The sequence below is a fragment of the Geotrypetes seraphini genome, chromosome 19, assembly GCF_902459505.1.
Source record: "Geotrypetes seraphini chromosome 19, aGeoSer1.1, whole genome shotgun sequence".
Taxonomy (NCBI): Eukaryota; Metazoa; Chordata; class Amphibia; order Gymnophiona; family Dermophiidae; genus Geotrypetes; species Geotrypetes seraphini.
The window spans coordinates 20,766,297-20,910,475 of NC_047102.1; the positions used below are offsets into that span (position 1 = coordinate 20,766,297).

A 144,179-nucleotide genomic window follows, 5' to 3' on the forward strand; every position below is an offset into this window, starting at 1 on the left:
CTAGTCAATTGTTCCAATAGGCTGGGCTGACTCCTTTTATTGCTTTAAATAGTAGGCAGTAAAATTTGAAGTGTATTCTTGCTTGTATTGGGAGCCAATGTGAGTTGTGGTATGCCTCTGTGATGTAGTCAAATTTCTTCAGTGAGTAGATCAGTCTTAGGGCTGTGTTTTGTATTGTTTGTAGTTTTATCATAGTTGCTGTGCATGGGAGATATAGTATGTTGCAGTAGTCTATTAGACCTAGGATTAGGGATTGTACCAAGAGTTGGAATTGTTTTCTGTTGAATAATTTTCTGACTTGCCTCAGGTTTCTCATGACTGCAAATTATTTTTTTTATTGTTTTGTTGATTTGTGGCTGCATTGTACAGCCTCTGTTTATTAGCACTCCCAGGAGTTTAAAGTGGGTTGGAAGTGGTATGTTGTAGAGTTTATGACAAGGTTTGTTATGATTGGGGTTTTATTATTTTCGAGTAGGATGAAGTTTGTTTTGTCCGGATTTAGTTTTAGTTTGTGGTCTTTCATCTATGTTGCTATTGTTTCAAGTGTTCTGTGTATCGTGTCTGCCATGGATGGTGCTGGTTGATTGAACGGAAAGAGAATGGTGATGTCGTCTGCATAACTGTAGGAGGTTAGACCTTGTTTGTCTAGGTAGGAGCCGAGGGAGGCAATGTATAGGTTGAAGAATGTGGAAGAAAGAGGTGATCCTTGGGGTGTGGGTGACATCATCCAAGGAGCCCTGTAGTGGACAGCCTCGCAAGCAAACTTGCTTGAAGAACTTTCAAAAAGTTTGTGAATGCTGCACCGCGCATGCGCGAATGCCTTCCCGCCGAACATAGGTCCTGCGTCTCCTATGAGGTACCTCAGTTCTCGTTTTTCCACAGAGCCAAGAAGCACCTGTTTCTCAGTTCTGCCCGTCTTCGAGTTCTGCCTTCTCACACCGCAGCTTTCTTTTTTCTTTAATTGTTTCTTTTTAGTAGTTGGTGTGCGGCGCATCTCTTTGTAAAAAAAAGTTTTCTTTATTTTTTTGTCTGTTATCGTCTGGGGGCTTGGGCTCAGGCCCTGCCGCCGACCCTTGTTTGGCTGTGTCCATATTTTTTTCTATGTTCCGGCCTTTTACTTGTTTCAAAAGGTGTAGCCAGTGTAACCGGACGTTTTCTCTCACCGACCTGCACCATTGGTGTATTAAGTGCTTGGGACCCAAACATTGAACATAAGCATAAGAACATAAGCAGTGCCTCTGCTGGGTCAGACCAGAGGTCCATCATGCCCAGCAGTCCGCTCACAGAGCGGCCCATCAGGTCTAGGACCTGTATAGTAATCCTCTGGGACCTGTATTGTCCTGAGTCCTGCCCGCACTGTGCCATCCTTCAAAAGAGAGCTCTCCGGAGTTCCAGCAGCTCTTTAGTTCCATGGAGCCATCTGCAGAAAAGGCCTCGGCCTCAGTGGCAGCCTCGTTGACCAAGACTTCGACCTCGAACAAGTCACCCTCATCAGTGAAGGCCTCGTCTGCTGTGTTTCTTAAGGTCTCGTCCTCAGGCAAGTCTACTCTTCCCTACGCAGGTACGCTAGCTAAGAAGCCTCCAGCTGAGTTTCAGGCAGTCCAGGCAAATGAGTACAGTCATGCAAGCCTCTCTACGAGACCTCCTCCGAAGCATGCCTCCAAAAATAGGGAATACTCATCCTCGAGGTCTCTCTATGTGGAGCGCACTGCTGCACCTTCTAGAGCATAGTCATTGGTCTCGGTGCCTGTTTTCGAGGACATGCGGCAAGCCATATCGACCAGGCAGCTCACCTCTGTTTTTGCCAAGCTTGCCCCTGTCTCAACCCTGCTTTCTGCGAGCCAGTCTGAGCATACTGTCAAGGCACAACGAGCATAACCTGTTACAGTGTTCTCCCCAGAAATTTTTTCCAGCCGGGTGGCAGAGTTTGGTGTCATCAGCAAATTTGATAACCTCACATTTTGTCCCCGTCTCCAGATCGTCAATATATTTATAAACGATCTGGAGACGGGGACAAAATGTGAGGTTATCAAATTTGCTGATGACACCAAACTCTGCAGCAGGGTTAGAAACACGGAAGACTGTGAAGACCTGCAAAGGGACCTAACGAGACTGGAAGACTGGGCAAACAAGTGGCAAATGAGTTTTAACGTACAGAAATGCAAGGTCATGCATGTAGGGAAAAAGAACCCGATGTTCAGCTACAAAATGGGGGGAACACTACTAGGGGTGAGTAACCTTGAAAGGGACCTGGGGGTGATGGTAGACACATCACTGAAACCATCGGCGCAGTGTGCGACAGCCTCAAAGAAAGCAAACAGAATGCTGGGCATCATCAAAAAGGGTATCACAACCAGGACGAAAGAAGTCATCATGCCGCTATATCGCGCAATGGTGCGCCCGCACCTGGAGTACTGTGTGCAGTACTGGGCGCCGTACCACAAGAAGGACATGGCAGTACTCGAGGGAGTGCAGAGGAGGGCGACTAAACTGATAAAAGGTATGGAAAATTTTTCATACGCTGACAGGTTAAAAATGCTGGGTCTGTTCTCCCTGGAGAAGAGGAGACTTAGAGGGGACATGATAGAAACCTTCAAAATCCTAAAGGGCATAGAGAAAGTAAATAAGGACAGATTCTTCAAACTGTGGGGGGCCACAAACACTAGGGGTCACTCGAAGAAATTGAAAGGGGACAGGTTTAGAACAAATGCTAGGAAGTTCTTTTTTACCCAGAGGGTGGTGGACACATGGAACGCACTTCCAGAGGATGTGATAGGCCAGAACTCTGTACAAGGGTTCAAGGAGGGTTTGGATAGGTTCCTGGAGGATAAGGGGATAGAGGGGTACAGATAGAATTTGAGGTAGGTTGTAGAGGTGTTCAGAAACCACTTCACAGGTCGTGGACCTGATGGGCCGCCGCGGGTGCGGACCGCTGGGCGAGATGGACCTCTGGTCTGACCCAGTGGAGGCAACTTCTTATGTTCTTATGTTCTTATGAAAAAGTCGCCGGGTGGGGCGCGATGGGGAAATTTGGTGATGGGAAAATTAACCCCCTCTTTTACTAAGGTGCGCTAACATTTTTAGCACACGCAAACTCCTGCGCTACACGGGAAAACTAACGCCAGCTCAATGCTGGCATTAGCGTCTAGCGCGTGTGGTAATTCTGTGCGCGCTAAGCACACGCTAAAACCATTTTTGCAACTTAGTAAAAGGAGCCCTAAATGTGTACTATTTTTATTAGTTAATTATTATTATTTTCCAATGCTCAATATGACTTCCTTTTTTAAGGTTTGACACTTGTGCCAGAATATTTTTACTTAGTTTAAGAAGCATTCAATGCTAGAAGGGAATAATTAGATATTTGCCCTTTTTCAAATGGTATAGAGCAGGGATCTCAAAATCCCTCCTTGAGGGCCGCAATCCAGTTGGGTTTTCTGGATTTCCCCAATGAATATGCATTGAAAGCAGTGCATTCACATAGATCTCATGCATATTCATTGGGGAAATCCTGAAAACCCGACTGGATTGTGTCCCTCAAGGAGGGACTTTGAGACCCCTGGTATAGAGGTTTAAAAAAGGGAAAGGCGTTAATGAAGTCATTTAGGTTCAATTTAGCCATTTATTTCTGCATGAATTTAAACAACTAAAAAAAAAGATAAATATAGCTCATCCAGTCATACAAGAATGGCTTTACAGCAGGAGTGCCCACACTTTTTGGGCTTGCGAGCTACTTTTAAAATAACCAAGTCAAAATGATCTACCAACAATAAAATTTTAAAAAACACAAAGCACACTGTACGCAGAGAAAATGTTAATTATCATTTATATTCTGCGAGTTTTCAAAGAGGTCATGGCAGATGACTTTATGCAATGTCAACTCAGGAACAACTGTACAAAAATAAACAAATATACCCCCTCCCTTTTTACTAAACCACAATAGCGGTTTTTAGCGCAGGGAGATGTGCTGAATGTCCTGCACTGCTCTCGATGCTCATAGGCTCCCTGCGCTAAAAACCGCTATTGCGGTTTAGTAAAAGTGGGCCATAGTGTAAAATATAGACAGCAGATATAAATTCTCAAAATGGACACATTTTGATCACTAAATTGAAAATAAAATCATTTTTCCTACCTTTTTGTCTGGTGATTTCATGAGTCTCTGGTTGCACTTCATTCTTCTGACTGTAAATCCAATATTTCTTTCTTTCTGCCACTTCCCTTTTCTTTCTGTCTCTCTTTCTTTCTCTCTCCCCCTGCCCCCTCTTTATTTCTGCCTTTCTTTCTCTCTCTCTCCCCCTGTCCCCCCAAGCCATCGCGCCGATTTCTCCACTTCCCCCATTCTTTCCCTACCCCCTAAGCCACCACGCCGATTTCTCCCTGCTGCTTCTCTGAGCTAGGCCAGGCACGTACAAGCGCCGGACTCACAAGACTTTACCTCTGACGTCAATTCTAACGTTGGAGAGGAAGTTCCAGGCCAGCCAGGCAACGATTGGCTGGCCCAGAACTACCTCACTGACGTCAGAATTGACGTCAGAGGTGAAGTCTTGCGAGTCTGACGCTTGTACGTGCCTGGCCTGGCTCGGGGAGGCAGGAAGAAAAAGATTGCAAAGGCAACGCAATCGACTCACATTGCCTTTGTGATCTACTGGTTGATCGCGATCGACCATTTGGGCACCCTTGCTGTTATGGTATCCTGTCCTGACCTGAGGAAAGGGGTATAGTCCCCAAAAAACTGCCTTATTTCAATTTCCTATTTATAAACTTTAATTAATACAGTTACAATACTACTTGATTCTACGTAAAGCAACAAAAAAATTTTTTTTTTCTACCTTTTGTGGTTTCTGTTTTAATTATCTTCTCTTCAGCGTTTATTCTCGCTGCCTTCCATGCAACATCTGTCCTCTCTTTGCCCCTTCCACCCAGCCTCTGCCCTCTCTCTCTCTCTACCCCTTCCATTTACGGTCCACCCTCTTTTTGCCCCTTGCATTCTCTGTCCACCCTCTCTGCCCTTTCCATCCATTGTCCGCCCTTTCTCTGTTCTATATGGCATCTTCCCTCTTTCTAAGTCCCTTCAATAAATTGTATATCCTGTGCCCTTTCTTTCCTTTGTACATGATTCATTTCAGCTTCACCCCTCCCCTATGCTCTGGCATCTCTCTCTTCTCCTATCCTTCCTTCCTTCCCACTCCACCCCATGGTCTGGCATCTCATTCTCCTTCCCCTTCTCTCCCCCATGCCCTAGCATCTTCCTCCCCCCTTCGTTTTTCTCCATCTCGAGGCTCGTCCAGGTCCCGGACTCCTCTTTTGAGGCATACTACGAGAGATCCTCGTTCGCCTGGCAGATTTTACCTACGGATTCCTCAGTGGGCACTGGCTTCTCAGTGGTCACAGGTTCTTGACCCACTTTAACATAGAAACATAGAACATGATGGCAGAAAAGGGCCACGGCCCATCTAGTCTGCCCACACTAATGGCCCACCCCCTAACTACCTCCATGAAGAGATCCCACATGCCAATCCCATCTTTTCTTAAACTCTGGCACGCTGCTGGCCTCAATTACCTGTTGTGGAAGATTATTCTAGCGATCAACCACCCTTTCGGTGAAGAAATATTTTCTGGTGTCGCCATGAAATTTCCCACCCCTGATTTTCAACGGATGCCCTCTTGTTGCCCTGGGTCCTTTAAGGTAAAAGAGAGCCTCTTCCACCTCGATACGGCCTGTGACATATTTGAACGTCTCGATCATGTCTCCCCTCTCTCGATCATGTCTCCCCTCTCTCGATCACTTTGGCAACATATTACAATTACATCTTCTCTACAACAATCTCTTCAGTGGTTGATGCTCTCTTCCAATCTTTCCAGAGGATTGCTGTTTCACACACCCCTCATCAGAAGGTTCTCATGACAGATTCATCAACCTATGCTTGGGAATCTCACCTAGATGGCCTACACACTCAAGGTCTTTGGTCTCCCAAAGAGCGCCACCATCATATAAATCTATTGGAACTCAGAGTGATTTTCAATGCTCTCAAGGCTTTTCAGCATCTTCTTCAAAATCAAGTCCTTTTCATCCATACAGACAATTAAGTTGCCATGTACTACGTGAACAAGAAGGGAGGCACAGGCTCTCTTATCCTCTGCCAAAAAGCTCAAAAGATTTAGAACTGGGTAATTCTTCACATCTTCCTGAAGACTGTTTACATTCAAGGGGAACAAAATTTATTAGTGGACAAACTAAGCTGCTTTCTTCAACCTCATAAATGGACGCTCTCCATCACATTTTTTCTCAATGGGGGACGCCTCAGTTAGACCTCTTTGTGTCTCCCCACAACAACAAGCTGCCCCAGTACTGTTCTAGACTGTAACATAATAAGATAGTAAGTGATGGCAGATAAAGACCCGAGTGGTCCATCCAGTCTGTCCAACCATACATGCTCCATAAATTAATTATTTAGTTTAAATGTGTAGATATTTCTGGGCCAGAAACCCAGAGCACTGCCCAGTAGTGTGCTTAGGTTTCATCTACTGGAGTCTCCATCAAAACTCACTCCAGTCCATCTTAACCATCCCAGCCATCGAAGCCATCCTCAACTGAATGTCCATATAAGGGACACAGGCCATGCAAGCCAGCCCAGTACTGGCCTTAGTTCCTAGTTATTTTCTGATTAGAAATCCTCTGTATTCATCCCACGCTTGATTGAACACTGTCACCGTTTTCTTCTCCACCACCTCCCTCGGGAGCACATTACACGCATCAACCACCCTCTCCATAAAGAAGAATTTCCTAGCGTTACTCTTGAATCTACAACCCCTCAACCTCAAATTATGCCCTCTGGTTTTACCATTTTCCTTTCTCTGGAATAGATTTTGTTCTACGTTAATAACCTTTCAAGTATTTGAACTTCTGAATCATATCTCCCCTGTTCCTCCTTTCCTCTAGGGTATACATATTCAGGGCTTCTAGTCTCTCCTCATGTCTTCTGGCGTAAACCTCCTACCATTTTCTTCGCCTTCCTATGGACCGCTTCAAGTCTTTTTATGTCCTTTGCCAGATACGGTCTCCAAAATTGAACAAAATACTCCAAGTGGGGCTTCACCATTGACTTGTACAGGGGCATCAACACCTTCTTTCTTCTACTTGTCACGCCTCTCTCTATACAGTCTAGCATCCTTCTGGCAACAGCCACTGCCTTGTCACACTGTTTTTTTGCCTTTAGATCTTCAGACACTATCACCCCAAGGTCTCTCTCCCCATCCATGTAAATCAACCTCTCACCTCCCAACACATACGTCTCCTGATTTCTAATCCCCCAAAGGCATTACTCTGCACTTCTTTTGAATTTTAGTTGCTAGATTAGACTAGTCCTCTAACTTTGGCAAATCCTTTTTCATGTTTTCCACTTCCTCCTCATTGTCTACTCTGTTACAAATCTTGGTATCATCCGCAAAAAGGCAAACTTTTCCTTCTGACCCTTCGGCAATGTCACTCACAAACATATTGAACAGGATCGGCCCCAGCACCGATCCTTGAGGGACTCCACTACTCACCTTTCCCTCCGAGCAAATTCCAATAACCACCACCCTCTGGCGTCTGTCCGTCAACCGTTTCTAATCCAGTTCACCATTTTGGGTCCTAACTTCAGCCTGCCTGTGCTTCCCTCATTCTCTGGAGGCAGATGCTTTTCTCTTGGACTGGACAAGCAAGTTCCTTTAGGCATTTCCTCCTTTTCCTCTTATTCTCAAAACGCTTGTGAAACTCACACAGGAGTCAGCCACCATGATTCTGATAGCTCCTCGATGGCCCAGACAACATTCAGCTCAGCAGCAGGGAGCCACTACTTCTACCAACTTTTCCATTTCTTATGCAGAGTCATGGTTCTCTTCTACATCCCAGCCTTCAGTCTTTGCACCTGACAGCTTGGTATCACTCAGGCTGAATTCTACTGACCTTCCATTCTCTCAGTCTTTTAGAGAAATCTTGGATACTTCCATAAAACCAGCCACATGATAGTGTTATACTAAAAAATGGACCTGGATTTCTGCCTGGTGCATTCTTTATCATCAGGAACCAAAGTCCACCTCGCTTTCTTCAGTTTTGGATTACCTCCTGCATTTGTTACATTCTGGCCTCAAATCAACTTCCATTAGAGTCCATCTCAGTGAAATTGCTGCTTTTCATCAACCAGTGGATAGAAAACCTCTCCCTGCTCATCCAATGGTTTCCAAATTCATGAAAGGACTTTTCAATGTCAAACCACCTCTCAAACCATCTCCAGTAGTTTGGGATCTTAATGTGGTACTTGCTAGACTGATGAAGCCTGCATTTGAACCAATATCTTCGGCTCATCTCAAATACCTTACTTGGAAAGTGGTTTTTCTTATTTCTCTAACTTCTGCTCACAGAGTCAATGAACTTCAAGAATTGGTAGCGGATTCACCATTTACAGTATTCCATCATGACAAGGTGGTGCTCCACACTCATCCAAAGTTCTTACCGAAAGTTGTCACTGAGTTCCATCTCAATCAATCCATTATGCTTCCAGTATGTTTTTCCCAAGTCTCATTCTCATCCTGGAGAAACAGCTCTTTATACTCTCGACTGCAAATGAGCATTGGCCTACAACGGACTAAATCACATAGATCATCTCCCCAACTTTTTGTCTCATTTGATCCGAACAAGTTGGGGCATCCTGTTTCCAAAAGGATGATTTCCAATTGGTTGGCTGCTTGCATCTCATTCAGTTATGCTCAGGCTGGGCTGCAACTGGAGGGTCGTGTCACAGCTCATAAGGTTCGAGCTATGGCAGCTTCAGTAGCTTTTTTCTGCTCTACCCCTATTGATGAAATATGCAAAGCTGCTACTTGGTCCTCAATTCATACTTTCGCCTCTCATTACCTTCTGGAATCCTATTCCAGACGGGATGGACATTTTGGCCAAGCGATATAACAAAATTAATTTTTCTAAAAGGTCAACTCTCCCACCATCCCATTCTGGTTAGCTTGGAGGTCACCCACATGTGAGAATATGCTGTCTGCTTGTCCTGGGATAAAGCACAGTTACTTACCGTAACAGGTGTTCTCCAAGGACAGCAGGCAGATATTCTTACAACCCACCCACTTCCCCTGGTTGGTTTCTTTGCTAGCTTACTGAACTGAGGAGCCGCACACCTGCGTCGGGTGGGAAGGCACTCACGTAAGTGCAGTGCGGTCAGTCACAAACTTTCTAAAGTTCTTAAAGTGCACATACACTTTAGCAGCTGTCTATACCGGTGCTCCGTGGATGGCATCACCCACATGTAATATTATCTGCCTTCTGTCCCTGGATAACACTTGTAATGGTAAGTAACTATGCTTTGTGGAGGATAGCAACTTAGAGTATGGATTTTAAGTAAAAGAATTTGGGTAGGAGGGAGGAGTTCATCATACCTTAGACTTCATTTCAACAATGGATGAGTATCCTAATTCTAGCTAGGCATGTTTTTAATATTTTGCTGAACATAGGTGCCTAGATTTCTGGCTGAAAGTTTTCTTAAGTGGACAAAATTTGGATTTCTGAATTGGGTACACAACCTCTACTAAAAAGCAGTCTGAACTTCAACAGTAAAACATCAAAATTCAGCATTTGTATTTATCATGTTGCTTTCCAATTAAGGTTACAAAATTTCAACACCAGAGGAGTTTGTGAACTTTAGAAGAAGATCAACAGCCCAAAATGTGGACAATGAATATCAGAAATAGATGAAACTGGATTCATCACTGCATCTCTAATTATTTATTTGATAAATAGAATTTAAACCTGTATTTTATGTAAATACTATATTAAATAAAGATACCTTATGTTCAATATTTCTTGCACAACAGTTTTTCTTGTAAAATTATAGCTTTTTAATTGCCACGGTTAACAAGATGGCACATTGTCTAATGTTCTTTAAAAAATTTAGCCTTTCAACTTAGGAAGTTAAAATATGGTTGTCTAACCCCTTTTTTACAAAACCATAGCATGGTTTTTAGCACCAGCTGTGGCAGTAACAGCTCCGATGTCTGGTACTAAAAAATGCACTACAGTTTTGTAAAAGGGGTTAAGTAAAATATATTTTCAACTGCAACTGAGCCATCTAAAATATTTCAGTGTGGAATATTAGTAGTACATACTGAAGACGAATCCATGCCTAAAACCTTTTTTAATTATTTTAAAAATGGCTACCTAGAGTCCATGCTGATCCCCAATTCCTTGGAGTCACTTCTTACCCTATGTGTAGTACCAGAATAGAGAAGAAATGATCTAAAATTAATTCCCAACCTACCAGTGCTGTATTGCAAAATGGCACCAGCCTCAGGTCAGGTTACTGTTTGTTTGTTTGTTTAAATTTGTAGGGATCTATATTGTAACAGGGAAAAACCCACAGACAGGAATTAACAAACGGATAGACAGAGGAGACCCCATAGACATCTTATATCTAGATTTCCAAAAAGCCTTTGACAAGGTGCCCCATGAACGCCTACTCCGGAAACTGAAGAACCATGGGGTGGAAGGAGACGTACATAGATGGATCAGAAACTGGTTGGTGGGTAGGAGTGAAGGGCCACTACTTGGACTGGAGGAGGGTCACGAGTGGGGTCCTGCAGGGCTCAGTGCTCGGGCCGCTGCTATTTAATATATTTATAAATGATCTAGAAACAGGGACGAAGTGTGAGATAATAAAATTTGCGGACGACACCAAACTATTTAGTGGAGCTCGGACTAAAAAGGAGTGCGAAGAATTGCAAAGGGACTTGAACAAACTAGGGGAATGGGCAACGAGATGGCAGAAGAAGTTCAACGTTGAGAAATGTAAAGTACTACATGTGGGAAGCAGAAACCCGAGGTACAGCTATATGATGGGAGGGATGTTATTGAAGGAGAGTACCCAAGAAAGGGACTTGGAGGTAATGATGGACATGACAATGAAGCCGACAGCACAGTGCGCAGCGGCAGCTAAGAGAGTGAATAGAATGCTAGGTATAATCAAGAAGGGTACTACTACCAGAATGAAAGAAGTTATCCTGCCGTTGTATCGGGCGATGGTGCGCCCACATCTGGAGTACTGCTTCCAATATTGGTCTCCGTACCTTAAGAAAGATATGGTGTTACTCACAGGTCCTGTACCTGTTGGGTCGCCACCCGAGCGGACTGCTGGGCACGATGGTCCTCAGGTCTGACCCAGCGGAGGCATTGCTTATGTTCTTACTTAAGCTGCAGGCTATGCTAAGCCCTGTCACTGCAGAAAAGCCCAGTAGCAATACTACATAGATTAAGCACAAAGCTTATTTGTCCTTAGGGGAGAAACCTGTGAAATATTGGGTAATTCCAAAGCCCACTAGCCCTGGTAAGAAGAAAGCACAGATTGGGGGTGGGGTGGAAGTAGCTTCAGCTGATAATTCCATGGGGAAAGCATCATCAAAGGCAGGCTGATCCAGGTCCAGTCAATCAGAGCCCTAGCTAGACCTGCAACTGTAGGTAAAATGAGGGCCCTAAACCCAGAGAGAGGGAGGGACTGCACAAGCAGAGACAGCTAACAACAATACAAGCTACACTTGCAGGCAGAGAGGGATTCCTATTTCAGCACTGAATATGGTTCAAAAGCCATGTGTCCTCAACAGTTCAAGCTGCCTGCTTGAGGAGAGCTGAACCTGGACAGCTGGTTGCAAAACTCTTCACACCCAGGTTGCCAGAGGGGTCAGACCAGGAGCCCATTCCTACAGAAGGAGAAGAGGTAGACCTTGTTTCTGTAACTGGAGACCGTGTTAATGAGCCAGATGGGGATGTGTGTATGAGGGATGAGGAATTTGATTTAACATGCTTGTCAGAGACTGAATAAATGCAGTGGGAAGAGGAGCTGTTATAGGGGAAAACAACCTCCAGGGATTCAAGACAAAGTTAGACAAGTTCCTGCTGAATCAGAACGTACGCAGGTAAGGCTAGACTCAATTAGGGCACTGGTCTTTGACCTAAGGGCCGCCGCAGGAGCAGACTGCTAGGCATGATGGATTAATGGTCTGACCCAGTAGTGGCAATTCTTATGTTCTTTTGAGTCTGTAATCTAAAGTTTGCTAATGTCAATAAGAACTCTGCTTTAAAATTGCAGATAAACAAAGCTAAGGCATTTGCCAAATGTTTCACTTTCAAGTCATAGAGACTATAGTGGGGGAAGGGAGCTCTTTTCTCTTTAATGAAGTTCAGCTGCGCTAAGCCAGAAGTTAAAAGCATGCTAAGAACTGTTTGTTCCAAATCACTGGCTAAAGTGTGATTAGAGACTACATAAAGAATCCAGAATTATGGAATTGCTTATAAATAATCCAGGAAAGGACTGATATTTGTGAAGCTATATTATGAACTTTGTTTTGCAACAGCTGAAACTGATAATGTGAATTCTATTTTATGACTTTGATTTCATGAACTTGAACTGGCTGGATTTGAGGTGATAACATCCAGTGTTCATTTGCTTGCATGTCCCTGGAATTGAAACTGAATAAAAAAGTTTTATTTTTGAACCCAATGTTTTGGGTTATATTTTCAAATTGTGTAATTATCATTTTGACCACTCCAGAGAACCGCTCAGCTGCGTACAGTGATAATGATTGAGATCTGCCTATTGCTGACCTTAACTCCCTGCTACAATATTCAAAGTGATTTAACTGGCCAGAAAAGGCTCCTGACCAGTTAAATTGCCTGTTTGGGCTAACCACTAATTTTTAAATTTTGGATGTATAATTAACTATATGTTACTATTATTGCTTTCTGTACAAGTGTTATGCTTGAATCTTAAATGGACAATCAATAAAGATTTAATTAATAATAAAATCATAAGTATTTGAGGATTGTGCGATTAAAGCAGAGCTTACAGGAAAGGGACAGCAACAAAACTCATGCGGACCGGATGGGGAAATTGAGTTCCTGCGGGGACGGGAACAAATTTGTCCTTGTCATTCTCTACTGAAAACCAACTATTCTGGAAGAATGCGGTGGTAGAGTCATCACTTTGCTGGTTAAATGCCATTCTTGTACAATAACCTCTGGAATCTTCACCATAGGATAATCAACACCATCCAGCCTGGACACTGTAGGGATACTTGAAACCAATTTCCAACTCCTCCCTCTGTGTACATCTGCTGCCACCTAGCCCAGGATATCCAGTTACATTCCTACAGCCTGACCTGTAGGATTTATCTTTTCTGCTTGTGATTTTTTTATTTTCTAAAAGTTCTACTTATTTGAACCTGGGTCTCCATTGGCTGCCCCGCCTGCTCTATGAGCCTCTGGATCAGATCTCGCTGAAGGATCTTACCATCAAGACCATTTTCCTTGTAGCGGTCACTTCGACCCGCAGAGTTTCGGAGCTACAAGCACTTTCGTGCAGAGATCCCTTTCTTCGTATCACAAATTATGCAGTCTTCTTGAGATCAGTTCCTTCCTTTCTGCCGAAAGTGGTGTCAGCATTCCATGTCAATCAGGAAGTCCGTCTGCCTGCCTATGTTCCATCAGGCTCCAAGTCCAAGGACTGTGTTTTGCGGTCTCTGGACGTGAAACGTCTCCTTTTGAGATACCTGGAGACCACGAATGACTTTAGTCTTTTGGACCATCTTTTTGTGCTGGCAGGTCCTATTTAGTGGGCTAGACCTGCTTCTAAGGCTACCATCTCTCGATGGATCTGTGTGGCCATTTTGGCTGCCTATGTGTTGGCAGGGAAGAAGCTTTCCCTTGGGGTGAAGGCTCATTCTACCAGAGGAATGGCTTCCTCTTAGGCCGAGTCGAAAGATGTTTCTCCTGAGGAGATTTGTAAGGTGGCCACTTGGGCCTCTCTGCATACTTTCACAAAGTTCTACCGGCTTGATGTGGCAGCAAAGCAAGTTGCAGCTTTTGGGGCTTCAGTCCTGGTGGTGAGCTCATCGGATCCCCCCTAATGTGCTGGGACTGCTTTGATATGTCCCTATGGTGTAGATTCCAGAGGTTATTGTACAAGAACGAAAGATTAGGTTACTTGCCTCTACTAATCTTCTTTCTTGTAAATATCCTCTGGATTCTACACACCCGCCCAGACTTGTCTGTCCGATTCGCAGGTCGCCTGACCAGTAACTGGTAATCTGAATTTCTGTCCTTGAACAGCCTCTCTGGGAATTCCACTCTTGTTCCCTTATGTAAGGGCTGGGGGTCCCCTTCTGACCTCAGGCTATCTTTCCTTTATCCAAATTTATGCTAGTTTCAATTTGTTAATATTCAAATTTGTTGTTATGAAAAGTTTGGCCTTAAGGCTCTATTTGTTTTAAAGTTGTTTACGATTGTTGTTCATAAGCAGATTTGATATGTAGCGTGAAGTTCCCTGTTCCCCCTTTCTCTCTCCTTTCTTTTATTTCCTGTTTTGTGCTATAGATCTACCTGGCTTGTGCACTCACTGGATATCCTGGGCTAGGTGGCAGCAGATGTACACAGAGGGAGGAGTTGGAAATTGGCTTCAAGTATCTCTACAGTGTCCAGGCTGGACAGGGTTGATTACCCTATGGTGTAGATTCCAGAAGATATTTACAAGAAAGAAGAAGACAATGTTTTTATTTTTCTTTTTTTCAGTTTATGAATTATTTTTAATCTTATTCATTGTTTTGCCACTTGTTTTTGTTTTGTTCTATTTCTATCATTTAAATTTCTCCAGAATTCTTTTGTTCAACGGTTCCTCCTTCTGCATCTATTCTTTTCTCTCCTCTCTTCTACCTTCCAAAGTACTTAGTTCAATACAGACTTGTTAGAATGTTTATTTTCCTATTTTTCCTCTATCTCCACTTTTCATTTCTTTATTACTCTCTAGGTACTTTAGTTAGATTGTGAGCCTTCGGGACAGTAAGGGAATTTCTAAGTACCTTTCTTATTTATAATTTTAATGTATATTATCCCAGGACAAGCAGGCAGGTATTCTCACTAGGGGGTGATGTCATCAGACAGAGCCCGATACGGATGTCTCACAAGCACGTGTTGCTTGTAGAAACTTAGAAGTTTCGAGATGCCCGCACCGCGCATGCGCCGGTGCCTTCCCGCCCGGAGAGCCGGGCGTGTCTCCTCAGTTCTTTTCTTTCCGCGGAGCTGAGAAGTTCAACTTCATCATGCGCTAGCTGAATTCAGTTAAATTTGCCTTCCTTGTCCGCGTTTTTCGCTCTCTTTTAATTTTAATTGTAGTACATTTCTTTTTCAGTAAAAAAAAAAAAAAAAAAAAAAAGATTATTTCCTCCGGCGGGTCGAACGGGCCGGCCACGTGGCTCAGGCCTACTGGCTTCGACCTCGCGGCGGAGATTTTCCGGCCTATGTCCCGGCCAATCACCGGGTTTAAAAAGTGCAGCAAGTGCCAACGCGCGATTTCACTCACGGACCCGCACCGTTTGCAGTGTCTTGGTCCTGACCACATTCCGAAATCGTGCAGGCCTTGCTCTACCCTTACGGCATGCTCATTCAAACGGCGTTGCCTACTGTGGGAGTCGATGTTCAAGATGGACGCAGCTAAGGATCCTTCAGCATTCCACTTCATCGGATACCTCCCCGGTTCTGGGCGAAACCGGTATCAGACCCCTCCTGCATCGAGTGTGGTGAAACCGGCATCGTTCATCCCGACACCATCCACGAGCTCGACGTCGGTGCCTTGCCCCGGTCTCCTCGGTTCAGGTACCTCTTCCTTCCACAGTACCACCAGTGGTCATCAAAGTGCCGAAAGCTACCAAGCAGAAGCACTCGACCTCGAAGGAACGCGATGCCCGTGCAGGAGGACCCCCTTTCGGTGCGGATCCCTCCTTATCGGCTTCGCTACGGTCCATGCTGGAAGCTCAATTCGTTGAGCTCATGCAGACCATCGGACCCGGGCTCATCGCTGCCATACAGGGTGACCTCCCGGTACCGGTCCAAAGGGGCGGTCCGCCCCCTCCCCCTCCCCCACACCGTTCGACCTCGACAACCGACGAGGACGAACGGGGGAGGGCGGCAATGCCCACGCGGCAAGCCTTGCTTACTGATATGCCGCCATTAGAGCCCATTACGCCTCCGCGCCAACATGGGACCAGACCTTCGATCGATAATCAAAGCCCTGGGCATAGTCAGGAAGAGTTCTTCCGCACTCCTTACCAGACTTGGGTAGCATTGCAAGAACCTGCATCGCAACCCCTGTTACGATCCACCGCTTCCAGCCCTATCCATCACTTGGGGGCCTCGGGAGACCATGCGATGCACAGACGATCCCGATCTCCGTCCCGCCACCGAGAGGGACATCGATCCAGACACTCATCCTGGCACTCTGCACGCCATTCGGAGGTGTCACCGCAGAAAAAACTGCAACGTATGGGATACCCCTCATCAGAGGTATCCCCACCGAGGGACCGGAGTACGAGGAAACACCCGTAACCCGACTCTCCTTGCCATTCCCCGATGTCCATGGACCCGGAGGCCTCTTCCTCCTCCAGCCCGTCTCACAAACCGACGCTGGCGGATCAATTGTCTTTCTCATCATTCCTCCGACAAATGGCGGATGATCTAGATGTGACCCTTGACACGGGCTCCCGATACTCCAAAGAGTATCTGGACACCATGCATTTACCTAACCCTCCAACGGAGTCGCTTCGGCTCCCTCTGCATAAATTGCTGGATCAGACCTTCATGCAGTGTTTCGAAACACCGTACTCCATACCGGCGATTCCCAGCAAACTCGATGCTCGATACCGCATCGTGCACCATAAAGGGTTCAAAGGCCCTCAACTCTCTCACCAATCCCTACTGGTCGAGTCCTCTCTCAAACGCTCTCATCCCTCTCAGGTCTATGCCTCTGTACCGCCGGGCCGAGAGGGGAGAACGATGGACAAATTTGGTAGAAAATTCTACCAAAAACTCCATGATGGCGTCACGGGTGCTGAACTACAACTTCTTTTTCTCTTCCTATCTGGAGTTCTTCTTGCCGGTGCTCCGCAAGTTCACTCCTTTCATAGACACCCAAGCTCGATTCGAGTTCGAGGAAGTGGTAGCCTCCCTCTCCCAGTTACGCCTCCAGCTGATGCAATCCTCCTTCGATGCATTCGAACTCTCGGCACGTGCTGCCGCAAGCGCGGTAGCCATGCGCCGCCTGGCATGGCTCCATACAATCGATATGGATCCCAACCTCCAAGACAGACTCGCCAACGTACCATGTGCGGGAGCTGATCTGTTCGATGAGTCTATCGAAACTGTTACCAAGAAGCTGTCGGATCACGAAAAATCCTTTCAATCCATCCTGCGGCCCAAACCCAAACCTCAACAGTCTCGACCTTCCAGGCCACCCCTGATTTACCAGCGGCGTTACATGCCCCGACAAATGCCTGCTGCGAGACAACCTGCGAAGAGACAACCTCCCCAGAAGTCTCAGCAAAAACCCCAGCCACCGGCTGCACCTAAGGCTACCCAGCCCTTTTGACTCCCTTTCCGGGAGCATAACCGACACCGTTCTGCACCCCTCAGCCTCTCCCATAGGGGGCCGCCTCCATCTTTTCTACCATCGATGGGAGGCCATAACCACGGACCTATGGGTCCTTACCATCATAAGAGACGGATACTCTCTTCACTTCCATCGGGTTCCCCCGGACCATCCTCCAAGAGAGTATCCTTCAAGCTCGACACAGACCGCCCTTCTTCTTCAGGAAGTCCAAACCTTACTTCAGCTTCGGGCCGTCGAGCCGGTCCCGTCAAACCAACTGAACCGAGGGTTTTACTCCCGGTACTTTCTCGTCCCGAAGAAAACGGGCGACCTGCGACCCATTCTGGACCTCCGGGCCCTCAACAAGTTTCTGGTCAAAGAGAAGTTCCGTATGCTGACTCTGGCTTCTCTATACCCCCTCCTCGAGCAGAACGACTGGTTATGCTCCCTGGATCTCAAGGAGGCCTACACTCACATTCCCATTCACCCGGCCTCCCGAAAGTTCCTCAGATTTCGGGTGGGAAATCTGCATCTACAGTATCGAGTGCTACCATTCGGCCTCTCCTCGTCCCCCAGAGTCTTCACAAAGTGCCTGGTGGTAGTGGCTAGGGACTACAGGTGTTCCCATACCTCGACGACTGGCTCATCAAGGCCCCGTCAGCCCCAGAGGTCACTTCGGCGGTCTCGGCTACAACCAACCTCCTCCAGAACTTGGGCTTCGAGATCAACTTTTCCAAGTCTCACCTACAACCCACTCAGTCCCTCCCCTTCATCGGGGCAGTCCTGGACACCAGTCGACTCCGAGCATTCCTGCCTCTTCAACGCATGGAGGCTCTTCTGCATCTCTGCCAGTCGGTGTCTACTCGCCAAACTCTACCGGCAAGACAGCTGATGGTGCTCCTGGGCCACATGGCCTCCACAGTACATGTGACACCCTTTGCCAGACTCCATCTCAGAATCCCCCAGTGGACCCTGGCATCACAGTGGAATCAGACGTCCGATCCACTAACCAAACGCATCGTAGTCACACCTGCTCTTCGGCAGTCGCTACTTTGGTGGATGACCTCTTCGAATCTATCCAGAGGTTTGCAGTTGCACTCTCCCCCCCATCAGAAAGTTCTCACAACCGATTCGTCGAACTATGCATGGGGGGCCCACCTGGATGGTCTCCGCACCCAAGGATTCTGGACCAGTGCGGACAGGACTACATCAAATCAATCTACTGGAGCTCAGAGCCATCTTCAATGCTCTCCGAGCTTTCCAACACCTACTTCACAACATGGTGATCCTCATTCGCACAGACAATCAGGCCGCCATGTATTATATCAACAAGCAAGGAGGCACGGGCTCGGCCCTCCTTTGCCAGGAAGCTCTACGAATATGGGACTGGGCGGTTCGCCACAACGCTCCCTCAGAGCTGTCCTACATTCAGGGGAAGAACAACGTCTTAGCAGACAACCTAAGTCGTCTCCTACAACCTCACGAATGGACCCTCCATTCCAGCCCCCTTCATCCAAATCTTCACACAGTGGGGGACGCCGCAGATAGACCTCTTTGCGGCTCCCCACAACTCCAAACTGCCTCAGTTTTGCTCCAGGATCTACACTCCTCATCGCCTCGTAGGCAGATGCTTTCCTACTGGACATGGGGAGAAACGATTCCTATAATGCGTTCCCACCATTCCCGCTGATCCAGAAGACCCCTGGTCAAGCTGAAACTCGAACAGGCCACCATGATTCTAATAGCTCCTCGGTGGCCCAGACAACCTTGGTTCTCCCTTCTACTTCAACTCAGCAGCAGGGAACCTGTACCACTGCCAGTGTTTCCTTCACTACTTACTCAACATCAAGGATCACTGCTTCATCCCAACCTGCAGTCTCTCCACCTGACAGCTTGGTTCCTCTCAACGTAACCCCTCACCAATTCTCACAAGAAGTGAGGGAGATCTTGGAGGCTTCCAGGAAGCCCGCCACTCGACAATGCTACTCCCAGAAATGGACTAGATTCTCCTCATGGTGTGTTTCTAAATCAAAGGAACCTCAGCGAGCTTCCTTATCCTCCGTGCTGGACTATCTCCTACACCTATCTCAATCTGGGCTCAAGTCTACATCCATACGAGTCCACCTGAGCGCTATTGCAGCTTTCCACCAGCCTCTACAAGGGAAACCCCTCTCGGCCCATCCGGTGGTCGCCAGATTCATGAAAGGGCTCTTTCATGTTAACCCCCCTCTCAAACCACCCCCAGTAGTTTGGGATCTCAATGTAGTCCTTTCCCATCTCATGAAGCCCCCGTTTGAACCACTCAACAGGGCTCCTCTTAAATATCTCACCTGGAAAGTGCTTTTTCTTGTAGCCCTTACGTCCGCTCGCAGAGTCAGCGAACTCCAGGCATTGATGGCGGACCCACCTTTCACAGTATTTCATCACGACAAGGTGGTCCTCCGCACTCACCCGAAATTCCTGCCTAAAGTGGTCTCCGAATTTCATCCATCGTACTTCCAGTATTCTTTCCTAAGCCCCATTCTCACCACGGAGAAGCGGCCCTTCACACTCTAGACTGTAAACGTGCTTTGGCTTTCTACCGGGATCGTACCAAGCCACACAGAACCACCCCCCAACTTTTTGTCTCCTTCGATCCTAATAAGTTGGGGAGACCCGTATCAAAGCGCACCATCTCTAATTGGATGGCGGCTTGTATCTCTTTCTGCTATGCCCAGGCTGGATTATCACTCCCTTGTAAGGTCACAGCCCATAAGGTCAGAGCAATGGCAGCCTCAGTAGCATTCCTCAGATCAACACCAATTGAGGAGATCTGTAAGGCTGCCACCTGGTCCTCGGTTCACACCTTCACCTCACATTATTGTCTGGATACTTTCTCCAGACGGGATGGACAGTTTGGCCAAACAGTGTTGAAAAATTTATTCTCTTAAGTCGCCAACTCCCCCTCCATCCCACTGAGGTTAGCTTGGAGGTCACCCACTAGTGAGAATACCTGCCTGCTTGTCCTGGATAAAGCAATGTTACTTACCGTAACAGTTGTTATCCAGGGACAGCAGGCAGCTATTCTCACGTCCCACCCACCTCCCCTGGGTTGGCTTCTCAGGCTAGCTACCTGAACTGAGGAGACACGCCCGGCTCTCCGGGCGGGAAGGCACCGGCGCATGCGCGGTGCGGGCATCTCGAAACTTCTAAGTTTCTACAAGCAACACGTGCTTGTGAGACGTCCGTATCGGGCTCTGTCTGATGACATCACCCCCTAGTGAGAATAGCTGCCTGCTGTCCCTGGATAACAACTGTTACGGTAAGTAACATTGCTTTTTCTGTAAACCGCTTAGAACTTAACGGATGTAGCGGTATATAAGAAATAAATTACATTACATTACATTACATTAGCAGAGGTAAGTAACCTAATCTTTCGATATTCATCACTTAATCGGCCAGGTTAACAGCATAAATAGGACCACATAACATAAAAGTCAGTCCTATAGTGAGGTGAGGAGTAGCCTTGTGGTAGAGCTGCTGCCTCAGCACTCTGAGGTTTTAGAATCAATTCACAGCATTGCTCCTTCTGACCCTGGGCAAGTTACTTAATACTCCATTTCCCCAGGTACAAAATAAGTGCCTGTATATACAGTACATAAACTGCTTTGAATGTGTAGCCACAAAAAGGCAGTATGCGAGTCCCATTCTTTTTCCCCTCTTATGCAATAATCTGTAGCTGGTTGCGACAAATATCACATATAACCACCTATGTGTTAGCCAGTTCCAGAAACCTAGAAATTCACTGCCAGTGTCCAGACATGGCCTGGCATCAAATTTTCAAGTTGAATGTCGGTGTCAGTTAACAAAACACTGATCATTACTGGTTGAATATTGGGTCCTATATTTTCCAACAATACAACATCAACAAGCAGCAGGTTTAAGTATCATCTAACCAGTTATCCTCATCTCCTCTTCATAAGAATATGCCCACATTTTTTTCAAATTATTCAATTGATTAGTGTAAAGAGCTGTTACATAGAAACATGATGGCAGATAAAGGCCAAAATGGCCTATCCAGTCTGCCATCTGCAGTAACCATTATCTCTTCCACTCTCTAATGAGATTCCATGTGCCTATCCCACGCTTTCTTGAATTCAATCTATCTCCACTACCTCTGTTCCATGCATTCACCACCCTTTCTGTAAATCCAATTCAATCCTGTAGTTTATATACTGATTCATCCTTCAAAGAGGGCTCGACTCAGTTTACAATTACAGTCAAACCTCGGTTTGCGAGTAACACGTCTTGCAAGTGTTTTGCGAGATGAGCAAAAACACTCCAGCAAACTTTGACTCGCAAACGAGTGTTTCCTTGATACACGAGTGCAATCCTACCCGGATACTTGGACGTCTTGGAGAATCCTGAGCAGACCCGTGCAGTCTCAAGCCCGGAAAGCCCTCTTCTGATGCTACTTCCTGTTTCCAGAAAAATAGGATGCCTTAGAGGAGAGAAATTGTAGGAGGCAGACAGGCCACAAGAGAAGGAAAGATGTTAAAAAGATACCAGAGGGAAAACAAAAAGCTCTCACTATTGGCGTGAAAGCAAAAGCCGCCGAGGCCAGTCAGGGAGAGAACTTGTCTGTAGCGACACAGCAAGGGCAGCTCGCACGCTGCAGGTTTAGTCCCAAGTAAAAGCAGCATTAAGAACTTGCGTTCCCTCACCAAAAGAGATGACCAGGTCAGTAGCAGTAGTCAGGAGTCAGCTGGCTACTCTACAGATATGGAGGCTGAGCAGGACAGAGACTGGTCACTCAGCCATACTCAGGAAAACGCATTACAGAACAGGTTTAAGGTTAAATATATGAGATGTACTGCTGGTAGAGAAAAGCCTATCACTTTAAGGCAGCCCCAAGAAAGGCAATATAAGGAAAGCCAGGCTCTGCAGTTAGGATCCCCTCCTCTGCACCAGGTGCAGCGGGGGGGGGGGGGGGGGGGGGGGGGGAGGGGGAGGGCTACCCCAGGCTATGCAAGGCTTAGAACAGCTGAGGAGAGGAGGAGGTGGAAGCTGTAACCAGAAGGGTGCAGGGAGCAGCCCAGGAAACAGAACAGAGAAGGCTGGAGCAGTGCCCTTCTCCTGAGCCTTGGCTAGGTCATGAGATTGAGATGACCAAGGTAGGACTGGCAGTGCCACAAACCTCCAGGGATCATTCAAACTGGGAAGCTATGGACGTTACCTGTGAACCTGAGAAGCTAAGTTTTTGACCTGATTTCATGGAGGTGGGTCCCTAAGGGGAAAAACAGAAGTGTGTTTATGCTCTGCAATATTGGTTTTTGCTTGTGGGTTTATTTCCCCCACTTGTGCTGGGAAGTAAACCTCTGTAGGAGGAACCCAGAGACTGTTTGGGGAAGTTTCTCTTTTCTCTCTCCTGAACAAAGACTGGGAAATAAAGGTGTGGAAACCAGGAGAAAATGCAGTAGAATTAAGAGGGGGGTGGGGGGGTTTCTCTGCTTGTTAAATATTTGTTTTGTTCTCCTATCCTTTATTGGCTGAAAGGTTTTGTTTTCACAGGGGTTTTTGTTTTCATTTTCCCCTTACTGCTAAGCTGGGGCAGTCATTGCAGTCAGGTGGAAACTGTTTTGTTCTGATAATTTGAGAAGAAAGTTTGAAGGAATAAAGCCAGAACAAGAGGCTTGTCATTTATTTTTGGTTTCATACATGAGAGTTAATTTGAAACTTTGTCTCTCTTTTTACCTGAGCCAGACCTCATTCATCCTTGTTCCAAGAAGGGAAAGGTCGGATTCCTGTTGGAAGATACTTACCTGAAGGCAGCCATCACAGTGCCTAATTACATCACAGCTTCCTGCCACACAAGCAGACTCAAGCTACCAAACTACAGTGGTGAAACACAGTGTTTGTTATTTTTCTGCTTGTTATCTCAGTAATGCTTTAATGCCTGTAAAGAATTGCAAGTCTTTAAAAAGTATCAACCTAACCGAAAAATCCAAAGTGGAAAGTATTTTGTTTTGATGCAAACTGTTACCTGTTTTTCCTTTAGTGTTTGCTAATTACCAGCTAGAGCCATTCTGACCAGTGCCCAGAAAAGGGGCTAAAATAAAAGTTATTATTTTTGCACTAAACTCTTTTGTGTGCTGGTGTATTTTTACTGGAGCAGTCCAGTACACTTGAAGGCCCTAGGCAAGTGTCTGGGCTAGGTTAGGCCAACAGGGTTACCTCAGTTCCAGGGGTACACACCGGGGTCTGAGTTTGGTCCTTATCAGCACCCTCTGCTGTCCTGATCAGAGGCCTTGCTGGGTGACAGTGTCCCATGAACCTTTGCTGGGAGCGGGAACGGAAAGAAAGCTGCGGGATTGTCAGTGGGCAGCCTCAGCAGGTACCACTGGGCATGAATACTATATGTCCTAATGAATTTGACACAGATATGTGGTTGTCACAGGTCATGTCCCAGGTTGAAAAAACTTCCCACTCCGACCCCCACCCCTCTCACCCAAAGTCGGCTTCTGCAGTAAAATCTGTTTGGGAGAGGGAGAGAAGGATGAAAGCCAATGCAGTCGCATAACCAGTCACAGCATATGTGCACATCTTACGTACACAACTTCTCCCTCACACCAGCCAGTTTTTGGGATGTGGAGCGAATCATCCGAGTTTCCATTACTTCCTATTGGGAAACTCGCTTTGATATATGAGCGCTTTGGATTATGAGCATGCTTCTGGAATTAATTATGTTCACAAAACAAGATACCACTGTAATTAAAAATCAAAACAGAGAAGGGATCAAAGTTGACAGATGGGAAATCAGTAATTAGATACAGATTAATTTGTTAGGGACTTCTGAAATAAGTGAGTTTTTAGCTTTTTCCAGAAAATTGATAATTGAGAAAGGAGTCTGATCTCAGATGGAAGCTCATTCCAGATTTTTGTAAATAAAAAGATAAATGAACAACAAAAATTGGCTGTAGTTTTGGTATTCTTTACAGTAGGAAAAGCAAGTTTATATTTATGAGCATTTCTGGATTTAAATGGCTAACAGGAATTGAAAGAAATAGAAATGATGGGGGGGGGGGGGGGGGGGAAATCCCATACAGAATTTTAAAGATCACACTGACACATTTAAAATGTATTCTCCAAATAAACTGAAAGCCAGTGAAGTGCCCTTAACAAAGGGGTAACATCATCATACTTACTTTTACCAAAGATCAATTTTGCCGCTGTATTCTGAATGAGCTGCAATCTATTCAGGTTGCATTTACTTAAACAAATGTAAAGTGAATTTGCATAATCTAGTTGACGATAGAAATAACTGCTTGAACCAGAACACCAAAGTGTTTGCTGAAAAAATAAATGACAAACCCGTCTAAGCATCCTGAGACTAAAGAAACATTTTTTCATCACCTCTCAACTAGAGAGTTGCGTGGGACAGAAATCCCACCCATCCCCGCCAGGATCCTCTCCGTCCCCACCCGTCCCCGCCAGGATCCTCTCCGTCCCCATTCATCCCCGCAAGGAATTACCTCCATCCCCGCCCGTTCCCATAAAAAGCAGCAATTACTTCTGACAGGATCATCAGTTCCACAGTTTCTTTTGTGTTTGCGCTGCTGTTTTCCTTGTGGAATCTCTGGTGGAACCATTTTTTTGTTTATTAAGGCTGACGTGTCCATTATATTATATGGATGAACCCTGCTTCCAAAGCCTTCCATCCCCGTGGGAGTCCCGTTGGCTAGAGGGGGGGTCCCTGTGGGAGTCCCGTGGGCCAGAGGGGGGGTCCCCGTGGGAGTCCTGTGGGTTAGGGGGGATTCCCGTGGAACCCCCGCGGGACCCGCAGGATTCTCGTGATCCCCGTTCCCGTGCAGACCTCTACTCTCAACTTCGTCCTATGCCCTCTTATTCCAGAGCTTCCTTTTATGTGAAAGACTCAACTCATGCGCATTTACACCACGTAGGTATTTAAACATCTCTTATCATATCTCCCCTGTCCCGCCTTCCCTCCAAAGTATATAAATTGAGATATTTACGTCTGTTCCCATACACCTTATGATGAAGACCACACACCATTTTAGTAGCCTTTCTCTAGACTGACTCCATCCTTTTTATATCTCTTTGAAGGTTGTGACAGGGAGAGCCCTGTCAGGCTGGAAGAAACCCTGCAGTGCTCTAAAACTACCCCTAAACCTACTCCTAGAAGCAGGCAGGTTAGGGAAACTGCCCTGCAGAATTTATCCCAAGTGAAAGGCAGCCCCAAATTGACCTGATTATACTTGCCTAATTCTAAGGTAGAGAATGCTAAAAACAAAGAACTATAAGTACCAGCTGACACCAGGCCAGGGATAGCAAAACCCACAAAGGGATTAGCTCCTGCAATCAGCTTTGCTGGGGGCAGGGCTAATCAGCAGGGAAGCTATCCAGGCTCATTAGCAAAGAACCAGAAAAACACAAGTGAACCTAAAGACAATCAGCACAGGGTTAGAGAAAATGGTGTGGTCTCTAGGCAATGGGGGCAGCCACAATCCTTTAGCCTGCCTGAACCCTTGGTAAGAGGCAGATTGTTGCAGACCAGGGTACAGAAGCCAGAAAGCAGTATTTCCCACACGAACCAGGGAGAAAATCACAGGACTGAAACTTGTAAGGATGAAGTAGCGAATTACAGGCCATTAAGTCACTTCTGTGGTAAGCAAATTAATGGAAACGCTTTTAAAACAGAGAATGGTCAAGTTTCTAAAATCCTGTGGATTACAGGACTGGAGTGAACATGGATTTACTAGAGATAGGTTTTGTCAGACAAATCTGATCAATTTCTTTGACTGGGTGACGAGAGAATTGGATAGAGGATGTTTACTAGGTTCTGTTCTTGGGCATATTCTTTTTATCATTTTTATAAATGATATTGAGGAAGGGTTGTCCGATAAGATTTACCTCTTTGCGGATCATACCAAAATCTGCAATAGAGTAGGGGGTGTGGCGAAGGCTTCAGCCAAGATGGCAACATGAGGGAATAGCTCTTGCTACCTTCATTGGAAAATAAGCTTTTTATTTTGCTTAGCCACTGCATGGACAAGTATGAGCAACTTGAAATAACATTGCCGAAGTTATAACTTGCCCTCAGTGTTGATGAGAAAAATCTAAAGAGGTTAGGGCTCTTTAGCTTGGAAAAGAGCTGAGGGGAGACACGATTGAAGTCTACAAAATCCTGAATGGAGTAGAGTGGGCATAAGTTAATTGGTTTTTCATTCCGTCAAAAATTGCAAAGGCCAGGGGACACTCAATGAAGTTACAGGGAAATACTTTTAAAACCAATAAGAGGAAGCCTCGCCTGGCACGGGGTTTGGGATGGCTCAATTTGCGTCCCTTCCGGCGCCCTCATCAGTACGCCACACCCCAGGCGACCGGCTAGCAGTTCGGTGCTCAGTCCTGACCTCGTTTTGGAGGTCAGTCGTTCATATCACTTCTAGTTACAATGATCAAGTCCCTTTTCAGAGGCTCTTTGATTTTTTTTATTTTTCCCTTCCCTGCTGTGCTTATCCTTCTTTGTTCTTTCTTTACTATAACATTTGTAGTTCCTCCCCTCCTCCTTTTGTACCAGTCCTGTTATTCACAAGTTTGCCCAAATTGTGTCCATATACAGTACTGTTTCCCCAATTTTAGATTTGTAATACGCTTTGAAAGTATGACTGTGTACACATCAAATTTAAATAAAACTTGAAACTTGAACTCCTACAAACGTCCTCCTGCCCCTCCTAACAAGCAGGCCTGATGCCAGGCTTCAGCGCCTCTCGGGTTCAAGGGTGGCTTTTGGCCTACCTATCAGAGTGACAGAGGGTGACTTCAGACCAGTGGGCTCTCAAAGTGTTCAGAGAGGGTCTCTGGCTGGTTTTACCGACCCGTCGGATTTATTCCTGGCTTCTCCCACAGGACATCTGGAAAAAGCCTGGTGCAGGCAGGCTACGGTTTGCAGACTGCTAGATTTGGCAGCAATAGAGCCAGTCCTAAAAGAAGACTTGGGTTCGGAGAGATACTTGATATACTTCATCGTGCCAAATAAAGGCTCTGAAGATTGGAGACCTATTCTGGATCTGAAGGTGGTGAATGCCTTCCTGCGAGTTCCCCGTTTCTGGATGGAAATGGTGCGTTTGGTCATAGCGGCAGTGGCGCCCGGGGAGTTCTTGGCCTCCTTGGACCTCATGGAAGCATACCTTCATATACCAATTTTTCAGGAACACAGGAGGTTCCTGCGCTTCCATGTGCTAGGTTAGCATTTCCAATTTGCGGCTCTGCCCTTCAGCCTTACCTTGGCGCCCAGAACCTTCACCAAGATCATGGTGGTGGTGGTGGCTGCTCACCTGCCTTTGCAGGGTGTCTTAGTCCATCCTTACCTGGACGACTGGCTGATCAGGTCCCCCTCTCTAGTGGAGGGCCGTAGGGCTGTTCATCAAGTAGGTGCACCTGCTGGAATGTCTGGGCTGGGTGATCAACATGAAGAAGAGCTGTCTCAAACTGACGCAGGACTTGGAGTACCTGGGAGTCAGGTTCCACAAGGCCAGGAACCAGGTGTCCCTTCCAGAGCCCAGGAAACTCAAGTTACCATTCAGGCCCTGTTGGCAGTCCAGGCTCTGTCAGCCTGGTAGTACCTGCAGGTTCTGGGTCTCACGGTGATGACAATATACGTGATTCTATGGGTGGCTTCGTTCCCTTCAGCAGTCCTTGTTGACTCGGTGGAATCTACAGTGGGATACTCTACATGTGCTGCTTTCTTGGACAGTGGCAGCCCGCAGCAGTATGCTCTGGTGGTTGAATCCGGTGCATCTGAACAGAAGGCTTCCTCTGAGAGTCTTGGATTGGGTGACTCTGACGATGGATGCAAGTCTGTCTGGCTGGGGGGTAGTGTGCAGATCTGTTCCCACGCAGGGCCGTTGGTCTGCTTTGGAGAGCAGATGGTCCATCAATTGCCTGGAACTGCGAGAGATTTGGCTGGCTATGTTGCACTTTCAGCAGTGTCTCCATTGGCGAGCTGTTTGAGTGTTTTCCAACAATGCGACAGCGGTAGCCTATGTCAACCACCAGGGAGGCACGAAGAGTCCCTTGCTGAGCCTGGAGGCTCGGATGCTTTTTTCCTGGGTGGCCTTGTCCGCAGCCCACATAGCCAGCGTTGACAACGTTCAGGCAGACTTTCTTAGTCGGCAGATTCTGGACCCAGGGGAATGGTCCCTGTCCAGGATAGCATTCAAAGCTATTGTCCGACAGTGGGGACATCCTTCCTTTGATCTGATGGCATCTGCCAGGAATCGGAAGGCAGACAGATTCTTCAGCCACTGCCAAGAGGCAGCGAGAGCTTGGACACCCTGGTTCAGCCTTTGCTCTAGGGAGAGATCCTCTGTTTTTCCTCCATGGCCTATGATAGGGCGTGTTCTGCGCCAAGTGACCTCTCATGTGGGCTAGGTGATCCTGCTGGCCCCGGACTGGCCCAGAAGACCATGGTACGCAGACCTGGTGTATTTGAGCATTGGGAGGGGTCTGCGTCTTCTTTGTCATCTGAGGCTGCTCACGCAGGGTCCCATAGCGCTACCAGATCTGGACCGCTTTGATCTTATGGCTTGTCTCGAGTGCGGGGCTTTTCGTCTGTGGTCATCGCTACACTCCTGCAGAGTAAGCGGAAATCCACTGTTTTGGCCTGGAGGTGCTTTCAGGCTTGGTGTGTGAGCAGGCTCAGATGGATTCCTTGGTGCCTTCTGTGGTGAAGGTACTGGATTTCTTGGAGACGGGTCTTCAGAAGTTTCAAGTTTTATTCGACTTTGATGAATCACTTATTTAGTTTTACTAAGCGAGATATAAAAATTTATCAAATATAAACATATATTTTTTACACACAATTTAAAATAATGGGGTAGACAGACATACAGACCAACTAATACAAAAGGGGAGAGGGGATAAAAGTACAATTAAGTATTTTTAAAGTTCAGAGGAGAGACATATATGGTAAAAACAATAGGACAGGGAATCTGGAAAAAAAAGAAAGAAAAGAAAAAGGGAAAAGAGGAAAAAAAAGAGTGCAATTAGAAAAGGAATTTTATATAAAAACTGAATGTATTTTAAATGTTAAAAGCATCTCTTCGCTCTGTGTTCAGATTGCGGGTCTTTCCTACTTAGGTCCCATTTCTCTCAGGGGTTTACTTGCGTCTCACCCTGACGTTGCTCGCTTCTTGCAGGGGGTGGAGAGTTGCGGCCTCCTTTGCGGCTGCCTTGCACAACCTGGAATTTGAATCTGGTTCTCCATTGGCTGGCTCCCCCACCCTATAAGCCTCTGGATCAGATCTCACGGAAGGATCTTACCATCAAGACCGTTTTCCTTGTAGCGGTTACTTCAGCTTGTAGGGTTTTGGAGCTACAAGTGCTTTCGTGCAGAAATCCCTTTCTTCGTATCACCAATTCTGCAGTCCTCTAGGATGGTTCCTTCCTTTCTGGCGAAGGTGGTTTTGGTGTTCCATGTCAGTCAGGAAGTTTGGTTGCTTGCCTTTGTTCCTTTGGTCTCCAAGTCCAAGGACCGTATTTTGCGGTCTCTGGATGTGAGGTGTCTCCTCTTGAGATACCTGGAGGCCACAAATGACTTCCGCTTTTCAGACCATCTGTTTGTGCTGGCAGTCCCTGCCCGGAGGGGAAGCCAGCCTCTAAGGCTACCATCTCTTGATGGATCCATGCGGGGATTGCAGCTGCCTATGTTTCAGTGGGGAAAAAGCCTCCTCTTGTGGTGAAGGCTCATTCTACCAGAGGAATGGCTTCCTCTTGGGCCGAATCGAAAGCTGTTTCTCCCAAGGGAGATTTGTAGGACGGCCACTTGGGCCTCACTGCATACTTTCACAAAGTTCTACCGGCTTGATGTGACGGCAAAGCAAGATGCAGCTTTTGGAGCTTCAGTCCTGGTGTGTTGGGACTGCTTTGATACGTCCCTATAGTGAAGCTTCCAGAGGTTATTGTGCAAGAACAAAAGATGAGGTTACTTACCTCTGCTAATCTTCTTTCTTGTAAATAGCCTCTAGAAGCTTCACGCCCGCCCATCTATGCTGTTCGATTTGCAAGTCGCCTACTGTTCGATTTGCAAATCGCCTACTCCTCTACTAGGTCTACCAGAAACCGCAACCTCTTTACATACCCGAAAATCACAGGCTGCAGATATCGAACCTTCTTAGACAGAACATTCAAGTTCCAAGCTGGTAAACAGCAAACATGGCTAGGCTACCTCATTGATGTAGCTAAACTGACCTACAGTGTCTTTCGCAAAGAATTAAAAACTGCCTTATTTAAGAAATTCATGTCCTAGCCAGATTTTTCCCTACACAATCAAAGCTACCTCACATCACCCAAATTCCTTCATTCCTCTCAACAGGAACCCCACAATCTCTGTCTGCTATTATGTCCTCCTCACAATTGTACCCAGCTTCCCGCTGGTGCCCGATGTTCTTCAATGTAATATGAAAATTATGTTAATTCTATTCAATAACCTATGTACATCTTTCTCCTAACCATTTGGCACCTCCTAATTCACTGACCGCTGAATGTTCTCATTTCTATCTATACTCTGTAATTTGCTGATTGTACAGCTTATCTTCATTGTGAACCGCCTAGAAGTTGCAAGATTATGGCGGTATAGAAAAAATAAAGTTATTATTATTATTATGACCAGGAACTGGTAAGCTGGATTTCTGTCTTTCACCAGCCTTGCTGAAAATCCCATACTTCATCCTTCTAAGTAAGGTTTGAGGAGATAGAGGGGGTCCCAGGGTGGTTGCCCTTTCTGACCTCAGGCTGTGTCTCCTTTCTCTAAATTTATGTTGTTTTAATTTGTTTAATGTTCAAGCATGTTGTTATACAATTGTTGTTCACGAGCAGATTTGATATGTAGCGGGGAGTTCCCGTTTCCCCTCTCTCTTTTTGCTTTTGTTTCCTGTTTTGTGCTATAGATCTACCTGGCTTGGGCACTCACTGGATATCCTGGGCTAGGTGGCAGCAGACGACCACAGAGGGAGGGGCTCGATATTGGTTTCAAGTATCCCTACAGTTTTCAGGCTGGAAGAGGTTGATTATCCTGTGGTGAAGCTTCCAGAGGCTATTTACAAGAAAGAAGATTAGCAGAGGTAAGTAACCTAATCTTTTGCTCCACCACATCCATTGCTGTTTTCATTTCTACTACCTCCCGCTGAAAGGCATTCCAGGTATATACCACCCTCTCTGTACTTCTGACATTATCCCAAGAAAAGCTGCATAATTTTATTTAAATGAGCTCTTTGTTTTGCACAAGTTTTCTGGAGCATCAATTGCAACCTTAAACAAAAACATGAAAAGTTACCTGCATGGATGACAGAAGAACCATAACTACCTTTCTGGGCAGACAAGATTATTTTGCCCTTTATTTTATTTTTTTAAATCTTTATTCCTTTTTAATCATTCAACAACTTTATTTTTCTATACCGCCAAAGTCAAAATGTCTTCTAGGCGATTTACATTGGAAGTAGGCTGGACAATCAGCGAAGGAGAGAAGAGTTACATTAGAAATAGGAGTTGTATGAGGAATTACATCAGATTTGCCAAGGGGAGATATAGTGAGAAAAGGTCATCTGTTTAGGCGATGAATTTTGTCAAATAGAACGGTTTTAATTGATTTTCGGAATGCGCCATAGGTCTGCCTGGCTCTATTTAGGTAGCTTCCCAGCCAGGATTGCTGTCTGCTTGCTTGGAACATGAAGGTTCTGTCCAGAAAGGATTTGTATTTGCAGCCTGTGATCTTAGGGTATGTAAAGATGTTTCTGTTTCTGGTTGTTCGTGAGGGGTTGTGTAGTGTGAAGTGTGGTAGTAGGTAGGATAGTGCTAGTCCCCAGACATGTTTGAAACAGATACATGCAAACTTGAACAGTATTCGCATCTTCACTGGCAACCAGTGTAATTTTTTGTAGTAGGGGCTAATATGGTCTTTTTTCCTCAGTCCGAAGATTAAGCGAACTGCAGTGTTTTGCACTATTATGAATTTTTGTACTGATTTTTTTGGGATACCCCGATAGTATATTTATAAGTTTAGTCACATTTTAGATATATTCTAAGGGATGTTAGAGAATGAAACAAAATCAAAATGTTTCTTTTTTAACTTCTGTCTTTCAGAGAATATCTTTTTACCAGTATTATGATCTTTGTGACTTCTATATTCAGAGGTATTTTGCAAGTAATACAATTATATATTATTACTTCAATCATTAACTGTACAAAGAAGCATGACTTTGCCTCCCAGCACTTTCCAAATTAGGATTTAATTAGAAAATAAATGCCCATCTTGCTACTGTAATTACTTTAATTCAGTTGGAACAGAAGATTACTTGGTAATCAGCTATGACTAATGCAATTGCCCTAAAAAAAATGACTCCAAAATGAACAGCTTCCATTGCTCTCACGTCAACAGAGATTATAGAAATTCATTCTAAGTTACTATTGTGTATAAAGTGGATAATTCCAAAGGACAGAAAAGAAGCTATAATTAAATTTTCCATAGCATAGTTTGTATTTTTCTCTGGATATAATTTGAATTTGAAATACTGAAGGATAAAGCATGATACAATTATTGTTTTAGTTGGTGATATTTAGTTATACTTTCTATTTTTAGTATGATATTTTATGTCTTCAAAGCATGAGGAGAACTTCTGACAGAAAAATAATAGACATAGGTCAGCAAATTTAAATAAATGACCAAAATTACAATTACAAGATAAAGAAGACTAAGGGCCATATTCTATATATGACGCTTAAAAATCATTGCATGATTCTATAAAACACCTCTGAAGTTATGCGCAGATTGTTGAATCATGTTTTGCGCCCATTTAAGCCAATGAAAACCAAGCCTAAATACCTGCTTTCTATGACAGGGAATTTAGGCCACTGTTGCGTAGTGCTTGCTCTTACAAGCACTTTAGAACTCAATTGAAAAACTCATCTTTTTTTCAAAATATTTAGCAAACTAATTTTAAATCATCCTTAGGTTATGTTATTTTTAATCTTTTGTTCACCACATTGAACTTATGGTTATGTGGTTTATAAGTACAATGTTATGTTACTGCTATTACTACTAATAATGATTTCTATAGTGCTGCTGTGGCCTAAGTTATGCGCGAGATTGGATACATTCTATAACAATGTGCCTAAGTGTTAGGAACAATCATGAGCCACCCATGCTCCTCTCCTGGATATGCTCCTTTTTGAGATTCACTCACTAGAATTTATGTGCACCACTTTATAGAATACACTTAGAAAATTGTGCGTACAAATTTTAATTAGTGCCAATTACATTACATTACATTAGTGATTCTATTCCCGCCATTACCTTGAGGTTCAAGGTGGATTACAAAAGGAGTTACCTGGCCATTTCCAGAGGAATTAAAGAGTAGAGTGAGTTGCTTCAGAGACTTGGGATGAGTCTTGCAGTGTTAGTTTGTCTTCAAGGATTTCTTGAATAGGATGTTTTTTTATTTCTTTTCTGAACGATTTGTAGTCTGGATTCGTTATCAGTAAATTGGAGAGTTGGTAGTCTAGTTTTACTGCTTGTGTGGCTAGAAGGCTATCGTACAGTTTTTTTTGTTTGACACCACTGACTGTGGGATGCGTGAACGGTTTGTGAGTTCTCCTATGTCTGGTTGAGGTAGTTTGGATTAGGCTGTTGTTTAGGTAGGCTGGGCTATCTCCTTTTATGGTTTTAAATAGTAGGCAGTAGAATTTGAATTGTACTCTTGCTTGTATTGGGAGTCAGTGTGAGTGGAGGTAAGGCCGCCGTGATGTGGTCGTGTTTCCTCAGTTGAATAGATAAGTCTTAGCGCTGTATTTTGAACTGTTTGTAGTTGTTTTATCATGGTTGTGGGGCAGGGGAGATAGAGTATGTTGCAGTAGTCTAGAAGACCTAGGACTAGGGACTGGATCAAGAGCTGGAATTGTGTTACTGTTGAAGAATTTTCAAACTTGCATTAAGTTTCTCATGACCGTGAATGATTTTTGTATTGTTTTGTTGATTTGTGGTTGCATGGTACAGCATCTGTCTATTGTCATTCCTAGAAGTTTTAGAGTGGATTGTATGGGGTATGTGATTGAGTTTATTATTAGATTTGTTATGGTTGGGCTTTTATTATTTTCGAGGCAAATGAATTTTGTCTTGTCTGGGTTCAGTTTCAGTTTGTGATTTTTCATCCATGTTGCTACTGTTTCAGGTGTCCTGTGTAGTGTGTCTGTCATGGAGGACGTTGGTTGATCAAAAGGAAGGAGAATGGTGATGTTGTCTGCATAGCTATAGGAGGTTAAGCCTAATTTGTCCAGGCAGGTGCCGAGGGATCGAGGGATGCAATGTAGAGATTGAAGAGAGTTGGGTATAGTGGAGATCCTTGGGGTACGCCACAGGGGTTGACCATGGTGCTGATTAGCTTGTTAAACAATTATGTTGTGCACATAAATCGGTAATGCACACAGATTTGCTTGTGCAACTTTGATCGTACTTATATCTACATACTTTAATCGGAACTTCTATTTACGTGGATGTAATCTACAGACCTCTGACTCAAATGCAACAAATTGATAACGATCTGATTGTGGATATCCAAAAGTTTGGAAAGAAAGAGGGAGGTGCTGCTGTTGGGTGATTTCAATCTGCCAGATGCTGACTGGAAAGTTCCGTCTGCCAAATCGGAAAGAAGTAGGGAGATTGTGGATGCCTTTCAAGAGGCTCTGCTCAGACAAATGGTGACAGAACCCATGAGGGAAAAAGCAATACTGGATCCGATTCTCACAAATGGAGAGAGTATCTCTAATGTTCGAGCGGATGCCCATCTGGGAAGTAGCGATCATTAAACGGTTTGGTTCGATATAACAGCTAAAGGGGAGGGTAACCAGTGAGCCGACGCTAGAGCCTTGGAGACAGGGTCGTGGGCATGGAGGTTTTTTAGAAGCCTGATTGCCGCATTTTGAACACGCTGGAGATGTATGTTTTTTTGCTGTGAGACCGTTGAATAGTGCATTGCAGTAATCCATGCAGGAGAATACTAAGGTATAGTAGTTGGGTGAAGTAGTTCCTTATTTTTCGGAGTTGTTGCAGGTAGTAAAATGAGGAAGATACCACTGATAGATATGGTTGGAAAGTGATAGGTTGCCATCAAGGAGTATTCCTAGGCTGTGCACTTGGTCTTTTGCAGTTATAGTAGTCGAGTCCCAGCACAGCGAGGGACGGACAGTCACGGAATTCCAAAGAAGTTCCATCTTGGAGGCGTTTAGTTGTAATTTGTTGACTGACATCCAGTTTTTGATTTTTGAGAGGCTGTTTAGGAGTTTTGCAATCTGGGCATCACGGGTTTCTCCTATTGGTAGGTACAGTTGGATGTCATCTGCAAAGCAATGAATCGGTATTTGATATTTCTGGGCTATGTCTAAGACAGGTTTAACATGAGATTGAATAATAGGGGGGATAGCAGAGCCCCCTATGGAACACCGTATTTGATCGATTTCGGTTTCAATAGCATGTTGTTGAGCAATGCTTTGGAATCTATTAGGAAAGAGGTGAACCATTGTAGTGCAATGTCTTGGATTCCAATTTCAGAGAACTGTTCAATGAGGCAAGGATGGTCAATAGCATCAAACACTACGATGAGATCCAGCAGTACCAGAAGGACTTCATTACCCTTATCCATGAGATTCCACAGTGGTCGATGATGTCGAGAAGGACGGTTTCAGTACTGTAGAATTTCTTGAATCTAGATTGGAAGGCGAATAGGGCTCCTTGTTTGTCTATGAAGAAGTGCAGTTGGTTTAGTACTGTTTTTTCTCCAGGATCTTAGAGATGAAGGGTAGGTTAGAGACAGGTCTAAAGTTGCAGGGCATGCTAAGGTTGAACTTTGAGTTTTATCAAGATCAGTCTGATGACCGCTGACTTCCAGTTTGTGAGCACTTTTAGAGTTGTTGATGAGAGAAAGGATGGTGTCCACAAAGGCATCTTTCACTGCCACCAGGAGGTGAGGCAGACAAGGGTCCAGATTGGAGTCGGAAGGACGAAATAGCGCCTAGTATCTTGGCAATGACATCATGGGAGACCATTTTGAAGATAGGTTTCCAGTTGTAGTTTTAATTATTTTGTCGGAGTCGCAGAGGGATGAAGACATGCACCAACTTCTGCCTTAGGGAAGCAGCAGCACTATATTTATTTGGCTGGAGGGCCTCAGCAATCCTGCCAGCAAGGGTATGTTTGGTGCACATACAAGGAGGAGAGGGAGAAGGGAGCAATGCGTTGCCTCCCCCCAGTCACCCCAAAATTTGAGGGCTGGCTATAGCCCTGCTATACAGATTAAAGAGTCATAGAAATTAAGATAATTTATTAATTTGAAATATCATACATAAGCCTTTATTTTAGAAGCATCCCACATTTAAATAGCAGCCTATAAATGTCTGGAGAGACTCAGACATTTAAATGCCATTTCAGAAAAAGGTCATGGGGTTTGAGCGGTACACCAGTGCAGACATGCGTTCCTTATTTCAGGCAGCACAGATATCCTCTTTGAGCAGCCCCCGGCAAGGGAGGTTACCACGTATGGGCATAAGTCCATCATGTTGCAGTCTCCCAGACTCCTCCCCCTCCCAATTTCTGGGTTCACTAGCTCCCACCTCATGTCCTTTGGGACTTCAAAATGGCCACTATGATCTCTACAAGTAAGATCACTGTATTATTGCTAGGTATCAGGCTTTCATATATGAAAACCCAGAGAACATGAAGCATCACTTCTACTCCAATAGAGACCAAGAATCCTGGTAAGCCTAAGGACTAGGTTGGGGGATGGGTAGAAGTAGGGGGACTTGCAGTCCAAGTCCATTTTTTAAGGCCTTGGGCCTGAAGGGGAGGGTTGGAGGGGTCAGGTAATTGAGGGGTGTTTTTACTGGCTGTCAAGGGTTTAGGGAAGCTTGCATTAGGCTGGGAGCTGCCTATTAGAGGACCACCAGCGATGGATTAGAGCCCTTTTGAGAGGGAGCAGTGAATTTAGAAAAGCTGCTCTCACATCACTGTATGGGTGTATGTGTGAGGGGGGAAGAGGACATTTTTCTCCAAATCCAAAATTGCTGCTCCCTCTGGACTTGGAGATGCTTGGACATGCAGCCCTAGTCCTATTTTACAAGGAGCTTCAGCTTTGGCAGAACTTCTTGTAGAACAGTATCCTATGTGTGCTTTCTGCCTTATAAAGTCACTCAATTTGAAACCCTTTAGACTGAAATTCTGAATATAATATTTGTGACAAGCATCTCCCAAATTCTTCCAGGATCATTTGTTCTGCCAAGCAGATGGAACAATCCTCTTTTTCAGCTTCTTCTCCTTGAGCCAACAGACAGGCACATGTTGCTTCCACTACTTCCCATGAAATGCAGGTAAGTGGAAATCTATCCAGAGAAAGATAAGAATGTGTAAAAAATAAATCTACATGTTGACCTCCAAAAAAAGCAAAGTTAGCAGATATTCTCTGAGGATTCTCTGAGGATAGCAGGCATATATTCTCATATATGGGTGACATCCACAGAACACTACCAAACACACTTACTTTAAATCTTTATGCAGTGCCCATACCATTTGCATGCTAGTGCCTTCCCACCCAACTTTGGCTCATTGGACTATCATAAGAACTTAAGCAATGCCTCTGCTGGGTCAGACCTGAGGTCCATCGTGCCCAGCAGTCCGCTCATGCGGCGGCCCAACAGGTCCAGGACCTGTGCAGTAATCCTCTATCTATACCCCTTTATCCCCTTTTCCAGCAGGAAATTGTCCAATCCTTTCTTGAACCCCAGTAACAAAGCTAAGAATCCAACTAGGAGAGGTGGGAAGGTTGTGAGAATATATACCTGCTGTCCTTGGGAAACACCTGCTGCAGGTAAGTATATTTGCTTTCTCTGAGGACAAGCAGGCATAATATTCTTGCATGTGGGATTCCAAAGCAGCCAGGATCATGACTCTGGATGAGGATAATGGATATATTAATATGAACCTGGCAAAACCCAAGTGAGTTGGAGTTGGAGTGGAAAGTGCTCAGGAAGTAAAATGATTGTACAGAACTGCTTGTCCAAATTGACAATCTCTTATGGAGTTTTGTTGCAAACAGTAGCGAGAAGTAAAGGTATGGATTGAGGATCAAGTGGCCACTTTGCAAATGTCCTCAATGGATATAGAGCAGAAAGGATCTACTGAAGCAGCCATAGTTCGGACATTGTGGGCTGTTACACAGGCTTGGGCGCATCAGCCCAGCCTGAGTTATATGCAAAGGAGATACGTATAGTCCACCAGACAAATGGAGATGGTTCTCTTGGAAACAGGAACTCAAAGTCTCTTAGGGTCAAAAGCCCCAAAGAGCCAGGAGGATCCTCTATGAGGTTGTATTCTTGAGCATATTTACAGTCCAAGGTGTGCAGTGCTAACACTGCAGGATGTGAATGTGGGTTTGCAAAGAAAGGCAAAACTATGGATTGGTTGAGGTGAAATACCGAGACGACCTTAGGTAGGAATTTTGGATGAGTGCAAAGTACTACTCTGTTGTGGTAGAATCTTGTGTAAGGAGGTTTTGCTACAAGAGCTTGAAATTCATTCACATGGATGCCTTTCAAGGAGCTCTGCTCAGAGAAATGGTGATGGAGCCCACGAAGGAACAGATTTATAAGATAAATTGAAGTATGGTTCAATAGTTTGTACAGGTGATCGAGGCAGACAGCGTGCCAGACTTTAAGAATAAATGGTATACCCATGTGGGATTCCTACGAGGGTCAAGATAAGGAAATTGGGTCATTAGGGCATAGACAGGGGGTGGGTAAGCAGAGTGGGCAGACTTGATGGGCTGTAGCCCTTTTCTGCCATCATCTTCTATGTTTCTATGTTTCTATCCTGATTTGAGAGGTTTGATTAGATGACTTAAAACTCTCATCTTAAATCATAATATCAGATGGCACGTCAGATAAGAGTTATTAGCCTTATCTCCATTGGTTTTCAACAAGTCACTGAAGCGAGCAGCATGACACTTAGAGAGACTGGAATAAAACCAAGAAAGAATCCGATAGAGCTAATTGGAGATCAAACATAAAAGAATACAAAAAATTAATTAAAGATAAACGTCAAACTTTCTACTCTAATAAAACTGGACCATCTACAGTCAACAGTAAAGAGTTCTTTAGACTAGTAAATACACTATTTGATATCAACCATCTGAAACGTTCATCTTTCATCAACATGCCTACATCAGAGAACTTAGCCTCTTATTTTAGGACCAAAATTCACAATTTAATGCTACCTTTTCAAGGACTTTCTAGCAACCAGACTTATATATATATATATATCTCGAAATGGTTCCAATTCATATTAGCTAGTATTACTTTGTCCGGCAGTAGGATATATATGTGTATATATATATATATATATATATATATATATATATATATATATATATACATACATACATACACATATACATATACACATATACCCTACTGCCGGACAAAGTAATACCAGCTAATATGAATTGGAACCATTTCGATACCCCAAATTGACAATTATTCCTCACACTCTACAATGCGTACTCACGCTTTCATTTTAGGTTAGATAACTGCTCTCCCACTATTTTGAAAATGGCCCCTATCTCATTTAAGGTTAAACTTTTTGAATGGATTTCTCATTTAATGTGTAATGGAAACTTCCCAGAAGAACTAGAAATTACATTACATTAGGGATTTCTATTCCGCCATTACCTTGCAGTTCTAGGTGGATTACAAATGGATTGTCAGGACATTAAAAGTATTTAGGGAGTAGTTTGTACATTTCTTTGAGTTTCTAAGGATTACATCTGAATTGTCATGGTATTAGAAGTACATATGGAGTAGTTGCAGGTGATGCTTGGGACATTTCTGATTGAGTTAGTTCAGTTTATGTGTTTTTTTGAATAGAAGGGTTTTTATTTCATTTTGTAGTCTGTGGGTCGAGGTCAATAGGTTGTAGGGGTTAGCAACAGATAATTACAGACCTATAGCTAATATTCTATTTTTCACTAAACTTATGGAGGGCCTGGTGAATGCTGTTTTGATGGAGTACATGGAAAAATTTTATATCTTACATGAATCTCAATCAGGCTTTCTATTGAATTATAGCACTGAAACTGTCTTAGCTTCTATGGTAGACTATATTTTTCAATTATTCACTGTGGGAAAGAATGCACTGATTTTACAATTCGATCTAAGCAGTGCATTCGATTTGGTTGATCATGACATCAAGAAGAATCCTTAACAGAATTCAACTAAACCTACCATCCACAAAATACCTCCACTACAAGCGAATTTTCTACTCTATGCTAACTTATCTGGGTGTAAAAACCTGGTATGACCTTCCAGTAGCAATCAGGAAGGAGACAAACTACATTGCATTCAGGAAAAACCTAAAGACCCACTTCTTTGACAATTAACTGTTTCAGCTTCTGTATAGCACTCCCTCCTTCTAGGCCCCTCCCCTTGCTTCTCTGTGCCCCCCACCGCTACTCCTTTTCCCTCTTCCTCTTTGATCTGTCGCCTTGAGCTTGTATAGGTTTGTGCGACTCACAAATGGAAGATTAGATTAGACATCTTGCTTGAATGCTTAGACACCATAAGAATTTCTAGTCAGGTTCTGAATTGGTTCAGGAGTTTCTTAAAAAACCGCAGACATCAAGTTTTTAGTGAGGAAATATATTCCAAGAAGTGGATTAACTCCTGTGGCATTCCACAGGGGTTGTCACTGTCTCCTTCTCTCTTTAACCTATCTAAACTGAATTTACAAACATATATTTACCCTGACGACATCACAATCGTTCCTTTTATCACACTCTCATTAGAAACAAAGTTTTATATGACACTATATTCAATCTCATTGAAAAATGGGCTAAAGATTTCAAACTTATATTGAATTCTGAAAAAACAAATATATTCCTTGCAAGTCCATCTAACAAAATCACGGAATCTTCTCTTCTGATAAATGGAATGAACTATACTATCAGTCCCACAATAAAAATTATAGGCATTACATTAGACCAATCTTTAACTTTCAAAACATTAAAACCTTATTTTGATTTTTCATTCTTCAGATTGGTGGTTCAATCTTTGGCCTTGAGCACATTGGACTACTGTAACATTTATTTAGGATCATTCAAGAAAACTATCAGGAGATTGAAAATCATTCAAAATTCTGCAGTACGTTTGATATTTGGGTTGAAAAAATCGGATCATGTTACCCCTATGCTACAGGAAATTACATTGGCTGCCAGTGGAGGCCAGAATTATTTTCAAACCTGCATGTTTGTGCTACAGAACACTGGTAGGACTTGCTCCCATTTATCTTGTCAACCACTTTGTATTCTCTACAAACCTTTGACCCATGCAGAGAATTTCTCTATTCTCTTTTCCTACACTAAAATGATGCATTGTAAAAAGATTCCTAGACAAAACTTTAGCTTACCAGGCTAGTGTCTGGAGCAAAACCCTCAGTGCCCTATTTATGAATTCATTGTCTTATCAAATGTTTAAGGAAACCTGTGAAATCTCTTTTGTATAACAATTTTGGCTAAAGAAACCCAACCATGTAAGTTATATAATTCCATTTGTATTTCATCTGTGTCTGGCAGATTCTCTTTGTTGAACAGTTAAGGTATAGTGGGTTATAAATTTTTTATTATTCTTAAATCAAGCAGTTTGTTTAAAAACATTTATTGGTTTTAAATTAAGAGGTAACATTGTTTAAAATCACACTTTTAATAGGTGTAATGTCACAGCATTGGTATTGTTTCACAAAAATCTGGAAGGTTTTTTAGAATCTATCATAGAAAGCTGGAGCCAATAAGTCTCAGACTAAGTTTACCTTGAGTCGGGTTTTTGAGATTATTTTCCTTTCAGTGTTACGAGACTTTAACCTTAGGGCTGCAAAAGAGAACCCGATTTGTCTTGTGCATAAAATAGAGGATCTCTAATTAGAAAACGAAGGATGTATATTAAAGAACTAAGACCGGTATTAGACAGAACTGCTTGGTCTGTGTCCCATATATGGAATTTGGTGTAGGATGGGCTGGGCATCAATATGAGCTCCACCAATATGGAACATGAGGATGTTACTGGCCATATTTTACGGTAGATATCCTGCAAACGACGGGATGGTTGGATAGGCTGGAGTGAGCTTGGATAGCAACTTCAGCATTTGGAACTTAGGACAATACCAGACTTTACAGTTTACGGCCCAGAAATATCAAAGAAGAGACATGTTAATCTAATCATATATTTTTTTAATAGGTATAACTTATGGCAGATGGAATGGACCGTTCAGGTCTTTATCTGCTGTCATTTACTACGAAGACAGAGTTTGTGGGAATGGGGTGGGGATGGTGACAGAGTTTATGGGGATGGAGCAGGAACATGGACAGAGTCCGCAGGGATGGGGACAAACTTTGTCCCATTGCAGAGTTGGAGAGGTGAAGAAGGTAGTCCAATATGGATGGACATGAACATGTGACCTGTTGCAGAGAATGCAGTGCACACCAGGAAGAAAATCTGGTCTATTTGCAGTGGTAACAGCACTGAATGAAAGGTTTTCTCGATGCTTCAATGACAGCAGATACTTCAGCAAGAAACAGAAAGCATTTATTTGCTCAGTGAAGGAAACCATGCTTTTAGTATAAACAAGCGGGAGTTTGGGAGAAGGAGGAATCCCTCATTCTATGTCAGTAGTGTTAGAAATGGTTGCAACTTGCACGGTTTCTTGGATGAGAGCTCTAGGAGGAGCGGGAATCAAATCTGATATGGCAAAAAAAATGTGCTATAAGGATCATGGTGCCTTGATCTTGCTAAAATTTAAGTAGAATTTTTCTGATTTAGAGGTACTGACAGAAATAAATAGAGGAATCTGTTTTCCTATTGCATGAGGAAGGCATCTGACAAAATGTGATGGGTATAGAGTCTGGAGCAGAAATGCAAAAGTTTATTGTTGAGCAGGGAAGTGAAGAGATCTATGTCAGGAGTAATAATAATAATAATAATAATAATTTTATTCTTATATACCGCCAAAGCCATAGTAGTTCGAGGCGGTTCACAATAAGAGGAGCTGGACAATCAGTTAAAATAGGTACAAAGAAGGTATAAAGTACATGAAGCGGATACAGGAATAAGGGGAGTAGGAGCCTGCTGCAAACAATCAGCGAGAGTGGGGCACTGGACAGACATCAAAGTCCTAGCCAAGCACTCCACACCTCACTTAGACCTACTAGCCTGCCAACTTTCAGATAACACACTGACAGGAAACCTAAACTGCCTTCTATGCTACATCACCCCAGGAAAATGGAACACCACTAAACAAGAACTAGAAGAGTTCATCCTCCAGAACTCTCTTTCCTCTACAAATAATCTGATCCTCGGAGATTTAAACCTCCACCTAGAAGACCACACCTCCAAACAAGTAGTAGAAATTCTATCATACCTCAATACCCTATCGTACCAGATCCTCAACCCAGAACCAACACACGAAAAAGGTCACCAACTCGATATTGCAGCATACTCATCCCCTAATCTCAACACACAACATATCAAAATCACCAACGGCGCCTGGCAGCCCACCCTATGGTCGGACCACTATAAATATAACTTCACCATCAACTGGGAGCATAATAAAAATAAACCCTCTCCTCCCAAAACAAGCATTATGTTCAGACAGAAAATCGATCCCACCACATTCTGGAGAGCAGTGGATCCTGCAATAGATTCCAGTAACCCTAGTGAATTCATAAATACCTGGCGGTCTCTCAGCGAACAGACCTTGAACAAACTAGCACCACTAAAAAGCAAAAAATAAAATATGTAGACAATCAGACAAATGGTTTGACACAGAACTCCTACATCTAAAAAGGAAATGTAGACAACTAGAAAGGGCATGGAAAAAACAGAAACAAGATAACACCAAAACAGAATGGAAAATCCAAATCAAGCAATACAAAATCAAACTGAAGGAAAAAACGAAAAGACTATTACTCCAATCTCATTGGCACCGACAAACCAGACACAAAAAAACTTTTCAACCTAGTAAGAAACCTCACCGATACCAAACCATGCCTAGCCACCCAGGGAAACCTAACACCAACAGCCTCTCAATTAGCAGATCACTTCAAAAATAAAATCATCAAAATCAGAACAACATTCAATAACTCACAACACAACATAGAAGATATTCTAATAAAACCCACAACAGATGAAGCCATCTCAGCAGACAGGTCCTGGACCAACTTCCCTACAACCCAGTGGTCAGAACTGGACAGGCTATATAAAAAATACTGCAAGTCCTCATGCGACCTGAACAACTGCCCATCATACCTACTAGCAACAGCTTCCACCAACTTCAAAGCTAGCTACACGTTGTGGTTGCAAACCACACTCAGGGAAGGCCAGTTCCCACCAGACCTTGGAGAAATCATAATAACCCCTTTACTGAAAGACCCCAAAGGTCTAATAAATAACCCGTCAAATTACAGGCCAATCGCTTCTATCCCTACATACGTCAAAATAATAGAAGGTCTAGTGGCACAACAGCTATCCATGTACCTAGAAGCCCACAACATCCTACATCCATCCCAATCTGGATTCAGAACTAACCACAGTACAGAAACTCTCCTGGTATCTTTACTAGATATAGCCCGAAGACACCTCAGCCAAGGAAACAGATTGCTAATCATCCAACTTGATCTCTCAGCGGCTTTCGATCTAGTGGACCATTCCATACTTCTCCAGATTCTAGACGCAATAGGAATCTCAGGTAAAGTGCACAACTGGTTCCAAGGCTTCCTTAAAATAAGAACATATAGAGTCAAGTCAAAAGAAATACTATCAGAACCATGGTCTAACCCCTGCGGAGTGCCACAAGGCTCTCCCCTCTCTCCCACACTTTTCAACCTATTCATTGCTTCCCTAGGCAGCACCCTAGATGCCCTAAACATAACTTCATTCAGCTATGCGGACGACATAACCATCCTCCTTCCATTCGACATCCACGACCCCATCTCCACAGGACGCCTGAAAACTACAATGGAAACAGTAGAAAAATGGATGACAAATCATAAGTTGAATCTGAACACGGACAAAACTAATTTCCTACTACTAGAGAAGGACAAAAAAACCATCCCTAACAGAACTGGAAGTAAACTCAACCAAGTACCCAATACAGAGTTCCCTCAAAATCCTGGGAATACAACTAGACAGATGCTGCACTATGCAAACACAAATCCATAAAATCATCCAAAAAGCATTCTTCACAATGCGAAATCTGAGAAAAATAAGAAAATTCTTTAATAAAGACCAATTCAGGATCATTGTCCAATCCCTCATGCTAAGTATGGTAGACTACTGCAACAGCCTTTACCTACCTTGCCCAATCAACACAATAAAAAAACTACAGACCGTCCAGAACACAGCCCTCAGACTCATATACTCACTCAGCAAATACGACCACATTACCAAAGCATACATAGAATCTCACTGGCTACCAATAAAAGCAAGAACACAATTCAAACTCTACTGTCTCCTATTCAAAGTAACCCACGGCGCAGCACCCAGCTACCTAAACAACCGTTTTCACTACTATCTCTTATCCAGAAGAAGGAGAACACAGAACATTTTCACCTACCCTCCTCTCAATGGTACTCGACGTAAGAAACTTTATGACAACCTACTAGGAACACAGGCAGCTAATATTGACTCCGACATCTCAAAATTACTGATCGAAATTACAGACATAAAAGAATTCCGAAAAGAAATAAAAACACTACTGTTCAAAAAATATCTCCCATCAATCTAAACCGCCACCTAATGAGTTCCCAACCAATTCCATTGGGAATTAGAATCTCTTTATCCAACCCAAACTAAACACCCCTACTGTCCATATCATCAACATTAATTAACCAACAATCATGCAATCATCAAAACAATAAATACACCTCCACTTATAGGCAAATGATGCTACTCTCCATCCGAAGAAACTTGACTTAGCTCATGTAACATCTTTTGTAATCTAGAATATATTGTAATTCTTATTCTCCACCAGTTGTAAATTGACTCAGTTGCTATGTAACATCTCCTGTGATATTGAATGTACTGTAATTCTTCACTATTACCTGTAATTAACACTTCTCCTGTAATGTAATTCTACTGGAAATGCCCAGATATCATCTTTATTGTAATCCGCCTAGAACCGCAAGGCACAGGCGGAATAGAAATCCCTAATGTAATGTAAATCCAGTAGGCTGAGAGCAGAGCGGAAATGAGAGATCGTGGTAAAAATCAGATGGAGTAAAGCGATAGGGCAAAGGGAGCAATTAGAATACAAATCGGTTGAACAAGTTTGTTTTTACTAGTTTTCTAAAACTTAGATAGGAGGGAGTACCCCATGTAGATAAAATCTGTCGTAAGGTGGTTGTGCTGAGAGGCCATTCTACTCAATTTTTCTGCTCAATTTTTCTGCCAAGAAAGCAAAGTTACTTACCATAACTGGTGTTATCCAGAGATAGCAGGTAGATATTCTCACATATGGGTGACCTCCAAGCTAACCAGAATGGGATCGTGGGAGAGTTGGCCTTTAAAAAAATAAGTTTTGTAATAATGCTTGGCCAAAGCATCCATCCTGTCTGTAATAAGATTACAAACAATGATGCGAAGTGAAGATATGAACTGAGGACCAAGTAGCAGCTTTGCAGATTTCAGCAATAGGAGTAGAGCGGAAAAAAACTACTGAAGCTGCCATAGTTTGAACTTTATGGGCTATGACCCAACTTTCCAGTTGCAGCCCAGCCTGGGCATAACAAAAAGAGATGCAACAGCCAACTAATTGGAGAGTGTTCGCTTGGAAACAGGATGCCCCAACTTGTTTGGATCGAAAGAGACAAAAAACTGGGGAGATAATCTATGTGATGTAGTTCTTTGCAAATAGTAAATCAATGCTTGTTTACAGTCCAGAGTATGAAGGGCCTATTCTCCAGGAAGAGAACTGAGGCTTGGGGAAAAAAACTGGAAGAACAATGGATTGATTGAGATAAAATTCAGTGACGACTTTTGGTAAGAACTTAGGATGAGTGCGAAGCACAACTTTGTCATGGTGGAATACTGTAAATGGTGGATCCGCCACTAAGGTCTGAAGTTCACTCACTCTGCGAGCAGAAGTCAGAGAAATGAGGAAAAACACTTTCCAAGTGAGATATTTGCGATGAGCTGAAGACATTGGTTCGAAGGGAGGCTTCATCAATCTAGCAAGTACCATATTAAGGTCCCAAACCACTGGAGGTGGTTTGAGGGGTGGTTTGACACTGAAAAGTCCTTTCATGAATCGGGAAACCATCAGATACATAGCGAGAGATTTATCATCCACTGGTTGATGAAAAGCAGCAATTGCACTAACATGGATTCTAATGGAAGTGGATTTGAGGCCAGAGTCAGACAAATGAAAGAGATAGCACAGTTACTTACCGTAACGGGTGTTATCCAGGGACAGCAGGCAGCTATTCTCACATATGGATGACGTCACCGACGGAGCCCGGATGCGGAAGCTTCGCAAGCAGACTTGCTTGTAGAAACCAGAAGTTTTGAGTCAGCCACACGAGTGCCTTCCCGCCCAGCGCACGGCGCGTCTCCTCAGTTCAGATAGCTAGCAGAGAAGCCAACCAGGGGAGGTGGGTGGGTTGTGAGAATAGCTGCCTGCTGTCCCTGGATAATACTCGTTACAGTAAGTAACTGTGCTTTATCCCAGGACAAGCAGGCAGCCTATTCTCACATATGGGTGACCTCCAAGCTAACCAGAATGGGATGGTGGGAGTGTTGGCAAATTAGGAGAATAAATTTTGTAATACTCTGGCCAAAGTGGCCATCCCGTCTGGAGAAAACATCCAGACAATAGTGAGAGTTTCTCAACACTGGGGGTACGCAGCCTGGCTGCTGCAGAGGATATTCCCTGCCTGCCTGTCAAAGCTGCAGCATAAGAACATAAGAATAGCCTTGCTGGGTCAGACCAATTGTCCAACAAGCCCACTAGCCCGTTCTCACGGTGGCCAATCCAGGTCACTAGTAGCTGGCCAAAATCCAAGGTGTAGCAATATTCCATGCTACCAATATAGGGCAAGCAGTGGCTTCTCTCATGTCTTTCTCAATAACAGACTATGGACTTTTCCTCCAGGAACTTGTCCATACCTTGCGCTATCCGCTCTCTACCACATCCTCTGGTAACGTGTTCCAGAGCTTAACTATTCTCTGAGTAAAAAAAAAAATTTCTTCCTATTGGTTTTAAGAGCACTTTCCTGTAACTTCATCGAGTGTCCCGTAGATTTTATAATTTGTGACGGAGTGAAAAATCGATCCACTTGTACTACACTCAGGATTTTGTAGACTTCAATCATATCTCCCCTCAGCCGTCTCTTTTCCAAGCTGAAGAGCCCTAACTGTTTTAGTCTTTCCTCATACGAGAGGAGTTCCATCCCCTTTACCATCTTGGTCGCTCTTCTTTGAACCTTTTCTAGCGCCACTATACCTTTCTGGAGATACGGAGACCAGAACTGAATGCAGTACTCCAAATGAGGTTGCACCATGGAGTGATTCAGGGGCATTATAACATTCTTAGTCTTGTTAACAATCCCTTTTTAAAATAATTCCAGCATCATGTGTGCTTTTTTGGCTGCCGCCACACATTGGGCAGAAGGTTTCATCGTATTGTCTACAATGATACCCAGATCCTTTTCTTCGGCACTAACCCCCAAGGTGGACCCTAGCATCCGGTAACTGTGATTCAGGTTATTGTTCCCAATGTGCATCACTTCACATTTGTCCACATTAAATTTCATCTGTCATTTGGACGCCCAGTCTTTCAGTTTCCTAAGATCCACCTGCAATTTTTCACAATCTGCATGCATTTTAACAACTTTGAACAGTTTAGTGTCATCTGCAAATTTAATCACTTCACTTGTCATTCCAATTTCCAGATCATTTATAAATCAGTTAAATAGCACTAGTCCCAGTATAGATCTCTGTGGCACTCGACTGTTGACTCTCCTTCATTGAGAAAAATGACCATTTAACCCTACCTTCTGTTTTCTATCCGATAATCAATTCCTAATCCACAATTGAACTTTGCCACCTATCCCATGACTCTTTAATTTTCTCAGGAGCCTCTCGTGAGGAACTTTATCAAAAGCTTTCTGAAAATCTAGATACACTATATCAGCTGTCTCACCTTGCCAGTGCTTGTGTTTCTTCTTATTTTCTTTATTCGGATCCTTTTTCCATTCTTTAAAGGATGTTTTATTGGCTCCGATAGCCTCTTTTACTTCACCTTTTAACCACACTGGCTCTCGTTTCCACCTTTGCTGATACATGGAATACATCTGATCTGGGCTTCCACAACGGTATTTTTAAATAACATCCATTCCTGGTTTACAGTCCTAACCTTTGCAACTGATCCTTTTAGCTTCTTTTTTTTAACCATTTTCCTCATTTTATCATAGTCTCCCTATCAAAAATTAAACAACCCTACAGTAGATTTGGTGAGGCTAGATATCCCTTGACTAAAACCATGTTGGCTTTCTCTCATTAATCCATGCTTATGTATATATTCTGTCATTTTATTCATTATAATAGTCTCTACCATTTTGCCTGGTACTGACGTCAGACTCACTGGTCTATAATTTCCCTGATCACCTCTGGAACCCTTTTTAAAAATCGGCGTTAAATTGACTACCCTCCAGTCTTCTGGTACTATGCTGGTTTTTAAAAATAAATTACAAATTATTAACAATAGTTCTTAAGTTCATTTTTCAATTCAGTACTCTGGGATTTATACCATCTGATCCAGGCAATTTGCTACTGTTCAATTTGTCAAATTGACCCATTACACCAGGAGTGCCCAAAAGGTTGATCGTGATCGACCAGTAGATCTCAAGGGCAACACGAGGGGCTCTGCGATAGACTCATGTTGCCTTTGTGTTCTCCCTGCTTCCCCAACACGCAAAAGCCAGGCCCATGCAGTCACGACACAAGTGTTTCCACCCCCCCCCCCCTCCGACATCAATTCTGATGTTGGAGAGGAAGTTCCAGGCCAGCCAATTGCTGCCTGGCTGGCCCGGAATTTTTTCTCCGACATCAGAATTGACGTCGGGGGGAACGCTTGTGTAGTGACTTCACGGGCCTGGCTTTTGTGCGTTGGTGAAGCAGGGAGAAATCTGCAGCGGCGGTGGTGGCTTGGGGGGGCAGGGAGAGAAAGAAAGATGGTAGCTTGGGGGGGGGCAGCAGGGAAAGAGAAAGAAAGACACAGAGCTTCATGCTTCCTGGAACTTAACAATCTGCTGTTCCTCCATTGACCAACTAACAGTGCTGCCTTCTCTGGAAGAGATAAGAAAGAAAGAAAAGGGGGGCAGAGAGAAAGAAAGACAGACAAAGAAAGAAAGAGAGAGAAAGGGGGGCAGGGAGAGAGAAAGACAAAGAAAGAAAGGGGCAGAGAGAGAAAGAAGGAAAGGGGAGGGGGCAGGGAGCGAGGAAGAAAAAGTTGGACTCATGGAGGGACAGAGAGAGAGAGAGATGTTGGTTGGGATGAGGTCTGGAGGAGAGGAAGCATGCAGGAGGAAGAAAGAAAGAAAGATTGGATACACAGTCAGAAGGAAGTGTAACCAGAGACTCATGAAATCACCAGACAACTAAGGACTTTAATAGATGGCTCAGAGCCTGGTGTCATCAAGAAGGCTTCAGGTACATAGGAGGATGGGGAAATACATGGAAGGACAAGAAGCTATATTGCACTGATGGGCTACATATTACTACAGCAGGAAAAAGAAACCTCGCAGAGAAATTTAGACAATATTTTTCTAGGTATTTAAACTAGAAGGTGTATGTACGAAGGACAATTATAGAGACCACCCCCGGCAAAAGAAAAGATGTGATGGTAGTAAAGGCTGCAACATAAGCAATATCAGCAACTCATTTCTTAGTATTGCAACGGAAAGTGAAACGACACAAAAATCCATACGAAAAAGGAGATTATCGCTGAAAAATAGCTGGAAAGCGATGACCACAAATGCTCGCAGTCTAAGCAACAAAGTTCATGATCTGCAAGCCCTGATATTAGAGGCAGATCTAGATATTGTTGCTATCACAGAGACATAGTTCAGTGAATCGCATGGATGGGATGCAAACATACCGGGATATAATCTTTTTAGGAAGGACAGAGATGGTCATAAAGGTGGAGGAGTAGCTCTCTATGTAAAGATCAATATCCAAGCGACCGAAATGCAAGGGACCTGGGGAGAGGAAGAAGCGATATGGATTGCTCTGAAAAGAGAAGATGGAACTTCTATCTACGTGGGTGTAGTCTACAGACCTCCGACTCAATCGCAGCAAATTGATAAGGATCTGATTGTGGATATCCAAAAGTTTGGAAGGAAAGAGGAGGTTCTGCTGTTGGGAGATTTCAACCTGCCGGATGCGGACTGGAATGTTCCGTCTGCGGAATCGGAAAGAAGTAGGGAGATTGTGGATGCCTTTCAAGAGGCTCTGCTCAGACAAATGGTGACGGAACCCACAAGGGAAAAAGCGATATTGGATCTGGTCCTCACAAATGGAAAGAGTATCTCTAATGTTCGAGTGGGTGCTCACCTGGGTAGTAGCGATCATCAAACGGTTTGGTTTGATATAACGGCTAAAGTGGAGAGCGGCCGCACGATACTTAAAGTCCTAGATTTCAAACGTACGGACTTTAATGCAATGGGAAAGTACCTGAAGAAAGAGCTGTTAGGATGGGAGGACATAAGAGAAGTGGAAAGACAGTGGTCTAAGCTGAAAGGAGCGATAAAAATGGCTACGGACCTTTATGTGAAGAAAATCAATAAAAACAAGAGAAAAAGGAAGCCGATATGGTTCTCCAACATAGTAGCTGAGAAAATAAAGGCGAAAGAGTTGGCGTTCATGAAATATAAAAAAACCCAAGAAGAGGAGAGCAGAAAGGACTACATGGTGAAACTGAAAGAAGCCAAGAGAGAGATACGTTTGGCGAAGGCACAGGCGGAAGAACAAATGGCTAAAAATGTAAAAAAGGGAGATAAAAATTTTTTCAGATATATTAGTGAAAGGAGGAAAATAAAAAATGGAATTGCTAGGCTAAAAGATGCTGGGAACAAATATGTGGAGAGTGATGAGGAGAAAGCAAATGTGCTAAACAAATACTTCTGTTCTGTGTTCACAGAAGAAAATCCTGGAGAAGGACCGAGATTGTCTGGCAAAGTTACACGAGAAAATGGAGTAGATTCTGCGCCGTTCACGGAGGAGGGTGTTTATGAGCAACTTGAAAAACTGAAGGTGGACAAAGCGATGGGACCAGACGGGATCCATCCCAGGATACTAAGGGAGCTCAGAGAGGTTCTGGCGAGTCCTATTAAAGACTTGTTCAACAAATCTCTGGAGACGGGAGTGATTCCTGGGGATTGGAGGAGAGCGGATGTGGTCCCTATTCATAAAGGGATGAAGCGGGAAACTACAGGCCGGTGAGCCTCACTTCAGTTGTTGGAAAAATAATGGAAGTGTTGCTGAAAGAAAGGATAGTGTATTTCCTTGAGTCTAGTGGGTTATAGGATCCGAGGCAACATGGCTTTACAAAAGGTAAATCGTGCCAAACGAACCTGATTGAATTTTTTGATTGGGTGACCAGAGAGCTGGATCGAGGACATATGCTAGATGTAGTTTACTTGGATTTCAGCAAAGCCTTTGATACAGTTCCTCATAGGAGGCTGTTGAACAAACTTGAAGGGCTGAAGTTAGGACCCAAAGTGGTGAACTGGGTCAGAAACTGGCTGTCGGACAGACGCCAGAGGGTGGTGGTTAATGGAAGTCGCTCGAAGGAAGGAAAGGTGACTAGTGGAGTCCCTCAGGGTTCGGTGCTGGGGCCAATCCTGTTCAATATGTATGTAAGTGATATTGCTGAAGGGTTAGAAGGAAAAGTGTGCCTTTTTGCAGATGATACCAAGATTTGTAACAGAGTAGACACCGAAGAGGGAGTGGAAAATATGAAAAAGGATCTGCAAAAGTTAGAGGAATGGTCTAATGCCTGGCAACTAAAATTCAATGCAAAGAAATGCAGAGTAATGCATTTGGGGATTAATAATAGGAAGGAACCGTATATGCTGGGAGGAGAGAAGCTGATATGCATGGACGGGGAGAGGGACCTTGGGGTGATAGTGTCCGAAGATCTAAAGGCGAAAAAATAGTGTGACAAGGCAGTGGCTGCTGCCAGAAGGATTCTGGGCTGTATAAAGAGAGGCGTAGTCAGTAGAAGAAAGAAGGTGTTGATGCCCCTGTACAGGTCATTGGTGAGGCCCCACTTGGAGTATTGTGTTCAGTTTTGGAGACCGTATCTGGCGAAAGACGTAAGAAGACTTGAGGCGGTCCAGAGGAGGGCGACGAAAATGATAGGAGGCTTGCGCCAGAAGACGTATGAGGAGAGACTGGAAGCCCTGAATATGTATACCCTAGAGGAAAGGAGAGACAGGGGAGATATGATTCAGACGTTCAAATACTTAAAGGATATTAACGTAGAACAAAATCTTTTCCAGAGAAAGGAAAATGGTAAAACCAGAGGACATAATTTGAGGTTGAGGGGTGGTAGATTCAGGGGCAATGTTAGGAAATTCTACTTTATGGAGAGGGTGGTGGATGCCTGGAATGCGCTCCCGAGAGAGGTGGTGGAGAGTAAAACTGTGACTGAGTTCAAAGAAGCGTGGGATGAACACAGAAGATTTAGAATCAGAAAATAATATTAAAGATTGAACTAGGCCAGTTACTGGGCAGACTTGTACGGTCTGCGTCTATGTATGGCCGTTTGGAGGAGGATGGGCAGGGGAGGGCTTCAATGGCTGGGAGGGTGTAGATGGGCTGGAGTAAGTCTTAACAGAGATTTCGGCAGTTGGATCCCAAGCACAGTACCGGGTAAAGCTTTGGATTCTCGCCCAGAAATAGCTAAGAAGAAAAAAAAAAAAAAAATTTAAATTGAATCAGGTTGGGCAGACTGGATGGACCATTCGGGTCTTTATCTGCCGTCATCTACTATGTTACTATGTTACTATGTAGGTAGGAAAAACTATTTTATTTTCAATTTTGTGATCAAAATGTGTCAGTTTTGAGAATTTATATCTGCTGTCTATATTTTGCAAGTTTCCAAGTTTATTATAAGATTTGATAGATCGCCTATTCCAGGTTCTAAGCGATGTACAGCTATAAATACAAAGTTAGGGTAAACATACAAACTAAAAAGACTTAATATTAAACATGTTAAAATATCATAAAAGTACATAACATAAAATCACATGACTAAACATAAGCAACAGGACTGATTAACATATATGATCAAAGAAGGGTAAAATTATGGGGAGAAATACAATTCAATATAAAAGAAACAATTAAGGTTAAAAACATTAGGAAAAGGGGAAGAAATTTAATATAAAATGTAGAAAAGAAAAAATTCAATTAATCACTAAAAGCGTCTTTAAAAAGGAGTCCCTTAAGTTTGCTCTTAAATTTATCTAGAATTCTTTCTTCTCTTAAATAAATTGGCAAGGCGTTCCAGGCTAGAGGAGCTGTAACTGAAAAAATGGAATGACGTCGTGTACCAATAACTTTTAACGACGGAACAACTAATAAGTGTTGTTCAGTTGATTGTAATACTCTCTAAGTATTTTAGGGGATTAAAAGTTTATAAATAAATGCTGGAGTTTTAAAAATTATAGATTTGAGAGTGAGCAAATTTAATTTGTATATTATTTGATATGTAACCGGCAGCCAATGTGCTTTCCCAAGCAAAGGCGTAACGTGATCGAATTTCTTAGCGTTTTCAATAAGTTTAATCGAGGCATTTTGTATAATTTGTAAGCGTTTGATTTCTTTTTGGGCTATTCCTTTAAATAAGGCATTACAATAATCAATCTTTGAAATAACTAAGGAGTGTATCAATATATTCAGGGATTTTGGGCATAGAAATTTTTTCATTGAGTGAATTTGACGGAGACTATAGAAAGTAGATTTCACGACATGACTAATATGATCGTGATAAGTTAGTTTTTCATCAAAAATAACTCCGAGAATCCTGATCTTATGAATAAGTTTCAAAGAAATGCCTTTAATAATAATTGAGTCCGTTAAATGCAAGAAATTATCTTACAAATGTGCCTCACTCCATTTTAAACTCTTTTATTCACAAATTTTTTTGTATTTCATAGATCCTCAGAGGGCCACCACGCACTCAAATGTATTTCATAGTGCGGGCTTTATGCACCCTTTCGTCACTGGACCTGATTTTTTAGTTAAGTGTAACATTTTAGTGTTATGACTAAAGTATAGGTATTCTGAAAGTACTTAGCTTTTAGTTGACGCTAGTCGGGAGGGTAGAAACATAAATGTCCAACATGTTTCGCCCGTCTGTCTCACAGGGCTTTATCAAGGCTCCCTCTCCCGTTCAGTAACAACTTTCTCCAACCACTGCGTCATTGACGAAAATGACGCAGTGGTTGGAGAAAGTTGTTACTGAACGGGAGAGGGAGCCTTGATAAAGCCCTGTGAGACAGACGGGCGAAACATGTTGGACATTTATGTTTCTACCCTCCCGACTAGCGTCAACTAAAAGCTAAGTACTTTCAGAATACCTATACTTTAGTCATAACACTAAAATGTTACACTTAACTAAAAAATCAGGTCCAGTGACGAAAGGGTGCATAAAGCCCGCACTATGAAATACATTTGAGTGCGTGGTGGCCCTCTGAGGATCTATGAAATACAAAAAAATTTGTGAATAAAAGAGTTTAAAATGGAGTGAGGCACATTTGTAAGATAATTTCTTGCATTTAACGGACTGAATTATACAATAGTCTCCATTTAAGTTAACCAAGTGCTGAGATTTTCATTGTTTAATAATAATTGGACAGGAAAGAGTAAAATTGTCTTTCCAAGGGAATAGCAATACATTTGTTTTGTCAATATTTAGAGCTAGTCTATTTATTTCGAGCCAATGATGAATCTGTTCAAGTTTGGTATTAATATTAGTTATTTCAGAAGAACTGTTGGGATCCAGGGAGTGAAGAAGTTGTATATCATCCGCATATGCGAATACGGTAAAACCAATAGACTGACAGAGGGTCATGAGGGGAGCAAGAAAAATATTGAATAAAAGAGGAGATAGGATAGATCCCTGTGGAATTCCATATGGAACTGAGAAACTTTCCGAAGTGGTGTTATTAAAGTTAACTGTAGAAAAGCGATTATCAAAATAAGAGTGAAACCAAGAAAGTACCTGATCTGATATACCGATAGATTGGAGTCTATTAAGTAAAAGAGTGTGATCAATAGTATCAAAGGCCGATGAAAGATCAATTGAGATCAGAAGGACAGATGAATGATGGTCAAGATGATATAATATGGAAGAAGTCATGCCAATCAAGGAGTGTTCCATGGAGTGATATTGTCTGAAGCCTGTTTGATTAGGATGAAGGACATTTGTCATTTCTATGAATTCTGAAATTTGATTATATACTATCTTTTCTGTTAATTTGGCTAGGTAAGGAATATTAGCTATGGGCCTATAGTTTGATTTTTCTTCAGTGCTAGTCTTTGGGTTTTTTAAAATAGGACGAATAATGGCTTTTTTTCCAATCTGATGGCATGATACTTTGCTTCAGACTTTCTTTAATCAAAATTAATATTAAAGGGCCAAAGATTGTAAAATATATTTTAATAATAAAAGGAGGAATTGTATCAGCCTGAGTCCCCTTATTATTAATAGTTTTTATGAGAGATTCTAGCTCTCCTAAAGTGGGAAGATTAAAGTGAGAACATTTAGCAGACAAAGATGATCTAGGTTCTATGTCGGGGACTGAAGTAGAGGCTTTTGTTTTTAAAAGATTTTCTCTTATGTCTTTAATCTTTTTTAAAAAGTAATTGGCAAGTTCTTGCGCAGAGGGAACTGAATTAGTAACTGGAATGTGTTTTTTATAAGTAGGAGAAATAGATTTAAGAATGGCATAAAGCGTGGAGACATTTTTGGCTTTGAAAATTTGATTAGAATAGAATTTCATTTTTGCCTGATTAATTTTATTTTTATATATGTTTGATTGCTCTTTAAATTTATCCAAATTTATCTGGCTCTTATTTTTTCTCCAATGTCTTTCCAATGATCTAAGTTGTTTTTTGATTAGGCAAAGTTCTGAGGTGAACCAAGGATTAGCTTTTTTTCTTGCTGAAATAGTTTTAATTTGAAGTGGAACTAAAGAATCTAACAAATGTTTAGTAGAGGAATTCCATTGAAGTAAGAGCTCTTCTACGGAATGAGTATTTAAGTCCAGAGAGGTTAAATTAAAATTATCAACAATTAATTCTAATGATAGGCTATTGTAATCTCTATATGTAATAGTTTGAGATACTGTATTTGTTTTCGTCAAAGAAGTTAAGTAAGAAATTGATATAAGAAAGTGATCGGACCAAGGAATTGGAAGACAAGAGTCTAATTGGTAATTGACTTTAGTAACAAGAGAGGTTATAATCATATCTATAGTATGACCGGCTTGATGTGTTGGAACAGTTAATAATGGATATAAATCTAGATCATTAAAGAGAGAAAGAGTATCCATAGTGTAATTATTATTCCGGTCTTCAAAATGAATATTGAAATCTCCTAACTATGGCCCCCTTTTACTAAACCGCAATAGTGGTTTTTAGCGCAGGGAGTCTATAAGTGTCGGGAGCAGCATGGGACATTCAGTGCAGCTCCCTGCGCTAAAAACCACTATCGCAATTTAGTAAAAGAGGAGGGGGTATATTTGTCTATTTTTGTATAGTTGCCACTGAGGTGACATTGCAAATTTTAAAGTCATGTGCCATGACCTCTTTGAAAAAAAAACCCCCGAATATATAATATAATTAACGTTTTTCTCTGCGTACAGTGTGCTTTGTGTTTTTTAAAATTTTATTGTTGGTAGATCATTTTGACTTGATCATTTTAAAAGTAGCTCACAAGCCAAAAAAGTGTGGGCACCACTGTATTACACCATCCAGTGTTACAGAGATTTGCATGAGTTTCTCTGATTATCAGAACTGAATACAATTTCTGGCACCAATAACTCTCCCACATCTTCCTTTCGAGGCAAAGAATTCACTTAATCTCTCCGCTAAGACCTTGTCTTCCCTGAGAACCCTTTTTATCTCTCGGTTGTCTAAGGTCCAACCAATTCTCTTCTTGGTTTCTTGCTTTTACTATACCTAACAAAGTTTTTACTGTTTTTGCTTCAAGCCCAATATTCTTTTCAAGATCTCCCTTCACCTTCCTTATTAGCACCTTGCATTTAACTTGACATTCTTTGTGTTGTTTACAATTATTTTCTGTCAGATCCTTCTTCCACTTTCTGAAGGATTCTCTTTTAGCTCTAATAGCTTCCATCACCTCACTTGTTAACCATGCTGGCTGCCATTTGGTCTTCTTTCCTCCTTTTTTAATACATGGAATATATCAAGTCTAGGTTTCCAGGATGGAATTTTTAAATAACATCCATACCCGATGTATATTTTTGACCTTTGCAGCTGCACCTTTAAGTTTCTTTTTTACCGTTCTCCTCATGTTATCATAGTCTCCTTTTTTTTAAAGTTAAGTGCTGTTGTATTGGATTTCCTGTGTAAAACTTATTCCAGGGATTATCTAAAAATAAATGTGATTATGCATACTTTGTGCACTAACATTTATGACATCTGCTTACCTGTGTTTTCAATCTGGGAACTATTTCTGCAAGATTTGTGCTGGTATTTTATAAAGATGCATAGGTGTCTATATGCCTTTCTACACAATTAATCTAGGTGCCCTCAATGCATTGACTTCTGTTTTATTTGTTGGGAATCCAATAAGAACAAAAAGCTGGATTAGCAAAATATACCATGTTAAATGGATATATACAGTAAATACAAACTATTGACCAAAAATTTTTTAATGGTGAATCAACCCTGAAGATTGTATCTATAAACTGTATTGTACTATGATAAAAATGAAAATATTTTAAAAATGTCAATAAATCAACGATAATTTCAAAATACATCCTCAAAATTCAAATGCTTACCTTCCAGTGTCAGAATAGTGTGGCATGTCCATTAATGTCTTTCGATCTGGACTTTCTTCATAATTTTTGCATCCAATGCATTTGCAAATAGAAGAGCACATAACTTTAGCCTAGCAAATAAAAAAGTGAGTAAATGAAACTACTTGTATTAAGATAGGTGTAGAGAGGGCTCATTCAAATGTAAAAGTTCTAGACCACATGTGTCAAACATAAGTCCCTGAGCCGAATCCGGCCCACCTGGCCATTTTATGTGGCCTGTGGCAATGCTCACAGAACTTCCCCTTCTCACAGCCTAGCATGTTTCAAGTTTATTAAAATTTGATTAAACGCAAATCAAGCTTCTAAGTGTGCTGGTCCTATATCGTTGTCAAGCTGAAAAATCTGCTGGCCTTGGCAGTGATTCAGCAATGTTGCCTGTGGCTCCCCTTCCTGCCATGGTTGTCTCCAATGATGCAACTTCCTGGGTGGACCACGGCAGACAGAAAAGCAGGAAGGGGAGCTACAGGCAACGTTGCAGAATCACTGCCGAGGCCAGCAGATTTTTCAGTGTGACGGCGATATAGGACCGGCACGGAAGGAAAGCAATGCTGGGCTGTGAGAAGGGGAAGTTCCAGGAGCATTGTCGCAGGCCATTTTTCAGCGTGGTGGCAACATAGGACCATGCAGAGAGAATGGGGAGGACATGCTGGGTCAAGGAAGCCTCCTGGACTAACTGTTTTTTTGTTTTATTTTTTGTTTGTTTAACTAGGAAAGGGGGGATATTAAATACAGTGCCAGATTGGACGTGAGGGGAGAGCTTATGGGGCCAGAAATAGACGAGACAGAGAGAGAGAGAGATGGTGGGCAATGTTCTGAAGGGAGAGAAGTTGAACCTGGGGTGGTATGGAGGAAGAGGGAAAGAGATACTTAAAGGGAGAACTGTTGGGAAGAGAAAGGGAGAAATTGTGGATCTGGGGGGGGGGGCAGGCAGATGGGGGGGGGGAGAGATGGGATGGGGTTAGTTGGGAAGAAAAAGAGAGAGAAGTTGAATCTGGGGATGGAAGGGAGAGAGAGATGTAGCATCTCTTTTTTTTTCCCTTCCAGCTCATTGTTCAGCATCAAGGGGGGAAGGAAGAAGAACAACAGAAAAGAGAGGGAGCAAAATGTTGGACCACAGGAAGAGAGGAGAAGAGATGTGAGTAATGGGGAGTAAGGAGGAAATAGGAAGCTGGGAAAGGAGGGAAATGGGAGAGCTAGGGACTGAGAGGAGATGGAGAATTGAGAAGTAGTTGAAAATTTAAAAAGAAGGATGAGAAAGAGGGCAAGATTTGAGTGGACAGAGGCAAAAAAGAAAAGAAAAAGTTAAGAAAGCTGAATGGGAAAAATCAATATGTTGGAGACAGGCATAAGGAGGGAATGGAACAAGAGAGAAGAGAAAAAATGGACAGCAGACATTGGAAAGAAAATTAGTAAAAGACATAGAAAAATCAGAAAGAGAAACTGGGACCAATATGATGGAAAAACAAAATGGCCAGACAACAAGAGGTAGATCTACTAAGCTTAGGGATCTACTAAGCTATCATATCATAGGGCCCTGCATTATCGAAGTGGGCCAGCCTAGCAAATGCCCCACAGCTGCTTGATTAAATCGCAGCTGCTGCCGCTGCTGGTCCGGGGGTGAGAAGAAGAGGCGTCCCGGCAGTGGCAGTGTATTTAGAAGGCAGAAAGTCAGCCAGCGTTGGAGATCAGGGCAGGAAATCAGTTGAGGCAGACACTGTGTATGCGCGGCATGGATCACGAAGCACGGTGCACAGAGATTGAAGTGTGCATGCGCGCTAAGGGTTTTATTATAGCGAATACACTTAGATTTATAATAGCGAATACACTTAGATTTATAATGGGTACATCCTAATATAAAAGTTTAGAGAAAAATAGTAACTAACTGATTAAAATTTGAGAGTAATAATATTACAGACTTGACCTGAGAGAAAGGAAATCCAAGATGGTGGCAGCCCTGGGACGGCGTCTCTGACTGCAATCTACACAGTAGTTCAATTTCATTTAAAAAAAAAAATACTAATGCCGCATTCGAAGCGTATGGGGACAATCCGGACTGATTCCCCTATACTTCGGACCTCAACCCCTACTCAACGCTCTATTTTGGACTTCACAACCATACCTGGGAGTTCTAGACCAAATGCCAGAGGGATGTCTGGCATTTTTCGGAGGGAAGAGGAGCCGAGGTATCGGACTGGCAGATTTCTGTCTCTCCTCCAGCAGCTGTTCATCCACCACGCCCAGACTATCCTGCAGCTGATTTGAGGGAGCCCCACGAACTTTCTCTCCCAAGGGAGACCCCAATTGCAGGGGCATAAGCAGTGGAAGTCTTGGTTGAACAACAGGATTTGGAAGGGAAGGTGGTTACCTTCCCCCCAGCAAGATCATCACCAGTGGTTACATTAGAGAGCATATGAAATGCTCTCTTGAAGTTCAACTCTTCAGTTGATAAATCTTCTCAGGAGCTAACAATGCTTGTAAGCACTGTTAATTCCTTATCTGAAAAATTTGAAGGAACTAAGCAGCAATTAACTTCAGAGGTTAAGCAGATGGAAGAAAAAGTTGAAGATCTCCAATCTTTATCCTCAGGATTGGTTAAAGATAAAATTCTTCTTAATAGAAAAATAGAACAGTTGGAAAATTATAATTGTCGGCTCAACTCTCGCTTGTTAAATTTTCCAAAATCATTAGGAGTGACTCCTATGGAAATGTTTAGAAAATTTTTTGACTGAAGTTTTCAACTATTCCTCTGACTGTATTCCACCAGTCAATCGTATCTACTATATTAAAGATCATGGGAGCCACACAGGAAGAAGGTATCCAGAGTCCATCAGATGGTGTTTTGAATCTTACAGATTTCCTTGAGACCTCAATAACCGAGGCTTCAGAGTGTGCCATGCTAATTGACATGTCTGCTTTACTTAGACAATACTTTCGTAACCCTCAAGTATTATTTTTGGGGAAAAAAGTTTGGATTTAACCAGATGTTACCAGACAGACGCAAGAGCGCTGGAAATTATTTCTTTCTATGAGAGTTGAAGTGGTAAATCTGGGTGGGAATTTTCTTTTGCTTACCCCTGTAAGTGCATTATTATTAAGTATTTGGGGACAAAATATGTTTTGTTTTGTTTTTTCACCTGAACAACTACGTGTTTTCATAGATATGAAGAAATTGCCGACAGGGGGAGCTTAGTGTTTATAACACAGCAATGTAAAATGACAAAGCCTTGCCAATTAGCACTATCAGGGATTGCTGAAAAGTTCTCAGCCCAACCAACAAAGTTGGTGCAGTCTCCAGCCAGTGATTTTCTACTTTTTTTCATTCCGTCAGAAAAATATGAAATGAAAAAAGTGGGAAAATTGCTGGATGGAGACAGCCCCAACTTTGTTGGTTAGGCTGAGAACTTTTCAGCAACCCCCTCGTATTCCTATGAGTTTCACATTCATGCTAACTGAATCACCTCAATAGCATATGCTTAGTAAAATATTTTTGATTAAAACAAATCTAAGCCAAATTTCTAAAATAAAATTTTTCACTACTAACCTCATAGCACTCACAATAATTCTTAAGGCAGCCTGAGCGTTTGCAGTTGCACCCTTTGTTATGTCGTGGCTTAATATCCCCCAATTTCCCTTTCCCAATCTTAGGTTGAAAAGCTTCTGGATTTCTGTCAAGGTAAGTCTATAAAAAAGGACAATGAAAAGAAGCTTTATAAAGATGCTCTTTGCACTGCCATCTGAAACAGTCTACTCCTAACGTGAAAAAAAATTTGAACCACTTTTTGTTGAGATAATAGTTCATGCATTTCTACACTAAGAAGTCATGCAATTGCATTTGCAGAAATGTTTCTAATTTTAAAACTAAAATCTGGAAAGCTATGATTGGTAGGGAGCCAGATCATTGTCCCTCCTCTCCCCACCATCTTGACAACCATGTGGCCAAAGTGATGTCCTGCCCACTGCCTCCTGGGCCTCCTCCATCAGCCCTGCCACCTGGTTTTTCCGGGCACCACCGCTTCACAGCCCCTGCAGGGAGAGGAGGTAGGGAGACAGATTGTCATCCCTCCTCTCCCCACTGACTGGGCAACCTCACCCGCTGCCTCCCAGGCCTCCTCATTGGCCCTTTAAAGGTGGGCCTGTACTGCTAGTGGGCCCTGCCAAAGAGAGGCCCTTTTGTATGGACCAAGAGACAGTGAGTATAAAACACAACTGTACTGTAGATATGAGTTGGGTTCTCATAGACCTTAATCTTACAATGGTAACTATGCTATGTTATCTAGTAACTATAGAAACTACCGCAGAGCTTACTCTACCTGAATGTACTGTTAAAACTAACCTTGTAGTAGGTTTTGAAGTATCCTATTTTAATACCGATGCCACAAACTCTGCTCTCCTATTTCGTGGCAAAAACTCTCTTTGCCAGCATGTATTCCCCATCCAGTCGTCAAAGGTCAAGGTAGATATAGTGACCTGAGTCATCTCCCTCGAGGCAAATCCTTAGCCTACAGACACCACTACCTTAGCCTATCCATACCCACATCCAAAAACTCAAAATTGCCCTAGTAACTGCAAGATTGGTAAACAACAAAGATATCATGCTAAATGACCTCTTCGTAGACAACAACTGGGACATCTTCCTGATTACGTAAACCTGTCTCATAGACAATGATGGAGCTACTCTGGGTATGCTTTGCCCCCAGGGTACCAAGTGCTAGCCTGCTCATGCACTGACACTAGAGGAGGAGGTGTAGCCACCATCATTAAATCCAGCCTCAACCAAGACTGATAGACGCCATCACACTAAACCAGGGGTGTCAAATTCAATCATATAAGGGGTCGAAATCTAAAACATAGGCTAAGTCGTGGGCCAAATTTTTTATTAAGATACTTAGGGAGTCCTTTAATTAAGGTACGCTAACTAATTTAGCGCACACTAAATGTGCACCTTAATAAAAAGACCCCTTAGTCCTAGTAGAAGTACAGGGTTACAACCTCTCCAACCCCACACTGGCTTTGTGATGTAAACAAAATTTAAAAAAAAGACTTTTCCTCTCTCTTTATGTCCTAGTTCACACTTGTTGTCTAACACCAGCTCTGGCAAGATACACATTTCAAATCTGACATATTGTAATCACAAAACAGAAAACAAAATTATTTTTTCTACCTTTTGTTGTCTGGTAATTATTGGACCCAGGCTCTGGTTGTTTTCTGATAACTCACTTGCCAGGGTCTCCTGCCTATTTGTCATTTTCTTCTTTCTCTGTGCTAACTATCCATCTTCCATCTCCGTCCTTCCCTTCCATTTTCCTTCCCTCCCCCAGAGGTCTGGCATGTTTCTTTTTTTTGTCTCCATCCCTAGATCCACCATCTCTCCTTTTCTCAATTACCCTTTCATCCAGCATCTCTCCCTCCTTACTCACCCCCCCAGGGTCCACTATCTCTCCCATTCTCTTCCCAATTACCCTCCTATCCAGTATCTATCCCTCCCCCTCCACACCATACCTTGTGTTCAACTTCTCTCCCTTTCTGTTCCTTCTCTCCCTCCATCGCATTGTCCACCATCTCTCTCCCTCTCCTCTGTTTTTAGATCCATTATTTCTTTCCCTCCCCCCACCCTCAGTCCATCATATACACGTCTGTACCCTTCCTTCTCTCCGTGTACTTCTATACCCTTCTTTACAAACAGGAGAAAGACAAGGTGGATGTCTAAATCAACCATATTGGGTCTTTATTAAATTGTGCAAAAGTTAAGAGTCCCAACAAGGGTCCCTGTTTCGGCGCTAATGAAAACGCTTTCTTCAGGGGACACTAAATATGTAGAGAATATATCTATATTAATAACATAAAACATGTCATAAAAACATTAATTAACCTCATAAAGTTTCAGGACAAATATCAGCAGATTACTGGTACCACCATGGGGTCCAGCATGGCCCCTGATGTGGCAAATCTTTATATTGCAAACTTTGAAGAAATATATCTCAAAGACCATGCCTTTAAAGACAACATCCACTTTTACAAATGATACATAGATGATATTTTCATCTTGTGGCGCGGCGACCAAGCAAGTCTATTGGTGTTTTTTTGAATGGCTTAACACATGAGATCCCTATTTAACTTTTCAGATCAACATGGCTCCAGAAGAAATCAGCTTCCTGGATTTACTTATTCGCAAAACAGATATTACCTCATTACCAGGGTGTTCCGTAAACCTACTGATCGGAATGCCTGTTTACATTATACCAGTAATCACAACCCGTCCCTGAAAAAGAATTTATCATTTTCACAATTTTAAGGGCTAAGAAAATATGCACATTCAACTCGGATTTTGAACAAGATTCACAGCACATGGCAGAGAGGTTCAGAAAACCGGGCTACCCACCAGCCGTTATACAGAAGAATACACCAGGGCCAGATGCAGAAAGAGAGATGGACCTTCTTTTACCATCTTGCAGAATGAAACCTGTTATGGTCTGCACCTTAAGATACAGTTTTCAATCAGGGATATACAGAAAATCATTCAAAGCAATTGGAAAATACTGAGGGCTACGCATGCTTCAGAGACAAGAATTTGGTTATAGCATTCTCCAATGGACAAAAACCTCAGGGAAAGATTGGTTCTATCAAGGTTCCCAAATTCCACAAATAGCATACGACTGTCAGGAGACACTAACGTGGGTCACACTAAGTATGGCGCTGCTCAGTATGCGTACATTGCATGGAAATTTTGGAGTTCATTCATCCTACAACCAATAAGAAATACAAATTGTACCACTCTTCAGGACTGCAATACATATGCAGTCATCTATGTTATCCAATGTCCGTGCTCATTATTATACATTGGTAAGAACAAAAGGATGATTAAAACACCAGAGTAACATCAGACGTGGTATTAGAAACATAGAAGATGACGGCAGAAATGGACCATGGCCCAACAATTCTGCCCACTCTACTAACCCACCCCCTAATTTCTTCCTTGTAGCGATCCCACATGCCTATCCCATTTTTCTCTTAAAAATCCAGCACTCTGCTGGCCTCAATTACCTGAAATGGAAGGCTATTCCAATTGTTGACCACCCTTTTGGTGAAGAAATACTTCCTGGTGTTACTATGAAATCTCCCACCCCTGAGTTTTCAACGGATGTCCTCTTGTCGCCGAAGGTCCTTTAAGAAAGAAGATATCCTCTTCCACCTAAAAACAGCCTGTGACATATTTGAACGTCTCGATCATGTCACCTCTCCCTCTACGTTCCTCGAGTGAGTACAGCTGCAACTTACCCAGCCGTCCTCATACAGGAGATCCTTGAGTCCTGAGACCATCCTGGTGGCCATTCGCTGAACCAACTCAATTCTCCGCACATCTTTTTGATAATGTGGTCTCCAGAATTGTACACAATATTCTAGATGAGGTCTCACCATGTTAGCACCACTGGTCTCACATACAACTAATCATACCATACAACTAATCATACCATCTCTGATCTAAAAATTTTTGTATACAAGATTCTTAAGTCAAATCCGAGAGGAGATCTGGACACTACACTACTACAAGTGGAACAGCGCCTAATTCATGATCTGAAAACATATACATCCTAATGGTCTGAATGCAGAGGTTGATTACAGTGTATTTTTATGAACTCCAAAAACATCTGCACTTCAGTTGCTTCTTCGCATAGCTTATACACATCTTTTTTGGCAACATTGATATTTCTTGATACTCTAATTCAGGGCTGCCCAAGTCCAGTTCTCGATATCTACTGGAAGGCCAGGTTTTCAGGATATCTACAATAAATATGCATGAGAGAGATTTGCCTGCACTACCTTCTTGGTATGCTAATCTCTCTCAAGCATGTTCATTGTGGATATCCTGAAACCTGGCCTGCCAGTAGATCTCGAGGACCGGACTTGGGCAGCCCTGCTCAATTGCACACAACAATTATTTCATTCCCCTTCATTCTAGTTATCTTTATTTTATTTCATTTTGTTCCCCTTCTTCATGATGTGTTTACTGTATTTACTAGTGCTGCCCGATTCGAATCAATTCACCGATTCACTTAGAGTGAATTGATTTTTTTTTTTTTGGGTAAAAAATCGGCCTCCCGAATTCGGGTGACTGACCCTCCCCCCCTTGCCCCCTAAAGCAGGAGTGGCAGCGCTGCCTCTTGCTGGCCAGCCGCTGGTGCTCCTGCTTTAGGGGGCAAGGGGTGATGGTCAGTCCAGGAAGTGTTGCATTGTCTTCCGGCTTCCCCCCTGACCTCCCGTTCTCCCACTTCTGCCTACCTGTTCTGAAATGGCAGCTTGTCCCTCTGCTCTTCTTCGCTGGCCTCCTCTGCTGCTTCTTCCGCCCGGCCAACCAGGCTAGAGAGGAGCCGAGGGACTGACGTTGGCACTGCTGTTGGGAAGCGCAGTTGACGACTGGGGATAGAGAGAGCTCAGCCCGTGAAAAGCGCAAGACAGACGCGAAGAAAGAGCGTGAAAAGAGCAAGACAGACGCAAAGGAGCTGGATATCCCTACTGCCTACAAGCAACTGCATGAGATATATTGCCACCTACCACCACAGCCCGTCCAGGTATGGAGCTCTGCAGGACCCCAGCTCTTCTTGCAGCCGCCGGCACTCACCCAGTTGCAGCCACCACAGCTTCAATGAACGTGGAGAGGCCTCGCCCATACCCTGCAATTGCCAGCACTCCAGGAGCCCCTACAGCCCCTCCACTGCCAGTGCTAGCCTTCTACACCCTCAGTTGCAGTCCGAAGTAAGAAAATTTCAATAACTTTAAAAATGTGGAAGGTGCCTGCCTTTGGGTGCCATGGCCATTTGGCAAAATTCCTCCATCTGACCGCAGCCTGCACTGATCAGGGATTGACCTGATTCTCAATTGATTTTTCTGCTAGGTTTCTATCTATTTAGATTTTGTTTTTTATCCTTCTATAATATTCAGTTTTGGTTTAATTCTTTTTCTAGCTTAATTTTATTTCTATTTTTATTTTACTGGGGTTGGGTTTTTTCATTAGGGTTTATTTAATTTCATTCTTTCCTCCCTATTTTATCCATATTATAGTTTTAGACTGTGAGCCCATGTGAGAGTAGAGAATAGTTTTAGTGTGGAAGTACACGGGAGGGGGGTGGGTTTCAAAGAGACGTGCATATACCGGACTGGGGGTGTGTGTGAAGAAATAATGGGTCTGAAAATAGAGGAGAGGGAGAGAGATGGTGGAAAATGAGGATTTAGGGATGGAAGGAACAGAAAGGGAGAGAGGTTGGACACAAGGTAATAGTGTGGAGGGGGTGGGAGAATATTTTTAATCTTACTTATTGTTTTGCCACTTGTTTTGTTCTGTCTATTTCTATCATTTAAATTTCTCCAGAATTCTATAGTTCAACGGTTCCCCCTTCTGCATCTATTCCTTTCTCTCCTCTCTTCTACCTTCCAAAGTATTTAGATCAATACTTTTCACTTCTCTATTATCCTCCAGGTATTTTAGTTAGATTTGTGAGCCTTTGGGACAGTAAGGGAATTTTTTAAGTACCTTCTTATTTATAATCTTAATGTATATTTTCTGTAAACCGCTTAGAACCTAACGGATGTAGCGGTACATAAGAAATAAATTACATTACATTACATTACAAATTACATTACATATATCTAGATTTCCAAAAAGCCTTTGACAAGGTGTGCCCTCCATGAACGCCTACTCCAGAAACTGAAGAACCATGGGGTAGAAGGAGACGTACATAGATGGATCAGAAACTGTTTGGCGGGTAGGAAACAGAGGATAGGAGTGAAGGGCCACTACTCGGGACTGGAGGGGGTCACGAGTGGTGTTCCGCAGGGTTCGGTACTTGGGACCGCTGCTATTTAATATATTTATAAATGATCTAGAAACAGTGACGAAGTGCAAGATAATAAAAATTTGCGGACGACACCAAACTATTTAGTAAAGCTCGGACTAAATAGGAATGCGAAGAATTGCAAAGGGACTTGAAACAACTAGGAGGAATGGGCGACGAGATGGCAGATGAAGTTCAATGTTGAGAAATGTAAAGTATTACATGTGGGAAGTTAGAAACCTGAGGTACAACTATACGATGGGATGTTAGTGAAAGAGAGTACCCAAGAAAGGGACTTGGGGGTAATGGTGGACATAGAAAACATAGAAAAATGACGACAGATAAGGGCCATAGCCCGATCAAGTCTGCCCACTTCACAGACTCACCTCCTGAGATCTGCTCTCCTGGAGATCCCTCTCCTAATGACCCTTCCTTAACTCCACCCTCTTAAGGATCCCACATGGGCATCCCATTTACCCTTAAAATCTGGCACGCTGTTGGCCTCGATTACCTGTATTGGAAGCTGTTACAATGATTCAACCACTCTTTCGGTGAAGAAATACTTTCTGGTGTCCCCATGAAATTTTCCCAACCCCTGAGTTTGAGCGGATTACCCTCTTGTGGCATGACAATGAAGTCGACGGCACAGTGCACAGCGGCCGCTAAGAGAGCGAATAGAATGCTAGGTATAATCAAGAAACGAAAGAAGTTATCCTGCCATTGTATCGGGCGATGGTGCGTCCAATCTGGAGTACTGCGTCCAATATTGGTCGTCGTACCTTAAGAAAGACATGGCGTTACTAGAGAAGGTTCAGAAGAGAGCGACACGTCTGATAAAAGGGATGGAAAACCTTTCATACGCTGAGAGATTGGAGAAACTGGGACTCTTTTCCCTGGAGAAGAGGAGACTTAGAGGGGATATGATAGAGACTTACAAGATCTTGAAGGGCATAGAGAGAGTAGAGAGGGACAGATTCTTCAAACTTTTGAAAAATAAAAGAACAAGAGGGCATTCGGAGAAGTTGAAAGGGGACAGATTCAAAACAAATGCTAGGAAATTCTTCTTTACCCAACGTGTGGTAGACACCTGGAATGCGCTTCCAGAGGATGTAATAGGGCAGAATACGGTAATGGGGTTCAAGAAAGGATTGGACAATTTCCTGCTGGAAAAGGGGATAGAAGGGCATAGATAGAAGATTGCTGTGCAGGTCCTGGACCTGTTGGGCCGCCGCGTGAGCAGACTGCTGGGCGCGATGGACCTCGGGTCTGACCCAGCGGAGGCAATGCTTATGTTCTTATATTCTTATGATTTCTTAGCTGTCTTTATCAATGCTTTGCATCTAACTTGTCAGTTTTTCTTCATTTGGATCCTTTTTCCATTCTTTAAAGGATGTTTTTATGACTCTAATATCCTCTTTCATTTCACCTTTTAACCACGCTGGTTCTTGTTTCCACCTTTGCTGATACATGGAATACATCTAGTCTGGGCTTCCATAATGGTCTTATTAAATAACATCTATGCCTGATTTACAGTCCTAACCTTTGCCCTTGTTGGTATTGTATGTGCTGTGGTGAATTATGATATGTTTGGTCCTAGGAGCAGATGAACCCCAATCATCACTGAATCATATCAACATCAGTAGAAATACTATTTTCTCTGTGGTTGCTCCTACCCTCTGGAATGCAGCCCCAAACTTGCTAAGAGAGACAACACTTGAGAAATTGAAGTCTTATCTTAAGACGTTCCTTTTTAAGGACGCTTTTCAAGTTTGATTGTCCTTATTAGGATTTTTAAACTTTTCTTGTTCCCTTTTTTTTTTTTTATGGACTCACTTTTGTTACCCCGCCCCCTTGTTGTTTTTCCCTAAGCTCTTCTCTTTCCCAGCATTACATTGTGGTTCCCCTTAATCCCTTTTGTACTTGTTAGTAAGTCTTTTTAAAAATTGTTCAGATGTTTAGTTTGTTGTTCATTGTTTTTGATATACTATGTTTATACCCTATTTAATTGTACAAACACCTTGAAATCCATGATAAGGTGGTATATCAAATTTTTAATAAATGTGAAACTTATGAATAGGTGGAGTAAGTTTTTGACAGGGGAAACATTGAAGCTAATCCCCCAGCCCATTCCATTAGCTCTATCTCTCTGTAAGAAGCAGCTTTGAATATTTCCTACTGGAATTGACCTATCAAGATATTGTAGTTTTTCCCCCAGCCTTATTACTTACTTACTTTACTGTATTTTAAGTTAATATTATATATGTATGTCTTTTATTATTATGTATGTGTCCCTCTTTATTATATCATGTCTCTTTTTTTTCCCCATTTTATTGTATACTGCTCAGTTTTACAATGAGCGGTATATTAAAAGAAAAGATGTGATAGTAGTAAAGGCTGCAACATAAGCAATATCAGCAACTCATTTCTTAGTATTGCAACGGAAAGTGAAACGACACAAAAATCCATACGAAAAAGGAGATTATCGCTGAAAAATAGCTGGAAAGCGATGACCACAAATGCTCGCAGTCTAAGCAACAAAGTTCATGATCTGCAAGCCCTGATATTAGAGGCAGATCTAGATATTGTTGCTATCACAGAGATATGGTTCAGTGAATCACATGGATGGGATGCAAACATACCGGGATATAATCTTTTTAGGAAGGACAGAGATGGTCATAAAGGTGGAGGAGTAGCTCTCTATGTAAAGATCAATATCCAAGCGACCGAAATGCAAGGGACCTGGGGAGAGGAAGAAGCGATATGGATTGCTCTGAAAAGAGAAGATGGAACTTCTATCTACGTGGGTGTAGTCTACAGACCTCCGACTCAATCGCAGCAAATTGATAAGGATCTGATTGTGGATATCCAAAAGTTTGGAAGGAAAGAGGAGGTTCTGCTGTTGGGAGATTTCAACCTGCCGGATGCGGACTGGAATGTTCCGTCTGCGGAATCGGAAAGAAGTAGGGAGATTGTGGATGCCTTTCAAGAGGCCTGCTCAGACAAATGGTGACGGAACCCACAAGGGAAAAAGCGATATTGGATCTGGTCCTCACAAATGGAGAAAGTATCTCTATTGTTCGAGTGGGTGCTCACTTGGGTAGTAGCGATCATCAAACGGTTTGGTTTGATATAACGGCTAAAGATGGAGAGCGGCCGCACGATACTTAAAGTCCTAGATTTCAAACGTACGGACTTTAATGCAATGGGAAAGTACCTGAAGAAAGAGCTGTTAGGATGGGAGGACATAAGAGAAGTGGAAAGACAGTGGTCTAAGCTGAAAGGAGCGATAAAAATGGCTACGGACCTTTATGTGAAGAAAATTCAATAAAAACAAGAGAAAAAAGAAGCCGATATGGTTCTCCCAACCTAGTACATAAGAACATAAGAAATGCCTCCGCTGGGTCAGACCTAAGGTCCATCGCGCCCAGCAGTCCGCATCACGCGGCGGCCCATCAGGTCCAGGACCTGTGCAGTAATACTTTTATCTATACCCCTCTATCCCCTTTCCAGCAGGAAATTGTCCAATCCTTTCTTAAACCCCAGTACCGTTCGCTGCCCTATAACGTCCTCTGGAAGATTCCAGGTGTCCACCCACAGTTGGGTAAAGAAGAACTTCCATAGCATTTGTTTTGAATCTGTCCCTTTCAAACTTTTCCGAATGCCCTCTTGTTTTTTTATGTTCTGAAAGTTTGAAGAATCTGTCCCTCTCTACTCTCTCTATGCCCTTCATGATCTTGGAAGTCTCTATCATATCCCCTCTAAGTCTTCTCTTCTCCAGGAAAAGAGACCTAGTTTCTCCAATCTCTCACGTATGAAAGGTTTTCCATCCCTTAAATCAGTCGTGTCGCTCTCCTCTGAACTCTCTCGATAACACCATATCCTTCTTAAGGTATGGTGACCAATACTGGACGCAGTACTCAAGAATGTGGACGCACCATTGCCCGGTTACAGCGCAGGATAACTTCTTTCGTTCTTGTTGTAATACCCTTCTTGATTATCCCCAGCATTTTATTCGCTCTCTTGGCGGCCGCTGCGCAACTGTGCCGTCGGCTTCATTGTCATGTCCACCATTACCCCCAAGTCCCTTTCTTGGGTACATCTCATTCAATAACATCCCTCCCATCGTATAGCTGTGCCTCGGGTTTCTGATTCCCACATGCAATACTTTACATTTCTCCAACATGAACTTCATCTGCCATCTCTCTGCCCATTCTCCCAATTTGTCCAAGTCCCTTTGCAATTTTTCACAGTCTTCCTTTGTCCGAGCTCCACTATAATAGTTTGGTGTCGTCCGCAAATTTATTATCTCACTCTTTGTTCCTGTTTCTAGATCATTTATGAATATATTAAATAGCAGTGGCCCGAGCACTGAGCCCTGCGGGACACCACTCGTGACTTTTCCTCCAGTCTGAGTAGTGTCCCTTCACCCCTACCCTCTGTTTTCCTACCCGCTAACCAGTTTCTGATCCATCTATGCACGGCTCCGTCCACCCCATGGTTCTTCAGTTTCCGTAGTAGACGTTCATGAGGCACCTTGTCAAAGGCTTTCTGGAAATCTAGGTAATATGATGTCTATGGGGTCTCCTTTGTCCATCTGTTTGTTAATTCCCTCGAAGAAGTGCAATAAGTTGGTCAGACACGATCTCCCCCTACAGAAAATCATGTTGGCTGGTTATCAGAAGTTCGTGTTTTTCAAAATGTTCATCAATTTTTTCTTTTATTAGTGTTTTCCGCCATTTTCCCCGGAACAGAAGGTCAGACTCACCGGTCTGTAGTTTCCCGGGTCTCCTCTTGATCCCCTTTTTAAAGATGGGCGTAACGTTGGCTATCTTCCAATCCTCTGGAATCACACCTGTTTTCAGAGACAGGTTGCAAATTTGCTGTAGTAGTTCCGCTATTTCCTCTTTTAGTTCCTTCATGCACCCTTGGATGGATTCCATCCGGACCCGGGGATTTGTCAGTGTTTAGTTTTTCTATCTGTCTGCGCATATCATCAAGGCTCACTTCTAGGAAGTTTAACTTTGTGCTTGATTTCCATTGAAGAATTGCTCAAGTTCCGGTATGTTGGTTGTGTCTTCGTTTGTGAATACAGAAGAAAAAGAACATGTTAAGGCTGGCTGCGACCTCTTCTCTTCCTTCACCGCTCCCTTCCTGTCTCCGTCATCCAGTGGTCCTACCCTCCTCCCTAGCCTGCTGTTTCCCTTTAACATATCTAAAGAGACGGTTTGAAATTTCGTGCTTCCCTGGCTAGTCTCTCTTCATACTCTCTTTTGGCTTTTCGTACCATCACGGTGACATTCTTTTGATACTTCCTGTGCTCTCTCCAGTTTACCTCAGTTTTGGTCCCTTTTCACATTATTCTGAATGAAGTTGTTTCTTATTGCTTATCACTTCCTTCACTATTTTAGTTATCCACGCCGGTCTTTATTCGACTCTTGTTGCACCCTTTTCTGAATTTGGTGATATATAGATTTTGCGCCTCGCTCACCGTGTCCTTGAAAAAGGACAGGCATGTTCTACCGTCTGCCATTTTTGGGAAGTGTTCCTAAGTTTCTTCTTTACCATTCCCCTCATTGCTTCGTAGTTACCCTGCCTGAAGTTAAAAGTTGTCGCTATGGTTCTCTTCCTTTCAGTATTCTACATTCCATCTTGAACTTGATCATATTATGATCGCTGTTTCCCAACGGTCCCACTACTTCCACTTCCTTTGCAGGTCCCTCTTAGCCCATTTAGGATTAGATCCAGAGTGGCATTTTCTCTTGTCGGTTCTCTAACAAGCTGTTCCATGAAGCAATCTTGTACAGCCTTCAGAAATTCTGTCTCCCTAGCGCATCTTGAGCTTCCGAGACTCCAGTCTATCCCAGGGTAGTTGAAGTCTCCCATAATAACCGTGTTACCGCCTTTGCATTCTCGCTTCATCTCGGCTTCCATTTCTTCATCGATGTCTCCGGTTTGTCCGGGTGGACGATAGATATAGGCCTATCTTTATTTCAGGCCCTTTCCTTCCTGGTATTTTAACCCATAGTTGATTCTAGCTTGTTGGTCGTCTCCGCTGTGTCCATTCTTGTTGATTGTATGCTTTCTTTTATGTATAGTGCTATTTCCACCTCCTTTCTGTCCTGACCTATCCTGGCGATAGAGCTTGTACCCCGGCAGTGCTGTATCCCATTTGCTTTCCTCATTCCACCATGTTTCAGAGATTCCAATGATGTCTATGTCTTCTGCAATGATCATGGCTTCTAATTCCCCCATTTTTGTTTCTTAGGCTCCTTGCATTAGTATATATGCAATTTAGCTCCTGGAATTTTGCTGCCTTAATTCCTTTCCCTGTGCTTCGGTCTTTAGATACTTCTCTTGGGCTACAATCTTTCTAACCTTCTCTTCTTGGTTAGTCGACTCCTGTAATTTGTCCATTGTTTCTTCCCAGCCTTTTTTCCCCTCAGTATCTTCACGGTATACCTTTTTCCGAAACATCGACGCTTGGTCGACCTGTCGGCTTTCCCCTTCTTCTTAGTTTAAAGCCTGTTCTAGTCCTCAGTCTTGACATTGTTTGCTAGAAGTCTAGTTCCCGCTGTGCTCAGGTGCAATCCATCCAATCCATAGTGGCTGAGAAAATAAAGCGAAAGAGTTGGCGTTCATGAAATATAAAAAAAACCCAAGAAGAGGAGAGCAGAAAGGACTACAGGGTGAAACTGAAAGAAGCCAAGAGAGAGATACGTTGGCGAAGGCACAGGCGGAAGAACAAATGGCTAAAAATGTAAAAAAAGGAGATAAAAATTTTTTCAGATATATTAGTGAAAGGAGGAAGATAAAAAATGGAATTGCTAGGCTGAAAGATGCTGGGAACAAATATGTGGAGAGTGATGAGGAGAAAGCAAATGTGCTAAACAAATACTTCTGTCTGTGTTCACAGAAAGAAAATCCTGGAGAAGGACCGAGATTGTCTGGCAAAGTTACACGAGAAAATTGGAGTAGATTCTGCGCCGTTCACGAGGAGGGTGTTTATGAGCAAACTTGAAAAACTGAAGGTGGACAAAGCGATGGGACCAGACGGGATCCATCCAGGATACTAAGGGAGCTCAGAGAGGTTATCTGGCGAGTCCTATTAAAGACTTGTTCAACAAATCTCTGGAGACGGGAGTGATTCCTGGGGGATTGGAGGAGAGCGGATGTGGTCCCTATTCATAAAAGTGGTCACAGGGATGAAGCAGGAAACTACAGGCCAGTGAGCCTCACTTCAGTTGTTGGAAAAATAATGGAAGTGTTGCTGAAAGAAAGGATAGTGTATTTCCTTGAATCTAATGGGTTACAGGGATCCGAAGGTAACATGCCTTTACAAAAGGTAAATCGGCCAAAACGAACCTGATTGAATTTTTGATTGGGTGACCAGAGAGCTGGATCGAGGACATATGCTAGATGTAATTTACTTGGATTTCAGCAAAGCCTTTGATACAGTTCCTCATAAGAGGCTGTTGAACAAACTTGAAGGGCTGAAGTTAGGACCCAAAGTGGTTGAACTGGGTCAGAAACATGGCTGTCAGACAGACGCCAGAGGGTGGTGGTTAATGGAAGTCGCTCCGAGAAGGAAGGAAAGGTGACTAGTGGAGTCCCTCAGGGTTCGGTGCTGGGGCCAATCCTGTTCAATATGTATGTAAGTGACATTGCTGAAGGGTTAGAAGGAAAAGTGTGCCTTTTTGCAGATGATACCAAGATTTGTAACAGAGTAGACACCGAAGAGGAGTGTAAAAATATGAAAAAGGATCTGCAAAAGTTAGAGGAATGGTTCTAATGCCTGCAACTAAAATTCAATGCAAAGAAATGCAGAGTAATGACATTTGGGGATTAATAATAGGAAGGAACTGTATATGCTGGGAGGAGAGAAGCTGATATGCACGGACGGGGAGAGGGACCTTGGGGTGATAGTGTCCGAAGATCTAAAGGCGAAAAAACAGTGTGACAAGGCAGTGGCTGCTGCCAGAAGGATTCTGGGCTGTATAAAGAGGAGGCGTAGTCAGTAGAAGGAAGAAGGTGTTGATGCCCCTGTACAGATCATTGGTGAGGCCCCACTTGGAGTATTGTGTTCAGTTTTGGAGACCGTGATCTGGCGAAAGACGTAAGAAAGACTTGAGGCGGTCCAGAGGAGGGTGACGAAAATGATAGGAGGCTTGCGCCAGAAGACGTATGAGGAGAGACGGAAGCCCTGAATATGTATACCCTAGAGGAAAGGAGAGACAGGGGAGATATGATTCAGACGTTCAAATACTTAAAGGGTATTAACGTAGAACAAAATCTTTTCCAGAGAAAGGAAAATGGTAAAACCATAGGACATAATTTGAGGTTGAGGGGGTGGTAGATTCAGGGGCAATGTTAGGAAATTCTACTTTACGGAGAGGGGTGGTGGATGCCTGGAATGCGCTCCCGAGAGAGGTGGTGGAGAGTAAAACTGTGACTGAGTTCAAAGAAGCGTGGGATGAACACAGAAGATTTAGAATCAGAAAATAATATTAAAGATTGAACTAGGCCAGTTACTGGGCAGACTTGTACGGTCTGTGTCTGTGCATGAGCCGTTGAGGAGGATTGGGCAGGGGAGGGCTTCAATGGCTGGGGGGGTGTAGATGGGCTGGAGTAAGTCTTAACAGAGATTTCGGCAGTTGGAACCCAAGCACAGTACCGGGTAAAGCTTTGGATCCTCGCCCAGAAATAGCTAAGAAGAAAAAAAAATAATAATAATTTAAATTGAATCAGGTTGGGCAGACTGGATGGACCATTCGGATCTTTATCTGCCGTCATCTACTATGTTACTATGTAAATAAACTTGAACCTTGAGTTGGCTGGGAGAGGGAGTTATGAGCAAGTACAGTTCCATGTGGGGTAAAACTAAAAGCTGGAGTAGAGTTTAGGATTTACTGGGGAGGGAAAAGACCCAGTTAGTCCCCAGGGGAGTAGGATCTGAACATGTTCTACTCCAAAGCTTATAATTGTTCTCAAGTTCCAGCTGAAACTGATTTGGAGTCCTGTTTAATGGCAACCTGGAGAGAGGGGAAAAGAACGGAAGCCTCAGAGCATGCTGCTTGTGTGCTAAAGTAGCTGTTCAAATGGAAATCTGTTAGAAAGGTACCCTGTTGAACTTCCCCTGCATTTTATTTTGCCTTTTAAGCAGGGGTTGGATTTTTTTGTGTTTGAAGATTCGTCTGCACTGTGGGGCAGAAATCTTGCCTAATGTAGAGAAGAGAGAAAGAGATCAAAAGGGTGAGTGGGTTGTGATGGTGGTGGTATTTCTTCCATGGCAGTCTATTTGTAAAGTCTGTGGGCCTTTTGTGCAGGCTTTGTTTCTCTAATTTTTTTTTTTTTTTGGGGGGGGTTGCTATACTGACTGGGGAACTTCTGGCATGGATGCTCTCAGACAGGGCGGGAAGAGTGTTTTAGCCAAGAAGACTGAACTGTGCTTGATTACTGTATTCTTACCTTGAAAGGCTAAGAACATAATAAAAATAGTCCTACTGGGTCAGACCAAAGGTCTATGAAGCTCACTAGCCCGTTCTCACAGTGGCCAATCCAGGTCACTAGTACCTGGCCATAACCCAAGGAGTAGCAATATTCCACGCTACTGATACAGGGCATTACCAAAATATAACCCACAAAAGAAGAATAAAGCTGTAAACAAAATAGAACAAAACTTCTTGTATAATATAATTTTAAACCACTGGGAAGTCGTATATCACATGACATTTAATAATAGTGATTGTCTGCATCCATTACAAGTCAATGACTGAAGAGATAAAAGGGTAGTAATGGTCCTCAATATTCACTCCTCTTTAATCTTTATTTTATTTATTTTATTTCATTTTATTTCTGGTTTTCCTGCAATCATTCATGTAATTTGAACATTAGTTGAACGTTGTGTGTCTTGATCTGTAGCTGTTTCCAGGGCGTCTCCATGCTGAAGCGCCATTTTGCTTTGAGGTATTCATGTCGGCATTCCCCGGATGTTTCTCTGCCAGCATCCAACGTCTGTCCCTGAGGAAAGGGAACTATTCCCTGAAAGGAGCTCTGTTGAGCACATTTTAAGAGCGCTTACAACTGCCTTTGATATAGAGAAGTACATTGTGTTACTTTCTCCAATGAACTTTGATTACAGTCTGCATTAGTGGATGTTAGGGGAGCGTTATCAAGAACACAGTTCTGTTTTAGATTCTTATCTCATCATATGTTTTTGAGAAAACATTTATTGCACACTGGGAGTGATTTGTCACCATGTACAGAACAAGAATAGTATTACAATAGCTAAAAGAAATAACAAAAAGTCAATAAAAGCTGAAAAATGGGGAAAAAAAGACTTTTTTAATATGAATTGAGTATTGTATTGTTTGGTCACTTTAGCACTTTCATTGAGGGTGTATGGTCCAAGGATGTTTCCTGCCTGAGTACCCTGTTGGGTAACATTTGCTCATGACTCTTATTACGGGCCATTACTACCCTTTTATCTCTTCAGTCATCGACTTGTAATGGATGCAGACAAAGCACAGTTACTTACCGTAACAGGTGTTATCCAGGGACAGCAGGCAGATATTCTTGACTGATGGGTGACGGCACCGACGGAGCCCCGGTACGGACAATTTTAGAGTGATTGCACTCTAAGAACTTGGAAAGTTCTGGCATGCCGCACCGCGCACGCCTTCCCGCCCGACAGAGGCGCGCGGTCCCCAGTTAAGATAAGCCAGCTAAGAAGCCAACCAGGGGAGGAGGGAGGGACGCAAGAATATCTGCCTGCTGTCCCTGGATAACACCTGTTACGGTAAGTAACTGTGCTTTATCCCAGGACAAGCAGGCAGCATATTCTTGACTGATGGGTGACGTCCAAGCTAACAAAAAGAGGGATGGAGGGAAGGTTGGCCATTAGGAAAATAAATTTTGCAAAACAGACTTGCCGAAGTGTCCATCCCGTCTGGAGAATGCATCCAGACAATAATGAGATGTAAAAGTATGAACTGAGGACCAAGTAGCAGGCCTTGCAGATTTCCTCAATAGGAGTGGAACGGAGGAAAGCTACAGATGCTGCCATTGCTCGGACTCTATGGGCCGTGACAGAACCTTCCAGTGTGAGTCCGGTCTGAGCATAACAGAATGAAATGCACGCTGCCAGCCAATTAGACAACGTATGTTTAGAAACAGGACGTCCCCAATTTTATTCGGATCAAAGGACAGAAAGAGTTGGGAACTGCTCTGTGGGGTTTCGTACGCTCTAGATAGAAAGCTAGAGCCCTCTTACAATCCAAAGTATGTAGAGCCTGTTCTCCAGAACGAGAATGAGGTTTTCGGAAAGAAGACAGGCAGAACAATGGATTGGTTGAGATGGAATTCAGAGACAACCTTAGGGAAAACTTTGGATGTGTACGCAGAACCACCTTGTCATGATGAAAGACCATAAAAGGTGGATCTGCAACTAGTGCATGTAGCTCACTGACCCTCCTGGCAGAGGGTAAGAGCAATAAGGAAAAGTACCTTCCAAGTGAGAAATTTGAAAGGAGTGGTAGCCAAAGGTTCAAATGGAGGCTTCATTAAGGCGGAAAGAACCAGATTGAGATCCCAGATAACAGGGAGGGGGCTTTAAGAGGTGGTTTCACATTGAAAAAGACCCCGCATGAACCTGGACACCAGGGATGAGCTGAGAGAAGTTTTCCAGTGGACCGGCTCATGAAAAGCAGCAATGGCACTGAGGTGGACTCTGATGGAAGAAAACTTAAGACCAGAGTCAGACAAAGAAAGCAAAATAATCCAACAATGTCTCACTGCCAGGGAAGTGGAACAAGATGATGAAGAAGACACCAGGAAGAAAATCGTGTCCACTTCTGATGGTAACATTGGCAAATGTGGCTGGTTTCCTGGAGGCATCTAGAATGGACCGAACAGGCTGAGACAAAGAGTATCATGAGAGGTCAGCCCGAGAGATACCAAGCTGTCAGATGCAGAGACTGGAGGGTGGGATGTAGAAGGGTCTCCTGATGCTGTGTAAGCAGAGAAGGAAACAGAGGAAGAAGAAAAGGATCCCTGGAACTGAGTTGAAGTAGAAGGGAGAACCAATGTTGCCTGGGCCACCTCGGAGCAATCAGAATCATGGTGGCTCGTTCCCTCTTGAGCTTGAACAAGGTTCTCAACATGAGAGGCAGAGTTTCAAGTTTCAAGTTTATTATATTATTTGATTAAACGCTTTTCAGAATACAAAGCGTTTTACAAAGAAATAATAATTAAATTTCTAAAATCACAAATACATTGTAATTAAAATTAACTACTTTAAATTAAAAAAAAAAAACAAACTTGGGTAAACAATCCACATGAAACAAAAGGAAAGGGGGAAGAAAGAATAAAAAATACAATTTGTAAATAAAAATAAAAAAAAAAAAAAAAAAATAAGCAGGTCGGGTTAGTACATAGGGAAGGTAAGAAGAGAAGGAAAAGAGAAAAAGAAAAAAAAAAAAATTTTTTGAGAACTAGAAAATCTAAAGAGAAGGGAAATATAATCTGAATTTAATGAAGGAAGAAAAAGAAATTCGGAATTAATCGGAAAAATTAAACTTTTAGTTTAAAGGCTTCTTTAAAAAGAAGACATTTTAAAACTATTCTTAAAATTTTTCAAGTCTTGTTCAAGCCGTAAATATAGAGGGAGAGAGTTCCAAATAGATGGGGCAGTAACTGAAAAGATCAGGTCCACGGCGAGTACCAATGATTTTTAATGAGGGAACATAAAGGGTAGCTTGTGAAGAGGATCTAAGAACTCTTGACGAACTATAAGGAATCAGGAGCCTATCTATAAATGCAGGAGTATTATTTTTAATTGTCTTAAAGACTAAAAGAGCTATTTTATATGTTATCCTGTATGAAATTGGCAACCAATGAGCGTACAGAGAAGCGTTACAGAGGAGGGAAAGCATACAGGAACAGATTTGACCAGTCGAGGAGAAATGCATCTGCTGCCAGACGGTGAGGAGAGTAGAGTCTGGAGCAGAATAGGGGCAGCTGGTGATTGTGAGGAGCTGCAAAGAGGTCTATCTGAGGAGTGCCCCATTGAGCGAAGATAGACTGTAGAGTGAAAGGATCGAGTGTCCACTCGTGAGGCTGGAGAATTCTGCTGAGCTTGTCCGCTAAGGAATTCTTTTCTCCCTGAATGTAGATAGCTTTCAGGAATAGATGGTGATTTATGGCCCAAGTCCAGATCTTCTGGACTTCCTGGCACAAGAGGCGGGAGCCCGTCCCCCCTTGCTTGTTGATGTAGTACATCGCAACTTGATTGTCTGTGCACAGCAGGAGGACTTGAGGAAAGAGAAGATGTTGGAAGGCCTTGAGGGCATAAAACATCGCTCTGAGTTCCAGGAAATTGATGTGATGCTTCTTTTCCTGGGCTGTCCAAAGACCTTGAGTTTGGAACTCGTTCAAATGAGCTCCCCATGCATAAGGAGAGGCGTCGGTGGTGATGACTAGTTGATGAGGAGGTAGATGGAACAGAAGACCTCTGGATAGATTTGAGGATACCAACCACCATTGTAGAGACTGACGAAGAGATGATGTCACAGATATGTGTTGTGAGCAAGGATCCGTTGCTTGGGACCACTGAGTAGCAAGGGTCCATTGAGTGCGCAGGTGAAGACGTGCGAGGGGTGTGACATGGACTGTGGATGCCATGTGACCCAAGAGTATCATCATTTGCTTGGCCGAGATGGAATGTTGTGGAAGCACCTGCTGACATAGAGACTGAAGAGTCTGAAGACGGTTGGATGGCAGGAATGCTCTCATGAGGAGTGTGTCCAGTATCGCTCCAATGAATTGAAGTCTTTGAGTGGGGATGAGATGAGACTTGGGTAGATTGATCTCGAATCCCAGTATTTGTAGAAATAGGATGGTTTGGTTGGTGGCCAGAAGTACTGCTTGAGCGGATGTGGCCTTGATTAACCAGTCGTCCAGGTAAGGGAATACCTGAAGGTGGTGAGAGCGTAGAAATGCAGCTACCACAATAAGACATTTGGTGAATACCCTTGGAGAGGAAGCAAGACCGAAGGGCAGCACCTTGTATTGGTAATGACAATGATTGATCATGAAGCGGAGGTACCGTCTGGAGGTCATATTGATCGGTATGTGAGTGTATGCCTCTTTGAGAGCGAGGGAGCATAGCCAGTCGTCTTGATTGAGAAGAGGATAAAGAATGGGCTAAAGAAAGCATCTTGAATTTTTCCTTTACCAGATGTTTGTTGAGATCGCGAAGATCCAGGATTGGTCTGAGATCTCCTGTTTTTTTGGGAACTAGAAAATAACGGGAGTAGAATCCCTGTCCCTTTTGATCTAGAGGAACTTCTTCTATAGCGTTCAGAAGGAGGAGGGATTGAACTTCTTGAATAAGGAGGGCAGATTGAGGACTGTTCAAAGCAGACTCTTTTGGCAGGTTTTGGGGCGGAAGAGTCTGAAAGTTGAGAGAGTAGCCGTGGTGGATGATGTTGAGGACCCATTGGTCCGAAGTGATAACTTCCCACCGGCTGAGGAACAGAGAAAGACGACCTCCTATAGGTTGAGGCAGGAGAGCAGATATAGGAGTACTGGCTATGCTTTGGAGAATTAAGTCAAAAGGGCTGTGTCTTCTGCTGTGGAGGTGGCTTCACAGGTTGTTGCTGTTGCTGTTGTCTGGGAGGCTGACGTTGTTGCTGTCATTGACGCCTGGGTTGCTGAGCAGCTGCTGGTAATGGGCGAGCTGTGAAGCGGCGTTGATAGGCTGACTGTTGCCTAAAAGGCCTTGCTGGAGGAGGCTTTTTCTTATTTTTAAGCAGGGTATCCCAGCGTGTCTCATGAGCAGAGAGCTTTTGAGTAGTCGAGTCCATGGATTCCCCAAAGAGCTCATCCCCTAGGCACGGGGCGTTGGCTAACCGATCTTGATGGTTAACATCAAGTTCGGACACCCGAAGCCAGGCCAGGCGACGCATTGCCACAGACATTGCTGTCGCTCTGGATGTAAGTTCGAAGGTATCGTAAATGGACCTAACCATGAACTTACGCAGTTGAAACAGAGACGACAAGCAATGGTGAAAGGATTGTTGTTTACGTTGAGGAAGGTACTTCTCAAATGAAGCCATGGTGGTAAGGAGATGTTTAAGGTAGAAAGAAAAATGAAAAGCATAATTACCAGCTCTATTTGCCAACATTGCATTTTGGTAGAGCCTCTTACCAAATTTATCCATGGCTTTACCCTCTCTGCCAGGAGTACAGAAGCATATACACTGGCTCCTGAAGATTTTTTAAGGGTAGATTCGACAAGTAAAGATTCGTGTGGAAGTTGGGGTTTGTCGAACCCAGGAATGGGAATTACTTTATATAAAAAGTCTAATTTACGTGGGGTCCCTGGAACCGTTAAGGGAGTCTCTAAATTCTTGTAAAAAGTCTCCCTCAAGATGTCGTGAAGAGGGAGCTTCAAAAATTCCTTTGGAGGTTGGTCAAAGTCAAGGGCATCCAAAAAAGCTTTAGACTTTTTGGACTCAGCCTCCAAAGGAATAGACAAAGAGTCACACATATCTTTAAGAAAACTGGAGAAAGATGAAGTGTCATGCCTAGAGGACGGGTCAGGTACAGCAGAATCATCCTCCTCTGAGGAACATTCACCTTCAGAGAGGAAAGGGTTCCTCTGAATCTCCCCACAGATCAGGATCCCTGACATGGGAAGTACGGTCCCGAGACTCTGGAGTAGATGGTTCTACGTGTCGGGTTTTGCGCACCGATTTACCCGACCTCATCGATACCGAGCCAGGAGATGTAATCGGTGGCACCAGTGCCGAAGTCTGCACCGACTGATGTTGAGCTCTCGGCTCTGGTGCGAGGACTGGCATCGATACCGATGAGGTCGAGTGAAGCGGCACCGAAACTGTGGATGCAGACAGTACAGGCTGTTCCACTATCGGTACCGGCTCAGTGCGGACCGGCACCGGAAGGCTCGGTGCCAGGATAGCTGGAAGGAGCTGTTGTAATTGCTCCTTGAGCTGCACCTGGAGAATGGCCGCAATACGGTCATCAAGGGATGGCACCGGTACCGCATTTTTTCTTCTGCGGTACCTGCGGTGCCGCTCGACGCCCCGGAGATGAGGAGCCCGATGTCGAGGGACTCACCTCAATAGGGGCGGAGCGCTTCCGCTGGCGCATCACAGTCGGCAGGATTGGGCTCACTGCACTCGAGACCGGAGGACGCTCCAGCGGGGAAGGCTTCTTAGCCGGCTTACCTGAATGCTGGGACGCCGGTGCGGTGTTGCGCGGCATCGAAGAAGAGGGTGCCGACTGAACTGGTGCCGAAGCCGGAGTCGATGGAACGGGGTCGGACATCTCGGCACCAAACAGTAATCGCTGTTGTATTTGGCGATTTTTCAAGGTTCGTTTTTTAAGTGTGGCACAGCGGGTGCAGGTGGAGGCCTGATGCTCAGGACCCAAACACTGTAGGCACCAGTTGTGTGGGTCCGTGAGAGATATAGGCCGAACACACCGCTGGCACTTTTTAAACCCTGGCTGAGGGGGCATGAACGTAAAAACGGCTTCAGCCAAATCGAAGGCCGAGGCCTCGATGGTGGCAGAAGGCCCCGCCGGGGAAAAACCAAATTTGATGAAAAAAAGAAAAGTTTGTTTTTTTTTTTTTTTACAAAAATTAAAGAAAAGGAAAAAGGCAATAAAGCCAAAAAGGTTTACGCGAGCGGGAAGGCAAATCAGAAAAAATTTTCAACAGCCGTTGAAAAACGCGTCTTCTTAGCTCCGCGGAAACTAAGAAACTGGGGACCGCGCGCCTCTGTCGGGCGGGAAGGCACTCGCGCGTGCGCGGTGCGGCATGCCAGAACTTTCCAAGTTCTTAGAGTGCAATCACTCTAAAATTGTCCGTACCGGGGCTCCGTCGGTGCCGTCACCCATCAGTCAAGAATATGCTGCCTGCTTGTCCTGGGATAATCACTATTATTGAATGTCATGTGATATACGACTTCCCAGTGGCTTTAAATTATATTATACAAGAAGTTTTGTTCTATTTTACCAATCCAGGGCAAGCAGTGGCTTCCTCCATGTCTTTCTCAATAACAGAGTATGGACTTTTCCTCCAGAAACTTGTCTAAACCTTTCTGAAAACCAGCTACACTATCCGCTGACACTTATGTTCACTCCTTGCCCTTGGAGTGGTTGGCTTTCAAGCTGTGAATGTTTTGCTTTTATAACTGAGCTGAATATGTCAGGCTGTTTTTACATACAACCTGCACCCCAGCTGATACAGTGCAATAGTGATTTGCTACACTTTTCTTTGAGTACTGTGTTTAAAGCACTGCCTGAGGTTTGAACTGTAACTTGGTCAGATGTTCTCTGTTGCACCTAAAGTGTGGAAGAATTGAAGTGTTACTGCTGAGCTAATCTACCTGAAGAAATCTGCTCTTTGTTTTGCCAGGGAATTGCGGTTAGCAGCTTCCCTGATATCAGGTCCTAGTGGCCCTGCCCTCTGCCGCAGCATTTTGGATGAGACAGTAAACTATACTTAAACTAGAAATCCTTAATGTTTGATTACCTTAATAGCTTGAAATCGTTCAATTTCATGTAGAATATTATTGTAACAATTATTACAATTACAGTTGCTGCAAAAGTCACCATTGGCAAAACAATCACAGTATCTGCAAGCAAGAAATAAATTAGAAAGTAAGTATAAACAGTAAAGTGAAATTACATAATTACAATGTTTATTGTACTGTAGTACCATGTTTCCCTGAAAATAAGACAGTGTCTTATATTAATTTTGGGTCCAAAAAACACACTAGGGCTTTTTTGGGGGATGTCTTATTTTTTTCATGCTAATTAATTAATTTAGATTCCAGTGTATGAATTCTCATGAAATGCCAAAAACACTGGTTTTAAATTAACTTATCCATAAAATTCAATTCACATTATATTTTAAATACATATACAGTGGTACCTCGGTTTACGAGTGCACCGGTTTGCCAGTGTTTTGCAAGACGAGCAAAAAATTCGCAAAATCGGCGCCTCGGAAACCAAGCGCGCTTTGATTTGCGAGCGCCCCCCTGCGAACCGGCACTCTCCCCCCTCGATCCGGCACCCCCCGCCGCCATCGGGCACCCCCATGCCATGACCTGAGGTCCCCCCAACCCACTCGAATCCTCTTCTTACTTTGCTGTAGCCTCCGCAGTGGCACCAGCACCAGCATGTCCTGTGCGTGGTGCCGGTGCCTGAAGATCTGCTTCCTGTGCTGGGCCTTGAGCATGTGCGCATGCTCAAGGCCTGAGAGTTCATGATTGCCTTTCTATAGATCTAGGGTGCCAGGGCCTACATTATATTAATTTTTTGCAATGATGCAGCGGTTGAGCTAGGTGTCTGTGTTTCCCCCAAGTTCCCTCGTTAGCCGCAATACGCTTTATTGGTTTCTATCACACCGGATTCACAGGTTGCCATCTTCTCATGGCGTGTGCTACATACCTCCAAGACTGTCAGGAAGGGCTGTGTAATTACTTCTAACTAGGGCTAAGTTTTATATTCCTCCAAACCTACAGGGTGGCAACCGCTATATGGTGTTGGAATCATCCCTAAAGTTCTCTTTCGGGATAGGAGCCTTGTCTTCTACCCGTCAAGGTACAGATGATTTCACATGGGGTGCTGAATGCAGCTTCTAGATTACACCTAGTGTGTCTTCCCTTTAAGGGCAGTAGAATTTTTGGAGACGCTTGTATGGACTTAGTAGTGGATTTTAGGTTTTTCAAATAATAGAAGTTGCCGCAGGTTAATCCTAGGAGTTCTTTTAAGTCCTCCCCATTGCGACCCTATTTTCAGAATTTCAACATTTCATTATTACATCGCAAGACTGGATTTTTCACAGAAGAGGTCCTTTCTTCTATCCAGAACTTACAACTCTCGTCCAGTCCATTCCCTGACCTTCTCCGCTTCACTTTGCAGGGTTCTTGACTCCCTCTGTCAGCTTTTTAGGCATTCTCGCGGAGGGGGGAGACATAATAATGTCAGGTTACAGGGCTTTTCTACATTGCTCAGGATGATTACAACTTTGAATCCTCTTCTCCCATTTTCAGATTCTTTGAGTCACTGTGTTTTGAGCTTACTAAGGTTATGTTAGTGCAAGTCTCCCCTTTACGTGTTACTGGAATTCGGGGCAATAGTTTTAGTTCCTTTGGAACTAAGGGAACTTATTCCATTTACTTCATAGTGCCCAAGAAGGGGGAATTGCTCAGACTGGGGCTGCATCTCATCTGGGTCAATTAGTTTCTCAGTGTTAGACATTTTTGAAGGAAAGCTGTGAGATTATTTACATACTCTCATATAATCACTGCATCAGCAGTATCTTTGCTTGGTTGTCCTCGAGCAGTGCTATCAGTTTCGGCAGATGCCATTTGGCCTAGCCACGGTTTCCACGAACATTTTAGAAGATCATGGTAGTAGTGGCAGAGTTTTTTTTGTCACAAGAGGGGATTCAGGTACATTCTTTCTTGGATGTCTGATTTAATTTGGGTGCCTTCCAGACAGGAGAGTCTGGCAGTGACCCAAAGAGTGCCACTTTCCCTTCTCCAATCTTTGGGATGGGTAGTCAAACTTTCCAAGAGCTCTCTTATTCCCCTCGCATTTATTGGAACATCTGGGGGTGATGTTTGACATGAAGGTGAGGAACGTGTTTTCTTCCCAGTCTCAGGTTCGCCATTTTCTTCAAGTTTAAAGTTTTTAAGTTTATTCAAGTTTTTGATTAAACACTTATCCAAAGGTACAAAGCGTTGTACAGAAAAAATTTTAAAATAACAAGGAGACAAACCTTTAGACCAATTAGACATACATGACTGATAATAGGACATTCTTGGGCTGATTGACATACTTAAGCCTCAGAAAACAATGGGAATGAGGGGGAGAACTACAATATTTAAAGAAAAGGTACACAGAAGGGAAATACAAAAGGGAGTAGGAAGGTAAAGAATTGCTGGGAAAACTGAAAAAGAGATAAATTTTGGGCACTGTTAAAGTAAATATGTATCATATTGTCAGTTGAAGGCATCTTTAAAAAGAAAACACTTTAGACTGCTTTTGAACTTTTGCAGGTTTTGTTCAGTTCTTAAGTATAGAGGAAGAGAGTTTCAGGTCAAATTGGGACGGTCACTGAAAAGATAAAGGTATGACGAGTATCAATTATTTTCAAAGAAGGAACATTAAGGGGTGTGCTGTGAAGTATGATTTGAGGGCTCTCGGGGGGGTCGTACGTAATCAAGAGTCTGTCTATGAATGCTGGGGTGTGTTAGTTTGGACATTACCATGGTTTCTTCCTAAGATAGTATCCTCTTTTCATATCAGCCCCTATCTCTCTCTCTCCCTTCCTGCTTTATGCGAGGAGGACTGGGGGAGGGGGGTGCGTTTCTCTTCACTGAGTATTCTTAGAAGTTTGTAGGATACTTATACAATATATGCAAGTTTCTAACGACTATTAGACATTGAGATCACCCCTTTGTATTTTTCGAGAGATGCGTCAAAGGTATGGTAGTATCCAAAGCCTTCATCGCTTGATAGGTCCAGGAGGCCATTCTTTCCGTTTACTGGATAAGCAGTTACTGGAAGAACTTCATGTCCACTGAAACAGAACGATGATTACTTCTTGGGCTCAGTCCAGAGGTTTTTCCTTGGAGGAGATTTGTCATGAGGCTACTTGGCCTTCTAGCAAATACCTTTTTTAAGCATTCCCAGTTGGATGTGGCAGCGCGTGCTGAGACTGATTTTGCTTTAGTCATTGTGGAGGCAGAATTCGCGGTCCCACCCAGATTAAGGTTTGCTTTGCTACATCCCACTAGTCTCTGGATTCATCTGCTGCTGTTGCTAAGGAAGGAAAAATTATATTCTTACCTGTTAATTTTCTTTCCTTTAGACCGCAGCAGATGAATCCAGAGCCCTGCCCTTTTCATGGTTATTGGCTTTCGGTTTTCTATTTCACAGTTTCAGAAGTTTTGTTATAATTGGTAGTTGTATTCTGTATTATTACCTTGTGAAATTTGTTATGGGAAAGAAGTTTTTTTACATGCTAAGCATATTCATGGTTACAGATGCTTGGGCAAGGAGCAATACTGAAGATGCTAGCCAATAGGACCACCTGTTAATCAGTTTCTCTATCTCCACCTGCTGGTAGATGTGTGCTATCCCTCTAGGTCTCTGGATTTATCTGCTACATCTAAAGGAAAGAAAATTAACAGGTAAGAACATAATTTTTCCTTCTTTTCAATATCTTAGTTTTTCTTTTATAGTTGTCAAGGGAAGCAATGTAACACTCTTTACTTAATACCGCTAATCCAATGTGGCAGGGACCCCTGCGCTGGGCTTCCAAAACCCTGAGATAATGGACTTTGATCCAGAGCCAGCCTATGTTAGTCCTACTCCTGTGCTCAGAATCAGAGCCAGGACAGCACAGCCCAGAAAGGGCAAATATTTCTGTGCTGATCCTATTAAGTCTGGCCCTTTAAGAAAAGGCAAGAATGTGCTCTGGCCAGGAATCAGCCAACCTAGCAAACCTGCACCTGAGTTAATGAAGGGGGGAGGGGGTGTAGATTGAGAGAGCCCTTTTCCATCAGCAGAGCTCAGGCAGAGGGAGAGGAGCTGGATGAGAACATGAGAGCTGAGATGTTTTCAGACCGAGGAGGAGACATTTACATGGTAGGAACTGCATCCAGCTGAGAGTGAAGATTGTTTACCTCACATGGAATGGGAGTGTTTCCCAAATGTAGAGCATGGAGCTTTAGTGAAGCAGTCTAGAACAGGTCAGAGGGTTTTGTTTTTTTTTCTATCTGAAGGTTTGTGAAGCCTGGTGCCTGGCTTAGTTTTGTTTCCCTGTAGCAGCGTGAGCCCAGGACTGGATGTTTTTGCCTGTTGGGAGGGGCTGCTCAACAGAGAGAGGGGACAGTTGCAAAAGTTTATGTTTGATTTTTGATACTGGGACGACAATTCTGTTTTTTTTTCCTCTCTCTGAAAAATCCTTTAGAAATTGGGTTAGGTTTTTTTTTTTGAATGCTTAATAAATGATAAAGAAACCTTTTGAAATACCCAAGAGAAGCTTTTGCCACCAGTGTGGTGGGAGAAGGGATAACAAACCTTTCAGAATCCTGATCCCTAGATGGAGGGATAATACTGGGGCCAGTCCAGTCCTTGTGGATTATAAAAAGGTGTTTTTTTTTTTTTTTTTTGCTGCTTGTGTTTGGACATTATCCTGAAAGCTGTAAATCCTGACAAACCTGACTCTTTTGTGGGTGAATGAAACCCAGGAAAATAAAGCCGGAGTTTTTCCTTATTTGCTGTTACAACATCGTCCAGCAGTGTGCATGGGATGGCACTGGAAGGGACAGACAGCAATAGTGACACATTGAATTGCTCGGTCAGGCGGGGACGCTGTGGGCCCAAAAGGGGTCAGCTGGAGTCCCTGCCACACCGTATTACTAGTTCTCTGGCTCATGTAGCTACTCCCAAATGTGGCTCTGTAGGATTCCATCACCTTGTGTTCTCTAGTGTATAAATATGATCACTCTTGTATCTCCCCACTACACTAGAGAACTCAAAGTGGTGGAATCCTGCGGAGCCACATTTGGGATTAGCTACGTGAGCCAGAACCAATAAAGATAAGTACCTCTACTAGTAATATGGATAGTGGTTTAAGTAAAGCGTGTGTAACATTGGTTCCCTTGACAACTATAAAAGAAAAAAACTAAGATCTTGAAAAGAAAAGGGACTTATACAGTAAATGTGATTGATGGTCCCTATTTAATCTCGCTGTGGCATCCAATACAGGAGATTGGGCACTGAACACTTATATGTATTTGAAAGTGATATTGAAGTGAAGGTGTAATTTAATTTAAAACCAGTGTTTTATGAGCATTTTATTTTTTTCATGAACAACGATCATCTCTTTCTTTTTTCTCCTCTACCCCAATTCTTCCTCTTTCTTTGCCCCCAATGTGCAGCATCTTTCCGACCCTCTCACCATCCCCCTCTGTAGCAGAACCCCACTGACCCTCTCACCCATTCCTTTGTGCAGCATCTTTCTATCCCTCCCTACCATCCCCCTGTGCAGCAGAACCCCACCTACCCTCTCATCCATCTGGTGAGAGGGAAGGAAAGATGCTGCACATGGGGGGGGAGGGGGGAGAAAGCACTGCGCCCGAGAATCTGGCAGCACTAGTGTCAGGGATGGGGTCAGGGAGTGTCGCGGATTTTCGGGAGGGGCTTCGGGAGTCAGTCTTAACTAGGGCTTATTTTTGGGGTAGGGTTTATATTAGGAGCACCTTTAAAAAATCATGCTAGGGCTTATTTTCAGGATAGGTCTTATTTTCGGGGAAACACGGTAACAACTGAGTCACACACGTGGGACCTTTTGACTTGTATTACATGAATTTAGTGAAGGAACCTATGGACAGTATTCCAATTAGATAAAAATTCTAAGCATGTGAAAATAGACTTAACTTACACAGTTGAACAAATAATCTAAACTTCTTACTTGTTTTGGAGATTCTCTGTAGATAAACCAGTCTTGTATGTGGGTGATGTCTGACAACTGTTCTATCAAAGCTTAAATAAAGGAAAAATTATGTTTTATCTGATAACTTTCTTTCCTTCAGACCAGTCCAGACAGGTAAGTTATGTCGCTCTACCAGCGGATGGAACCAGAAGAAGAAAAAGTTCTTATGATTCGCCCCTTAAGGTTATTATGCAGCATGGAATGTTCAGTATTTCAAATAGCTAAGTAATGGCACTGAAGATCTGCCAGATGGCCAATATAGGAACTTCGAGACCAAGAGTCTCAATTAGGTAATAATCTTACCAAAATAACATTAACCAGAGAGGGATTAAGAACTAGTCTGATAGGACTAAAGCAGTGGTCCCCAGCCTTTTTGAACCATGGACCTGGTTTCATACAAGACAATTTTTTCACTGATGGGGGGGGGAGGGGAGGGATTCATGCACATAATCAGTAACGTGGCATAATATATAATTTATTACATATATAATGTAATATGAATTATTATATTTTTATATTATGCACTTTATTTCTATTATTATTACATTATAATATATGCAATATATTAATACAACTTACCATAATGCAGAATCAGTGTGAACCCTGAGCTTGTTCCCTGCAACTAGATGGTCCCATCTGGGGGTGATGGGAGATAGTGGCACCCAAAGTGTGTTCCCTTAGGTCCAGGCTACTCTATAATCTCGTTTGGTTGCTGTCACTGCAGAAAACCCCACTTCACAAAGATAGGATGTTGGAAATGGAAGCAGGGTTTTCAGTGCTTTTGTGGTAATATCAGGATGTTCCTCCTAGACTTTAATCCATAATGTATGGAGATTTGAAGTTGTCCTCAAACATACTTTTTAAGGCCATCATCATTTGAAATCTCAAGCAGTTGATCCTTTTCTAGCACACAACAAAGTCGATTCACGTGCTTGTTTCACAAATGGGTCGCAGATCCATTCCTTCCCAGTTGGGAATCTTTTGTGGTTAGGAAAATAATGCTCAAACTCTTTTGAAAGATGAGATAGGTGATCGTGCACCAGTTGAGAGAATAAAGACCCAGGGACAGTTTATTCCAAAATCCCTGCTAATGTTTGAAACATGTCAAAAATCCCAATGTTCCCTTGTTGTCTCCATAAATAATCCCAGTTTGGCTTTGAATGCAGCTACTTTATTGCTGACTTGAAGATAATTGCTGTTCTCCCCTGAAGTGACAGATTGAGTTTATTGAGCAGGTTGAATATATCACACAGGTAAGCAAGTTTTGCAACCCATTCTTTGCTACTGAAAATGTGCAGCTAGTGGTGACTGTTTTTCTAAAAGAAATCTCTGGAGTGGCTCTTGTAACTTAAAAACTCTGGCCAGCGATCTACCTTCTGTGTACGAGAAGACATCTGTGCTCTGCATCTATCTCATCACAGAGCTGCTCAAAACAGACGTGAATTAAACGGCATGTACTTTGATAGGTTGATAATCTTAATACATCATGCAAATGTTCATGTGACACATTTTGGCTAGTTAGCATTTCTGTATGATGACATAGTGTGTAGACTCACATTCAGAAGTGACCTTCTTGACCTGAGTATTGAAACCAGAAAGCTGTTCAGTCATGGCAATCACTCTGTTCATGAATACATCAATATAAAATGACCATTTCAATTTTCCCATGATAATGTAATCATACAAAGACTTGAATAGTTCTGCAGCTGTAGTGTTGTTGGCAACATTAATGCACATAACATATCCTCATATACATCCTCCTAAAAATATATATTACACAAAACAAAGCATTAATTGCCTTGTTGAAAACTTAGGATAGACTCGTCCAACCCTGGATTGTAATACCATGGTGACTCATTAATCCTCTCTAACAATTATGCCTCAATATCTTCTGCTATTTCATCAATTCATCTAGTTATGATGCTAGCCGAAAGAGGAACAAGGTGCCACCTTTTGGAACTGCAGTCTCTCCTAAAAGTTCACGGTAAGTGTACCTTAGCAGCAGGCATGATCAAGTCTTCACCAATAGTAAAGGACTTCTTAGCTTTAGCAATGCGTTTAGCCACTAAGAGTGATGCTCTTAGTGTGCACACATTTGATGAAGTGAAGGCCTTCAAAAATTGCTTCTGTCCTTCATGTTCACTATTTTTTTTTCCCCCAAAAAACTCCAAAGGCTTGTCTTTTAATGCACTATGCTTGATCTCTATGTGAAGCAGTTAAGTGAAGGTTTCATGGCTTCGTTGACGGCCGGTTACCACATATACAGAGCGGGTTTGGAGAATGTACCGTATTTTTCGCTCCATTAGATGCACCTGACCATAAGACGTACCCTAAATTTAGAGGAGGAAAACAAGAAAAATTCTCCCTGCCAGGCTCTGCACTCAACCCCACATTCCTTGCCAAGCTCTGTACCCCGTCCCACCTCCCTGCCAGACTCTGTACCGTATCCCCCTCTGATGGTCTAATAGTAGGCCGGAACAGGGCAGGCAGGCCTAGTGGCTGGCAGGCAGGTAGGGACAGGTTAAGCAGCAAGTAGGGATGGGACCTGGCGGATAGGTAGGTAGGCAGGCAGACCTTCCCCCCTCCCAGGCAGGCAGCAGGAAAACCCTGGCCTCACCCTCCTCCCTCCCTATTTTTAATTGGGCAGAGCAAAAAAGCAGGCCCCGGCCTCTCCATCCACCCTCCCTACCCCTCAGGCAGGCAGCAGGCAGGCCCCGGCCTCTTCATCCTCCCCCCCCAGGCAGGTGATAGGCAGTCCCTGGCCCCAACCCGCGCGTACCTTTTTTTTTTTGTACTTCTGTTTGCGGCCAAGGCTGGCTGCCTGGTTCCTGCCACTTCCTCCCAGAACTGTCGGCTGACGCGGCTGCCTCCCATTCTCTCGCGGGAAGCAGCACATCAGGTGGCATGGGACCAGGCAGGCAACCTGGTGCGTTGCTATGCCGTGAGAGAACGGGAGGCAGCCGCGTCAGCTGGCAGTTCTGGGAGGAAGCGGCGGGAACCAAGCAGCCAGCCAACCTTGGCCGTGAACAGAAGTAAAAAAAAAAAAGTACGCACGGAGGGCGGCGGGGATGAGGGAGAGGGCCAGGGCCAGGGCCTGCTTGTCGACTGCCAGCCAGCTGAGGGCGCCGCTTCCAGCGAGGGAGGGCAGCCACATTAAAAATAGGTAACCGGTGGGGGGGGGGGGGGCGCTTTGGGTATTCGCTCCATAAGACTCACCCTAATTTCCGTCCACTTTTTTTGGGAAAAAAAGTACGTCTAATGGAGTGAAAAATACGGTAAATCACTTATTGCAATGTATCCATAATTTAAGAAAGACTCCTGATATTTTCTTTTAAATGCAGCTCTATTTATGTTGGTAGTTTATGAGTCTTTTGCTGTCTCATTATTGGGTCTTTCCCCCTTTTCAAAGAAGCTCTCCAGTGATATTTGGTTTTTACTCTTTTTTTTTTTTTTTCAAAATCTTTATTCATTTTTCATCTTACATCAAGTGCACAATATTACAACATTTAAATTTACATCAAGTACACATTTTTGCTAGGGTTAGCTTGTGGGCTTACTGAAAAAAAAACTGCAACTGAGATAAGTGCGGGAAAGAGGTGCAGACGGAAGTGGTCACTTTTCAAAATAAAATATCTTGCAATCTTGCAAACTAATGTAAATAAAATTTAAAAATATATTCTTTCTGTGTGGCACAGTTCGCCACAGCCCAGTACTGATCCATTGTCCGGTGATTTGGAACCCCTGGACTAAAGGAAAGAAAATTATCCAGTAAGACAAAATTTCTTTCTATAGCTTCCTATCAGACCAATCCAGACAGGTAGGATATGGCAAAGCAATGTCTCCAACACAGGTCAGGACTAAAATATCTAAACACTCAAAAAGAACAAATTTTACAAATGCACATTGTTAATATCCCCAGTTTAAAAAGAAAATAACTGACAGAGAGAGAGAGAAACCGGAATTAGCCTTAAAGATCCTTTCCAGCGATACCTATTAGAGAGAACGAAAAGCAATCAGAAAGGCTCCAGAAAGACAAAAGGCATGGAAAAGAAGGATGCACGTCCTATAATAAAAAGGAATAATAGAAAATAGTATTGATAGACCAAGGAAGAATTGTTCAGACCATGAAACAAACCCAACTGATGTTTTTCTAGATTCTTTGAAGATGACAGCCTAAAGCATATCTAAGAAAGAAGGAAATATTGTAACTACACTGGAAATACTGGAGGAGTTGAATGTCCAGAGAAGGAAACATATGATAAAGACTGTCGGGGACTGAAAAACCACTTTGCTTCTCTATCTATATCTATGATAACCAAGAGAAATTAAAAAAACATTCTTTGAGAGTAAATAAGGGAGACCAATGAGAATGGCTTTGACCTTGTGTCAAAGAGTATCTTATTCAAACATGAAAACTCAAATGTCATTGTAAGAACAAAAGAGGGCATAAGGGCACTGAGACATGAGATACTCAGACAAGACAGTGGGGCCTAAAAATCTCAGAAATAGTGGTGGCTAATGCCACAAAAGAGCTAGCTTGCAGATTCGCACAGATACACATATAGTCTGAATCATATGCGCGACCAGCAGAACTATACTAAACAGTTATACAGAGTAGATGAGGCTTCTAGTCAGTCACCAAAACCAAAGAAGGCAGTCTACTGAAACAGCAATGCACCATAGATACCATATTTTTTGCTCCATAGGATGCACTTTTTTCCCCAAAAAAAGTGAGTGGAAAAAAGGGTTTGTATGATAATTTGTATGATAATTTCCACTTCAAAAAAAAAAAAGGGAAAAATACCACAAAGCTTTAACACACAATATAGATAAACAAATAGCAAAATATTTGATTAATTCAGTAGTAGGCTAATAATTCAAGTGAGCTACTTATGAAGGTAATCCAAGTCTCAGAAGAACTGGATTATTTTGTTTTGCAATTTCTGATACCCTTTTATTGGTCCAACATTAGAATCATACAGACATATTGTTTTATACAAGCTTTCCAGACTCCAAAGGTGCCTTTCTCCAGTTGATAAAAAAATACAGGTGATAAAGCTACTTAAATGGTACAACCTATTTGTATAAAACATGACAAATGAGGCCATGTAGATGATCAAAACTTGCTATCAAATTTACCAACCCAGGAGGTTGTGCTTGATGAAGTTTCCGGCCCCTCCTTCCTGTTCACTTAATACAACCCCCACGGCCGTTACCTTATTTTGACTGCTGCCCGCTGCCGCTGCTTCTGTCTGCATAAGTAGAGGAAAGGAAAGGCCAGGTGGGTGCAGCAATTGCACGCCGCTGGTCCAGCAGCCTTATCCCTGACGTCAATTCTGACATTGGGGACCTTCAGTCCGACGTCAGAATTGAAGGGGGTAAGACTTCTGGGCTGGCAGCGTGCAGTTGCTGCACCCGCCTGGCCTTTCCCAGCAACTCGCTCCGTGCCGACTCCCTCGACCTACTACTGAACCAGGAGTCCAAACTCCCACCGCTGCTGCTTCGTTGATGTATCCTCACAGTGGCAGCAGTGGGAGGTAATTGAATTCAGCGGGCGGGTGGGCTTGGGGGGGGGGGCAGAAGAGGACAAAGACTGGAAGGCAGTGAGGGAAACATAGGAGGGAGGGATACCGGTAATTGTTGGGCCTGAGTGGGGAGGGGGGGAGAGAACAAAGGCTGGAAGACAGTGAGGGGAACATAGGAGGAAGAAAGGAAGGGACAATTGTTGGGCTTGAGGAAGAAAGGAAGGGACAATTGTTGGGCTTGAGGAAGGAAAGAAAGAAATCACCAGACAATCAAAGGTAGGAGAAATGATTTTATTTTAAGTTTAGTGCTCAAAATATGTCAGTTTTGAGAATTTATATCTGCTGTCTATATTTTGCAATATATTTGTCTATTTTTCTATAGTTGTTACTGAGGTGACATTGCATATTTTAAAAAGTCATCTGCCTTGACATCTGTACCCTGTCCTTGCCTACCACTAGACCGGCAGGGAGGGGGGACAGGGTGCAGAGCCTGGCAAGGAGTGTGGGGTTGGGTGCATAGCCTGGCAGGGAGAATTTGGTTCAGAATGTTTATTTTCTTGTTTTCCTCCTCTAAATTTAGGGTGTGTCTTAAGGTCAGGTGTGTCTTATGGAGCGAAAAATACGGTAAATTTATCAAGAGATGTTATACATGTAGCCACAATAGCTAGAGCAATAGAAGTGGCTGCCAAAACTGGAGGTGTTCAGGCCATCCCTATAAAAGGAGTCAGAGGTGGCAGCAGTGTGCCATACAGGCAGCAGAGTGACATAGGTAGCTGTAGTAACTGGCAAAATACAGGTGGACACGTCCTCTGAAGACATATGGTTACATGCTGCAGCTAAGTCATATAAGACACATTCAGGAACTTTCTGGCTATTGACCCCAAAGCCCTCTCCACTGCTGTCTCATCCCTCTCCTCAACTACTATAATACAAAATACTATCAATGAAGCCATCCTCTATCATAATACCATTTTCTCATTTGCTTTAGATAACTTTGCTCCTCCAATCTCACTTTGTTAGGTGTGCCAGACCCCAGCCCTGGCTCATCCCCCGCATCCGCTATCTGCGCTCATGTGCCCATTACACTGAACGTCTCTGGCTTAAATCCCGTGCGCACGTCGGCTTCATATACTTCAAATTCATGCTGACATCCTTCCAGTCTACTCTCCCGGTGGCCAAACAAGAATACTATATCCACTTAACCACTTCTCTTCACTCCAATCCTCGCTGTGTCTTTACCACACTAAACTCCCTACTCAAAAGCATCCTCGCCACTTCAATTTCTTCCCAGACAATGGCAGAGTTCTACGATAAGATTCAGAAGATTCACCTTGATCTCTCAACCAGGCTGCTTCCCCCTCCCCTCCTTCCATCTGCCCCTTCTACTAACCTCTCCTCAACACCTGCCACCCTCTCCTCTTTCACTGAGGAGGAAACCACACATCTTCTCTCATCCTCCAAACCCACTACCTGCTCCTCTGATCCGATTCCCACTCACTTACTCGGTGCTATCTCGCTTTGTCATCCCTCCTATCTGTCACATCCTCAACCTATCGCTTTCCACTGCAACTGTCTCTGATGCCTTCAAACATGCTGTTGTCACACCCCTCCTCAAGAAACCACCCACATGTCCCTCCAACTATCGCCCCCATTTCCCTCCTCCCCTTCTTATCCAAGTTACTTAAACATGCTGTTCACCGCCATTGCCTGGACTTTCTCTTTACTATGATATTCTGGATCTGCTTCAGCCAGGTTTTCGCCTGCTGCATTCTACGGAATCTGCCCTTACTAAAGTTTCCAATGACCTGTTCTTGGCCAGATTCAAGGGCCTCTACTCTGTCTATTGCCTTTGATACTGTTGATCATCACCTACTCCTTGTTGGGATTCCAGGGTTCTATCCTCTCCTGGTTTTCTTCCTATCTCTCCCATCACACCTTTAGTGTATGCAATGGTGGTTCCTCTACAGCCTTTCCGCTATGGATTGGTGTACCTCAAGACTATGTCTTGAGACCACCTCTATTTCTCAATCTACACTTGCTCACTTGGAGCCACTATTTCCTCCCACAACTTCCAGTATCACCTCTATTGTTGATGACTCCCAGATCGACCTCTCTACGCAAATATCTCTACTGAAACCAGACCAGAGTCTCAGCCTGCCTATCTGACATTGCCGCCTGCCATCTAAAATTGAATATGGCTAAAACAATGCTCTGCTCATCTTCCCGCCTAATCCACCTCTCCGCTTCCCTCCTTCTCCCATCTCTGTAGACAACACTCTAATCCTTCCTGTTTTGTTTGCTCGTAATCTCAAGGTCATCTTTGACTCCTCTCTCTCCTTCACCACCCAGATACAACATATCGATAAAACCCTGCCGCATCTTTCTCTATAATATTACCAAAATTCGACCCTTCTTCTCTTAGCACACTACCAAAACACTTATTCTCACCCTCATCATCTCACGCTTAGAACTACTGCAACTCACTACTTTCAGGCCTTCCGCTTAGCCATCTCACTCCCCTCCAATTTGTCCAGAGTTCGGCTATATGACTCAAATTCCCAGGAGAGCCTCTTTACTCACGTTAACCCTCTCCTAAAGTCACTTCGTTGGCTTCCCATCCATTTCTGAACTACAATTCACACTCCTCTTACCTACAAATGCAACTCACTCAGCTGCCCCTCACTATCTCTCTCACTTATCTCCCCCCTATGATCTCCCACCCCCTCTCAATCTGGTAAGTCCCTCCTTTCTGTGCTCTTCTCTTCGGCTGCCAGCTCCAGACTACGTTCCTTCTGTCTTGCTTGCGCTGTATGTTTGGATAAGCTCTCCGAATCCCTACAGTGGGGCTCCGTCTTGGCAGTGTTCAAGGCCCAGTTAAAAGCCCACTTCTTTAAGAGTGTTTCAGGTCCCTAACTCCTCTCATCCTAGGTCTGCATCTCCAATGCTAAAAATCCTGTCTTTCTGTCAAGTTAGATTGTAAGTTCTTCCAAGCAGGGACACATCTATAAATGTCAAAATGTACAAGCGCTGCATACGCCTTTCAGTTCTATATAATTGATTAGTAGTAGTAGTAATATGATAGCTATGGTAAGTGCATGTTATAACATATGGAGTGCATGCTGATATCCTTCTAATAGTTACTACAGCTGATGTCGTATAGTTAGTCTGCTATTTGGGATGGTGATATGATAATGGTATTTGATATCTGCCTTTTTGTGGTTCAATCAAGTGGTCTTACAGGTACTTTCTCAGTTCCCAGTGGGCTCACAATCTAAGTATTGTACCTGGGGCAATGGAGGATTTAAAGGACTTGCCCAGAGTCATAAGGCACTGCAGTGGAAATCAAACTCATTCCTCAGATTCTCAGCCCTCAAGCCAGATGATTAAACTCATGCTGAAACACAGTGGTTAAAGACTACAGCCTCAGCATTCTGAAGTTGTAGGTTCAAACCCATGCTGCTCTTTGTGACCCTGGGCAAGTCACTTAATCCCCCCATTGCCCCAGGTACATTAGATAGTATAGTGAGCCCACCAGACAGGGAAGAATGCTCGAGTACCTGAATAAATTCTTATAAAACCATTCTGACTTCCTTTGGGAGAATGTATAGAAAATTGAATAAATAAAATAATTTGGTACAAACTGCCAACAGGTGACCTGTACAGCTTTCAGTTACCTTACTTTACTAAGCATAGTTGAATAATTACAGTTCCGATGAATTATTATTTTTTTTTTACATAATAATACTAGTGAAAGAAGAAAGCACATTTTAGGTATTTATGCTAAAATATAACCAGCAGGCTGAAGAAGATAAGAACATGTACTCTTAAGCTTCCACGTGTTAGCATCATGCTTGTTGCATCTGGTGAGATAGAACTGATTGCTTCAGCCATTATGCTCTGGCATTTCTTCAGGATATGCTGTAGTTTGCAGTTTGTCTTTATATAATAGTGACCAAAGGACTTTCCTGCCATTCATTCACCTCAAGTGCCCAAGTGGCAGATGAAATTTAATGTAGACAAATGCAAAGTGATGAACATTGGGAAGAATAACCCGATTTACAGTTACTGGATGCTAGGGTCCACCTTGGGGGTTAGCGCCCAATAAAAGGTTCAGGTAGTCAATACGATGAAACCTTCCGCCCAATGTGTAGCGGCAGCCAAAAAAACAAACAGGATGCTAGGAATTATTTAAAAAGGGATGGTTAACAAGACTAAGAATGTTATAATGCCCCTATATTGCCCCTGACTTCAGGCTGCCGTGTTTGCTGCTAATGTCACTTCCTCCACTTAACGGAGACTTTCTATCCCTTAAACTTTCTTTCTAGTACTTAAAATAAAATTCCCTGAGCTTAGCTATTTTAACTGCAAGGAATTTCCCAGCAAAGTCTTACCAGTGAAGATCTCTCTGTCTCTGGAAGTCCTATTCTGGAACTGAGGGTGAAAATCAGCTCTGCCCTATTTTATCTGCATTTGGTTCCTTGATGATTCACACTGCAAAAAATAAAGTGACTAACAGACTTTGCAGAATATAGGTGCATGATAGCTATGTCATGCCAAGCAAAGAGATCACATTTTTTCCGTTGCTAGTTAAACTTCATTGGTTACCAATGGAACAGAGTCCTGTTCATAATTCTTCTGCTTACATGTGAGGCTACTTCATACTGGAGTACCTGATTTTCTGGCTAGACTAACACTGCCATACAGTATATTCTAGCTTGATCTTTGTGATCACTGAATGACCATGGTTAATTCTTCCCAGACCTTCCCAAGCATACTGGTATTTACCAGGAAGAGTGCAGTCTACTTCTTGGCATGGTTTCTAAATAACTATCTTCTACTCTCCTTACATTTAGAATCTTCTTGTCAGAAATTTGACTGGTTAAAAACCTCTTTTTACTCTAGCCTTCTAAGGGTTGGTGGGAGTAGGGTCAGGTTAGTTAGTTCTTATTAATAATAGTACATATCTTACCAGTCAGTGGCACTTTGGTGTGATTGATGATACTGACTGGAAGTTCTTTTACCATTTCCTATCATTTAAATGGAGTTCTTTTCTTGACATTGATTTTATTACATTACCTCAATTTACACTGTTAAAAAGTGGGGTCGATCAAATGTTATTAAACTGTACTTTACTTCCATCCTCGCTGTTTCTTTTCATGTATACTTTTTTTTTCGTTCCATAAGACACACTTTTTCCACCCCCAAAAAAGGGGTGCGTCTTATGGAGCGAATACACCTCTGCCCCCCCCGGCGTTCTGTTGCTGCCTTGTTGCCCCTCCACTTGCCGCCTGCTCACCACCCTCTTACCCGCTCACTGCTGCAGGAAAGAAAGAGAAGGGCCGCGCGGCGTGCAATCGGGCCCACAAGTGTTGCCCCTGACGTTAATTCTCCCTTCGTGGAGCTGCGGCATCAGGAGTCAGCCGCTTAGCAGTGTTAGCATCGGGTGTGCGCATTGAGTGTGCTGTGGTCCAGGAATGCAGGACCCCTCGTTTTAGTCGGAGGAGTCAGCTTGACTTCCGTCAAGGATCTCTCACGGATTTTTGGGCTCCTGGGATGTCGGCAGTGCTCCAGTTCCTGCGGTGTGGCCTTGAGGATCTTGACAACCCCGTTCCTCTGGCAAGTTTGGTAGGGTATGTGTGTGTGTGGTGGTGGGGGGGAGCTTGGTACGGGTGTGCTAGTGGCACTGGTGGGGCATGGCCTGGGAGGTGAGCCTCTGGTTATTTGGGGTAGTGGGGTGTTGGTAGCTTGGGGTCTACCAGGGTTTGGTGAAGGGGTTTTTTGTGCTTCTTATGGCGCCTGCTAAAAAGTCTGGTTCCAGGGGAGAGAGGGGTGGTGGAGCTCAGAGGGTTCATTCTGCAGCGGTGGCAATGCCTGTTGGTGGACCAGGGGGGAGGAATTGGAATGGAAGGGAGGAAGGCATACAGGCTTTGGTGTGGGATGGATGGAAGGAGGAAGGCAGGCAGGCTTGGGTAGTGGGAGAGAGGAAGGACAAAGGCTGGAAGGCAGTGAGGGGGAGGGGGTCAAGAACTTGGGACATAGGAAGGAAGGAGGGAGGGAGGGAATAGAAAGAGACAATTGTTGGGCCTGAGGAAGTAAGGAAGAAAAGAAAGAAACTAAACTATCTAGTGCAACCAGAAATCACCAGACAACAAAGGTAGTATTTCAATTTAGGGATCAAAATCTGTCTGCCACAGGTATATTTGTCTGTTTTTTCTAATTTGTCTGTTTTTCTAGGGGACTGGGTTCAGAGGCACAATTTGGTTCAGAACATTTTTTTCTTGGTTTTTCTTCCTCCTCCTAAATCTAGAGTGCGGTCTTATGGTCAGGTGCGTTTTATGGAGCAAAAAATGCAGATAAATGATAATTTGAATAAGTAAAACATGTTAAACCACAGGGAATTTCCTATGACATGTTAAGGAAGAGAGACAAAGTGAAATCAAAAGGCTCAGTGATTGAAAAGAAAAAGGGGGAACACTTCAAGCTCCCAACCGAAGTGCCCCAGGCCTAAGTAGGTCAAGGAGCCACAAAAAAGAATGGAAATTTACAAGTGATGAAAAATACTAAAGGGTTCTTTTACTAAAGGCTAGCGTTGCCACTAAGGGCCGGATTCCATAAATGGTGCCGTCGTGAAAGGTAGGCCAGAGTTTTAAAGGCCTACATTTCCGGCACCTACCTTTCATGTGAATTGCAGCTACAGTAGCATTAGGCATCATAAATGCCTCAGTAGCTGCGAATAAAGGCACCATTTTTCTAAGCTCCAGTAAGCACCTACATTTTTTAAAAAACTGTTTTAATCCTGTTTAAAACGGCTGTTTTCCACTTGTTTAGGCACCTAACTAAGGCACTGTTCATGTAATATAAGCCTAAATACTAAAAAGCCATTTCATACCAATGGGCTTTTTAGTATTTAGCGCTTGCTAAGCTTTTATAAAAGAGCTCCTAAGAAAATAACAATAGGGGAAGAAAAAGAATTAAAATAAAAATAGCTGCAAGGTTTATAATTTCACAACATAAGAATTGCCGCTGCTGGGTCAGACCAGTGGTCCATCGTGCACAGCAGGTCTGCTCATGCGGCGGCCCTTAGGTCAAAGACCAGTGCCCTAACTAAGACTAGCTTTACCTGCGTACGTTCTGGTTCAGCAGGAACTTGTCTAACTTTGTCTTGAATCCCTGGAAGGTGTTTTCTCCCCTATAACAGCCTCCGGAAGAGCGTTCCAGTTTTCCACCACTCTCTGGGTGAAGAAGAATTCCTTTACGTTTTGTACGGAATTTATCCCCTTTTAACTTCAGAGAGTTTCCCTCTCGTTCTCTCTACCTTGGAGAGGGTGAACAACCTGTCTTTATCTACATGTGTATATCTTGAATGTTTTGATCATGTCCCCGCTCAGTCTCCTCTTTTCAAGGGAGAAGAGGCCCAGTTTCTCTAATCTCTCACTGTACGGCAACTCCTCCAGCCCCTGAACCATTTTAGTCGCACCTGAGCTGCTTGATGCTAAGGCTCCCTTGTATTCCATTCCTATAAAGAATGCTACAAGACATTAGATGTTTGATATGCAATTTTGAAAATAAAAAACAAAAGCTCTAGGCAAAGATACAGGCAAGACTTGAAATAAATATAAGAGGCTAGGTAAAAGAATTTTATCGTGGCTATTCAACCAAACCAGGAAAGGGACAAGTGATCCCAGTGATCAAGGTAAAGCTTTAATTCATGCACTCATACAGGATAATTTGCCTGAAACAAACCAGAATAGTCAGTGATTATGTAAACACCCAGATATTTAATTCTATGGCCACCCATTTAAAACTAAAAGAGCCTGTTGAAGAGCACTGTGCTCATGTTAACGTTAAATCCTGAGACACAACTACCACAAAAAGGCAGAATAAACATCTTCACCTCTTCCAATGAAGAAGGTAGACTGGTTGGTCACACGTGGGAGGGCAAGCATATGCGCATGAGTGGAGAACTCCCAAAAGCTTCTAGAAAAGAAGCTGTGGATTTTTCTGCTCTGGGCTCTTATCAGATGACTTTAGAAATGTTTGCATTAGCATTATTACTTTCCATAGTAGAATAATAGTAAATGTTTATACTTATATTTGGCTTTTGATGAACCACCTTTCAGTTCAAATATCAAAACAGTTCACAATAGTTAAAAAAAAGTATTGAAGTAGGAAAAAATCCGAAGTCTACAGAAGAGTAAAAACAAACAAACCCAGAACTGCCTCTGAGGCAAACGCTAGCATGTAAAGGTATGTTTTTAAAGATGACTTAAATCTCATGTATGATTGTTCTGTTTGAATCGGGACCAGTTGAGAATTCCAAAGGGATGGTGCAAGGTGAAAAAATGCCGAGTGTCTACTTTCTTTTACCAGAATTGCCTTGTATGTGTGAACTTTTAACCATGGAAAAAAGGAGGGAGGAAGGAAGGAAACGTATATGCAGTGACAGTATTTTCAAATCACTGGGCATATTTTTTTTTTTTTTTTTTTGGGGGGGGGGGGTACATTTTGTACCTACTACAGTTTAGGCTCAGTGTATGAGCATTTTGTATGTACATTTTTATTCCTGACCCCATTTCTACAGGGAAAGTAGGTATAAGGCTGAAAGCTGTGTTGCGGAGACTCATTGCTTTCTCCAAGGAAATTTAAGAACTTTAACACTTTTGATGAACCTTCTCAATCTTGTTAATTCATCTTAACTTATTTTTCATTACTTACAGCTTCAGACACTGGGACTTGGTACAGTTGCATGGCTTTTTAGACTTCATATCCCATGCACAAATAGGTACTCTAGAAAAAGTAATAAAGCAAGAAATGAATAATATTTCAAAATCTGCACAAATAAAATGAAAAATGCTTCTTTGTAAACTTTTAAACCAAATTGATGAAATAAAAACATAGAATATTATTCAAAGCAGAGGTGTGCCAGTGCAAGGGGAGTACAATTTTCCAAAGTTATTTATTCCAGTAAAGCAAAGATACCTGTAGCAGGTGTTCTCCGAGAGCAGCAGATATATAGTCTCACATGTGGGTGACATCATCCACAGAATCCAGCACAAACACTACCAAGTGCACTGTCACTTTAAGTCTTTAGGCATGCCCAAGCCACACACATACCGGTACCTTCCAACATAAGTTCGGCTTGCAGGACCATCAGTTCAGTAGCTAGGGGAGGTGGGCAAGTTGTGAGAATATATGCTTGCTGTTCTCAGAGAACACCTGCTACAGTTAAGAATCTTTGCTTTCTCCATGGACAAGCAGGCATAATATTTTCACAAATGGGACTCTCAAGTTATCAGGATCATGACTCTGGATGAGGATAATGGATATATATAAACATGAGCCTGGCAAAATCCAGGAAGGATGAAGGGAAAGTTGGCATTTAGGAAGTAAAAAGATCCTTCAATGACAGCGGGTATTTCAGCTGAGGGGGAGAAAACATTTACTTGATTGGTGAAAGAAGCCACACTCTTGGTGTTAATGAGCAGTGGAAAAAGGATCTTTCATTCTGCATCTGTAGTGTTGGGAGTGGTTGCAAATTGTATGGTTTTATTGGTTGAGAGCTCTAGAAGGAATGGAAATCAAACCTAGCAAGGCCAATGCAGTGCTATGAGTATCATAAGCCTCAATCTTAGCAAAGCTTAAATAGGGTATTCCCAATGAGAAATATAGAGGAACCTGTCCCCCCAATGAATGAGATAGGCATCCAACACAATGCAACTGGGGACAAATATCCTGGAACAGAACTGCAGATGTTTGTTGTTCCAAGGGTAAGTGAAGAGATCTATGTCTAGTGTTGCCTATTTGGAGAAAATCTGATATAAGACGATTATGCTGAGAGACCATTTGTGAGGCTGAAGAACTCTACTTAGTTTGTCAAGACATTCCACTTCCCCCTCTAAGTAAACTGCTTTTATAATGATGCCGCAAGCAGTTGCCCAATTCCAAATCTTAACTGCTTCCATGCAAAAGGAGTGAGATCCTGTGCCTCCTTCCTTGTTCAGATAGAACATGGCAACTTGATTGTCTTTATGGACAAGGACTTGGTGGAGGAGACAGTTCATAGTTTTTTCTTTCTGAAATCAAACTGCAAAAGTGCGCTTTTTTTTTTCTTTTTTCTTATTTTCAACAAAAGTTCAACTCTCTTGGTGGCTTCAGTGCCCTGAGACCCCTTATTCAGGTGTTCTCTGCCTGGGAAAGGAAGCAATTCCTGCAGAGCCAGACTGCAGCTTCACAGAGCAAGCTTCAGGTAGAGTCTGCCTGCTGTATGCCACCTCAGAGCTTGGGGTCTGTCCCCCTAGGAGCAAACTTGCCTTCTGAACTTTTCAGAGGCTTAAGTGTAAGCTGTGTGCTCCCTGAGTAAGAGCCCTCGGGGCATCAGGGTGCAGGCTGCATTTTCCCATCCCCATTCATGTGTTAAGATTCTGAGGGGGCAGAGGTTTCAGTTAAGGTCTGTCTGACTGGCAGCCTGAAGATTCTGAAGATTGGACTGTTTGGTGAGATCTGATGCAGAAATTATTTTCCCTTCACGTCAGGCAGGTACTGCAGAGACTGTGAGTACAGCCATATTATTTCCTCTGGGAAAATTGATGGGAGTCTAAAAGTCATTTTTGAGGGTTTCGGGGGGAAGAGTTCAGATCTTCCACCTCAAAAACCCTTATTTCAGCATTTTAAATTTTTCACAGTCTCCAAGGGCCATTTTTGGCACAATTTTTCTGGTGGTGGCCATCTTGGATTTTTATCTATCTTTATTTTTTTAAACTTCTTTTTTCTGCCTTAAAACTAGAGAGCTGCACGGGGACGACGGGAATTCCGCGGGACCTGCGGGAGTCCCGCGGGTCCCTCCTTCGGGTCATGGGGATCCCGTGGGGACGCCACCTAGGGTCACGGATCCTGTGGGGACGCCTCCGAGGGTCGCGGGGTTCCTGCGGGGTTGGATGCGAGGCTCGTCTTATCCCTACCTGCCCTGCCGCAGCACACAGCCAATTGGAACGGAAGTCTTCCACAATGTCAGCGCTGACATTGGGAAGACTTCCATTCCGATCGGCTGTGTGCTGCGATCGGCAGTGGTGTACCAATGGGGGGTGGGGAGGGAAGTCTGCCCTGGGTGCAGCCATTGGGGGGGGGGACCTTTGTGGCGCTTCAACCGACCGACAACAGGCCCGGTCCGACAAACCTTCCTGCCCTATAGCCGCAAATCTAAATTACTTTCTTACAGCAGCTTCAATACTCCAGCTGCTGTAAGAAGGTAATTTAGATTCGCGGCTACAGGGCAGGGAGGTTTGTCGGACCGGGCCTGTTCTGTTGTCAGTCGGGTGGGGAAGCGCCACAAAGGTAAGGGGCAGGGAGGGAGAAAGGGAGGAAAGGTGGAGTGGAGAGGAAAAGACCCTTAAGGTAAAATTGAGGGGGGAGAAGGACGTTGAAAGCACTGGGGAAGACAAAGGGGTGGAGAAGGATAATGAAAGGACATGGGGAAGACAGGGGGGGGGAGAAGGACGTTGAAAGGACATGGGGAAGACGGAGGGGGAGGAGGACACTGAAAGGACATGGGGAAGACGGGGGGGGAAAAGGACGCTGAAAGGACATGGGGAAGACAGAGGGGGGAGAAGGACGCTGAAAGGAAATGGGGAAGAGAGAGTGGGGAGAAGACGCTGGCAGGGAAGAAGACAGAGATGCCAGACTATGGGGGGAGCGGAGGGAAGAAGATGGGTGCCAGACCAATTTGGAAGGGGGGAGAAAGGGAGAGGCACAGTAACAGAGCAAATGGAAGACGCAGAGAGAAGAGAGACAGTGGATGGAAGGAATTGAATGAGAACATGAGGAAAGCAGAAACCAGGCAACAAAGGTAGGAAAAAAATTCTATTTCTTTTTTTTTTTTTTTGCTTCAGGATAAAGTAGTATATTAGTTGTGTTGATAAAAATTTATAAACATTAGAGGCTCTGGTAGAAACCCGTTTACAAAGTATGTATTCTTCCCAATTAATATTTCCAAATTAATAAAGTCTTTTTGCTTATTTGTAAATGGGTTTCTACCCGAGCCTTTAATTCAGTAGCATAATTAAATGAAATAACTATTTCTGAAGTTTATAGGGATGGGTGGGGATGGAGGGGATTCCTCGCGGGGAGGGAGGGGATTCCTCGCAGGGTTGGGTGGGGATGGAGGGATTCTTTGCGGGGACGGGTGGGATTTCTGTCCCCGCGCAACTTTCTAATCCAGACCCTTCCTGAATAACAATTACCCCTTTAAAAGGGAACCTTTTAAAGAGCAACTTTGGAGGTAGAATCACTAGCTCATTGTTGGATCCATAGCGTTCTGGGGACAGAAATTGAATAAGTCGACACTTTACTCAGGAAACGAATAATGTCATAGAGAGCCTCTGCCATATAATCTACCCATGATAAAAGGAGCTGGGGCATGGGCTCATCGCCCTCATGTTCTAGAGTCCATAGCCTGGAAAGCACAGTTACTTACCGTAACAGGTGTTATCCAGGGACAGCAGGCAGATATTCTCTACATTTGGGTGATGTCATCCATGGAGCCCCGTCGCGGACAGCTTTTCAAGCAAACTTGATTGAAGATCTCAAGTTTGCTAGTACTGCCCACGCATGCGTGCCTTCCTGCTCCACTAGAGGGCGCATCCCCTCGTGGTCTTCAGATAACCAGCAAAGAAGCCAACCTTGGGGAGGTGGGTGGGTTGTGAGAATATCTGCCTGCTGTCCCTGGATAACACCTGTTACGGTAAGTAACTGTGCTTTATCCCAGGACAAGCAGGCAGCATATTCTCTACATGTGGGTGACCTCCAAGCTATCCAAAAGGGGACGGAGGGAAAGTTGGCAATTTATGTAAACAGATTACGCAAAACCGACTGGCCAAACCGGCCGTCGCACCTGGAAAAGGCATCTAAACAGCAGTGAGAGGTGAAGGTATGAACCAAAGACCAAGCGGCAGCCTTGCAGATCTCCTCAAGAGGCGTGGACCTGAGGAAAACGACAGACGCCGCCAGTACTTGGACTCTACGTCTCATGACCCGACCTTGCAGCGAGAGACCAGGCTGAGCGTAGCAAAAAGAAATACAAGCAGCCAACCAGTTGGACAAGGTGCGCTTGGAAACAGGACGGCCCAACCGATAAGGATCGAAAGAGATGAAAAGTTGAGGCACAGTCCGAGGAGACTCGGTGCGTCACAGGGAAAAGACCAATGCCCCCTTACAGTTAAGCGAGTGAAGCGCCACCTCACCAGGATGCTAATGGGGCTTCGGAAAAAACACCGGAAGAACAATGGACTGGTTGAGGTGGAAATCCGAAACCACCATAGGCAAGAACTTAGGAGAGAACGAAGGACCACCTTGTCATGATGGAACACAGTAAAAGGCGGATCCTCAACCAGAGCTTGCAGCTCATGACTCTGTGGGCAGACGCGAGAGCAACCAGGAACACCACTGCCCAAGTGAGATACCTGAGATGAGTCTTATCAATGGGATCAAACGGAGGTTTCATCAATTGAGCCAGAACCACATCAAGATCCCAAACCACCGGTGGGGGGGGGGGCCTGAGTGGAGGAAGAACATTGTAGAGACCCTTCATAAAGCGGGAAACCACCGGATGGACAGAAAGCGGTTTCCCATCAAGCGGCTGATGAAAGGCAGCAAGCGCGCTGAGATGGAATCGAATAGATGTCGATATAAGGCCAGACCTAGACGAGTGGAACAGAAAATCCAGCACGGAAGACAAGGAGGCAGAGAGTGGCTCCATACGGCGTGCAGCACACCACGCAGCAAATCTGGTCCATTTCTGGGAACAGCAATGCCGAGTGGAACTCTTCCGAGAGGCTTCGAGAACATCCCTCACCGATGGAGAGAAACCTAAGGAGGAAAGCACGTTGAGAGGAACCAAGCTGTTAAGTGTAGAGACTGCAGATTGGGATGTAACAGCGAACCCCGACTCTGAGACAGCAGAGAAGGAAACACAGGAAGAAGCAGAGGCTCCCTGACACTGAGCTGGAGGAGCAGGGAGAACCACGGCTGCCAGGGCCACCGAGGCACTATCAAGATCATGGTGGTGCGGACCAACTTGAGATGCACCAGGGACCTGAGAATCAGAGGAAAGGGAGGGAACGCATAGAGGAACCTGTCCTTCCAATCGAGAAGGAAAGCATCTGCCTCGAGACGATCTGGGGAGTATATCCATGAGCAGAAACGAGGCAACATGTGATTGAGGGGCGAAGCGAACAGATCTAGCTGTGGAGTCCCCCACCGAACAAACGCCTGCCGCAGAGTATGGGCACGGAGCGACCATTCGTGCGGCTGAAGAAGGTGACTCAACATGTCCGCCAGACAATTGCGCTCGCCCTGGATATACACCGCCCGAAGAAAGAGGTTGTGGCGTAACGCCCATCGCCAAAGACGAAGGGCTTCCCTGCAAAGCGACAGGGAACCTGTACCCCCTTGCTTGTTCACATAATACAATGCCACCTGGTTGTCCCTATGCACCAGGACCACGTAATCCTGCAGCAAATGACGTAACGCCACCACGGCATTATAAATGGTCTGGAGCTCCAGCAGGTTGATGTGGCAGCGACGGTCCGCACTCGACCAAAGACCCGGAGTCCTGAGGGCCGTTGAGGTGCGCTCCCCAGGCATACATCGAGGAGTCCGTCATCAGAACCTTCAAATGTGGGGGCACGAGAAGAGCAAACCTCTGGACAGATGGGAAGAGCTGGCCCACCAACGGAGCGAGTGGTGCAAGGAGGGAGTCACCACAATGTGCTGGGACGCGGGATCCCGATCCTGCCACCACTGAGACACCAGAGTCCACAGATGGACATGCAGATGTAACCAGGCGAACGGCGAGACCTGAACAGTGGAGGCCCTGTGTCCCAAAAGGAGTACCATCTGCTTGGCCGAGACCGAAGACCTCTGACTGAAGACACCAGCTGACTCAGGCGCAGAAGGGCGGCCTGCCACGGTAGAGGTAGAAACGACCGGAGGCGGACCGAGGACAGAGGGCCCGCTCACCTACTGGCATAAACGAACAAGGGCCTCCTACCGAGGCTGAGGCAAGAAGGAGCGCAGACAAACTGCGTCCAGGTCCGCCCCGATGAATTCCCAAGACTGGGGTGGACAGAGGTGAGACAAGGGGAAGTTCACCCCTAAGCCTAGACCCCGAAGGATCAAAATGGTCTGATTTGTCGCTCGCAGAACCTCCAGGTGAGAGGACGCTTTGAGCTACCAGCCCTCGAGGCAGGGGAACACCTGCAGGCTGCGGAAACGCAGGGCAGCAGAAAACACCACCAGGCAGAACGTGAAAACCCTTGGAGAGGCCGCCAGGCCGAAGGGAAGGATACAACACAGGAGGTGGAGATCCCCCACTCGGAATCTCAGAAACCGGCATGGGCCGGGGAATAGGAAAGTGCATGCACAGTGAGCACAGCCAGTCCCCTCCGTCCAAGAAGGGGCACAATGCTGGAAGGGGAGCATACTGAACCGCTGCCGGACCAGAAACTAGCAGAGTTCTACTGAATGTTATATCAGCAATACTAATGTAATTGTGATGTAGTGACTTTTTCATTTGTGCAATATTCCTTTAGTCACTCTCCTTTAAGTATATTTTTGTTTAAAGTGTTTGCCCCTTTTCTATATATTTGGACCAGAAACTAGGACAGGTCACGAAGGGCCAGGACCAGACGCAGATCCCCCGGTCTCAGGGGCATCAGACCCACTGATCTGGAGGAACCTCATCAACCACTCGGAGGCGAAGGAGGGCTTGAGCGGCCAGCAACAAAAGGGGTAGTCGAGACCTGCCAGAGGGACACTCTCCGGGGGGAGGACCCGGATGATGGGAACGCCCAACAGATAGAGGCGAGGCTATCCCACCATGCATAGAATGATGGAGACGCCCCCCCGAAGGGAGAGGAGAAATCTCCAGAAGGAGATGAACCCAGAGGCTCATACCAGAATAGTCAAAAAGACAGTCCAGGAGTCGCCGAAGCCGGTGGCTGGACCGCTGCAGCGACTGCGGCCGCTGTGAAGGAGGCCGAGAGAACACAGGAGTGGTATCCGGAGGGCACCTCCGGAGAGGGAGTCTATACCGCCAAGCCAGACGGTATTCAGCTGAAGGCACACCAGAGAGGCGAAGTACCGTTCGTGTTCTGAGGGGCGGTCAGTGACCACCTCAACAGAGGCCTCAAGAAGCGTAGTACCCATGCAAGTGAGAGTGGCGAGACGATCCTGGAGGTTCGGACCCCTAGCCACACTCGGCGCCAAGCGAGACGACACATGGGAGCAAAAGAGCCGGAGCTGGGAGAGAGTCTCACCTAGGAGACTAAACTCCGTACTATGAGAATCCGGCACGGCTGCCCGGAAGGAATCGAAGAGAAAGTGGAGAACCCTCGATTCCCAGATTTTTTTTTTCTAGGTTTCTTATTGTCCTATCGCTATGTTTTTGGGGTGGTCTGGGTCTGGGGTGGGTTGTTTGTGTCTGCGGATTTTGCTGTCCCCGGGTTGGTATCAAAGCCTCTGTGTATCATATTCCCAACTTGTTTTTCTTTTTGCTTACCCGATTGCCTCCCCCCCTTGTTCAGTTCCCCACCTGTGGTCTGTTGAGGACTCCTTCTTGGGCAAGTGGGGATTACCTCCCCGGCTTCTTTATGGGACGGAGGGGTTGGTTTTTTTTTTTTTCTTCTGGACCTGTTCATAGTTCCATCGGGAGAGTGGCTTCGGGTACGGCCTAGGGGTGGGGTTCACGGGGCCGCTTTGTTGGGTTGACATGATGTGGGGGGCCGGGGGTGTTAGAGGACTGTCGTCTGGGTGTGTTTTGGGGTACTCTGGGGTTTGGTTGGGAGTTTCTGCTAGTTTGGCGGGATTAGTCTTTTTGGCAGATCTTGGTTAGGGGTTCGGGAGAGGGGAGGGTGGGTCGAGTGTATGCAGTCTTTTGGTGGTTTAGGGTATTGGAAAGTTAGGGGAGGACTTTCCGGGAGTGGGGTGGTAGTATTGAAGGAGCGTGTGTGGTATGGCTGTGGATGTCTGTGGGGTGTTCTGTGAGTCGGTGGGGAGGGGGTGGGGCAGTGGGTGGTGCTGACCGGGGGACCGGAGGGCCTATGGGACTTTTGTTTTTTCCTGGAGCCGGGCTTGGCTGGGAGGTCCGGTCTCTGGCTTGCTTCTCTTTTCTTGTGAACAAATTGCTGTGGTGGCTATTTCAGCTTAGCAGCTATGGTTAATTTGACTATAATTACTTTGAATGTAGATGGTATACACTCTCCAATTAAACGAAAGAGGATTCTCAATTGGCTTCGGCAACACCATGTAGACGTGGCATTCTTGCAGGAAACCCATTTGACGAGTACTGAGCATGAGAAGTTGCGCAGAGACTGGGTGGGCGATGTGAGCTACTCCGCTTATAATAGTAGACAAAGAGGGGTGGCTATTCTGGTGCACAAACACCTGCCGTTCCACATTCACAAGACTATCCCGGATAAGGAAGGCCGTTATATTATGGCTTTGGGGGAGATCTGGGGCTTTCAGCTCCTTTTTTGCAATCTTTATGCCCCAAATGTTTATAGTCATAGTTTCTATTCTGGGCTGCTGGGCATCATAGCGCAATATCCCACTTATCAATTGATTGTAGGGGGGGATTTTAATATTACTGCTGACCCAACTTTGGACTGCTCTCCTGCCAAGCCGCGGCCTCGAAACTCTGCCCACATGGGGGTGAATTTTTTAAGTGCTCATCTTGAGGTTGTGGATGCATGGCGGACTCTTCATCCGTTTGATAGGGAATTCACGTTTTATTCCAACCCGCACTCTATGTATTCCCGTTTGGACTATGTTCTGGTGTCGAATGCTCTTTTTTCCCGGGTGGACAAGGTTAGCATTGAAGATACTTCACTTTCTGACCATTCGGCGGTGGTGCTTACTTTGGGAATCACTGATATGAAGGGGGATAGAACATGGCGGTTCCCTGCCGCTTTCTACTCGGATAGGGATTTCGGGCTGTATTTGCGGAAGCACTGGCTGGAATATACCAAGTACAACAACTCCCCAGATGTGGACCCTGAAGTATTCTGGGAAGCTTCTAAAGCGGTCTTGCGGGGCCATATTATTCAATATGTTGCTACCAAATGAAAACAGCAGGGTGAGCGACTACTAGCGCTCGCGGAACAGTTGGCGAAGCTTCGCAAAAGTCACCGGACGACGCTGTCGGAGCCGGAAGGACAGCAAATTAAATCTATTCATCTTCAGATAAATGAGATCTTGAACAGCCGTGCTCGCCAAGATATTTATTATCAGAAGTTTCGTCTTTATCGGTGGGGAGGTAAGGCGGGCAAACTTCTCGCGAACCTGGTTCGGCCTTATCGGAAAAAACAAATTATCCGTCGGGTGAAAAATGCTAGAGGGGAGAGTTTTACTCAGGAAGCCCAAATCCGGGAGCAATTTGTGGATTTTTATACTGCTCTTTATGCACGTCGGGACTTCACTGCGGAGGATTGAGATCATTTTTTCCAGGATATTCGTCTTCCGCGGATCTCCACTGAACAGGCAGACCGACTGAGTGCTCCTATTTCCCTAGAGGAAGTTCGTTCGGGGATCCGAAAGCTGAAGCTTACCAAGTCTCCGGGGCCGGAGCAACTTAGCGCATATCACTCTACTCCCTAAGCCCGGAAAGGATATTACACAGGTGGGATCATACCGCCCGATTTCATTGTTAAATCAAGATGTTAAATTGTTGGCCTCTATTCTGGCAGCCCGATTGAATCTGGTCCTCGTTGCGGAGGATCAAGTAGGTTTCGTCCCTCAGCGGTATGCCTCTATGAATCTTCTTAAGGCATTGACGGCGCTCCATGACCATCGGGATGGAGGGGACACCTCTGCGATCGTTGGCTTGGATATGGAGAAGGCCTTTGATAGCATTTCGTGGCAGTATCTTTTTTGGGTGCTGCAGGAGTACGGCTTGAATGGGAACTTCCTTAGGTGGATTCAGAGCTTATATACATTACCGCAGGCACGACTTATCATTAATGGGGGCCTTTCCCCTACTTTTCCGCTCTGTAGGGAGACGCGTCAGGGGTGCCCCCTATCTCCCCTTCTATTCGTCTTAGCTATTGAACCACTCGCCACTAAGATCCGCTCTAGTCCAATGTTGCGTGGTATCCGGATGGGGAGCGTAGAGTGCCGTATCATGTTGTTTGCAGATGATATTTTGCTTTTCTTGGATCAGGCCCCCCTTCACTTGCCGGTGGCGTTACGTTTAGTTGCAGAGTTTGGCGTATTGTCGGGTCTCCAAGTAAACTGCGCCAAGTCTGACTTGCTCCCTTTGTCCGGATTGAGCCCTGAACCATGGCATGCTGCTTTGCAGATTCCACCCGTGCGCAAACCGATGAGATACCTTGGTATTTATCTCCATCCAGACACCCGGGTTATGTATAATAGTAATGTATTGGCAGCTATTACTAAAATTCAGACCCTGTGTTCTGCTTGGCGGGACCTTCCACTGTCCCTGCTGGGAAGGGCGGCTTTGGTTAAAATGATTCTCCTCCCTAAGCTGCTCTACCCTTTACAAACGGTGCCCTTTTGGGTGTTGCAACGGGATATTGGGAGGCTTCGATCCATTTTTACCTCGTTTCTTTGGCGTCATAAAGCGGCGCGGATCGCGTATGCGAAGTTGACTCTCTCTAAATGGGAAGGGGGATTGGGACTCCCAGATATTCGTGCGTACAATGTGGCAGCTCTTATGTGTTTTATTCACGAGGGAGTGACTGTAGTTGCTCAGTTTTCCCCTTCGGGATGGATGGCGGGGTGGTGTCTGCCTTACACTTTCCTCAACCTTCTGCATGGGATCCAGGGTGGGTGAGAAGGAGGAGCTCTGCCCTCCCAGTTACGATTCCTGCGCCCCTTTCATTTGGCATGGTGGTGGTGGCGCCGGCTGCAGGCCCGGTCTCCGAATGCCTCACCATTTTTGCAGCTTCAGGGTAATCCGGGTTTCTCTCCGGGTCTCGGCCGTTCTCCATTTGCTGCATGGGCATCCAGGGGTCTCTTTAATAAAAATGATGTTTCAAAAAAAAAAAAGAACATAAGCAATTCCTCTGCTGGGTCAGACCTGAGGTCCATCTTGCCCAGCAGTCCGCTCACGCGGCCCAACAGGTCCAGCAGCACAAAGCCTCAGGCAATGTCGACGCACATGGCCTCAGTCAAGTCGAGGCACAAGCCTCAGGCGATGTCGAGGCACAAAGCTTCAGGCGACGTCGAGGCACAAAGCCCCAGTCGACGTCGAGACACACAGCCTCAGTCGACGTACAAAGCCTCAGCCTGTCCCAAGCACCGTCGAGGCACAAAGCCTCAGTCAACGTCAAGGCACAAAGCCCCAGGTGACATCGCTCAGCCGAAGTCCGACGAGGGTTCGGAAGATGGCACCGTACCAATAAAACTGGCAATGAAGGTGCAGCAGTGCGCTCCATAGAGGGCAACCTCGAGGATGAGTATTCCCATGAAAGGAGGCACGCTGCGAAGGTCTCGTAGAGGCTGGCACGACTGCACTCGATGCCTGGAATGCCTGAGACTCATCCGGCAGTGCTACCAAGGTAATGCACCTAGAAAGAAAGAAGAGACTTACCCAAGGATGGAACCCACGAGGCACAGCAGACGGGACGCCATCGGGGATCGAGCGTCAGCTCGATTGCAATGAAGGAAAAAAGGGCCCGGCCGTTCTGCTCACACGAGGCGAACCCAGTGAGAGGCCAGGGAAAGAAGAAAAGACAGCCGCAGCCAAACGAGGCCTAGCGGCAGGGCCGAAGCCCAAAAAGGGCCTGCCGGTGGAAAACCAGCAGGAACACAACAAAAATCCTAATTTTTTCTTTTTTTTGTCAAAGAAAATACACGATCAATCAACAAACCGCACAGCGACTCCCGAACAAAACAAAGAAGCCATGGTGCTAGAAAGGCACTAAGAAGAACGCAGAGAAGAGAGACAGGGCTTTCTGGCTCCGTGGAAAACTAAGAACTGAAGACCACGAGGAGGGGATGTGCCCTCCAGTGGAGCAGGAAGGCACGCATGCATGGGCAGTACTAGCAAACTTGAGATCTTCAATCAAGTTTGCTTGAAAAGCTGTCCACGACGGGGCTCCGTGGATGACGTCACTCACATGTAGAGAATATCTGCTTGCTTGTCCTGGGATAAAGACAAGCATGGGTCACAAAGGATGCCACAGAGGCTGCTTTGACTCCCAAAGTCAATGCCTCAAAAAGTCTTGAGTACCACATCCATTCGGGGATCCTGCATATCCTTCAGCACCACACCACCCTTGCTCAGGAGATAGGTGCACTTTGTAAGTTGCGCAACCAAGGAATCCACCTTGGACTATGCGAACAGTTGTTGGCACTCTTGAGTCATAGCTCTCACTACTTTGAGCGACCCTCTGGAGTATTCCATAGCTGCGTAACTAAGACATTGATGTCAGGATGCCAGGGAACTGTTGAAGATTGAACTCTCACACCACTCATAAGAGAGGAGGAAGTAGAAGGAACCGGCTGGAACTCCAAATTCTGCTCTTGAAGGGATTCAGAAATGAGATCCTGCAGAGCCAAGAGCTTAAATACATGCCAAACTGTAGGATCATCCCCAGGATAAAGAGCTATCAAGGGCTCCAATGCGCCTGACTGCAGCTCTGCGTCACTTGACAGGGTGGGCACATCCTGCGACGATAAGGGAACAGTGAGAGACTCATATGTATCCCCATCAGAATATCTTCCATGCCCTGGTCCATGGTAGCCTGTGAATCAGAAGTATCCTGGGAGGCCTTGTCCCTAAGTGTGGTACCTGGTGTGCTGTCAGTCTTTGCTGTGACAGGATGGCTCTCCTGAAAGACCTTCTACATCAAATTGATGAATTCTGAGGAAAATGCCATACCAGGCATTACTGGCAAGTCAAGGAGAAATTTAAGATATTTTCCCTCGCCCTGCTTTATCCTCTCCTGAATCAGAATGACTGGCTATGCTCTCTGGATCTCAAGGAAGCCTACACACATATTCCAATTCATCCAGCTTCCAGGAAATACCTTCGTTTTCAAATTCATCAACGTCACTATCAGTACATTGTACTTCCATTCGGCCTGGCATCTTCTCCCAGAGTATTCACAAAGTGCCTGATTGTAGTGGCCGCATATCTCTGATCACACAGCTTCCAAGTTTTTCCTTACCTGAACGACTGGTTGATCAAGGCTGTATCCTCTCAGCAAGTGGTCCAAGCAACATCTCAGACCATTTATTTTCTTCAGCTGTTGGGATTCGAAGTCAACTTTCCCAAATCAGATCTCATTCCAACTCAACGTCTTCAATTCATTGAAGCTATCCTAGACACCACTCTCATGAGGGCGTTTCTTCCTCAAGATCGCCTTCAGAGTCTCATCCGTCTCTGTCAGCAACTGCTTTCTCTTCAGTCCATCTCGACCAGACACATGATGGTTCTTCTAGGCCATATGGCTTCCATTGTGCATGTGACTGGCATGACTCCACCTTCTTAGTCCTCAGTGGACCCTTGCGTCTCAGTGGTCTCAAGCAACGGATCGTCTCTCACAATATATATCTGTAACATCATCTCTTCTGCAGTAGCTTCAGTTGTGGATGATCTCCTCCAATCTATCCAGAGGTCTCCTTTTTCATTTACCCCCTCATCACAAGGTCATCATGACAGATGCATCCCCTTATGCTTGGGTGGGCACATGTGGACAATCTCCAAACTCAAGGTCTTTGGACTGCCAAGGAGCGGAAATTTCACATCAATTTCCTGGAGCTCAGAGCAATGTTTTATGCCCTCAAGGCCTTCCATCATCTTCTCTGCCCCCAAGTCCTTCTCCTTCGCACGGACAATCAAGTAGCAATGTACTAATAAACAAGCAAGGAGGCATGGGCTCTCTCCTGTTGTGTCAGGAGGCCCAAAAAAATCTAGACTTGGGTAACAGCTTGCAACCTTTTCCTAAAGGCTGTCTACAATCAAGGGGAGAAGAATTCCCTAGCAGACAACCTCAGCAGAATTCTTCAGCCTCACGAATGGACTCTCAACTCTGTAATTCTCCAGTTCATATTTGCTCAATGGGGCACTCCACAAGTGGACTTGTTTGTGGTTCCTTACAATCATCAGTTGCCCCAGTTTTGCTCCAGACTATACTCACCTCTCCGTCTGGAAGCCGATGCCTTTCTACTGGATTGGACAGGCCTGATTCTATATGCATTCCCTCCAATTCCTCTCATGTTGAGGACTCTGTTCAAACTCAAACGAGAGGCAGCCACCATGATCTTCATTGCTCCACAATGGCCCAGACAGCATTGGTTCTCCCTTCTACTTCAACTCAGCTCCAGGGAACCAGTAACTCTTCCAGTATTTTCTACTCTGCTTACTCAGCGGCAGGAATCACTGCTACATCCCAACCTGCAATCATTACACCTGACAGCTCGGTTTCTCTCGGGCTGAATCCATCTGAGTTACATCTCTCTCAGCCTGTTTGACATATTATTGATGCCTCCAGGAAATCAGCCACTCAGCAATGTTATCAACAAAAGTGGACTAGGTTTTCTTCCTGGTGTCTTCTTCATCATCATGATCCAACTTCCTTGGCAGCGGAATTGGTATTGGATTATCTACTTCACCTATACAACTCTGGTCTCAAATCTATGTCCATCAGAGTCCATCTCAGTGCTATTACAGCTTTTCACATGCCAGTCAAGGGAAAACCTCTTACTGCTCATCCTTTGGTCTCCAGATTCATGAAAGTCCTTTTCAATGTTAAACCACCTCTCAAGCCTCCACCTGTTGTCTGGGACCTTAATGTGGTTCTTTCCAGTTTAATGAAGCCACCATTTGAACCAATGATCACAGTTCATCTCAAGTTTCTCACCTAAAAAGTGGTCTTCCTTATTGCTCTCACCTCTGCCAGGAGGGTCAGTGAGTTACAAGCCTTGGTAGCAGATCCACCCTTCACAGTTTTTCATCATGACAAAGTGGTTCTGTGCACACATCCAAAGTTTCTCCCCAAAGTTGTCACTGAATTTCATATCAATCAGTCAATTATTCTGCTAGTATTTTTTCCTAAGCCTCATTCTCATGGAGAAACCGCTTTGCACACTTTGGACTGTAAACATGCTTTGGTCTATTACATCGACCAGACAAAGTCTCATTGTACTTCTCTCCAACTGTTCATCTCATTTGATCCAAACAAATTGGGGCATCCTGTTTCCAAGAGAATGATTTACAACTGGCTGGCCGCCTGTATCTCGTTTTGTTATGCTCAGACTGGACTGGCACGGGAGTCGTGTCACAGCCCACAAAATTAGTGCTATAGCAGCTTCTAATAGCTTTCCTCAGATCTTCTCCCATTGAGGAAATCTGTAAAGCTGCCACCTGGTCCTCAGTTCACACATTCACCTCTCACTATTGTCTGGAGTCTTTCTTTAGACGGGATGGCCACTTCGGCCAATCTGTATTGAAAAATTTATTCTCCTAAGGCCAACATTCCCACCATTCCATCCTTGTTAGCTTGGAGGTCGCCCATACGTGAGAATATGCTGCCTACTTGTCCTGGGATAAAGCACAGTTATTTACAGGTGCTATCCAGGGACAGCAGGCAGATATTCTCACAATCCACCCACCTCCCCGGGGTTGGCTTCTTAGCTGGCTTATCTTAACTGAGGGACAGCGCGCCTACGTCGGGTGGGAAGGCACTCGTGCATGTGTGGTGGGGGCTATTGCAAAATTTCTAAAGACTTAAAGTGGCGATGCACTTTTAAAGTGGTCCGTACCGGGGGTCCATCAGTGACATCACCCATACACGAGAATACCTGCCTGTTGTCCCTGGATAACAGCTGTTACGGTAAGTAATAGTGCTTTTTCTGAAGCAGCTTGATAAGGAACAGCTGTGGGAGATATTATAAGAAGCTGAAGTTTGTTTAAAGATATTAAGAAAAGCCACGGGATGGAGTTAGTATGGCTTTGACCGATCAGGGTAGTGTTAGAGAGATTTATAGTGTATTCTCATGCCCATCTTTTATTAGCACTCAATGTTTTATGTGAGGTTGCTCCTAGACTGCATGATATAACTGGGAGGGCTGTTACGGTATCGGTATGAATGCTGGATAAGATATGGCTAGAGAAATTTATGCTGTCGGTGCTGGGCTGTTTTTGCAGAAGCACTGTGATTAGAAAATAAAAGGAGATCTAGGGCTTTCTTTGCTTATACCGTTGTCCATACTAGGAGCTCTTTTTGTGTATGACCCGGTGCAACTGAAGCAAAGAAAAACATACAAGGGAATGTGGCTGATTAGTGCACTATAGTGAATGCTACTTGACGTCCAGGGATAAAAACTCCATGGTAATGACAATATTTTTGAGTACTCATCTTAAATTGTTGCATTTTCTTTTCTTTCTTATCATCATCGAAGGCAGTGTGTTATGAGTATGTGGTATGCTTGCTAAATGTTATGCTTTGCTCTTTTGAAAGAATTTGAACTAATTAAGACAAAGGAAAAAAAGTCTAAACTGATGCTAGGTTTTGATGGAACTGTAATCTGACAAGATTTCATGTCAGAATTTAGAATTGTATCTGTGTTTAACTGTGTATGAGGAATTTTTAGTTGTAAACAGTGTATCTTTCTTGAATCTACAGAGAGCGTCTGTGTGTGTGGTAGTGCTTGAGAATTCTGTGAAATGTAGTCCCGTCTTTATTTAACAGTAACGTACTTGAAGATGCATTCTTTTTCTCTCGTTATCTAAGTCTTTAACAATGAAAAAATTTGTAAATGTAATCATGCTGTTTTTTTCATTTAATGTGTTAGGTACAACTGGGAAATAACTTTTGATTTATTTGTACTTCCTCTTCCCTTCCTGACGCAGTTAGTAGTAACGAACCTAATTGAAATGCCTGGTGGTGGAAGATAACGGCATTACCTCACTGACTACTGTGCAGAAAGACAACGGGGGAAGACTCACGAGATCATAAGCAAGACAGAAATCCTGACGGATCGAAAGGAACACAAGAGGGAAGGAAATGTAAGAAAGTAACAGGCCGCAAACTCAAGTATATAGAAACATAGAAATAGACGGCAGATAAGGGCCCACGGCCCATCTAGTCTGCCCACCTTAATGTCCCTCCCCTACCTTTGCCCTGTGAAGAGATCCCATGTGCCGATCCCATTTGGCCTTAAAATCAGGCACGCTGCTGGCCTCAATCACCTGTAGTGGAAGACTATTACAGCGATCAACCACTCTTTCAGTGAAAAATAATTTCCTGGTGTCACCTCGTAGTTTCCCGCCCCTGATTTTCAACGGATGCCCTCTTGTTGTCGTGGGACCCTTGAAAAAGAAGATATATTCCTCCGCCTCGATGCGGCCCGTAAGATACTTGAACGTCTCGATCATGTCCCCCCTCTCTCTGCGCTCCTCGAGCGAGTATAGCTGTAATTTGTCAAGCCGTTTTTCGTATGGTAGATCCTTGAGTCCCGAGACCATCCGGGTGGCCATTCTTTGCACCAACTCCAGTCTCAGCACATCCTTGCGATAATGCGGCCTCCAGAATTGCACACAGTATTCCAGGTGGGGCCTCACCATGGATCTACACAATGGCATAATAACTTCCGCCTTACGACTGACGAAACCCCTTCGTATGCAGCCCATGATTTGTCTTGCCTTGGACGAAGCCTGCAACACTTGATTGGCAGACTTCATGTCCTCACTGACAATTACCCCCAAGTCTCGTTCTGCTACCGTTTTTGCTAGGATCTCGCCATTAAGGGTATAAGACTTGCATGGATTCTGGCTGCCCAGGTGCATAACTTTGCATTTTTTGGCATTGAAGTTGAGTTGCCATGTCCTAGACCATCACTCCAGTAGGAGTAGGTCGTGCATCATGTTGTCGGGCACTGAATCTTCGTCTGTTGTGCATTTGCCCACTACATTACTCAGTTTGGCGTCATCGGCGAATAATGTTATTTTATCTCGAAGCCCTTCTGCCAAGTCTCTTATAAAGATGTTGAATAGGATTGGGCCCAAGACTGAGCCCTGTGGTACTCCACTAATCACCTCCGTCATTTCGGAGGGGGTGCCGTTCACCACCACCCTTTGGAGCCTACCTCCAAGCCAGCTCCCAACCCATTTCGTCAATGTGTTACCTAATCCTATAGAACTCATCTTGCTCAGTAACCTGCGGTGTGGTACGCTATCGAATGCTTTGCTAAAGTCCAGGTACACGATGTCCAGGGACTCCCCAATATCCAGCTTCCCCGTTACCCAGTCAAAGAAGCTGATCAGGTTGGATTGGCAGGATCTCCCCTTAGTAAATCCATGTTGTCGGGGATCCCGTAGATTCTCTTCATCCAGGATCTTATCTAATTGGTGTTTGATTAGAGTTTCCATTAGTTTGCTCACTATCAATGTTAGACTCACTGGTCTGTAGTTTGCTGTCTCCATCTTTGAGCCTTTCTTGTGGAGTGGAATGACGTTAGCCGTCCTCCAGTCCAACGGGACGCTGCCTGTACTAAGGGAGAGGTTGAAGAGCGCGGACAGTGGCTCCGCCAAGACATCACTCAGCTCCCTAAGCACCCTGGGGTGCAGGTTGTCCGGCCCCATTGCTTTGTTAACCTTGAGCTTTGACAGCTCACCGTAGACACTGCTGGGCGTAAACTCAAAGTTACTAAACGGTGGTCATACTGAGCCAACCCTTGTCTGTAGCATGAGGGCCGAGCCCTGGCGCTTCTCGGGGTGAAGACTGAGCATAAAGTATTCCATTTAATAGTTGGGCTTTTTCCGAATCCTTTTCCATATGAACACGAACACAAGGAACCTAAAGAATAAGATGGGTGAATTAGAAGCTATGGCACAAAAAGATAACCTTGACATCATCGGCATCACGGAAACATGGTGGAACGAGGAAAACTTCTGGGACACTGTGCTTCCGGGATAGAAGCTATACCGCAGAAACACAGTGGCTCAAAAAAGTGGGGGCATTGCCCTATACGTCAAAGAGGGAATTGTGTCTACTGGAGAGAACATGAAAAATAAGTTAGAGCACTGTTCTAAAACCGCCGGTCCGCAGGAAATTTCTTCTGGTCCGCACAGGGCTGGCAAGATTAAGGTGACAATAGGTCCCGTTTTCAGACCTCCTGTCCCATTGTCCCCACACATAGCTTCGGGACAGCTGTGCTCGGGGACAACGGGATAGGCGATCATTTCCTGTCCCTACCTGTTGCGCGCAAAAAAAGCCTCCCTCCTTCCTTTCCCCGGGTCGGCTGCTATCTTACCGCCCTGCTGCTACTGCTAAAGCAACAGGAAGTCTTCTTTCCGACGTCAAGTCTGACGTCAGAGAGGACGTTCTGGGCCAGCCAATCACTGCCTGGCTGGCCGAGAACGTCCTCTCCGACGTCAGAATTGACGTCGGAAAGAAGACTTCGTGTCGGCTTTAGCAGTAGCAGCAGCAGGGCGGTAAAATAGCGGCCGACCCGGGGAAAGGAAGGAAGGAGGCTTTTTTTTTTTTTTTTTGCAAGGGAAGGAAGTAGGCAGGCAAGCAGGCTGGCTTTGGCCAGGGAGGTAGACAGACAGGCAGACTGGCTTCGGGGGTGGGGGTGGGACAAAGTGTGGAAAGCAGTGAGAGGGTCATAGGAAGGAGGCACTGGGGGCACTAAGGACATGGGAAGGAGGCACTCGGGGCACTAAAGACATGGGAAGGAGGCACTGGGGCACTAAAGACAAGAAGGGGCACTAAGGACATGGGAAGGAGGCACTGGGGGCACTAAAGACATAGGAAGGGGCACTAAGGACATGGGAATGAGGCACTGAGGGCACTAAAGACATGGGAAGGAGGCACTGGGGGCACTAAAGACATAGGAAGGAAAGAGGGAGGGAATAGAAAGGGACAATTCTTGGGCCTGAGTGCAGAAAGAAAGAAATGAAAGAAAGGATACACAGACAGAAGGAAACGCAACCAGAGACTCATGAAATCACCAGACAGCAAAGGTAGGAAAAAATGATTTTATTTTCAATTTAGTGATCAAAACGTGTCAGTTTTGAGAATTTATATCTGCTGTCTATATTTTGCACTATATTTGTCTATTTTTCTATAGTTATTGAGGTGACTGAGCTCGCGGAGATGAGGCGGAAACGGAGTTTTTAAATTTTAGTCCTAGTAGTTTTCTGGTCCATAAAATAATTCTTTTATTTCTGCTGATTGAAAAAAACTGAGTTAGTCTCTATGGGTCAAAATTCCGGGAACAAATGGCACGGAAACGAAGATTGGCATCTACTACTGACCCCCAGGGCAGTCCGAAGAAATTGGAGACATGACAGACGAGATTCAACGCATCTGCAAGGGAGGTAACGCAGTTATCATGGGTGACTTCAATTATCCGGGGATAGACTGGAACCTAGGCACCTCTGGCTGCAGTAGGGAGACCAAGTTCCTGGATGCTGTAGGCGATTGCTTCATGGAACAACTTGTCAAGGAAAATATGAGAGGAAACGCAATTCTGGACTTAATTTCTAAATGGACTATGAGGCCCGGCACAAGGTGTAGAAGTGGAGGGGGATGCTGGGAACCAGTGATCACAATTTGATCTGCTTTGACCTAGACACGGGGTGAAACATTGATCCAGAACGACGAGCACGGCGCTGAACTTCCGTGAAGGGAATTACGAAGGAATGAGACTCACTGGCTATCAGACTCTCATAGAACAACTTATAAGATCCTCTTTCTCGTCTTCAAAATTAGAACCTCCCAACTGCCTGCCTTTCTAGACAAATATCTCATCCCACATACCCCTGCTAGGGCCCTTATATCCACTAATCAGTACTTATTGACAATCCCCTCAATCAAGGATTTATACTATACTAGAAACACCATTTTTTCTGCAGTTGCGCCTTCGCTTTGGAACGCAATGCCACCACACCTCCACTCTGAAAATTCCCTTCCAAAATTCAAAAAGCAACTTAAACATTTCTATTTAAAGATGCCTATCAAAATTCCAATTGAGAACCCAAAATAAGGAAAAATGAAAAAACCAATAAATGGAGAATCGCTTTTAAGAAGCGACACCCCCCTTCCCTTGTTCTATCCCTTCCCTCTCTACATCCTTTTATTTTATACAATGTAATTCAAATTCTCCCTTCCCTCTCTCTCCTTTTGTTCTCCCTCCCATCCAAATTACATCCTTGTCTTGGCCACATTCCCCCAGCACCTCTTGTTGTAAATCCTCTCTTTCCCTCTCTCTCCTCTTGTTCTCCCTCCCATCCAAATTATGTCCTTGTCTTGGCCACATTCCGCCAGCACTTCTTGTTATAAACCCCCTCGAACTATCATGGCTTTGGCGATATAGTAAAAAAATAAAATTATTTTATTAATTATTATTATTTATTACTCTTATTCTAATTTTTATTCTTTTTAAATAATTTTAAATATTTTCTTTTTTTTTAAATTTTTTAATTATTCCTATTATTGTAAACCGACCAGATACCTGTGATGGCCGGTATATCAAGCTATGAATAAACTTGAACTTGAGGATAAGCATGATTGTTTTTTAAGGACACAGTCACCAAAGCGCAAAATCTATATATACCACGCATCGACAAGGGATCCAAGAGGAAAAAGAACAAGGAATCGGTGTGGCTCACTGTAGCAGTGAAGGAAGCGATCAGAGACAAGAAGACTTAGTTTAAGGAATGGATAAGGTCAAAAACGGACGAAAACTGGAAAAAGCACAAACAACATCAAAGCAGGTGCCATAAGGCGGTAAAAGGAGCCAAAAGAGACTATGAGGAAAAAATAGCCAAGAAAGCAAAAAACTTCAAGCCGTTCTTTTGATATATTAAGTGAAAATGACCTGCGAAGGAAGCGGTGGGGCTGTTGGATGTCCATGGAATAAAGGGAGTGCTAAAGGAGGACAAAGCCATCGCCGACATACTGAAACATTTTTTTGTGTCTGTGTTTACCGAAGAGGATACATGCAACATACCAGATGCCGACAGGCTATATGTGCTGGCGGAATGTGGCCAAGACAAGGACATAATTTGGATGGGAGGGAGAACAAGAGGAGAGAGAGAGAAACTGACAGGGTTGACGGTCAGTCTAGGAGAGGTATGCTGGCAGATTGATAGGTTTAAAAATGATAAATTCCTGGGACCGGATGGCATCCATCTGAGGGTAATCAAGGAACTGAAAGGGGCTATAGCTGAACTGCTTCAACTAATAGCCAATCTGTCGATCAAATCAGGAAGGATTCTGGAAGACTGGAAGGTGGCGAATGTTACATCGATCTTCAAGAAAGGTTTGAGGAGAGATCCGGGAAACTACAGACCAGTGTGTCTGACTTCGGTACTGGGAAAGATGGTAGAGGCACTGATAAAAGGACGGACACAATCTGATCAGGACCAGCCAGCACAGCTTCAGCAAAGGAAGATCTTGCTTGATAAACTTGCTGCACTTCTACGAGGAAGTAAACAGGCACATAGACAAAGGTGACCCGGTCGACATTGTATATCTGGATTTTCAGAAGGCATTTGACAAGGTTCTGCATGAACGACTACTTTGAAAAATTGCGAACCATGGAATCGAGAGTGAAATACTCACATGGATTAAAAACTGGCTGGTGGATAGGAAACAGAGAGTGGGGGTAAATGGGCAATACTTGGACTGGAAAAGCGTCGCCAGTGGAGTGCTATAGGGTTCGATGCTTGGAACCATGCTCTTCAACATATTTATAAACGATCTGGAAATTGGTACGACGAGTGAGGTAATTAAATTTGCAGACGATACGAAGTTATTCAGAGTAGTGAAGATGCAGGTGGATTGTGAAGATCTGCAACGTGACATAAAGACGCTCGAGAAATGGGCCGCGACATTAAAGATGAGGTTCAACATGGATAAGTGTAAGGTGATGCATGTCGGTAACAAAAATCTTATACATGAATACAGGATGTCCGGGGCGGTAATTGGAGAGACCCCCCCAGGAAAGAGACTTCGGAGTGCTGGTCGACAAATCGATGAAGATGTCCGCACAATGAGTGGCAGCGGTGAAAAGGGCAAGCAGAATGCTAGGAATGATTAAGAAGGAGATCACGAACAGATTGGAGAAGGTTATCATGCCGCTGTACCGAGCCATGGTACGCCCTCACCTGGAATACTGTGTCCAGTACTGGTCATGTACATGAAGGACACGGTACTACTCGAAAGGGTCCAGAGAAGAGTGACTAAAATGATTAGGGGGCTGGAGTAGCTGCCGTACAGCGAGAAATTAGAAAAACTGGGCCTCTTCTCCCTTGAAAAGAGGAGACTGTGAGGGGACATAATCGAAACATTCAAGATACTGAAGAGAATAGACTTAGTAGATAAAGACAGGTTGTTCACTCTCTCCAAGATAGGGAGAATGAGGGCACACTCTAAAGTTAAAAGGGGATAGATTCCGTACAAACGTAAGGAAGTTCTTCTTCACCCAGAGAGTGGTAGAAAACTGGAACGCTCTTCCGGAGGCTGTTATAGGGGAAAACACCCTTCAGGGATTCAAGACGAAGTTAGACAAGTTCCTGCTGAACCGGAACGTACACAGGGCACTAGTCTTTGACCTAGGGGCTGCCACGGGAGCAGACTGCTTGGCACGATGGACCACTGGTCTGACCCAGCAGCGGCAATTCTTATGTTCTTATGATTCTAGGATAAGATTTAGAGTGAGTTTGTTTTTATTTCTTTGCATTTATTTCAAATGCTGTTCATACACTGTTAGTAATGCTAGTTAGTATATTTACTATTGAAACAAACTGAATGATTTAGTTAAAAATATCCTGTTCTTATTCATATTGTGACAGGGAAGCCCTTGTCACGGGTGCAAAACCTGCTTTAACCCCCTGCCACTAAAGGAAATGTGCTTATTAAAGAAGCTGCCCATTAATTCTGTTACAAGTGCTAAGATCAGACAAGCAGGGCAGAACAGAGAAGAGATGGCACAGAAGCACAGAATATCTGTTCTAAGCCACTATAATCCCTTTTATAAACCATCTGTTAATTCTCCTGTAAAACCTCTAGTTAGGCAATCTGACACAGCAAAGGTTAAGGAAAGGGGTGGTGCTGACAGGCAGAATGTGGCTACAGCACCAGTGAAAGTTCCACAGCAGAATAAATCAAGGCCAGCTAAGAACAGAGAGAGGCAATTAGGAACCTGGAGGGAAGGACGTTTCTCACAGAACAGGGAACTGAATGCTAGAAGCTCTGTCTTCCTGCCTTCTGCTAAGAAACCCCTTGTCCTACAGCACTGCCATGCTGACAAAACTTTGCTTTCCAAGCGGAGGCTAATTGGAAGGGAAAAGCTCCAGGAGCAGGACTGGCCAAATGCTGTTCCAGAGGATAGCTTGTACCCAGCTTCAGAGAGTGAGGAGTCTCTTATGGAAGTAGAGGCATATGACTCTGAGGGAGATGAAATGGACTGCAGCCCATCAGCCCTAAACTATATGTCTGAATGAAGCATGAGTCAGTAAGGTACTGTGTGGAGGAAGGGAATGAAAGTTTGTTCAATAACAATGGTCTAAAGTACTTAAAGAAACATTTCTGTCCTTAGGTGGGACTTTATAATGAATGAGAGTTTGATATGTGAATGGGAGGATTGCCTAATAACAGAAATTAAACCAGAATCCCTGTATGCAAGCAAACCATAATGAGTGAGGGATGGGCTAATGTTAACTAATGTTAGAAGGAGAAATCAACCCCGAGTTGATTCAGTGATCTGCCATTTCACATCTCTGATAGTGGAACTTTTGGGGAGGGGAATCTTAGACCATTAAAACTAAGGTGGGTGGTTCCCAGCCCACTGCCCAGTCGAGATAGCCTAGATCAGGGGTGTCCAACCTTTTGGCTTCCCTGGGCTGTATTGGACGAAAAAAATTTTATCTGGGGCCGCACAAATGCGCAAACGCTGCAGCAAGACAGAGGAGGGAGCCGGCAAGATGGTAAACAGCAGCAGAGGAAAACACTGCATCGCCCTCGACTGGGGCCACACAAAATACTTCACGGGGCTGCATGCGGCCCTTGGGCCGCAGGTTGGATATTCCTGGCCTAGATGGAATATAAGCGCCTAAATACTTCACCTGTGCAGAAGCCTATTTCAAAGGAAAAATAGACCAAATAAATGGTATGCTAAGATTCAATAGTAAAACTTCCGATTTAGAAATGTTAAGTTTGAGACCAGAGGGAAGACCGAAAGCATGAAAGAGCTCCAACAGCAAGGAAAGAGTCGACTCCGGTTGCGTGAGAAGCACCATAATATCATCTGTAAAGGCCATACAATGCAAAGAGGACCCCCCACTTCCACCCCAGCAAGCCGGGGGTGTCGCCGAAGTTGAATCAACAAGGGTTCCAAAAATAGAATATAAAGAAGAAGGGAAAGTGGGCACTCCTGACGCATCCCACGCTGCAAGGGAAAAACTGGCATAGGAATGCCATTCACAGACACTGCTGCCACTGGGTGAGCATATAAGGTACGTAGCGCCTGCAAGTAGAACCCTGAGAGCCCATATCGTTGTAACAAGGGGAACAAAAATGCCCATTCGACTCTATCAAAGGCTTTTTTGGAATTGAAACTAATGACCAAAGCCGTCAACCGATGAGACTCACAATGGGCCATAGCCAATAGCAGCTTTCTAACATTTGTACAGCCTGGCGTTCCTTGACAAAACCGACCTAGTCAACCCCCACTAAAGATGGAACAAGAGGGGCTAAACAAGCCACTAATATCTTGAGGTCTACAATAATTAATGAAATGGGCCTATACGATTCCACAAACATGGGATCCTTGCCTGGTGCTTAGTTAGGCACAAGGCAGATATTGTGGGTCTCCAAGAGACTAAATTAAGTGAATGGGAGCATGGTAAACTGAGAGAGTCTTGGGTAGGTCAGTGCTATTCGGCCTCGTCTTCTACTGCTAAAGCAGGCGTGGCCCTACTCATTCATAAATCTGTTTCTTTTCACCTGACTAAACTCATTGCTGATCCCGAAGGCATTCCCTCTTGCTTCCGGCCCTAACGATGAGAGAGCTCTATACACAGCAGGCCCAAAGCATTAGTAAGGAGCAACTCCTCCGCCAACCATTTTTCCAAGGCAAAGAGCAGCTCCGAGTCTAACAAAGTCTCAGTCCTGTGTTTTCTATCTCTCTCCTGTTCACTGTGAGGGTCTTATCTCTTTATGCCTGTGTATGTCTTTGGGCCTGAGACACTAAGGGAAATATTTCCTTCCTATCCCTGCGTACTGATGGCAATAGTTATTTTCCCAGTCTGCTCTATGTATTCTGATGTTTTATTTTGGCAAGTCTCCTATATGTTTTGGGATTATCCCTCTGTTGTGAGTGTGTGATCTGTTTGCAGCTTTTGGGATACAGGCATTCTTTCAGACTTTTCTCTGCTTTCTGAGACTTATACTATAGTGATAATACATAAATTGGATTATGTGATAGTTTCTTAACAATTAAACATTCACAGTAGTTCAAAAGACAATGCATTTACAAAATGCATTCAATGACATTACAAATCACATAGCAATTTAATCCACTAAAATAATGCCAAGAAACTCAATGAGTTTACATATTATCTATACCCACTAAATAAAGTGCAGCAGTCACAATTCAGGATTCTTATTTGAATATACCTACCAACACAATTAAAAAAAAAGCCTCCACAAACAGTTGTGTCTTCGACATCTTTCTAAACTGTAAATGGTTAGAGCAGGTCCTCAGGATGCCAGGGAGGGAATCCCAAAATTTTATCTCCGCCACAGACAACATTGCCGCTCTAGATTTAGCATAACAAACAGTTTTCTCCCTGGAAATAATCTCATAGTACCCTCGGACCTTAGTTTCCTCTTCGGCTGATACACCTCCCACAGAGTTTGAAAACTCAATTGAACAAATCCATATAGGCTCTGATGTACCACTGATATTTTATAGCAAACCCTTTGCGATACTGTAAGCCAGTGCAGTTGTTTTAGCACAGGAGTAATATATGCTCTACGTGAAATTCCCAAAATCAGCCTTGCTATAGAATTCATCTAGGCGTGTCAAAATCAATGCCTGTGCCACCGAATGAGTCGTATGGCAGAAGCATTGGTTTCAGCCAATAAAATGTCCGTAGTTGCGAGTACCCATCCTGGACAATCCTGAGGACTTGTCTTCCCATTGAGAGAGCATAGTCTAAATAGACACCCAAGATCACCATCTCCCTTCTAACCTGCAAGTTCATTCTTTGAACCTGGATTTCTGTTGGAAGTTTCTCCACATCATCCCCACTCACGATTGTGTGTAGGTTTCAAAGGACTGACATCAAACGACTTTCAACTGATGTCAGTCCTTTGAAACCTACACACAATCGTGATACAACTGAACATCACGCTATGTAATACATTCAGCCATGAAGATTTGCAGATTCACACCTGTCCTCACATTTGTTACTCTCTGAACAACATTTGCTACTCTTTGAACATCACTTACATCGGATCTCCTGAGGCAGAGATCGAAACGGGGCCGCGTTGGGACCCCCAAAGCAATATACAGAGCTAAGTAACCTGTGGTGGCAGTTTATACTGTAAAAAAGTGGAGATATTCATTTCAAAGTAGAAAGACTATATAACCTTGAGCTTTTATTGCATTCTTGAGTTTTTTTGAATGTGCCCTATGAACTTGTTGAGTTGCTATGACTGGAAGGTGAACTCTTCTCTCAGGGAGATTTAAAAGCCTTCCCTTCAGAGTTTCATATCTCTGAGCTTTTTTACATGCCACATAGGGCCACATTTCATTGACTCATTTATTATTGAAACCAGTTGCTTTATTATATCCAATACCTTTTCTGGTTTCTCCTTGTTTGATATATTCACCCTGAACCCATTGCTTGGAAATAACGTACAATTATCAGCTAAACAGTACTATCGGTTGTCTGTAAGGTATTTTGTAAACAGGTACGTTTTCAGGGTTTTTCTAAAATGAGTCAGCGAAGAAAGAGTTCTAATAGCTGAAGGAAGATCATTCCAGATCTTCACCTTTGTAAAAACCAAAGAATATGAAAGCCTACCTAAAGTTTGAATCCCTTTAATAGGGGGAAGTAATAGTTTGAATCTATGTATATACCTCATAGACTGAAAATGATAAGAATTAAATGAGAGGAAATAATGGAGAAAAGGTCCCATATAAACTCTTAAAAATAACATTTGCTTTTTTTTTTTTTTTCCCCGCCTCAGCCCCGCCCCCTGACGGCGCGCGATTCTGAATAAGTGTTGTCTGCATAAAATCGATAATGCACCCCCAGTTCGCAAAATCTTTTTCTTAACAGCCAAATATAAGTTAAATAACAGGGCTGATAGGGTGGATCCCTAACATATTTTATACATCTGACACCATCTTTCCACTCCTCACAGAAAACGACCTTCCCAGCAAATAAGCTGAAAGCCAGAGCAATACCTCTCCATCAATTCCTAGACTGTAAAAAAGTTGCACAATCTGTTGATATTGTGCAAGGTGCTGTGAAGGAATATACTGGTCAAAGTTAGGCAATTGTCTCACCAGCTGTTTTAAGTACAGGAAATGTAGAAATTGTAATTAAGGATCCTGCTCACCAACATGGAATTTTGATAAAGGCAACGTCCAAATTTGTCCATAGTACGACCCTCATGCCCTGGAGACACTGAGGCATAAACTTTTGCATTGGAAGACTATGCTGTGTGTCACCAGTAGCAGCCACTGCAAGAAAGCATGCCCCAAGATGAAGACTTACAAGAGCTCAGCAGTGTAATGATGTGCCAAGTTTGTGCAGTCAACTGCTACTGTAGTCAAACCTTAACATCTACCTCTCCAACTGGGCTGAATGCTGTTTGATAATGTTTCCCTAGTTCAAAAGGAAACTATTTTTTTTTTACCCTGGGCAACAATAAATATTAATCTTCTCCAAAAAAAAAAAAAAAGGAAGAATTTTTAAAGGGTTGATTCCACTACTAAAGATTGATGTTGTAGCTGTGGCTTATTAAACCCTTTACAAGAAATGATCCTATTTAAGGAATCAAGTTCTCAGAGCTACAGTAATTGTTAAAGGTGTTTCCCAATTTTTGAGAAGTAATGGTAACTTAAGTTCTTTGGGAGGTTCATCATAGTCTAAGGCCTCCAAATGCTCCTCACTGTCAGCTTCCAGTTTGACAGCTGGGCTTTGCCTAGCTGCCTAATGTATCTGGTGTAAGAAAGTCTATCTGAAGGAGATTTTCCCCTTGGAGGTATTTTCTGTGGCAATTGTTCTGAAGGAATGCCATAAGACTCAGGTGCAGATAAAGTAGGTGAACAGTCTGAGTCAGAACGTAAATCTGATTCAGTGATTAAAAATTTCGCCCTATGGAAATTGAAGACCATAAAAAATATTTTGATCCTTTATCGTTTAGATTATTGGTTCAGGCATTAGTTTTATCTATACTGGATTATTACGATATTGTCTATTTAGGAGCTCCAAAGAAAGTATTGAGAAAATAAAGAACAGTGCAGAATACGGCTGTCCGACTGATATTTGTATCGAAGAAAAATGACCATATTAGTCCTTACTATCGTTTGCTGCATTGGCTGCTGGTGGAGGCACAAATACTATTCAGATTTTCTTGTATCTGTTTTAAGTTGATTTGGGGATTGGCCCCAATTTATCTTTTATCTCATTTCGTGTTGTACAGCCCAACGAGGAAAACTAGGAGTTTACATTTATTTGCTTATCCAAAAATTATGGGATGCAGATACAAGACTTTTTTGGATAAGAATCTCGCATTTCAATCGGGTAAACAGCAGTCCTGGCTGGGCAAATGCATTGGTGAAGCTATGTTGTCTTATGGTGCATTTCGAAAAGAAATTAAGTCAGCGCTATTTGACAAATTTATTTCCTAAATGTGGGTACTATTATTAGCAAAACTCTATACTGAGTATATTTAAGAAACTTGTTATGTTTTTAACTATTTGTATTTCGCTGATTGTCCAGCCTTCTTCTGTGTAAACCGCCTAGAAATCGTTTGGTTATGGCGGTATAGAAGAATAAAGTTATGTTATGTTATCTGAATAATATAGAAGACTTGGAGATACTGTGTGTTGTGACAGGAAAGCTACTGTCATGGTTAAAAAGACTGGTAGCTCAGTCAAAAGTATAGCCCTCAAACCAGCAATCCCTAAAATGAAGCCTGAACACCCTGCTAAAAGCCCAATTTCAATACAGAAAGAAAGAAAAGAGAAAAGGCAGGGAGGGCACACAAAACACTATCTATCCCCTATTACTCCTTTCCCAGAGCTGAGGAGAAACAGAGAATCAACCCAGCAAGGGCTGGGGTTAACCAGACTTGCAGTCAGGTCAGTTTGAAGACAGACTGCAAGTGAATAAATTAACTTCAGCTGTTTCAAACTGGGGGGAGGGGGGGAGCAGAGCAACGCACACGGAGGGCAGCTTCCAAAATTCTCCTACCTACCATAAACAGGGGTTTTCTCCAGGCCCACAAGGAAGGGCAGGAAGCCTGGCTCCAGAAAGGTACTTTAGCTACCCAGTTGAGCCTTGGGGAAAAGGGCTGGAGGTTTATGTAGACGAGGAAGAAACCTGCTTTTGAACAACTTCTAAACACCCAGAGAGGGTGATGGGAGGTGGAGAGAGAGGCAGAAGAATTAATGGAAACCGGAGACAGTTACTCTAGCCCCAGTGATACAGGGTGGGGGAGGTACAGTGAGATTGACCCACGGGAATCTGTGCTAGAGGAAGACATGGACATGAGAATGACCAGGGAGAAGCTGTTTCCTGCCTCACAGTAAAATAAAAGTCTCTGCCAAAGAAACCTGAGCTGAAGTAAAGCTACAGGTGACAAGGCAGCACTGCTTAAATAAACCTGTGTTTAACCCTCACCTAGACAAGTCCCCAAGGAATTAAAGCTAAAAGACTTTTGGAGGCATTTTGGGAGGGCCTGAAGAGCTTAGGAACTCTATGAGCGTCGGGAGCAGCACAGGCCATTCAGTGTGGCTCTCTAACATAAGAAAATAAGCAATGCCACTGGGTCAGACCTGAGGTCCATCGTGCCCAGCAGTCCGCTCACGCGGCGGCCCAACGGGTCCAGGACCTGTGCAGTATACCCCTCTATCCCCTTTTCCAGCAGGAAATTGTCCAATCCTTTTTTGAACCCCAGTACTGTACTCTGCCCTATTACGTCCTCTGTAAGCGCATTCCAGGTGTCCACCACTCGTTGGGTAAAGAAGAACTTCCTAGCATTCATTTTGAATCTGTCCCCTTTCAACTTTTCCAAATGCCTTCTTGTTCTTTTATTTTTTTAAAGTTTGACGAATCTGTCCCTAGCGCAGTTTTGTGGAAGAGAGGTTAGTGATAATTCACTTGTCATACTGTCCATACTGGGCTCCTTGGATGACATCACCCTTATGTGAGAATATTCTGCCAGCTTGTCTTAGGATAACAGCCTTAATCACTCTGACCTGTGCTGGGAAAGTGAAGCAGCCTGCCTCAGCTCCCTAAGATAGCTGGAAATAGCCTCATCCAGAAGTCCTTCCAATGCTGAATCTTTAGGCTGCCAGTTAGACTGTGTCTGACTGAGCCCCCACCCCTATGGATCAACGTATGTACACAACAAAAAGTGGGAGGCGAAACGCAGCCAAGATATTGCTGAGCCTCCTACAGAAGCCAGATAGCCTGTGCTCAAACCCCTGCCAAGTGAGCAACTCTGATCGGGGATGGCCTCGAGCTCCAAAAAGTCTTCTGCAGGCTGACCAACAGGTACTACAAGGGATTGGCCTATCAGCAGCAGACCACAGTCTTCTCCATGCAGGAAGATCTGAACCCTTAAACAGGGAAACTCTAGGCACAAAAAAACTGAAGAAAATTACCTAAATAACTTGAAAAGAGCAGAACAGAGATCCAAGATGGCGACACGTACCGGTGTCTGGTGAGACGCTGAGGGAATTTCCGCTTCTCATTTCTACAGCGATTAGATTTTTCGTTGGTCGCAATGCCGAAGAGACGGGGTAAGAGCGCCGCTGCAGCCTCGCGGCGTCTTGAACACCACCCCCCTCTCGCTTCAATTGAACATTTTCTCCAGCGTCTTCAGAGGGAGTCAGTGGCGTCGGGGAGTCGCCCGTTGGATTCTGCGACGTGGAGTGACGCCGGACCGGAAGTCCTGGGGCTGGATACCACGCTGAGCCCCGACCAGAGGAATCCACCTCCCCCACCGCTGAGTGCAAGTTCCCCACGAGAAAGGAGTGGGCCAGAAGCTGCAGCACTCTCTGATCGTGAGGCTGTAACACCGGGGAGCCAGCAAGGGGAAGTCTCTATGGCTTTGCTAAGCCCAGAGATAGTTCCAGCGGATAGAGTAGAAGGAGGAGAAAATCCAGACCAACAGACAGAAGGCAGTCAAGGTGAGCCATTTTCAACTTTACATGAGACTTTCTTTAAACATGAAAAACCAGCTGAAGTGACTCTTGACTCAATTTGGGACTTAGTTTCCAAACTGGGAGACTCACTAACTAAACAAATTAAAGAAGGCGAAAAGAATATAAAAATTCAAAAACAGACAATAGAGGAAAATAAACAGGAAATTTCAAATATTAAAGAAAAAGTGGGAGAAATTGAAAATGAAGTGAAAATGATTAAACAAGTTCAATCTACAATAATAAAAGATAATCAAATTATTAGAAGAAAATTGGAGACTATGGAAAATAACTATCGGACTAATAACCTACGATTGCTGAATTTTCCTAAAATTCTATCTATAAACCCGAGAGAGATGATAAAAAGGTATTTTATGGAGATACTTAATATTCCTGAGGAATCATTGCCTCCTCTCACTCGAGTATACTATTTGCCTATTAAAGTAAGGGATCAACAATCGGAGGATAAGAAACAGGAAATACAAGACCTTCAACAAGATTTGACAGCAATCCTGGAAACATCAGATAAAGATTTGGCCTAAACCAGCAAACTCTTTTGCTATCTGTGGCGTTGTTGCCGGACAAGGATTGGATACTAAAGATGTTTTTTTAGGAACAAGAATAAAGAGTTTTTGGGTTTGAAAATTCAATGTTTCCAGACGTAGTAGAGAAACTCAGAACCGCAGGCGTCAGTTTCTTATGATAAAAGCAGGAGTTACACAGCTGGGTGGTATTTTCTTTTTACGTTTTCCATGTAAATGCATAATAAGGTATCGAGTAATAAATACGTGTTTTTGAACCATCTCAACTTACAGCTTTCCTGACACTGAAACGTCTGGAAAAAGAAGGAACAACAGCAACTACAATAACAACAATGCAATAGTAACAACAAATTGGATTTGATAATAGAATAATTCCTCAAGCCAGGCACTATGATACTGTTTCTTTTGTATAGAATTAATAAATTGATTTCCTTAAGTTCACTCATATAAATCTTGGATCACGTTATAGAGGACTTGAGATTGTTCGATTAGAATTTATCAATACTACGTAAACGATTTCTTATTATTTTATGTTTGATCTGACAATCTTTCTGTACAAAATGTTTTGATTTTGTTAAATATCTTAAAATGATAAATAAAGAATAAAAAAGAAAAGAAAAGAGCAGAACAGAAACACTCCTTCAGGCTCATGCAGAAATAGAAAAAACTTTAAGTGGCAGTAGAGTGGATTCCTTCTGCAAGGCTCACGACCAAGGGGAAATTACCCACTTGTCCAGAATGACACACACATTTGCACTAGAAAGACTATTTCCATCTTGTGTAAAGAAGGAAAAATTGAAGGGGGCAACAGAGCCCTCTGGTGAAGGACAAGGTGTTGAAAAGCTGGAATGGATTCCTTCTACTCGGCTCACAAGAATGGAGAGAATAACCGTCCATCCAGAATGACACACCTATTGCACTAGAAAAGCAGTTGTCTAATCCTTTTTTAAACTCTGCTAAGCTAAGTTCCTAAAATAAAAGTCCATAAACTATTATTACAATGGACTTGGGAAAAATCCACTGCTTAATTCTAAGATAAGCAGCATAAAATCTGTTTTACTTTTTTGGGGTCTTGACAGGTACTTGTAACCTGGATTGGCCACTGTTCGAAACAGGATACTGGGCTTGATGAACCTTATGGTCTCTTCAAATATGACAATCCTTATGTTTTTATGTTATATTGATAAATACAGAAACAGATACAAAGATGTATTTGTATTTTTTGCCTTGCCCAAGCCATTTTCAGGACAGTAGCAAAATCCCTGGACTGTTGTAGCTTATCATTTATTTTAAAAATTTCTATACCGCTTAAAACTAAACGGTTTACATAATTTACATACATAATTTTAAAACAAAAACATGATAAAATAAACATACAAACAATCCTCAGAAATCATATCTACAAAATAATACCATAGCTTGCATAGTAAAGATCATGAATAATTCATCAACTCTGCCAGAGAGGAAAATTATTGGCTAGAAAAAGGCATCTACAAATAACTGCATTACAGAAAAAGGATGCAAAAGACTACAACTATTACAAAACATTGCTGCCAGACTAATTTTCAGAATCAGGCAGATCACAAACAACAGCTGACTGAGGCAAGGACTTGCCCAGAGAAGCAATGCCACTGGGAGATGCAGCAGATGTGGAGTGGGACTGTGCAGGGGAAGAACGCCTGCTGTGAATTTTATTTTATTTTTTACACAACCATTTCAGAAACTCTGAGAGAGTCTCCGGCTCCTGGAGTGCGTAGTCAACCTCTGATGACTGAATCATATGTTTCAGAGGCTGTGGATGGACCGCAGCTCTGTGCACGTAACTATAAGCCGTGCCAAGCCTCGCCAAATAAAGAAGGCTGCCCCTCCAGGCTAGCTGAGCATTTTGTCACCATGGGGAGAGGCTAAGCTTTGCATTACCGCCCCTCCCGGCTGCAGCACGTGGCACAAGAACATTCCTGAAGCACCTAATTTGCAAACTTCTGGCAAGGATTCACATATGGACTCCATCCCAGTAAGATTTGAGGCAAAAAGCAATGTTACTTACCGTAACAGTTGTTATCCAGGGACAGCAGGCAGCTATTCTCACTAGTGGGTGATGTCATCCGACAGAGCCCCGATACGGACATCTTGCAAGCATGTCTTGCTTGAAGAAACTCAGAAGTTTCGAGATGCCCGCACCGCGCATGCGCCAGTGCCTTCCCGCCCGATGCTCCGGGCGTGTCTCCTCAGTTCAGGTAGCTAGCAGAGAAGCCAACCCAGGGGAGGTGGGTGGGACGTGAGAATAGCTGCCTGCTGTCCCTGGATAACAACTGTTACGGTAAGTAACATTGCTTTATCCCAGGACAAGCAGGCAGGTATTCTCACTAGTGGGTGACCTCCAAGCTAACCTCAATGGGATGGTGGGAGAGTTGGCAACTTAGGAGAACAAATTTTGTAACACTGTTTGGCCAAACTGTCCATCCCTTCTGGAGAAAGTATCCAGACAATAATGAGAGGTGAATGTATGAACCGAGGACCAAGTGGCAGCCTTACAAATCTCCTCAATCGGTGTCGATCTGAGGAAGGCTACAGAGGCTGCCATTGCTCTGACCTTATGGGCTGTGACCTTATAGGGAAGGGGTAATCCAGCCTGGGCATAGCAGAAAGAGATACAAGCCGCCATCCAGTTGGAGATGGTGCGCTTCGATACAGGTCGTCCCAACTTGTTTGGATCAAAGGAGACGAAAAGTTGAGGAGCCGTTCTGTGTGGTTTGGTGCGATCCAAGTAGAAAGCCAAAGCACGTTTACAGTCCAGAGTGTGCAGAGCTGATTCTCCAGGATGAGAATGAGGCTTTGGAAAAAACACTGGAAGCACGATGGATTGGTTGAGATGAAATTCAGAGACCACCTTAGGTAGGAATTTCGGATGAGTGCGGAGGACCACCTTGTCATGATGGAAAACAGTGAAAGGTGGGTCCGCCACCAAGGCCTGAAGCTCACTGACCCTGCGAGCAGATGTGAGGGCCACCAGAAAAACCACTTTCCAAGTGAGAAACTTTAGTGGAGCCTTGCTCAGAGGCTCAAAAGGAGGTTTCATAAGCTGAGAAAGGACAACATTTAGATCCCAAACCACTGGAGGCGGTTTGAGAGGAGGACTGACATGAAAAAGTCCTTTCATAAATCTGGAAACCACAGGATGAGAAGAGAGAGGTTTCCCTTGTAGAGGCTGATGGAAAGCCGCAATAGCACTCAGGTGGACTCGTATAGATGTCGACTTGAGACCGGACTGAGACAGGTGTAGAAGATAATCCAACACAGAGGATAGGAGGCTCGCTGAGGCTCCTTAGAATTGGAAATACACCATGAAGAAATCTAGTCCATTTCTGGGAGTAGCATTGACGAGTAGCAGGCTTCCTGGAAGCCTCCAAGACATCCCTCACCGCCTGGGAAAACTGGTGGGGAGTTATGTTGAGAGGAACCAAGCTGTCAGGTGGAGAGACTGCAGGTTGGGATGAAGTAGAGATCCCTGATGCTGAGTAAGCAGTGAAGGAAACACTGGAAGAAGGAATGGCTCCCTGCTGCTGAGTTGAAGTAGAAGGGAGAACCAAGGTTGCCTGGGCCACCGAGGAGCTATTAGAATCATGGTGGCTTGGTCTGATTTCAACTTGACCAGAGTCTTCTGAATGAGAG

At 44.0% G+C, this 144,179-nt stretch overlaps 1 protein-coding gene across 1 annotated transcript; it reads right to left on the reverse strand.

Annotated features, from left to right (window-relative positions):
- Positions 1-37,675: 37,675 nt before the first annotated feature.
- Positions 37,676-118,562, reverse strand: LOC117352350 (tesmin-like). The gene is made up of 6 exons (XM_033928781.1): positions 118,491-118,562; positions 93,002-93,063; positions 87,041-87,143; positions 63,198-63,335; positions 59,618-59,727; positions 37,676-37,868 (listed from the first exon to the last, which is right to left on the reverse strand). The coding sequence occupies exons 1-6, from the start codon at positions 118,560-118,562 to the stop codon at positions 37,676-37,678; spliced, it is 678 nt and encodes a 225-aa protein (XP_033784672.1).
- Positions 118,563-144,179: the final 25,617 nt, after the last annotated feature.

Excerpts from the sequence above, each read along its gene's own strand:
- LOC117352350 (XM_033928781.1), bottom strand. The coding sequence starts at position 118,562 with ATGCCCATGCAGCAAATGGAGAACGGCCGAGACCCGGAGAGAAACCCG. Across the intron at positions 63,336-87,040 it reads AACGATTTCAAGCTATTAAG|ACTTACCTTGACAGAAATCC; the intron begins GTAATCAAACAT and ends CCTTTTTTATAG. Across the intron at positions 37,869-59,617 it reads CACTATTCTGACACTGGAAG|ATTTCCACTTACCTGCATTT; the intron begins GTAAGCATTTGA and ends TTCTCTGGATAG.